General features: G+C 39.2%; 1 protein-coding gene across 5 annotated transcripts; it reads right to left on the reverse strand.

Moving 5' to 3' along the window:
• Nucleotides 1–10,352: 10,352 nt before the first annotated feature.
• Nucleotides 10,353–87,916, reverse strand: GK (glycerol kinase). 5 transcript variants are annotated; one of them, XM_040266350.1, is made up of 22 exons: nt 87,667–87,904; nt 75,513–75,586; nt 73,049–73,155; nt 65,426–65,503; nt 58,133–58,216; nt 54,304–54,380; nt 51,641–51,778; nt 49,490–49,599; nt 48,544–48,610; nt 47,392–47,409; nt 45,609–45,644; nt 45,168–45,235; nt 39,006–39,048; nt 38,198–38,278; nt 24,105–24,183; nt 22,925–23,021; nt 22,059–22,143; nt 20,840–20,960; nt 20,588–20,731; nt 18,331–18,411; nt 15,268–15,354; nt 10,353–13,460 (listed from the first exon to the last, which is right to left on the reverse strand). In XM_040266350.1, exons 1-22 carry the CDS (start codon nt 87,742–87,744, stop codon nt 13,450–13,452), a joined length of 1,764 nt encoding a protein of 587 aa, XP_040122284.1. In that variant the 5' UTR covers nt 87,745–87,904; the 3' UTR covers nt 10,353–13,449. The 5 variants fall into 5 exon arrangements, with proteins under 5 accessions (XP_040122284.1, XP_040122286.1, XP_040122285.1 ...); XM_040266352.1 differs by lacking the exon at nt 58,133–58,216 and having other exon boundaries at nt 87,667–87,916; XM_040266351.1 differs by lacking the exon at nt 47,392–47,409.
• Between the last annotated feature and the right edge of the window lie 56,263 nt (nt 87,917–144,179).

Genomic DNA, 144,179 nt, shown 5'->3' on the forward strand with positions numbered 1-144,179 from the left:
TAGGAAGCACATATTTGTGGCAGAATTGGATTTTTAATCTTTTTCTTTTGATTCCAGAAAATCTTTAAGCATACATGATTAGAATGCCCAAGTCCATTTGGATATACTAAAGCCAATTGATCAATAAAATATAATAAGAAAAACTCTACCTTACATTCTCTAATCCCTTCCCCAAGTGGCCTAAAAGTAGCTGCACAAAAAGCAACTTTAAAAATAAAAACCACTGGACCTAGAGTTTATCATACTAAGCAAAGTAAGTCAGAAAGGGAGAGACAAATACCATAGATATCACTTGTATGTGGAATCTAAAACACAACACAAATGAACATATCTATGCAACAGAAACAGACACACGGACACAGAAAACAGACCTGTGGTTGCCAAGATTGGGTGGGGGAGAGAAGGCTTGGGAGTTTGGGGTTAACAGATGCAAACTAGCATGTATAGGATGGATAAACAATGAAGTTGTACTGTGTGGCCAGAGAACTATAGTCAATATCCTGTGATAAATCATAATGGAAAATATATGAAAAAGGATATATACGTATAACTGAATCACTTTGCTGTACAGCAGAAATTAACACACTGTAAATCAACTATACTTCAATAAAAGAAACAAAACCCATTCTTTAACCTAGAAACCTGAGTGTAGAGAAAGGAATAGTCTAACTCTAAGGCCATTCACTTTGTTTCAAGTTAACATCCTAGTCACATGTTTTGGATAAAATCCTTCTTAACGTCTTTCCACAGCAAAGCGCAAAATATTTTTGGGAGCAAATAATCTTTCACTATGTCTTCCTACTTCAGTATTTTTTTTTAGCATCTATGCATCTACAACTAAATTTCTTACTTATACTACATTGCAAAGCAGAATATCATTACTTCTCTTAGACAAAAATTCATTTGGATGACTCAGTTCTAAAGTTGTTTATGATTCTTTTTAGATTAGTACATTCAAGGAAACTTTTGAAAAATGTTTTATTTTACAGAAAAAGAATTCCATTTAAAATACAATTTATTCAAAAGATACCTAAGGAATAAATTGTTAAAACAGTTGGCTCAACAACTATTTTATGATTGAAGGAATTTAATCTTATTTGTTGCTTATTAACATCGATATGTCTATTATGATTTTTTTTTCAAAGTATACCCTTTATCTCATGTAATTTTATGTGGAAAGTGTTTACAAATTATTCTATAAATTATTCATCAATTTCCAGATGAGTTGTATTTTATTAGATTTGGATGCTAAAGTGCTATAGTGGATATATGATCAAAGTGCTGATGGACTACAATAATAAAAAACATTTTCTTAGAAATTTTATAAAACTCAACATGTACAAAGCTAATGAAAATGATAATAGAGGTTTTTTCCATTTAAAAATTATAATTTTTAATGAAAATCTTAAAGTTTATACTCCACTTACAGTGCTTACAAAATACTGGCTATATTCCCCATGCTGTACAATACATCCTTGTAGGCTCTTAGATACAACATTTTGTACCTCCCACTCCCCCATCCCTATATGTCCCTCTTCTCCCTCCCCATGGATGACCACTAGTTTGTTCCCTATATCCATAAGTCTGCTTCTTTTTGTTATAATCATTAGTTTGTTGTATATATATATTTTTAATTGAAGGATAACTGCATTACAGAATTTTGTTGTTTTCTACCATACATCAACATGAATCAGCCATAGGTATACATGTCTCCTTCCTCTTAAACCTCCCTCTCATCTCCCTCCCCATCCCACACTTCTGGGTTGACACAGAGCCCCTATTTGAGTTCCCTGAGTCATACAGCAAATTCCCATTGACTATCTATTTTACATATGGTAATGGAAGTTTCCATGTTACTCTCTCCATACATCTCACCCTCTCCTCCCCTCTCCCCATGTCCATAAGTCTGTTCTCTATGTCTGTTTTTCCATTGCTTCCTTGCAAAAAATTATATATATGCATTAGTTACAATATTTATCATTCTCTTTCTTACTCCACTCTGTATAATAGGCTCTAGGTTCATCCACCTCATTAGAACTGACTCAAATACATTCCTTTTTATGGCTGAGTAATATTCCATTGTGTATATGTACCACCACTTCTTTATCCATTCATCTGTCAATGGACATCTAGGTTGCTTCCATGTTCTAGCTATTGTAAATAGTGCTGCAATGAACAGTGGGATACATGTGTCTCTTTCAATTTTGGTTTCCTCAGGACATAGGCCTAAGAATGGGATTGCGAGGTCATATGGTAGTTTTATTCCTAGTTTTTTAAGGAATCTCCATGCCATCTTCCATAGTGGCTGTATCAATTTACATTCCCATCAACAGTGCAAGAGTATTCCCTTTTCTCCACACTCTCTCCAACATTTATTGTTTGTAGACATTTTGATAATGGCCATTCTGACTGGTGTAAGTTGATATCTCATTGTAGTTTTGATTTGCATTTCTCTAATAATGAGTGATGTTGAGCATATTTTCATGTGTTTGTTAGCCATCTATATGTCTTCTTTGGAGAAATGTCTGTTTAGGTCTTTTTCCACTTTTTGATTGGGTTGTTTATTTTTCTGACATTGAGTTGTATGAGCTGCTTGTATATTTTGAAAATTAATCCTTTATCAGTTGTTTAATTTGCTATTATTTTCTCCAATTCTGGGGGTTGTCTTTTCACCTTGCTTATAGTTTTCTTTGCTGTGCAAAAGCTTTTAAGTTTAATCAGGTCTCACTTGTTTACTTTTATTTCCTTTACTCCAGGAGGTGGGACATAGAGGATCTTGCTTTGATTTATGTCATCGAGTGTTCTGCCTATGTTATCCTCTAAGAATTTTATAGTTCCTGGTCTTACATTTAGGTCTTTAATCCATTTTGAGTTTATCTTTGTGTCTGGTGTTAGGAATTTGTGTGTGGTGTTAGGAAGTGTTCTAATTTCATCCTTTTACATGTAGCTGTCCAGTCTTCCCAGCACCATTTATTAAAGAGGCTATCTTTGCCCCATTGTATATTCTTGCCTCCTTTGTCAAATATAAGGTACCCATAGGTGTGTGGGTTTATTTCTGGGCTTTCAATCTTGTTCCATTGGTCTATATTTCTGTTTTTGTGCCAGTACCATACTGTCTTGATGACTGTTTCTTTGAAGTATAATCTGAAATCAGGAAGGTTGATTCCTCTAGCTCCATTCTTTCTCAAGACTGCTTTAGATATTTGGGGTCTTTTGTGTTTCCATATGAACTGTGAAATTTTTTGTTATAGTTCTGCGAAAAATGTCATTAGTAATTTGATAGGTATCACACTGAATCTGTTGGAGAAGGCAGTGGCACCCCACTCCAGTACTCTTGCCTGGAAAATCCCATGGACGGAGGAGCCTGGAAGGCTGCAGTCCATGGGGTCGCTGAGGGTCAGACACGACTGAGTGATTTCACTTTTCACTTTCATGCATTGGAGAAGGAAATGGCAACCCACTCCAGTGTTCTTGCCTGGAGAATCCCAGGGATGGTGGAGCCTGGAGGGCTGCCATTTATGGGGTTGCACAGAGTTGGACACGACTGAAGTGACTTAGCAGCACACTGAATCTGTAGATTCCATTTGGTAGTATAGTCATGTTCACAATATTGATTCTTCCTACCCAGGAACATGGAATATCTCTCCATCTGCTTATGTTGTCTTTGATTTCTTTCATCAGTGTCTTATAATTTTCCGTATACAGTTCTTTTGTCTCCTTAGGTAGGTTTATTCCTAGATATTTTATTCTTTTTTGTTGCAATGGTGAATGGGATTGATTCCTTGATTTCTCTGATTTTTAATTGTTAGTATGTAAGAATGCAAGTGATTTCTGTGTCTTGATTTTGTACCCTGTGACTTTGCTAAATTCACTGATAACTTCTAGTAATTTTCTGATAGTATCTTTAGGGTTTTCTATATATATTATCATGTCATCTGCAAACAGTGAAAGCTTTACTTCTTTTCTGATCTGGATTACTTTTATTTCTTTTTCTTCTCTGATTGCCATAGCTAGGACTTCCAAAACTATGTTGAATAATAGTGGTGAGAATGGCCACTCTTGTCTTGTTCCTGATCTTAGGGGGAATGCTTTTAGTTTTTTCATCATTGACAGTAATGTTTGCTGTAGGCTTATCATATATGACCTTTACTGTGTTGAGGTAGGTTCCTTCTGTGCCCATTTTTTGAAGAATTTTAATCATAAATAGGTGCTGAGTTTTGTCAAAGGCTTTTTCTACATCTATTGAGATGATGGTATGGTTTTGATCTTTCAATTTGTTAACATGGTGTATCACATTGATTGATTTGCCTATATTGAAAAATCCTTTCATCCCTACAATAAACCCAAGTTGCTCATGGTGTATGAGCTTTTTGATGTGTTGCTGAATTCTGTTTGCTAAAATTTTGTTGAGGATTTTTGCATCTATGTTCTTCAGTGATATTGGCCTGTAGTTTTCTTTTTTTGTGTTGTTTTTGTCTGGTTTTGGTACCAGGGTGATGGTGGCCTCATAGAGTTTGGAAGTGTTCCTTCCTCTGCAATTTTTTGAAAGAGTTTTAGAAGGATAGGCATTAGCTCTTCTCTAAATGTTTGATAGAATTCATCTGTGAAGCCATTTGGTCCTGGGCTTTTGTTTTTTGGGAGATTTTTTCCATAATTTCTATTTCTTCCCAGTTCAGTCTTGGAAGATTGAACGTTTCTAAGAATCTGTCCATTTCTTTCAGGGTATCCATTCTATTGCCATATAGTTGCTCATAATAGTCTCTTAGAATCCTTCATATTTCTTCATTGTCTGTTGTAACCTCTTTTTCATTTCTGATTTTATTTGATTCCTCTTTTTTCTTAATAAGTCTGGCTGAAAGTTTGTCAATTTTGTTTATTTCCTCAAGGTTTGTTGTATATTTTAGTTCCTCATATAAGAGATCTCATACAGTACTTGTCTTTCTCTATCTGACTTGTTTCACTTAGCATATTGTTTTCGTCTCAGTCACTAAGTCGTGTCCAACTCTTTTGCGACCCCATGGACCCCACCAGGTTTCACTGTTAATGGGATTTCCAAGGCAAGAATACTGGAATGGGTTGTCATTTCCTTCTCCAGGATAATGGAGTTTTAAGATACTTGCTTGGTATTGAGACAATAATGTTGTGATCAATATCAGGTACAATTAACACAATTTTGTCTTGATTTGGTCATATTTGTGGATTGCTATGAACAGATTCTTTATAATGTTCTAGAACCACATAAGTGAGGCAGAAACAAAATAAAGAAGAATGAAAATAATTTGGTTGGTATTAGGGAAAAGAATGGGTGCACAATTTTTCCTTGGAACTGGTTGATTCTACTATGTCATCCCAAGAGTCAACTATGAACAGAGGTGTTTTATAAAGCTTCTTTACAGAAAATAGGCTAACTATGAAGACAGTACAATGCAAAGCAGAATATCATTACTTCTCCCAGATAAAAATTAATTTGGATGATTCAATTACAAAGTTGTTTATGATTTTTTTATGATTCTATTTTTATGACTGAATAAGTTTAGGAGAGTTATAATGTGTAATTAGCAGAGATATTTCAGCTTTAAATTGTTAAATGTTAAATTATAGATGACAAAGAAAATTATCTATAAATTTGAGTTTTTTCATGAGCTGAAAAGCCTAAGAAATATCAAAACAGTAGGAAAGTATAAGTGGAGTAATGGCTTCACTGAAGCCTTTGTTTTTTTTTTTTTTTTTTGATCCTAGCATAAAGGCAGAGAAGGTGATGGCACCCCACTCCAGTACTCTTGCCTGGAAAATCCCATAGACAGAGGAGCCTGGTAGGCTGCAGCCCACGGGGTCGTGAAGAGTCAGACACAACTGAGCGACTTCCCTTTCACTTTTCACTTTAATGCATTGGAGAAGGAAATGGCAACCCACTCTAATGTTCTTGCCTGGAGAATCCCAGGGATGGGGGAGCCTGGTGGGCTGCCGTCTATGGGGTCGCAGAGAGTCGAACATGAATGAAGTGACTTAGCAGCAGCATGAAGGAATCCTGGACATCATTGTAGCAATCTCACATGATCACTATAATGCTACCATGTAATTATGATTAACCAAAACAAGTATACTAGCCACTTCTGCAGCACACAATGATGGAAAGGAAGGCTACCTAAGACAGAAATGCCTTGAGTGTTGAAAACAGCGCCACCTAGCCGTTGAATTTGTTTCTAACAAGCCAGCTTCTTTCTAGTCCACATGACCATTAGCAAGCAGACAAAAAATTTTAGACTTCAAGTGACGGACTTTGAAAACAGCGATCTTGTATAGTACACACTGTGATTGTATATCTGAGACAATTCAGTAGAAATGGCTCAGCATCCTTACATGTTATAATTACTTAATATTGCCATTACAGCTTCCAAAGTACAACTAAAAAAAAAAAACAACACACACATTACATTTGAAATCCTGTCTACTATGATCAGATGAAAGAAATCCATGTTAACACTTGTGCCTTCACCAGTTCTTCCAGTTGTGGGACACAAATCCTTAAAAAATCTATTAGATAAAGCGACTAAACACCAGTCTTACCTCCCAGTGAGTAAAGAGAAGTGAAATACCCAGCCACAATGGGGAAAAGAAATCCAGCATAGGTGAACAGCTCCCAGCAACCCATCCTCTCTGCTTCTCTGGCACCCTTTCCTCAGTGCAACACCTCCTTGGTTCTTACTGTGTATGACTTACTTCTCCAGACAGACCGCAGGGTCCTCGAAGGCAGGTCAAGCCCTCTTCTCTTGGGTGCCCTTGTGCTGCTGGCGCTGGGCTGAGCACCCAGCGATGGCTTATTGGTTGTCATGGGGGGATGGGCTGGAAGGGCGGGCGATTGATTCCAGCTGAGGAACCCGAGGAGCGAGGGAGGCAGGTGCAGGCTTGAAGGGAATGGGTGCCAAGAATGGAATGGTGGTGTCAGGAAGCTCAGTAGCTCTAAAGGAGTCTGTCCCAACCCCCCAAGGCTCTGACCTAGGAACTTGGGTTAAAAAAAAAAGTTTACAGAAGTAATCCCAGAGGGAATAAATAAATTACTAACTCCCGAGATGAAATATGACAGCCACTAAAAGTTCTTTGAATATTGTGGGGATAACTGTTGGCAGTTTCCAAGCCCAATTTTCCCTCCACAGAAGGTGTTAATCATTTCAATTGTCACTGTACCATTTTATTTTAATCATGTCTTTGTGGTCTTTTAAACACGTTTGAAAGGAAACCAATTTCATCCAATTTTATAATTCAGTGCTTTCTTTCAACTGTAATGAACTAGAACCTTAAATAGAATAAAACAGGTCTTGTGCCTGATTTGAAATCCAGTATAATGGCAGTGCTCTTTCTCCCTTGATATTAAACCTATATCTAGAATGGAGACTTTTTGGCCCAGAAATTTTCTAGCCTTAATATGTAATTCTGAATGTAGTGGGCTGACAGTAGAACAATTCAAATTTTTTGGAAGGTTCTATACTGGAAATAAGACAAATAAGTAATTTTTCTGAGTCATGGAATTCACAACAAATGGATGGCTAAGGATATAATTTCTAATAATATTATTGATTCTGAATATTGATGCTTTATATGAGGTGCTTGAAATAATAGTGCCAAGAAGATCAGTAAGATTTCAGCCCTTTTAATTGGTAAAGGTGTCAGGATAAACAAGATTACACTAATGGACTTTGATACATATAATTAGGACGATGATACATTGTCTTTTGTTTTCACCTTATCTTTTTACTATGAAATAATTCAAGCATACAGATAAGTAGAGGATATAGTAAAAAAAAAAATCCATACTATCACTCAGTCAACTCTTAAGATTTTGCTATATTTGCTTTAACTCTTTTAATTTTTTAAGAAACACAATTTTTCAGGTTCCAGTGAAGTCTCTTGCCTGATTCCATGCTCTACCTTCCAGAGGTAACCACCATCCAAAACTTGGTTATCTATCATCATCCCTGTCCAAGTTTTATACTTCCTAGTTCAACTGTATGTGACATACATGATACGTTGTGTTGTTTTGCAGGTTAAAATTTTTATACAACATTTATGAACATCCAAGATCTGTGAAAATACCACCTTAAAGTTTAGGGGAAAAATTAAAATAACCACAGGTATTATTTACGTGTCTGGATAATTTTCTACCCTTCTTTCTAACCTCTTATTTTCCAATTTTTCTAAGAACAGTATTATTCATTTCCAACAAACAATTTGATCAAAAAATTAAACGGACAAGAATGCTCATTATACAAAGAGGTCCCTTGGCTGTTGAGAAACCAGTGATGTAGAGAATGAACTTGCAAATATTCACTGTCATTTGAATTAGATTCACAATTATTTGAAGAGGTAGGTGGCAAACAGACATTGTTTTCTCCTATAAACACTGTAGTAAAGAAAGAGACGTGGAGGTAAATTAATAAAAGGCTGAAGGTTTAAAATGAGGAGAAAGAAGATGAGATTAAACCTTCAAGAAAATTAAGACACAGCACAGTTTCTTAACTACAAGTCAAGTTACTGGTAATTATTGTAATATGTTTTACTTAATATGTTCAGAAGACTGCCTCCCCATTTACCAAGTCTTTGGGGAAAATGAGTTAGCTGTATCCTTTTGATCAGTATATTCTATTGGACAAACCATGAAAATCCCTGGGAAGCTGAATGGGAGCCAGATCTTCTATTTCTTCATAATCTTTAATGTATTAGTGACTAAAGGATTTTTCTTATTTCCAATATTAGATACTTGAAAAAGAGTTAATGAAAGTGAAATAAAAAGGGGATACATTTATTAACCTCCATATTTTTGAGGAGCAAATAAAATTTATTTCCTTCAGAGGGTTCATTTCAGGGATTATAAGCTCACATGCTGTCAGGGACTGGTCAAATATATTTATTTTACATAAATGCAAATTACACTTTCATTGAGGTATAATTCATATACCATAAATGCATTCCTTTAAAGTGTATGCTTCAGTTTTTAGTATATTCACAAAGTTGTGCAATCATTACCCCAAAAGAAACCCTGTCCATTAGCAGTCACGTCCCTTTTCCTTTCCCTGCACCCCACCGCCCCCCCGACTCTGGCAGCCACTAATCTACCTTCTGTCCCTGTGGATTTGTCTATTCTGGACATTTCATGCAATCTGAATCATACACTATGTGGCTTTTTGTATGACTTTTTTCACTCTGTGCAGTTTTCAAGATTCATTTATGTTGCAGTATGTGTGTGGTACCTTATCATTTTTACATGTGAATAATATTCCCTTGTATGGATAGCTCATCTTTCATTTACCATTCATCAATTGATAAGACAGTTGTTTTCTCTTGCTCTATTATGAATAACCCTGTCATGAACATTCATGTACAGTGGCCTCTGAATTTAAGCTCAAAAATTTAGATTTGCAGGGGCTTCCCTAGTGGTACAGTGGTTAAGATTCTAAGCTTCTGCTGCAAGGGGCGAGATTTCAATCCCTGCTTAGGGAACTAACATCCTGCACTGCAATGTGGCATGGCCAAAAATTAATTAAAATTAATTGAGCAACTAGTTTTTTAAAACTTTGTAAAAAACCTTATTTCATATTGGGGTATAGCCGATTAACATGAGCAACTTGTTTTTAACCTATCTTCTGCTTCTCAGAATATTTATCTTTATAGTCCCCAAATTTAAGTTAATAGGTCATTTTCACTAAATCTGATGACAGGGAAATCTTTAGAAACACTGGTGAGAGTTCTTTGTCTGTGATACTTAACACATTTTATCCTTTAACGTAAGACCAGAGCTAAGATATGTACCTATAAAATATAGATCAAGTAGCAATCAAGTTGGTTTTGAAACTCACTCAGTTTTCCAGTAATGCCTATTATGTGACCTGATGAATTGTTAGGTTGCAAGAACAGATCAAGTAAACTTCCTTATTTAAAAAGTACAGTTAAAACAAGCTATTACAAAGTTCAAGTTAAAAACTAATTCTTGGAACACTTTTACACTGTTGGTGGGAATGTAAAATGGCACAGCCACTATAGAAAACAGTATGAACGATTCTTCAAAAAATCAAAAATAGAACTACCATATGATCTAGCAATTCTACTTTTGAGTATATATCCCAAAGAATCGAAATCAGGATATCTACACTCCCAGGTTCACTGCAGCATTATTCACGAGAGCCAAGATATAGATAGAACCCAAATGTCCATTGACAGATGAATGGATAAAGAAAATGTGGTATATACATACAATGGAATCTTGATCAGCCTTAAAAAGAAGGAAATTCTACTGTTTGCAACATCAATGTACCTGTAACACCTTATGCTAAGTGAAATAAACTGGACACAAAAAGAAATATTGTGTAATCTTACTTTATGTGTGGAATCTTAAAAAGTCAAACAGAAATAGGATATTGGTGGTTAGCAGGGGGTGGGGTGAGAGGGGAAATGGGGAATTGTTCAATGGGTACGAAGTTAGTTACACAAGATGATTAAGTCCTAGAGACTGCTGTACAACTTTTAGTGCCATAGTTAACAATATGCTATTGTGCCTTTAAAAATTTAAGAGGGTAGATTTCATGTTAAGCATTCTTAAACATACAAACACAAAGCAAAGGGACACAAGGAAATTTTTGGAGGTGATTGGTATGTTTATAACCTTGATTTTGGTGATGGGATCATGGGTGTATGCATTAAGTCCAAGCTCATCAAAGTAGATACACTAAATATGTACAGTTTTCTATATATCAATTATACCTTATTAAAGCTACAAAAATAGTAATTTTTGCACTTCTCTTTATTAGACACTATGAGGTAAAACCTACCTACTTGACTACCATTGCTGTTATAGTTTCTGTGCTATGACATCTTTTGTCTCATGGTTTCTCCTAAATTGCAATCATTCTTCATTCCCACAGTATACAAAATACCTATAAGCCAAAGAACTGAGACTTAGGCATTTTAAAAGAAACACACTAAAAAAAAAATTCTAAGATATTATTACAGAAGCAAAAATGCATCATTTATGTTACTGATTACCTGAAGAACAAAAGATTGAGGTGTTGGTGATTGAGTTCAGAGAATAATGGTGTACTTGACTCCACCAACTCACCCAGGTAGAGAGGAAGTGAAGCATAGAGTGGAACCAGTAAGTCATGGTTAGCCATGACTGCAAGCCCTACTGAGAGCAGCTGCTGACCTCACCAGGGCATTTCCTGGATGCTGAGATGGGACAATGTAGTCTTTTTTGACAGAACAAGTAAGGTGCTCATCATCCCAGAAACTGCTTCTTCAGCTGTTGGTTAATTCTTCAGTGTGTGCCTTATCAAGGGCTAACAGCTGAGCTGAATGTTTCCTGAACCATCTTTCTCAATTAACTTTGATCTAAGTTCTAGTCTGGAAATGAGAAATGCAAGTAAGACTGAGGGTCAATTTATTTTAAGTAAATTTATCATTAAATATCAACGTGTATCATTTCAAACATTTATAAATAACACAATTTATAGAAAATTAATGTAATCTTAAAATTATTGGAACAATGCTTTTCAGTTATTTACATTAACTCAAACTACCTTTGTAGAAACAAATGATGTTTAAAAGTGTCCTTGCCACAAAGTAATAATTTCATAGTACCTTTCTGTAACATTTATGTCACTAAAATGGCAGCTGCACCAATAAAAATTCAATAATTTACAAACAGCATAATTAGACCTGAAAATGCAAGCTACCATTCATTCCAAACAAAACAAAACCTTTTATATTAATATATATAAATATTTTTCCATTTTCATTACTGAAGAAAATAATTAGGAGGCAGTATTTTCTTGTTTGTAGTAAAAAAAAATAATCTTAAGATTATTTTAAAATTGACATTGAGAAGCTAGATTAGGTAAGTTGTTATAATGCCTCACATTAAATTTTTTGAGAATTTCTTGGTTGTGGGTGCAGCGAGAAGGAAATTCTTGGGTTTACTGGAAGCTTTTTCTATCAGTTAAACCATTTTTCTGTTGTATTAATAATATGTCCATAAGCAGAGATAACTACTTGTCATCTCAAATAGAAATTTTAATTGCCTATCAGCAATTTATAACACACTTAGATGGAAAGAGATTCTTGGCTTTTTTTTTTTCTACTTAAGTTTGTAAACTTTTTTTGATATCCCCTCAAAAGGATCCTAAATAGATCTAAATATATGTCAAAGGAAAAGCAAACTTTATATGGACTCAGTGCTTGTATTTGAAAACAATATATGCTATACTATTCCACAGGTTATTTTTAGCATATAAAAGTATGATATAAGAAATTATAGTCACAATAAAGTACATTTTCTTTTATTCACATAGAACATATACTTAAATTTTAAATGTTGGCTCTTCAAGAAAGCCTCTCCTGGTAAATAATATGTATAACCGTTGCCCAAAAATGTATACAGCTGTTTTTCCCAAAATATTTATACACATAGTGGTCCACTTAAGACCAGCCCCATTAGAATCTACTGAATACAACGTGTTCTTAATTTATAAATGGGCTACCCTCAGTATATAAAATATAAACGCATGTATGTTACACATACAAAGTAAGAAATATAAAAAGGAGAGATGAAAAGAAAAGGAAGTGTTCTTCCCTATAAGATCCTGACAGAAACTCAGTGTAATTAGTGAGAACATGTACTCTTAATTTATAAATGGGCTACCCTCATTATACAAAATATAGAGGCATGTATGTTATACACAATGTAAAAAATATAAAAAAGAGAGATGAACGAAAAAAAAAGGAAAGTGTCCTTCCCTATAAGATCCAGATAGCAGCAATTCAGTATAATTAGTGAGACCATGTAAAATACATGAAGAATTTTCAGTTTTGGCAAATACTTTTTAGAAAAATGCCTAAGGAATGAGAGTACTAAATTTCTATATTAAGAATTTAGTAGAGGCTTCCATTTAAGCATTTAGTGAAGATGTTGTGGTCTCCCTAATAAGCAGAAAAGAGGACTTTGGGTAGGGGAGTCCGTTAAAAAGAAGCAAACAAAAAATCACTGATTTTTAGCCGATTAGTAATAGCCCCTTAATGAAGTGTGTGTAGTGCAGGAATTAAATCCTGGCCCATCAGAGTTTGAATATATGTGATAAAAAATTCCAATGAACAGGATCTGAATTCTTCCTAGATCTTACAGGGAATGAGGCAGGAAATGATTGCAAAGGAGGGGGTCAGCCCCAAAGGTGGCTGGTCCAATCTTAACTAGGGCTGTTAAAAAACACACCAAATGTTTCTATAGCATTCTTTCTGCTGCATTTTCTTTATTTCAAGCCACAGGTCTACTTGGAGGATCATGCAGCAAGTGGCTTATAAATAAAATCAGTCTATGAATAGTGTCATCACATTAAGAGACAGAATCACTGGATTCTCTCCATAGGTAAAGAGCTTGCATCTTTGGAATCCATGAGCTGGTATTATTTACGGCATACCTAAAATGGGACAAAAATCATATACATCAATAATAATATACATGCATTTTAGGAGTTAAAGCAATGAAGATGATTCAATCATTATTGAGCTAGAAATTCCATATGGTTCCTAAATATTGCTTCACAGGTAAAATGCAACAAATACAACTGGGCCAATTTCAAAATTAGCAAAGGAACACTACTGCTAACTGTTTACCAAGACAAGTCACTCCAATTTTTCTCAAATCTCAGCATATGTTACCAAGAGAGATCCTAAAGATGGCAATCATATCTATTTTGGAAGTCTAGGAATTTGGACATTTACTGTATCCTTCAGCTTAGAGATATGTTATATATCCTATTTTATCCAAGACCAAGCTTTTTCATTCTGTACTGGTATCAAAGGGAAACAGAAGGGAAGAAAATATCAATGAAAACATTCAGCTGCAATGCTATTTTGTTTCCTTTTCCAGACCAACATAATGCAGCCAAAAACAAACAAACAAAAAAACAAAAACCAAAAAACCTCAGGATAAAGAAAAAAAATAGAACTTTTCCTAAAACAGAATTTTTAAAAATTTAAATTACAGTTCTTCTGGGGAATACTCAGACTCTTCCACCAAACATTCCTGAGAAGCAGAAAGAAAATAAGCATCTGCTAATTCTGTACAGATTTATGTATACAGAAGCCTTTTGTAGTGCGTAAAGCACTAATACCAACATAAGGAATGGTTATTATGGAAGAAAAATATTTGAACAAATTTATTATAAACATGAAGAATACAGAAAATGGTAAATCTAATTTTAAATTCTCATGCACATAACTGAAATTTTATCATGATTTAAAAGATAATTTAATGTTCTGTTAATGTAGATAATTTTTATTCCCTTTCTGCTAATGTAAATAACTTTTCATTCCATATTTATATATAGTGCTTTAGTGATGATGCCAATCTGATTAATGCTTGTCAGACTTCTAAAAACAGATGTTCTCCCATATCAATAAAAAATTTTTACATTTTAAACCCAGGTCATCTTGTAATTAATTAAGAGAAATAATTCAACTCCCTAATTAAGAAGATTTTTTAAGTGTTTCACTTTCTTGGCAACATATGAAATACGTCATTTCCATTTAGGCCACTAATTTGAAGAAAAACTGAACTATCATTAGGAACAACTTCCAAAAATGATTATTATATTTAAATTAATGCTGGTTACACAGTGAGTTTTATAATGTACTGTGCATTATAAGAATATTCAGAATATGCAAAAATAATAATTCAGTTTGAATTTCACCAATTTATTTCAGCAATAATTTTTTAAAAATTTCAGTTCACCAATGTATTCTCTAAAGTGACGATAACTTTTCCCCAGGTTTAGAGTTTTACAGAAACTCTGCTAACATACTCTGGCCAAGAGTCTTACCAGGATTGAAATATTAAGACTTCTAGTAGCAGATTTTCATAAGTATGAAAAACAACTTAGGTACATTTGAAAGACAGTTCAATTGATTTCAAATACTATACATTTCATCTACCACTCTGAACATCCTTTCATTTAAGCATGAACAGTAGTACTTGTGCTTACTGCTGCACTTGTCAGCAGAATGTAGCCCCTCAAAGAAAATCATCTACTAAAAATCAAAGAGAATAAAAGCAGAGTCACAGTCCTTAATTCTGAATTAAATAGTCTATTAACTAGACCTTTAATAGATTTTCCAGGTTCCTAAGAGCAGGAAGAAGGAAAAATACTGAAAACTTTCTGTTCATTTATACACAAAGACATTAATGCTAACTCATATAATTGTCTAATTTAAAGAGGAACTGACCTGAGAGGTACCTTGCTCCGATTAACATTACCACGCTACTCACTATAAAAAAGCCCAAGGGTAGACTACAGAAGATACTAGGGTCACCTGTTGTCATCCGAGTAGGAGGGAATTCCAGTCAAGCAAACCAAAAGAGAGACACATAATTACAATATTTGTGTTAAGAATCACATGATAGCAAAAAAAAGTTATAAAAATAGTATATTCATAAAAGCTAGCAAAGAGTTATTACTTTAAATCAAAACCAGAATCAAAATTGAGGGCTTATGACAGTTAACAAACAATACAGATAGCATGCCACAAATAGCAAGAACATAGAGCATATAGACCAACATAAACCTTCCACTGGCAAAGCCAAAGAAAGCTGAAGGAGAACTTTCTTTTTGGGAGGCTGCTGATTTTAGCTTTCTTGGTTCTTCCCCAAAAGATACTAAAGGAGCAATCCCATTCCTCATCCAGATTAAAATTATAGATCCTTTGGCTATCAGAGAAGAGTTATATTAGTCCAATTCATTAGTTTGAAAATAAATTTCAAACCCTATTGGTTTCATTTTCTTTTTTACACACAGTTGGTATAACAAAATGAACCTAAAAATTAATACTACTATATAATTTTAAAACTAAACTGTATTAATCTATATTTTAAAATACTGTCTGAGAACACAATTGTTTTGATATTTTCTAACCTGATTGAAAACATTTCCTTTGAAGAATAGCTAGAGAGATACAGACATAGGTTTTCTTGAATTTAAACATTATGTATCTTGAACATTTAACACTTTTTGGAAAAAAATGTTATTTTGGTGGGTTTGGAGTACAAAGTCATGAAGTCATTATTTATCATAAGCTCTCTCCAAAAATATTAAATCCCCAATCATTCCTACATTTTAAACATATTAAATGTATGTTAAAAATTCTTTACAGTCCATTCAAATATAGCTACAAACAAGAAAATAAATATGAATGCTTCAAAATTGGCAATATGCTTTGGAAATTAAGCTAACATAATATTCTTCCCATAAATTAAAACTATTTAAAGTGGATAAGAGGCCAGGTAGCAATTTGAATAGATTTATGAGATCATCAAAACAGGATTCTATCTGTACTATTATCACATAGCTTACATTGCTTGAGGAACAATCAGCATTTCACTAATTGATTGAATATTGTTATCTGGATTATTATACAGTTTTAGAGACTCTCAAAATGTTGTACATGAGTGCTTTTCATAAATCTGCTACAAATTGTTTTCACACTTTGCCTTAAATACACTGCAGCCTAACTGAAACAAACACCAAGTTTGAAAAATCGAAAGCTCTCAAAAAATCAAATTATTTTATCATCAATTCTGAAGGCAGAAACAAAAAAACATGTAATTTTCTTTTATCCACTTTTTTGGCATTTTAAGTTCCCCGACAGTAAGGTAAAGCAAACAGAAAATGATCAATTGGCTTTGTGGGAACTTGGCGATTAAAATTATATCCTCAACTGCAAGTAAGGAAGAAGTATGTGTGGCACTGACATGGAGGCGGATATGGCGAGGGAGGGGAACAGCTTGAATTGTGCCAGTTTATTTATTTATTTGGCCATCTAATATTTTTTTGGCCATAAAATAAATAAAACACATTTTATTTATTTATTTTTTGGGAGCATGCGGCATCTTGTTCACTGACCAGAGATGAACCTGTGCCCCATGCATTGGAAGTGTGGAGTCTCAACCACTGGACTGCCAGGGACGTTTCTGTGCCATTAAAAAAAATACAACTAGTCAAAGAAAGCACAGAACTCATTTTCATCAGCTTTTAATTGAGGGCAACCAGAAAATAAATCAGAGTGCACAGCTGCTGCGTCCTTCAAAGCAACTAGCCCTGTGCGACAAAAAATACCTGTGATTGAGAAGTTTAACTATAAAAGGTCTCAAAACTGCAAACAGTCTTAGCAAGAAAGGCTTTGTCACCATCTTAGAAAGAAAGGTGGGTCTCAGAACAAAAGATTTAAAGACAATGGATATTAAGCTTAAAGCTTATTTAGGAGAATAAACAAAAGCTTCAAGTAGAAACAGGATGATCCCAGAAGCTTCTCTGACAAGCTAGATGCATTAAAAGTGGTTCTTGGGACTTCCCTGGTGATCCAGTGGCTAAGACTCTGGGCTCCTAATGAAGGGAGCCCGGGTTTGACCCCTAGACAGGGAGCTAGATCTCCCATGCTGCAACTAAGCACCGGTGCAGCCAAAAAATAAACAATTTTTTTAAAAAGTGGTTCTATACTCACTTTGGGGTTGGAAGGCAGGCTATATTTCATTTATAAACTCTTCTCTCTTAAACTATATGCTTCAAAATATTATTGGCCATTGTTTCATTCATTAAATTCCAAATCTTGTATTTAGCAAAGGACTACAATATCAAGCCATATTAAAGGTATGTTAAAGGCTGTTTCAATATTAAAGGCAGCTCAGAGCTGTTTACAACTAAATATTTTATTTATGGCAGATACCTTCCCATCTAAGTGATTAAAAACAAAATTTCTCTAATTTCTGCCAAGAGCATTTCCCAATTATGACATTTCTAATTTACTATGTTTGGTACTTTTCTTCCTCTGATTTCAATGAATTCTTGCAACATACACTCACTAAGGACTTGGGAGCAGTCTAGGAAGTAATGAAATGTATTCTGAAATCAATGTAGCTTTTGGTCGGTTCAGGTCATGAAGACAGCCCCCCAAAAAGGCAAAGTCAGTCACAAAGAGGATAAAAAAAGTTTAGTTGATTTTTTTTTCATTAGGAAGAAACTAGAAATACTTTTACTTTTAGAAAACTAAGTTATCAATCGAAGTACCAGAAATAAACTAATAAGGAAAGGTATGGCAGGACAGAGTTAAGCACATATATCAATCTGATAATTTACATTTTATGTTTAGAACTTTAAAATGTTTTCAAAATGTTAGAAACTATGAGCATATGATAATACTATTCTTCAGAGCAGCCTTGCTAAGTATAAACAGATACTTAAAGAAGCTATTTAACATACTAGGACAAAGTGGCAATAACAATAAAAACATTTTTACCACTTTCTGAAGACTGAGTTGTAACCCAACCCATTGATTTCATCACAGCTTTCTTCCATGTAGAATAACGAATTTCACTTTCTAGAAATAGAAGGTAGGAAAACCATACATAAGAAAGGCAGTTTACTCAATGTTATGTGGCAGACTGGATGGGAGGGGAATCTGGGGGAGAACAGATCCATGTATATGTATGGAATAGTCTACCAGGAGACCCCAGTTCGATTCCTGGACTGGGAAGATCCACTGAAGAAGGGATAGGCCACCCACTCCAGTATTATTGGACTTCCCTGGTAGTTCAGACGGTAAAGAATCCACCTGCAATGTGGGAGACCTGGGTTCGATCCCTGGGTTGGGAAGATCCCCTGGAGAAGGGAACGGCTACCCACTCCAGTATTCTGGCCTGGAGAATTCCATGGACTGTACATGTACAGCCCATGTGGTCGCAAGAGTTGGACACGACTGAGTGACTTTCACTTTCACATGCATGGCTGAGTCACTTTGCTGTACACCTGAAACTATCAATAACAACTGTTAGTTACTATACTCCAATACAAAATAAAAAGTTTTTTAAAAAAGAAAGACAGTTTACTAAGATGTTCTAAGTACTGTACTTATATTCACTCATCATTCTTGATAAATTGTTTCGCTTATTAAACTGACTCTTGTTACACTGTATTTAACTGACATGGAGCTTTACCAGGACTCAGATCTGGGTATGGTTGCCAAAGACTGCCAGTTACTGCAGAGAGAAGCTTGTGTGGAAGTTGGAGGGAAATTCAGCCTGGTCTGCAAAATGAAAGGAGATGCGGAGACAGGCTATCTGCTAAGACCAGGTCATTCATAAGCAGGTGGTGATGAATTAGAAAGGAGAATCCTATTTGATCTGCTTTCTCTTTGGGGGAGGGCAGAGGACCTTGGAAAGTGAAAGTCGCTCAGTTGTGTCTGACTCTTTGTGACCCCATGCCCTGTAGTCTGCCAGGCTCCTCTGTCCACGGAATTCTCCAGGCAAGAATACTGGAGTGTGTAGCTGTTCCCTTCTCCAGGGGATCTTCCCAACCCAGGGATCAAACCCAGGTGTCCCTCATTGCAGGCAGATTCTTTACCATCTGAACCACCACAAAATCCACTATGATGCCATTTTTTAAATATAAATTTATTTATTTTAATTGGAGGCTAATTACTTTACAATATTGTATTGGTTTTGCCATACATCAACATAACCTTATATGAGAGACAGCAAAAGAGACAGAGATGTATAGAACAGTCTTTTGGACTCTAAGATGCCATTTAATACACAGCTTTTTAAAAAGGTTTAAAACCAAACTGAATATATAAAACCTGACTTTTGTACACAAACTTAATTACAGGTATTGGGGCTTCCCAGGTGGCGCAGTGGTAAAGAAACTGCCTGCCAATGCAGGAGATGCAAGAGATGGATTTGATCCCTGGGTCTGGAAGATCCCCTGGAGGAAGAACTGACAACCCACTCCAGTATTCTTGCCTGGAATAGTTCACGGACAGAGGAGCCTGGCGGGCTACAGTCTATTGGTCTGGCTTGTGGCTTAGTTTTGTTTGTTACAACAGTGAGTCAAATATTTAATGCTCATTGATTTAAATTGTTGCTGCTTTTGCCAGGCTAGCCCTGCTGTGCTTAAAAGTTACCAGAATGGTCCTTAGCCAAGTAAATCCTGTCCTAAAACTGGTCATTGGCACTAAAGATGACACAATGCACACACAATGGGTCAGTAGTCTATATATCTCCCTTATCACTGTCAGAAAAGGTTACACAAACAGACTATTAATAAAACTGATAATGTGGCAGTGTTATTCTCATACATGAAGAGACAGTAGAAGTGAACGGTAAAAAAGTGATTATAGAAATTTGGTTTTTTTAAAATAGGGAACTATTTCTCTTATTCACATTCATTCAGATATGAAGCCAAATATGTTTAGCAGCTGAATATGAAATTACCTTCGCATTTGCAATCTTATTTCATTTCTTGATTTGTGACTAAACCATCAAACTCTCTCTCCCTTTTCACAGTACACCAATCTTCAGTCTTTACGAGTACCCTCACTGAAAAAGATAACTGTAGAGCACAGGGAACTATACTCAATATTATGTAATAACCTATAAGGGAAAAGAATCTGAAAAACATAGTATATATAATTGAATCACTTTGCTGTACTGCTGGAACTAACACAACATTGTGTTAGAAATCAACTCTACTTCAATAAAAAAAATAAATAAAAGTACCCTCAGCGTTGATCTGAGGTTCAAATCGCTCCATTGTGACAGCTGACAAGTCCTCAGGCTCCAGACTCCAGACGCCAACCCCTTCTGCAGCTCCTGCAGCCATGGCAGCTCCCAGGGCAGTTGTTTCGGGCATGGATGGCTTCACTGAGGGGAGCGAACAACATCACTATCTTAGCAGTGACATATGCCTGAAAAATCAGTTCTCCAAAAAAACATGACTATTCGGGTTTGAAGGAATGAGGGCTTACTGACCTACTGGAATATACAGAATGTCTGCTTGTAACTGCATAAGGATTTTGTTGTTGGTCATTCCACCGTCTACCTGCAAATGGCTGAGTGGAATTCCACAGTCGCGGTTCATGGCGTCCAAAATCTGAAAAAAAAAAAATGCAATGAACATCATCAAAGTACCACACAGTAATATCTCAGAAAATAGTCATCTTCAACTTAAAAACACACAAAAGCTCCCCAAAGCCTACACAGAAGGAAAAAAGAGATTTCTTCTAGGTCCTCCTTGATTTGGTTACCATCAACCTTTTCTCTGGGCAACTTCCCTGGTGGCTCAGACGGTAAAGCATCTGCCTGCAATGCGGGAGACCTGGGTTCAATCCCTGGGTCAGGAAGATCCCCTGGAGAAGGCAATGGCACCCCACTCCAGTACTCTTGCCTGGAAAATCCCATGGATGGAGGAGCCTGGTAGGCTACAGTCCATGGGGCTGCAAAGGGTCGGACACGACTGAGCGACTTCACTTCTTCACTTATAACCTTTTCTCTTACCACTCCTCTGCACTCACCTCTATATCCAGGCAAGCCAGACAACTCTATTTTGCACCCTGATTTTTTTGCACACCTGCCATGATGTCTACATTTGTGCTACTATTCAAATCCTTTACCTAATATGTGTTGCTCAGCATCCCCTCAACTGTAAAATGCCCAGTGCCCAGCAGCTAACAGGAACTTAGAGAGTAATGACAGCTGGGAAAAGAAAACAAACTTGCATTTATTACATTACTATTTAGGCAGGCTTAATTAAATTTTTTCTTTTGGCCTTACTGTCAGCCCATAGGATCTTAGTTCCCTGACCTGGGATGGAACCCATGCCCACTGCAGTGGAAACATGAAGTCTTAATCACTGGACTGCTAGGGAAGTCCCCAGGCTTAATTTCTGATTATGCTGGGAAGACTGAAGGCAAGAGCAGAAGGGGGCGGCAGAGGATGAGATGGTTGGATGGCATCACTGACTCAATGGACACGAGTTTGAGCAAACTCTGGAAATAGTGAAGGATAGGGAAGCCTGGCATGCTGCAGTCCATGGGGTCACAAAGAGTCAGACACGACTTAGTGACTGAACAACAAGAACAAGCTTATTAAATTTTCATAAATTTCTGGCATATATAAATATATATATACATAATTTGTATAGGAATACTAAAGGTGGATTAAGTACAGGAAAAAGGCCCATATTGATTACCTCTCGAGTTTGGAAACAAACAGCTTCTAATGCAGCAAAAGCAATATGGCATTTATTGGTGAACTGAGTGAGCCCACAGATGATCCTAAAAATACACACAAAGATTTTTAAGATTAGAGCAGAATAAATGAGTCATTAACTGGGAATGTTCTAAATATGGAAAGGTTGGATTTGGTACATAGAAGTGTGTGGGTGGGAAAAGACATTAAAAAGCCAAAACTGGACACAAACATTAAGTAGCTGGCAAAATCCTTATAGTCTACAATGTTGCATCCACATATGAAAAAGTTCATGATCTATCTGAACAGATGACAATAATATAAAACCAAATCAATACTCATCTAGATGATGGCCTTTTGATATATAACTTACAGGTGCCTTGAAGATAAAAGATAATAATACTAACATGAATAGGAATATAGCTGGGGCTTATTGTCAGATGACATAACTTCATGGAATTTTTTCTAATATTTATTTATTGATTTGGCTGAACCAGGTCTTAGTTGTGGCAGGTGGGATCTAGAACCCAGGTGCCCTGAACTGGGAGGGAGGGCAGAGTTCCAGCCACTGAGCCACCGGGGAAGTCCCTGGAGTTCTTCTTTATGTCATGCCAAGGGGCATGCAGCGCAGTATCTTAGTTCCTCAACCAGGGATCGAATCCATGCCTCCTGCAGTGGAAGCGTGGAATCCTAACCACTGGACAGCCAGGGAATTCCCAACTTCTAAATTTATACTTCCCAAGTATAAAAGGTTTCCTCCATACTTCAAAATCATTTGAAAATAGAAAACTATTAACCAATAAGTTCTTAGCTAATATAGTAAATAAGTCAAGACTGACAAAAGCATACCTTATTTTCAATTCTTACCCTCTTGCACTGGGCTCCCAATAAGGTGCATACAGCCCCGAAAATGCTGGGACGAAATAGCAGCCATAAGAAGTACCTACTTCTTTAGCAAGTTTTTCTAATGTTGAAAACAAACAAACAAACAAAAAAAACACACAAAAAATCATTCCAATATATACTACTTCTTTTCAAAAACAAGCACACATGTTTAAAAAATTAGGACAGGACTTTTGGTTTCCTAATATGTAGTACAGCAAAATGTTGCTAATTGTAGCAGAATACCAGGAGCAACAAAAGCAAATTTCTCCACAAAATATAACCCAATCCAAGAATGAAAGGAATTGGATTAGTTTTGTTAAGGTATTGTAGCTCATTTCCACTATTTTTTTTAAAAAAATATTTAATTTATTCTCAGATGTGCTGGGTCTTTGTTGCTGTGCACAGGCTTTCTCTAGTTGCAATGAATGGGAGCTGCTCTCTAGACATGGGGCACAGGTTTCTCATCGCAGTGGCTTCGTTTTTGTGGAGCACAAACTCTAGGGCATGTGGCCTCAGTAGGAGTGGTGTAGGGGCTTAGATGCCCCACGCCATGTGGGATCTTAGTTCCTGGACCAAGGATTGATCCTGTGTCCCCTGCATTGGCAGGCGGATTCTTAACTACTGGACCATCAGGGAAGTCCCCATTTCCACTATTTTTAAGGTTGCTGACTAGCAGATGAAGAAGTGGCCTTCACTACATTCCTAATCAGAAATGTGTCCCTGATTGTCTCACCTTCAGGTGAAATGAAACAAGCAGGAGGAGAGTAGGTAGGGAGTTCAAAATAATTACCTATCGTTTGAAAATAGCCATAGTAATACTTAAATTACAGGTACTGGAGTTTTAATTCTCATGCTAATAAGAGTTAAAGCTCTTTCTTATCAGATAAATTTAACTGCAGATTCTGGCAATCTTCGGTGTTCAATTTTACACTTGGGTACTTTTTATGCCCTACCGTGCCTATTTATGAATAAGCACCCCTAATTATGTCAATTTGTTGTTTTATAAATCTTCACAAAGAGTCTTTTATATATAAATCAAACTCATAATAGGGATCCATATACTTTAATGTCAAATACAGGGCAAAGCATTAACAGACTGCAAGGGTAAAATATTTACAATTTTCATTATTTAGATTCCAGCCCTTTGTTAGAACATACTCACCAATTTCCTCGGAGCTTTTTATAATTCCAAGATTATCTCTAAGCCAGCGAATAACAGCACCAGCTATAGCTACTGAACCCTATGGGAAATAAGGAATCCAAGAGAGAATATATTAAATATGTTATCAGTATATAAAGCTCTTATTGAGCATATTCTCTGTGTATGATTCTACCAGATGGATACGATTCAAAAATTTCAACTTTGGGACTTCTACAAACGTCATAAACCAGGCCTTTCAATATAAACATGGTTTTATCTAAGTCATTGTAGAAATTTTTCACGAGGCAGAGAAGCGAGCCCTCCAGTAGACCTTGGACCTGTTCCCATAGATGGACATCACTGTGGTGAGCAATCTGTTTCTTGTACAATTGTTCTGTTGCTAAATGACAAAGGTATATTATCACCCAGAATACATTCCCATCGTAGCCACAAAGTTATTGGGAAATGTTATGCGAAGAGTTGACTCATTGGGAAAGACTCTGATGCTGGGAGGGATTGGGGGCAGGAGGAGAAGGGGACGACCGAGGATGAGATGGCTGGATGGCATCACCGACTCAATGGATGTGAGTCTGAGAGAACTCTGGGAGTTGGTAATGGACAGGGAGGCCTGGCGTGCTGCGATTCATGGGGTCGCAAAAAGTCGGACACGACTGAGTGACTGAATTGAACTGAACTGAACCCTGAAAGTTTTTTAAGCCCATTTCCCAAATTAAACAGTATATTAAATCTAGCAACCACACACAAAAATAGTCAGCAAAGAAGGCTAATTGCAAAGTAATTATTCTTAGATAACTAATGAGGACCTAACTGTATAGCACAGGGAACTCTACTCAATGCTCTGTGGTGACCTAAATGAGAAGGACATTTTTAAAAGAGTGGCTATACGTATAACTGATTCACTTTGCTATACAGCAGAAACTAACACACCATTGTAAAGCAATTATACTCCAATAAAAATTAATTTAAAAAATAATTATTTTTACAACAAAATCACCAAGGGATGGAGTGGAGGGGAAATGTATGGCTGTGGCAATAAGGAAGAAAACATACAATTTGTAGTCAGATGAACCGGGTTTAAGGCTGAATTCTATTTTTTAATAGATACGTAATTTTAGGTAAATTAGTTGGGCTTTCCAAGACTCTATTTATTCGCCTATATAAGGGTAATGACTATAATAATAGTTACCTAAAGAAATTACAAGGAGGCTTAATACAGGAAGTATACAGGAATATACAGGAAAGTTATTAATGAATGTAAATATTAGTTTCACTAGTTAAGTGTAAAAAAAACATATCAGCCAAATTCCATTGACCGATGTATGGATAAATATAGTAAACCTTCACACTGGAAAATTATTTGACCATGAAAAAACATGAAATTCTGCTACAACATGGGTGAATGTTGAAAACATTATGCTAAATGAAAGATCATATATTGTATAACTCAATTTATAGGAAATGTCCACAATACACACATCCATAGGCACAAAGAGTTGATTAGTGCTTGCTTAGGGTTGAGGTGATAGAGTTAGTCTTTGGGGGAATAAAAATGTTCTCAATTTAGACTGTGGTGATGACTGCAAAACTCTGTGAACATACTAAAAACCACTGAATCATACACTTTAAAAGAGTGAATTGTGTGATATGGGAAGGACATCTCCATAAAGCTGTTTATTAAAAAAAAAAAAGATTCTGAGGCCAAAAGAAGTATTAGCACAAACCATTAGGAGTTCCAAAAAAGGTTTTTTGGTTCTGATGTTTCATTCATACACATTTGTTCATCTTCCGTGGTTTTTTTCCCATATAGATTATTAATGTAAATTACTTGATAGAGTTGCCCCAAACCAAAACATCAGGTAATATAGTTAAGTATAGGAAACAGAATGTTTTTTATATGTTGCTTGCCTCTCTACCCCCAGTAAATAGAATTGTAAATGGTTATCCCTTCTTGCCATCAGTTTTCAGGATGTAAACAAACTAGATGCTGAACATGTTGCTATTAATACATTCTACCATTCATGGCTACTATTAGAACAAGTCACTATATTCTACTGAAAAGCTGGCACAACACCAGTCGCTCTTTTTATACAGTGAATTTTCAGCTATAAAAATTATTTGAGGAACTGATTCGACATCTCTGTGAAGATAAAACCAGATTTTAAAAGTGGGACAACGACAATTTAGCAAACACCTGACAAGGGACCCTAACCCAATGCCTCTCCTCAAAGAATACATTTCCTAACTTTGATATATTATATACTTAGGTAGAGAGTAGGACTATTAAGGAGAACTAAGTACATTTTTTGCTTTTGGAGATAATTCAACTCTGAAACATCCTTTGGAAGCAAACAATTCACATATACTAGTTGCCAAAGACTAGAAAACACATAAGATTCTCTAGACCAGTGCTGTTAACAGAAATATAATGTGAGTTACAGATATAATTTAACTTTTTTAGTTACCATAGTTAAAAAGGTTAGATTAATTGTAATATATTTTGTTTAACTCAATATATTAAAAATATTATCATTGCACATTGAGATATGTTTATATATATATATATTTATATATATATATATATATAATTCACTAAGTCTTTGAAATCAGGCATATATGTTCCACTTACAGCACATTTCAATTTGGACTAGCCACATTTCAAGTGTTCAATAGTCAGGTGTGGCTAGTGGCTACCATACTGGACAGCACAGTTCTAGATCTACATGGAAAAACAGATGTTCTTTCTCCTTATACACTCAAAAAGACACTGGTCCTACATGGCACCTAACCAAGAAATGTGTATGTTTCCAATGGTTTTAGGTAAGTAAACAACAAATTTTAAAAAGCCATTGAGCTGGAAGTCTAGTGGAGTGGTCTTATGGCTATCAGCTAGTGGAACTTCATATTTTGAGAAATCAAATGTTGGTGTACCTCCTCGCCACTGATGAGGGCAATATGTTACATGCTCATTTTCAGAGGAAGCAATGTGGTTGTAATAAAAGGAAAATCAAGATTTTCATTAAAGATAACTGATTGAGAACATTATTGAGGACATTATTTAAAGCCACTGTCAAGCTTCCAGAAGAAAATTATTTTAAATTTGGTCATCAGGAGTATACAGGAGTGTTCTATTGTTGAACAAAGAAGTAGGTTTAATATGAAAAACACTTATCTGAAATAAGTATATAATTTTGGTATCATGACATAATACTTGGTATAGCTCTTTACAAATTAATAAAAATAAGAGAAACCTCCAAATTCACAAAAGATATAGTCTTCTGAATCCAAAGGCAGGAGATACATTGGAAGGTGGTATAATGCTTTGAAGATGGGCAGGGAAAAGAGTACAGGAATGGAAACCTAAAATGATAGATAGAAGGTGACTGTCTACTTGTGATCAAATAAGTTACTGTCAATTATATCATAAATATAAAGATTCAATACTTCAGCTCATCAACTACAAATATGAATCAACCCTTTTCTAAGTCACGATCCACTGGGAAAGCTACACAGAAGCCTAACTGAGGTTTTCTAAGAAAAACAAAAACATAACAGAAAAGAGAGGGCTTCTCCAGTTGCTCAGCGGTAAAGAATCCACCTGAAATGCCGGAGCCATGGGTTCAATCCCTGGGTCGGGAAGATCCCTTAGAGAAGTAAATGGCAACTCACTCCAGTATTCTTGCCTGGGAAAACCAATGGACAGAGAAGCCTAGCAGGCTAAGGTTCATTGGGTTGCAAAGAGTCAGATACAACTGAGTGATTGAGCATGCACAAAGAAAAACATAATAGAAATGAGGGGTAAAAAGAAGAAGTTCAATGATAACTGGACAAGAGAAATAAATTACTAAAAACTAGACAAACAGCCTGGAAAGTGAAAAGCTAAGGAAAAGGCTATGTGAAGATTAGATTAAAAATAATCAAGTAGCTCTGATATGTCATAGCAGGCAAACATACGTTCCCTCAAAAGTTCCTTGAGATGAATGTCACTGCCATGAACAGTATTATAAAGTAGATTATTTCAGGATGTAGGATGTGTCTTACAAGCAATTATGGTTAAAATCAGTACATGTGGAGAAAAATTATGTAAAATTTAGGTTATCCTTAAATTGCTCAAAATCAACCATTAGGCACAGGAAACAGTTTTGTGTATGCTACAGTAATACACAACACTATATAATTTATACTGTACTTAATCTATATATGATTACAAATGCAAAAATCTAAGTACAGCATTTTTAATTGCAAAGAGAAGACAACAGGAGCAGAGAGGTGAATTGGGGAAGCATTTTTGAAATGTAATCTGTATCATTAATACTTTGGTAACAAGTTAGAGAATTAAAATTAAAAGCACTCATTTGTCAGAAAGTATACACCCATGGGGGATTCATGTTGATGTATGGCAAAGCCAATACAATATCGTAAAGTAATTAGCCTCCAATTAAAATAAATACATTTATATATATATATATATAAAGAAAGTATGCTTTCTAAGAAAGTACATTAGAAAAGTCCATAAACAATGTTTATAGGCCCCCATGATCCTCAACTCCTGCTATTCATGCTCTCCCATGATCCTTTCCCTTTAAGTAAGGTGGGATCTATGACTTGCTTTTAACCAACAGGGCCTGTCAAAGGTGACAGGATGTATGTGGCAATATGTATGTGATTACGTTGCATAAGATTATCACACCTGTTTTCTGGACTCTCTCCCCGCCTTGCTGGTGTTAAGTCCTCACATAGGAAGGAACTGCAGGTGGCCTCTAGGAGCTGAGGGCAGCCTCTTGCTGACTGCTGGTAAGAAACTGAAACCTCCAGTTCTACAACCACAAGGAACTAAATTTGGTCAATAACCTGAGTGAACCTAGAAACAGATGGAGTCTCAAATGAGACTGCAACCTCAGTCTACACCTTGTGCAATCTCAGTTTAAATCTTGACTGCAGCCCAGTAAGACCCTGAGTAGAAGATCCAGCTAAGCTTTGCACGGAATCCTGATCCATGAAAACTGTAAGATAATAAATGGGAATGGTTTTAAGCCACTTGCATCAGTGGTAGTATTGTTATGCAGCAACAGTTAACTAATAAATAAGGCTTATACCTAAAATGAATATCTGGCTCAAGAGAGATGAAAAACTCCAAAAAAGAAAAATTTGACACCAAAATCACAAATCACATCAAAGAGATGAGAAAAAGGACATTTAAAGAAAACAAGGGGTGGGGGGTATTAGCCCCTATGGAAGATGGTATGGAGATTTCTTTAAAAACTAGGAATAAAACCATCATATGACCCAGCAATCCCACTCCTAGGCATACGTCCTGAGTAAACTAAAACTGAAAAAGACACACATATCCCATTGTTCATTGCAGCACTATTTACAATAGCTAGAACATGGAAGCAACTTAGATATCCATTGACAGATGAATGGATAAAGAAGTTATGGTACATATACACAATGGAATATTACTTAGCCATAAAAAGGAACACATTTGAGTCAGTTCTAATGAGGTGGATGAACCTAGAGCCTATTATACAGAATGAAGTAAGTCAGAAAGAGAAAGATAAATATCATATACTAACACATATACACATGGAATCTAAAAAGATGGTCTTGAAGCATTTATTTGCAAGGCAGTAATGGAGAGACAGACATAGAGAACAGACTTATGGACATGGGGAGAGGGGAGGAGAGGGTGAGATGTATGGAGAGAGTAACATGGAAAGTTATATTACCATATGTAAAATAGATAGCCAATGGGAATTTGCTGTATGTCTCATGGAACTCAAACAGGGGCTCTGTGTCAACCTAGAGGGGTGGGAAGGGGAAGGAGATGGGAGGGTGGTTCAAGAGGGAGGGGACATATGTACACCTATGGCTGATTCATGTTGAGGTGTGACAGAAAACAACAAAATTCGGTAAAGCAATTATCCTTAATAAATTTTAAAAAAAGACAATGGGGGTGTTATAAGGAATCCTCTTTGGAGCTCATGTTTAAATAGGCAAAAATGGCATAATATAGGATTTGGTATATAAACAATACCTATTGAGTGTCTACTATATGCCAGACTCTGGGATAGAGTGGTGAACAAGACAGGTAAGTCTTCTGACTGCAGGGAACTTATATCCTAGTGACAAAATACAGAACATGGAAGTCTCAAACCCATAGTATGCTCAAGTTCATAATCAGATCAAAGCTCCCCAAAAGCATTTTGTTTTGGGAAATAACATTTAGAAAAAGAAGATGAACGAGGAAGGGAGAAGCACAGCTTGGGGAAGATGGCACACAGATGGCAGAGGGAAGGCAGAACTACTCACTCTATTTTGGTAATTAATTCTTGCTCAATTTTGTTTCAGTATCTTCCACCACTAAGGAAAATTTCCAACTAGCAACAGTGGGACAAATTTAAGCAGTTTAATATGAGTTTAAAGTCTCAAAACAACTGAAGGATCATGTGTCCCACTTCCTTTTTACTAACAATGAAATAGGGACCCAGAGATGTTAACATTCTTAGTGATAAAATCCCTATCAACAGAGATGGTTGAGTTTGCACTGTCCATAACAGAGGATAACAGGCAAAATATAAAAAGAGAAAAACAAAACAACACATGATAACTCAAGAAGAAAATAGCATCAATGTGGACAGAAACAGAAATGCACAGCCAAGTAGGGTTTGAGGCCACAGGCATGAAGGATTCTGGTTCATTGTTCTGTATGTGTCAGGCAGCAGGAGGGGCTGGAACTGACTCCTGCAGAGGCAAAGAATTCAGAGTGCTTCATGTAAGACCAGGAAGAGTGTCAGTGCTTGAAGCCAGGGGCTCGGTGGTGCTCTCCTGCTTGTGTAGGGGTGTTGGAAAACAAGCAGTTGTCTACCTGCTGACTCAGGCTATTGGCTTAATGGAAAATGAGACCAGAAGGGAGAATTTCAAAATACATGAAGAAATTCAGTATTAAAACATCAGACATAGTGTTCAGAAAACAGAACACCTACATGCAAAAGAATCAAACCAGACTACTTTCTCACACCACATATGAAAATAAACTCCAAACAGACTTAAAATTTAAATGCAAGATCTGAAAGTATAAAACTTCTAGAAGAAAACACAGGCTGTATGCTCTTTGACCTCAGCAATATTCTTTTTGTACTGTCTCCTCAGGTAAGGGAAACAAAAGCAAAAATAAACTAAAAAGCTTTTGCACAGTGAAGGAAGCTATCAACAAAATGAAAAGGCAGCCCACTGAATGGGAGAGAATATTTGCAAATGGGGTTAGTATACAAAATATACAAAGAACTCATATAACTCAATGTCAAAAACTATCTGATTAAAACATTGACAGAGGACCTAAATAGACATTTTTCCAAAGAAGACATATAGATAGTAAATAGCCCCATGGAAAGGTGCTCAACATCACGAACCATCAGGGAAATGAAAATCAAAATCACAATGCAATCTCCTCACCTGCCATAATGGCTATTATCAATAAGACAAGAAATAACAAGTATTGGGGAGGATATGGGAAAAAGGGAACCCTTGAGCCCTGGTGTCCACTTCTGAGTAATTTTTCAAAGAAAACAAAAACACTAGTCAGAAAAGATATATGCACCAGCACGTTCATTGCAGCATTATTTACAATAGCCAAGATGTGAAAGCAACCTGCATATCTCTCGACAGATGAATAAAATGGATAATTTTATAATATATAATGGAATACTACTCAGCCATAAAAAAGGGGTGACATCTTGTGATCTGTGAAAATATGGGTGGACCTAGAGGGTACTTGCTAAGTGAAATAAGTCAGGGAAAGAAAATATAGCATGGTATCACTTGTATGTGGAATCCAGAAAATAAAACAAATGAACAAACAAAATAGAAATAGGCTCACAGAAACAGAGAACAAAATGTTGTCTGCCAGAGGGGAAGAGGGTAGGAGGATGAGTGAAAGAGATGAGGGAGATTAAGAGGTACAAGCTTCCAGTTATAAAATAAACAAGGCATGAGACATCCCTGGTGGTCCAGTGGTTAAGACTCCATGCTTCTAGTGCAGGGGGTATAGGTTTGATCCCTGATTGAGAAGCTAAGATCCCACAAGTGGTGTGGCCAATAAATAAATTAATTAAAAAATAAACAATCACAGGGATATAATATACAGCACTGGGAATATAGTCAATATATTATAATAATTTTGCATGGTGACAGATGCTAACTAGATATATTGTGGTGATCATTTTGTAATGTATAAAAATACTGAGTCACTATGTTGTACACTTAAAACTAAGCTAAGTGTAAATTAATTACACTTCTATTAAAATTTTATTAAATTAAAATATACAGACTTTTTAGTAAATTAGATATTACTGCACATCATATGCTAGCTTAGAAGCATCACTTCTAGTAAAAATGTATGGAAGAGGAAGAAATGACATCAGTCAACAAAACTTGACAGTTGGAACAGAATTCATTCCAGTCTGAGAAGTTAGTCTTTAAAATAAGTATGTGCTAAATGTATTCAAAGGAGTGAATTAGGAGACTTCCTTTGTGGTCCAGGTTAGGACTCTGAGCTTCCACTGCAGGGGTACAGGTTCAATTCCTGGTTGGGAAACTAAGATCCCGCATGCTGTGTAGCACGGCCAAAAAAGAAAAAAAGAAACAAAAGCCAAAGAGGTAAATTAAGGTATGATTTCCACGAAAATAAAATGAATTACAAACCAAAAGAAAGAGGGAAATAAAACAAAATCAGGTGAAAACTAACCAATTAAAGATTCTAGAAATGAAAGTACTGAGTGACATTAAAAAAGGTAGTAGTTGAGATAAACCATAGAACAGACAAGAGAGAACAGGTAAATTATTGTTCTTATACACTGCTGGTGGTATTTACATATGGTAATGAAAAAGAATGAAATAATAGCAGTGAATCTCACAAAGTGAATGTTGAGTGAAAGAGACCAAAGTTTGCATACTGTATTACTCAGTCTCACTCTTTTGTATTATTAACATATAAACTATTAAAAACATGCAAAACTAACTCTGGTGTTCAAAGTTGCACATTTAAGTGTTAGAACTATAAAGAAAATAAGAAAGTGGTTATAATAAAAGCCAAGGCAGTGTTACCTTAGGGGAAAGGAAAGAAGCTGTGATTGGGAGTGGCACATAGTGGGTTCCTGGCAGTTCTCTGTTTTTTGACCTGGGTGAGGTTACATGGGTCTTCATCTTTAATATATCTTTTTTCTGGCTGCACAGCATATGAAAACTTAGTTCCCTCATCAGGGATCAAACCCAAGCCCCTTGCAGTTAAAGTGTGGAGTCTTAATCACTGGACTGCCAGGGAAGTCCCACATGGGTCTTCTTTAATAATAACGTGTTAAGCTGTAAATTGATGGTTTATGTATTTTTCTCTACATGTTTTACATTTCACAATTAAAATGTTTTTGTTTTGTTTGTTTTAAAGAGAAAATCTTGAAATGTAGATATTGAGAAACTCACCAGGGATACAGCACAGAGAAACAAAGAGATTAAAAACATATAAAATGGCAGTTAAGAGACATGGAGCGTAGGTTGGAAAGTTCCAATATCCAGACAATAGCAAATCCAGAAGAGGATGGAGGCAATGGTAGAGAAGCAATATTTGAAGAGATAATTGCTGAGAATGTTTCAGAACTGAAGACAGACTTGTATCCAAGTACCTAACAAAATAAATAAAAATAAATCTAAACTAAGGCACATCACAGTAAAACTATGGAATGTCAATGATAAGGATATAAAGTTTAAAAACTTTTATATCAGGGCAGCCAAGGTCTGATTGGCAGCAAAAAATGGCCAAAAGGGATGTACCTACAAAAACTGAGATTTTTATATCCACTCCAGAGAGAGGGCACAATAAAGAGAAACCTATAAAGAACAGGCTTACTACCCCAGATTCTATGAACTTGCAAAGGTTGTCCCTCGGCAAGAAAACCCTGGGGGTGGTGAATGGGGACATAAAAGGTCTGGGACCAAAGAAATGATACTGGACACAGAAATTGATAAATACATCAATTAATATGATTTATGACTGACTGAAAATAGTATCAATTACTGTATGTTTAAGAAAAGGGGGAAACAAAAATTGTAAATTCCATAACATGACTGCTGGTGGAGGTGGTAGGTATAAAGCATTCAAGGTCCTTATCATGGTTAGATGGTTATTAAAAATATTAAACAATTATAAACACTCTTGGAAAAATATATAATTATTATTTTGAAAGTACTACTAAAAAAACCCCAAACAATTAGAAATGCCTTATGTTGCTTCCTAGTCTGCAGAGGCATAATGAAAGAAGACTAAAATCTAAGAGGGGTAGGCATAGTTTCTGTTTTCAAAGAGGGTACTTTTAAAAAAATGTTATTTATTTATTTATTTTGGCCTCACCAGGTGGCTTGTGGGATCTTTGTTCCCTGAAAGGGGATTAAAACTCTGCCCTTGGCAGTGAAAGCATAGAGTCCCAACCACTGGACCACCAGGGAATTCCCCACAGAGTACTTTTGAAAGTAAATAAAGTTACTTTTTGACACCTCAGATTGCAAAGCCTAGCCAAAATATGTCAAATTACAGAAATGAGTATTAAATACCTGCTTTATAAGCACTTTCCCCAAAAATGAAGCAGGGCGACTAGGTGGAATTTGCATGAATTCACTGAGAAAAAGTTATACCAACCTAGCTTGATTCTCTGCATTCTTTTTTGATTTTTAAAAAAATTTTACAAAATTTTTGTGAAAAGAATTAGAAAACATGGAAAAGAAATTGTGTTGTTAACAAACTAGTCTGTGTGTGTTATGGCTGAGTTGCTAGGTTAGCAGAAGGGTGTGACATATGGGGGATGCAGGGAGAAGAACACTGGACTGAGGAGACTGAAGCCCTGAATATTCAGATATATAAGGAAGGAGATGGTCCAATGGGGCAGCCCAGGCATCTAGACTCTGATGTCCAATAATGTGGATTTGCATCAAACTACCTTGGCCAAATGACTCCAGTTTCACTTGCCTTCTTCACACATGAAACAAGGGGATAGCAGGGTGTAGTGAAGCCTGTTGTCATCTAATCCACTGCTTCCCTCAGCTTTAAAATTCTATGAAACTAAAAAAAATTACATGAATCAAAACAAAAGCATATGGTAATATATATGCTGGTGCTCTGTGACAACACGGAGGGATACAGTGGGGAGGGAGGTGGGTTCAGGATGGAGGAGACGCATGTATACCTATGGCTGATTCATAGTGATGTATGGCAAAACCCATCACAGTACTGTAATGTCATTATCCTCCAATTAAAATAAATAAATTAAAAACATCATAAAGCTAATGTGTTAAGTCTCCAGATAAGACAAAACTGGAAGAGTAAGGGTGAAGAATGAAAAAGCATTCAGACTTGTGTCAGAATTGGCTGAAATCACTATCATGAAATTTAATAGGAAGAAACAAAGACCTCAATTTAGATGAACAAAAGATCGTCTCTGCAAATATTAATACAAAATGGCATAGATGTGGCTTGATAATTCATTCAAAAAGAGCTAGATATTTTAATATATGCTCTTGGAGCCAATGATATCATGGGATGATTAGACTAAATGAATGGACTCTCAGGCTAGAGTAGCAGAAACAGTGTTTATGGTCATGGAGGCACAAATCCCACAGTGGGCATATTTCATTTTATTATTTTTTAAACACTTATTTGTTTGGCTGCACAGGATCTTAGCTGCAGCATGTGGGATCTAGTTCCCTGACCAGAGATTAAACCTGGGCCTCCGGCATTGGAGCTTGGAGTCTTAACCACTGGATAACCAGGGAAGTCCCAGGAATACCTCATTTTACTGTGCTTCCCAGATACTAGGTTTGTTTGTTTGTTTTCCCCCACAAATTGAAGGTTTGTGGCAACCCTGCACAGAGCAAGTCTACTGGTATCATTTTTCTAACATTTGCTCACTTTGTATCTCTGTGTCACATTTTGGTAATTCTAGAAATCTTTCAAATTTTATTATTATATTTGTTAAGGTGATCTGTGATTAGTGATTTTTGGTGTTACTACTGTAATTGTTCTGGGGTGCCACAAATTGTTCCTATATAAGACGGCAAACTTATAAATGTATATGTTCTAACAGCTCCACCGACTGGCCATTCCCCATTTCTCTACTTCTCCTCAGACCTCCCTATTCCCCGAGATGGAACAGTAATGAAATTAGGCGAATTAATAACCCTACAATGACCTCTAAATGCTCAAGTGAAAGGAAGAGTCCTATGTCTCACTTTAAACCAAAAACTCAATAGAAATAATTAAACTAATGAGGAAATAATATCTAAAGCTGAGACAGGCTGAAAGCTAGGCCTCTGGCACCAAAAAGTTAGCCAAGTTGTGAATGCAAAGGAAAACTTGAAGTAAATTAAAAGTGTTATTCCAGCGAACACATGAATGATAAAGAAGTGAAACAACTTTACTGCTGATATGGAGCAAGTCTGAGTGATCTGGATAGGAGATCAAATGAACCACAACATTCCCCTAAGCCAGAGCAAGGCCCTAACTTTCTTTAATTTTATGAAGGCTGGAAGAGGAGAGGAAGCTTCAGAAAAAAATCTGGAGCTAGCAGAGTTTGGTTCATATAGTTTAAGGAAAGAAATTGTCTCTGTAACATAAAAGTGCAAGGTGAAGCAGCAAGTGGTGATGTAGAAGCCACAGCAAGTTATTCAGAAGATCTAGCTAAGGCCATTAATGAAGGTGGCTACTAAACAACACATTTTCAATGTAGATGAAACAGCCTTATATTGGAAGGAAAGACGTTGGAGACTTTCACAGCTGGAGAGAAGTCAATGTCTAACTTCAAAGCTTCAAAGAACAGGCTCTCTCTCTTGTTAGGGGCTAATGCAGCTGGTGACCTTAAGTTGAAGCCAATGTTCATTTACCACTCTGAAAATCCTAGGGTCCTTAAGAATTACAGTAAATCTACGCTGCTCTATAAATGAAACAAGAACGCTTAGATGACAGCACATCTGTTCACAACATGAAGTGCTGAATATTTTAAACCAGCTGTGGAAACATAATGCTCAGAAGAGGATTCCCTTCAAAATATGAAGGGAACTGACGATGTATCTGGTCACACAAGAGCTCTGATGGAGATCTACAGTGAGATTCATGTTGTTTCCCTGCCTACTAATACAACATATGGGCTTCCCTGATGGCTCACAGATAAAGAATCTGCCTGCTAATGCAAGAGATGTGTATTCGATCCCTGGGTTGGGGAGATACCCTGGAGAAGGAAATGGCAACCCACTCCAGTATTCTTGCCTGGAGAATCCCATGGAGAGAGGAGTCTGGTGGGCTACAGTCCATGGGGTCATGAAGAGTTGGACATGACTGAGCGACTAAATAACAAAAACGCATATACATTCTGCAGCCCATGAATCAAGGAATAATTCTGAATTTCAACTCTCACTGTTTTAAGAAAGACAACTTGTATGGCTATAGTTGCCATAGACAGTGATTTCTCTGATGAATCTACCTGGGCAAACTATAATGAAAACCTACTAGAAAGGATTTACCATTCTAGATGACAAAAGAACATTTGTAATTCATGTGAAGAGGTCAAAATTACATTAACCAGTACAACCAGAGTTTAGAAGAAGTTCACTCCATCCCTCATGGATGACTTTGAGAAGTTCAACACTATTTCTAGGAAGCAACTAAAAATAATGAGAACTAGAATTGGAAATGGAGCTTTTATGTGACTGAATTGTTGCAATGTCATGATAAAACTATAGCAACTGAGAAGTTGCTTCTCATTCTTACAGATAACACTGCGATTTTCATTAGCTTTGAATGTCTGCTTCCCTGGTGGCTCAGACGGTAAAGTGTTTGCGTGCAATGCAGGAGACCCAGGTTTGATTCCTGGGTCAGGAAGATCCCCTGGAGAAGGAAACGGCAATCCACTCCAGCATTCTTGCCTGGAAAATCCCGTGGACGGAGGAGCCTGATAGGCTACAGTCCATGGGGTCACAAAGAGTCAGACATGACTGAGCGACTTCACTTTCACTTTGAATATCTGTCATATTATCTATACTGATTGAAATGTACTTACTTCTAATGCATAATATACGGGTTTATCTCTGCCGAGTTTGTAAGCCACTGTGGTCAGAAGGCCATGTTCAGAAAATACACACTGTAGGAAAGAGAAAAAGAGTTTATAGCCAGGAAAACAAAAAGACAGCATAAGATTTTTAAAGCAAAAATGATCTAGTTATAATTCAATAAACATGACAATTTAGAAAATATATCTTAAAAATCAAAATTACCAGTATTAAGAACAATACACTTGGGAGACTGGGATATATATATATATATATATATATATATATATATATATATATATATAAAATAGATAACTAATAAGGATAACTAATAGCACAGGAAACTCTACTCAACACTCTGGGTTGGGAAGATCTACATGGAATGACCTACATGGAAAAAGATCTTAAAAAAGTGGACATTCTTTGCTGTACACTTGAAACTACCACAACATTATAAATCAACTATTAACTCCAATAAAAATTATTTTAAAAAGAAAAATACACTCAAATAGTACAAAAAGTTTATCCCTTGTTGGAAATTGGACTTGAATTAAGAATCTGACAAGCTCCTAGTGAGATATTCTACTAACACAATTAAAAACACACATATAAAAGTTAAAGAACCTAAAATGGTTCTTACAAGAATGCTTCAAATGTAGTGATACTCATCATTTTTATTGAGCTCTAAGTTAAACCCTGATAAAAAAATTTTAAAAAGCTGCTGACTCAAAAGTTACTTAATAGCAAATTATGTTGAAGTATTATTTATATGAAATTGAAGAAGACTTCCATGAATCTTTTAATTTGAAAAACACCAACCTTACGGCCTGTATTACATAGTAAGAAGCAGCCTGTTCCATACCTACAGTTAGGGGAAGAATGAACAGTAGGACAATTTTATTAAAAGTAAATGCTGAAATATTAATAATACAATATTGACATTTAACATAGAACAATAAAAGAAATGAAATTTTTAGAAAAGTTTCAAAAGTTAACAAATATCACATACACTCTTGGAATAATGTTTTAAAGAACAGTCTAGGGACTTCCCTGGTGGCCCAGTGGTAAAGAATTCTCCTGCCAATGCAGAGAACATTGGTTTGATCCCTGGTCTGGGAAGACCCCACATGCCACAGGGCAACTAAGCCCATATGCTACAACTACTTAGCCCACACGCCTCAAAGCCCGTGCTCTGCAACAAGAGAAGCCACCACAATAAGAAGCCCAAGCACCACTAGAAAGTAGCCCCCACTTGCCACAACTAGAGAAAGCCTGCACAGCAACCAAGACCCAGCATGGCCAAAAATTAACAAAGAAATATTTTAAAAATATGTGCTTCCTTTAAAAAAAAGTCTAGAAGAAAATGTACTTAGTGGAATCCTAATGGAAAAACTCAACATTCAAAACACTAAGATCATGGCATCCAGTCCCATCACTTCATAGCAAATAGATGGGGAAAAAATGGAAACAGGGACAGACTTTATTTTCTTGGGCTCCAAAATCATTGCAGATGGTGACTACAGCCATGAAATTACAAGATGCTTGCTCCTTGGAAGAAAAGCTATGACAAATCTAGACAGCGTATTGAAAAGCAGAGATATCACTTTGCCTACAAAGGTCCATATGGTCAAAGCTGTGGTTTTTCCAGTAGTCATATAGGGATGTGAGAGTTGGACCATAAAGAAGGCTGAGCGCCAAAGAATTGATGCTTTCAAACTGTGGTGCTGGAGAAGACTCTTGAGAGTCCCTTGGACTGCAAGGAGACCAAACCAGTTAATCCTAAAGGAAATCAACTCTGAATATTCATTGGAAGGACCAATGCTAAAGCTGAGGCTCCAATACTTTGGCCATCTGATGCAAAGAGCTGACTCATTGGAAAAGACCCTGATGCTGGGAAAGATTGAGGGCAGGAGAATGGGGCGGCAGAGGATGACATGGTTGAATGGCATCACCGACTCAATAGACATAAGTTTGAGCAAGCTCCAGGAGTTGGTGATGGAAAGGGAAGCCTGGCGTGCTGCAGTCCATGGGGTCACAAAGAGTCGGACATGACTGAGTGACTGAACAACAATGAAAAAATGCAAGTATAGTATTTGGAGTTTAGTCATAACCCAGGTTCCTGTTTATATTAATAAAATAGCACTGAGTTACAATAAATCCTAAATTCTCTCACAGTTACATCTCTACTAATCCACGTGGAGTGAAACATCATGGCTAATAGCCATTCAGCAATGGGGCAGGCCGGCCTAGCTCCATCATTAGGCAGCCGTAAACCTCTGGCATGGAGAGGGTGTAGGTCCAGCATGGGGGAAAAGTGTAGCTGGACTTTGGCATAGGAGTAGCTAGGAGCGAAAAGCTATTGCTGATCTATCTTCTCCCTTCCCTACGCAGGATAGGGTGTTCTAACAGTGCTCAGAGAGTCAGAGCCAGCACGTAGTACAGCTGCCAGGGAAGAACTGAATTTACTTTGTGGCGGTCTTATCAGCAAAAGCTTTGGACTCTGCAACAAATCTGGCACTTGGACATGCATGAGTGGTTCTGAATTGTGCCGAGCAGATAAGTGGTTCAAGCTGATATCAGCAAGGGTCCCATGGCAACACTTTTCAAATGAGTTGACTGTCATCCCTGGCTCATCACAGCTGTCCTAACCTGCCTGGGATTCCCTCCCCACAGGCCTTGCTGCTGTGCTCTGTGACATTCATTAGCCCAGGTGGGAGAAAGGGGAGGGCTCAGCCCAGGGGTACACAGACAGATCCCAGCAGATGCTGCTATTAATATTAGTCAGTGCTAAGCCAACAGACCCCACTGGCTGTGTTTGTCTTATGGAACAAACAGAAAGGGGGCAATTTTTTTCTGAAAAACATCTTTCCAGGAATGACTGATGTGAAGAAGAATTCGCCCAAGACCATCCATCTCTTTTGCTTGATTCAAGCATGATTGTGGGCTGCTTGATGACCAGCCAGCACATTCAGGGAGCACGGCATCCATTAGTATCTACCTCAGTTTTCAAAGACACCAGTCAAATAACACTAGGTTCAGGTAATAATACATTTATGAAGTCAGAACACATAAATCTCTATACCTTTTTACTTCTGTGACACTGAAAAAGCTACATATTTTAAGTCAGTCTCCATGAACAAATATTCATAAAAGTGGAAGTTAATTATCTGTTCCACACTTTATAAAGGAGAAATCTGTACTGATTTAGTCCCCATATAAACACTATGTATACTGAACAGTAGTGTACAGGTCCTAAATTACGAAATTGACACACAGGCTCAAGGTACTTCATAGAAGTAAATTTTTAAGTTCATGTACACTTAATAAGTAATTAATGAGCATTATCAACACATGAAGAGACTTCTTTGCTACATTTAGGCCACAGCAATTTTTTTTTTTTTTTGTGGTCGAACAGTATGTGGGATCTTAGTTCCCCAGCCAAGGATAGAACCAATGCAGTAGAAACTCAGAGTCTTAACCACTGGACCACCAGGGAAGTCCCTAGGCTACCACTTTCAAAGCCATATATAGGCAATTATTTTCCTCTTAAATTATATTTTTTTCTTCCCAGTCATCAAAAATATATGGGTTTTTCAGCATTTATATGGTCTACCAATCCTTTCTCAAGATTCTACTGTGTTCAGACAGTGGGGGTGGTGGGGTGGGAGTGTGTGAGTGGTCCTAGTTGAATCTGTGGAAGAGGCAGGAGGCCTCTGCTACTACACTTAGAGCCTCTGGGAGAGAGGAGGCACTTAAAACACAAGCTTTAATTAAAAACACAAACGAACAAAATTCCCCAAAGTTGGAAAGATCCTATTAATCTAACAAACTGTCTATTTCACTCCTCCTTCCTGGATGGTTGCCTGTTTGCATAGCACATTCTGTCTTGCTGTCTCTATCTTCTACTTACCTGCATCTCTTCTGACCATTTGTAACCTGGCTTCCATCTTTAGCATTCTATTAAAGCTTCATTCTTTGAGGTCACCACTGAAGACTTGATTTCTATGTCCTTTTTGTTCTATTTTGCACTGCTGACCAGGCCCCTCTCTTAAAGAGAGACCCTGGTAGAGTCTTAAATAGAGACCCTGAATCTCCACATTAATGACTCACTACATTCTATTTGTCTGAATTCTCCATCCAGTCATCGCTTCCTTCTTCTAAATATCTCCTCTACCTATATACTTTTTCTTGGTAATTTCATCAATTCTTATTGCTTCAAAAATCACCTCTAAATATGGGAAACTCAAAATCTATACTTCTATACTACATTCATTCCCCATGACCATGTATGTATAATGTATAGCCTACCAGTATCACCAACGTATCCCAAACACAAAGTCTTCTATTTGAACCCATTCCATACTTTGGCTATGTCTAACCACTGGGACCAGGTGACTAGACTCCATAACTGCTTCCTGTCTCGTGTTCCTCTGCAGTGCCATGGACATCCACCCATACCTCCATCTCAGTCCTCCTCATCCTTCTTAGTCCTTCTTGCTGTTACTGAGATGCTGTAGCGGCCTCCATGTCCTCTCTGCCTCTAGTTTTTCCTCACTTTATTTTTTTTTTTTAATTTAGTTATTTATTTTTGGCTATGCTGGGTCTTCACTGCTGAGCGGGCTTTATCTAGTTGCAGCAAGTGTGGGCTACTCTCTAGTTACAGTGCTAGGGCTTCTCATTGTGGTGGCTTCTCTTGTTGTAGAGCACAGGTCTAGGTGCGGGAGCTTCAGTAGTTGCAGTATGTGGGCTCAGTAGCTGTGGCTCCTCGGCACTAGAGCACAAGCTCAGTAGTTGTGGCACAGGGGCTTAGTTGCTATGCAGCATGTGGGATCTTCTGGGATCAAGGATCGAACCGTGACTCCTGCACAGGCAGATTCTTTGCCACAGAGCCACCAGGGAAGCCCTCTCCTCACTTTAACCCAGGACTGCCATATCATTAATGAACAGCTCCAGTCATCTCTGAACAGCAGCCCCCAAATCTTCAGGAAGTATCCCACTGCCTTCCAGAAAAAAAAAAAAAAAAAACCTCCTTACTCTGGAATTTAGGGTGTCACACCACCTTAGCCTTATTTCCCCACAATCACTTCCCTACCCAACTGTTCTCTACATTCTCTAAATAAAGTTTTCCATTTCCTTATCTGCATCTTAGTTCAGTGTTCCACGTGTTCACCAAAACTGCTCAGTCTTCAAAACGTCTCACTACTAACAATCTTTGTGATTTTTCTTCCCTCCCTTTGAAACCCAACAGCAGTACTTCCAAGTTTCTTATGGCACATAAGTTCTGATCTATACTATGATGAACTGTCTGTGATTTTTTCCTTCAGGAAGAGAAACATGAGCCAAAGATCTTACAATTCTTCCCCTCTTTCAACCTGCAGGGGCTGCTGAGGTACTCAGCCTGCCGTCCCTAACTTAAATCCTGCCTTTCCGGAATTGGCTGATAATGCTTAAGAGGGAGGGGAGCATGAACAGAAACAAAATCAACTTTGTGCAACTTTACTGGGCACCTCCCATGTGCTCTACAGTGTCAGGTACTTGCCAAAGAGAGATAGCATCTGCTTTACTAGCATTAGGGTGCCAGGCAGAGGAGGAAAGAAGAGGGCAGTGGGGATAGCCTACTTTTCTATCATTTCTCTGACTCCTGATTTAGCTACCTGGAATCCAGAATTCAAAGAATATGTTTCTAGACCCACAGGATACCATGACCTGAGAAGAATTTTCCTATCTCTCCTCTCAGAAAAACTGTCACCCAAATGTCACACTTTTGCATGAGGACTTCTGACCCTACTAGAGTATAAGAACACTACATCTAAAATATAGAGACATTCTGTTACTGACAAAAAGGAGAATGTAAGCACTGAAGGTAACGTTAATGAGAGAATTAGAAACTGCTCAACAGGACTTCCCTGGCAGTCTGGAAGTTAAGACTCCACACTGTCACTGCAGGGGGTGTGGGTTTGACCCCTGGTGGGGGAACTAAGATCCCACATACTGTGGGGTGTGGCCAAAAAAAGAATCCTCAAGATAAAAACCATTAAAGGTAGACAGCCTGCTGCCAGGGCTATGGAAATCTTTTCCATACAGGGGACAGTAAAGTATAAAGGTCAAGTGCCCTAAATTGAATCAGCTGGATTCGGATACAAAGACTGCCTTCCTCACTTACTAGCTTAACTTCTGAGTATCTGTTTTTCTCATCCTAAAGTGGGAGTCATCTTATCACTCTTAAATATGGGGCTTGTTATAGACTACATGTGTGACTATTAAGAAGATGAGATGAGAAGAAAAATGCAAAAAATCTCTACTTCTGTCATTCCTTCTGCTTTGTGTTGAAGCAGAAACTTCAAATGACGGGGAGAAAGCATAGTGCCAGAGAAATAACTTTGAAAAATCCCACAAAAATATGACTTTGAAATTATGAAGAAAGTCTTGTGCAGGAACAATATGTTGAAAATTAGAGTTTCATCATGGCTTTCTTCCCTCTGCTCAGCCTCCCTCCAACAACCTCTGCAAAGGGCAAGAATACTTTATTTTTTATTATTTAAATTTTTTTAAAATTGTATTCATTTTGGCTGCTTGTATGGCATGTGGGATTGTCACATTCCCTGACTAGGGATTGAACCCATGCCTCCTACATTGGACATGTAGAGTCTTAACCACTGGACCACCAGGGAAGTCCGTCCCAAGGCAAAAGTACTTTAAACCAGCATTTAGTTTCTGTATGGGAAAGGTTTTGAATTTTATAAATTAAGATTTTCACAAGCTTCATCAGTGTGTTTACATATGCCATGGTTTGATTTATGTGAAGGAGATGAAGAAAAACAAATGGCAAAAAGTATAAACACATGTAACTGTACTGGCACTCTTGAACTATTAATTTTCAGTCTGGAGAAACTTCAAAAGCTTTTCCTCATTCCAAACACCAAAGGGAAAAACAAACAAACAAGACCCCGTTGGTTTGCAGGTCTGTTTCTTAAAACTCACGTGTTTTTGGCTTGTCCATCTTGGAAGCACATTTGTCCCACCAATGCAGCAGACTGGTCTCCCAAACACTGAAAGGACATATGACAATAAAGAATACTAAGATAATATTATCCATTTTCTTTTTGGGAGAGCCATAAGATTTATTTTTCCTTCTTTATTTAAGAAGGAGTGAACTGTCATATTCTTTGCATTACCTCCATTTGGCCATTGCCCTATGTGTTAATGCTCCGAACAGGGATAGGAAGGGAGAGTTAGAATTAATTTACTCAACAAAATTCTTAATAGCCCACACTGCATCCCGTCAAAACAAGAATTAGCCAATCCTTCTGCTCTTACTTATTTTCCATAGTTAAAGAAGGAACAGATTGATTAAGGCAAGCCAGAACATGAAAGGGGGTGGGGTAGGGAGGTGGTAGGGAGATGTTTGGTGATGAAACTTACCCCAGATATTGGCACACCTTCCAAGGCCCCAGCTTTCTAATGAAATTTTAAAAAAGGATTATGAATAATCACAAATTTGGCTCTACTAACATAACTGTAATAGAAGTGAACACAAATAGCAACATGCCAGAGCATGTGGGCAGACAAGACAAAGCAAGTGTTTCAACTACATGAGTGGTTCAGAGAGAGAGATACTAGCAATATTCCTTGAAGAGACATGGACATGAAACACTGGACAGGGAGCCAGGAGATGCAGGATCTACTCCTGGTTAGTTAGTTAGTTAGTCACCGAGCAGGCTGCTGAAACTTCTCTATACCTCAATTTATTCATCTACAAAATGGGCCTGAGCTTATATGAATGCCACAGACCATTAGTTCTTTGCTATTATTGCTGTTACTATGAACAGACCAACACATCCTTCATAATGAACAGGGAGCTATCAAACCAGCATGGAACATGTTTATTTTGGAAGGCTGAACTTTACCAACTGTTCTTCCTACCCAAACTGCTCTTGATAAATAAGAAACAAGAGAGAGGTTCAGGTATGGGGCATTATTTGTTCATAGCCAACATTATTCTTCAAGTTTTGATAAGCAAGAGTTAATTTGTGTCATGAATAGTGGTTTTGATTTTGAGCCAGTATGCCTAGCACTCTAAGGAAAAAATGAGATTTAAGTGACTGACTGTGAACTTTACCAAATTTAATTTTGAAAAAAATACTTACACTAATACAAACCTATCATGTGTTGATATCAAGGAATTAGGGGAAAGGAATATGATCCCCAAAGTACCTGTGATGTATTGGATTGGCTTAAAAGTTCATTCGGGTTTTTTCATACCATCTTACAGAAAAACCTGAACAAACATTATGATGAACCTGATATTAGGAAGAGAACCAAACAAAAGCTTTCATCTGACCTTTCAGTCTGCCATTTCTTTGGGAGCTTTGGGTTCCCCCTCTGTGATAGTGAGGGGAAGAAGAGAAGCCACCTCACACAGCTATGGTTAGGAAATAAGAGCATGCATGTGGAAATCATTCACAAAATAGAAAATACCCACTAGATAGTGGGGCAATATTTTATTTCTTTTATGCTTTTGGGTTAATCCAAGACCTTTTATTTACTGTATATATTCTTGGACAATCTGAACCTGGCTTATAAGGGAAAGTAAATCAGGAAACCTAGAGACTGGATACGTAAGGTATTCAGATACTGGAAGAAGTCTTTGCTTACACTATTCAAGTTATTATCAAACTACCAGCAGAATCTACTATGTGCGGTCAGGCACGGAAAGCGCTCTTTTTTCTTTACAGGGTGGGGGTCCCTGGAGGATTCCTGGGAATATTCTCTGGTGAAGCATGCAGAAAAAGTGACAGTGCATTTCCAACTAACTGGTCTGAAAGGTTGGGCAAGATGTCATTTAAGAGACGTAGAGAACATCTAAAAACTATACCTCATTTCCCTATTATGCTACAGCCCAAAAGCACATCACAACTGTACTTTGTGATAGGGACCATCACAATTTCTCATTTCAGAGAACTATCTTAGTCTTTTATTTTGAAACATCACTCCTAGTTTTATGGAGGACTTAAAAAGAAACAAATAAGATTATGTTTTAATAATAACTAAAGCTTCATTGGAGCTTATAATAATTTGGAGGGTCATGGAAGAGTCTGGATTAATTTGCTGAGTAAATGGATTTCTGCTTATCTAAAACTAAATGGAAATGCACTGTATCTTTTCCAAATGAACGGGTAGCATCATTGGTGGGCAACCTACTCACCGGGCTATGAGAGATTTTCTATAGTCAGCAAGGGGGAGAGAGGGGGACAGAAGGATAATATTTTAAATGCAAGAGAAAACTAGGCCAGTTACATGTTTTTTCAACCATCCTCTGAAACTGTTTCTCAAGAACAGTTTTTTTTCCTCTGACCCAAGTCAGTTTATAGGTAGCTATGAAATTATCAAAGCACTTTTAAACTGTAGATAAGCAATGATTATGCTTCCCTTAAAAAATGCCATGTTGCCTTAAAAGGCTTTATTATAAATGAAACACTTAAGACTTCTTGCTTAAGTTTTAACCAGAACACTCGGGTATTCTAGTGTATTAAGTCTATAAGTAGACTAACATTTTTTATGAAATGTCCAAACATTATTTTTTGGTAATTAATCTTAGACTTTTCTTAATTTTTACCATACATTCTAGATTTTTGAGCTTAAACACCAGTTCAAATCATCCTAGAGGTTTTCATTCCTGGTGTGTAATCAGAAATACTCAGCGATGTTATGTGTAATTTGTGCTTAGACTACTTCTGTGGGTTTCAATGAAAGCAACAGTATAAAAATGCTCATGATGAAAACCAGTTTAATTAACAATCACAAATCAGAACAGACTCTTTGCTTTCAGCTTCTCTGCTAAAGTTTTGTTCTGCTAAAGTTTTGTTCAGGCTGACAAAGAATCTAATATGAGACATGGTCTGGCCATTAAAGGAGATTCAACAGGAAAAAGAATGCCACTAAAATGTGAAGAGACCTTCCTATAAATTAAAAGCAGGCAATGCAACTACTAAACAGTTATTTGGATTAAAAGAAGAAACTGGCTCAAATATTCCCTTATCACCTACCGCAGTTAGATTATCTCATCAATACTTTAAAATACTCAAAGAAAAGCCAATAAAGTTCATAGTATATAAAGTTTTATATGTAGTTTTTTATAAAGTATACATAAAACATAAATTGGCAAGAAGGACTCAAGAATTTGAAGTTATAAAGCTATTTAGACAATACTAAATTCTTATTTTACATACTGCCAATATTCAGAAAAAATTCATGGGTCTCAAAATATACAATATAACACAACTGACTTTTGAATTCTGAATAGTAAGGTTTTTATTAAGATAAAAATTAAATTTAAAAAATTTCTTTTTCTTTTTACCATTAGGCCATAGATCTCTGAAGAACTCCGGACATTTGGAAGAATTTTCATTGGAATTTCAAAAAATCTAAAAAAAAAAAAACCAGTAAAATAAGATTCGGTATACAATGCTATTTTAAGTAAACATCTAGAAACATTCATATGAATTTAAAGGCATGCAAACAAAAATTAAAAACAGGCATATTTGAGAGTTGAGTTAAATGGGAAGAAATAAATAAGCCAGCAGTAGGCCACTCCAGTACTCTTGCCTGGAAAATCCCATGGACGGAGGAGCCTGGTGGGCTCCAGTCCATGGGGTCGCGAAGAGTCGGGCATGACTGAGCGACTTCCCTTTCACTTTTCACTCTCATGCATTGGAGAAGGAAATGGCAACCCACTCCAGTGTTCTTGCCTGGAGAATCCCAGGGACGGGGGAGCCTGGTGGGCTGCCGTCTATGGGGTTGCCCAGAGTCGGACACGACTGAAGCGACTTAGCAGCAGCAGCAGGCTTAGATATTTAACACTCTAATTTTACATAAAGAAATCAATACAAAAGCAAAAGTACACAAAAAACAAAGTACTTTTATAAAGGAACCTAATTTTCCTTGAGGAATCGAGACAATTACTTAATTTGGCCTATTTATTATATATGCAGTAATAGTCTCTTACAGGGAGCCCAGTCTTGTGCTCTGTGATGACCGAGAGGGGCAGGATGTGGTAGGGGAGGGAGGCTCGAGAGGGAAGGTGTATATATACATATTCGCATTGTTGTATGGCAGAAACCAACACAACATTGTAAAGCGATTATCCTCCAATTAGAAAAAAAGAGCATAAAACAAAGACTTGTATATTGTAGTTAAATATCAACAAAGTTTGGTGCTCCACTGACAATCTGAAAATAATTAAGATTTAGGTTATAGACAGGCAACAAATTGGCAAACTATCATGAGGGCAAAACACAACTCACTCGCAGAGCTCTTTATCCCATTCCAAAGAATGGATGTTGAAAAGCATCGTCCTGCTTGCATTTGTTACATCTGTACAATGGACACCTCCACTAGCTCCTCCTGTCAAGCTCTGGACAGAAGAACATGACATGTTAAATCTGTACTTATTTGCAACTTAATTTCTACTTTGTCAAGAGCCAGAATCTGTTGCAGAGCCCATACAGCAAGAGAATGGAACGTTTCAATTACTTCATCTTCTAGTGTTCTTTGGTGTCCAACAGAAATACAATGCAACAGAACCACATTGACCCACACATGTAATTGGGTATTTTCTAGTTGCTACAATTAAAAATCATAAAGAAGCAGGTGAAGTGAATAATACTGTAAGTTTTATTTAACTTAATATATTCAAAATATCCTTTCAACGTGTGAAACATTTTACCTTCTTTTTTTGTATTAACTCTTTGAAATGCAGTGTATATTTTACACTCATGCACATCTAAATTCAGACCTGCCACATTTCAAGTGCTCCATGGCCATATGTGGTCAAGTGGCCATCATAGTAGACAGCAGTTCTAGTTGATGGTTAATGAAAACAAAAAAAAGCAGCTTTGCTTTCATCCTCTTATCTTTGGAAGATGCAGAGTCTTATTAAATTTGATGTGCCTACCTCTTGGGATGTTATTGACCTGTGTTGCTCCTGTTCTTGCTGTATGTGTGCGTGTGTGTGTGTGTGCCTGTTTTGAAGTAACAATTCTCACCGGGCTGCACTGCACTGACCCAAGCACATATCCTGAAAGCAGAGCTTTAAACTCTCTAATGTTAATACCCTTGGACCTGAACTACAAGGACTGCTGCTTTCTTTTATGTAGAAGCAGTGAGGAGTAAGAAAGGAACAGAAGTGCAGTAATGGCATCATGTGGGAACAGGGGAGGAAGGGAACAGCTCAGTGTGCTCCCTCGAGTGTCCTGCAGCTCACAGTTCAACATACTGCCTTACTCTGGCTCCAGGCAATAGTGAGAACTATTGTCCGAATTATTTCAACTGTGACTAAAACATATGAAAACTGCTGGCCATGAACACAAAGCATAGCGTGCCCTGGCCAAGACAGGGAGGGCTGGGGAAGGCGCCACTTCCTGATAGAGGGTTTTGTCTGATCTGCTCTGTGGATCTGGCAAGTGACAAGAGGGGCAATGTTCCTTTAACATTCCCCGAATGTTGGAAAAAAATAATAATCCCACACTTACAGAAGTGTTTGCAAATGAAATTATATGTCTGGGATTTGCTTTAAAATTATCCATGGGGAGAAGGAGTGAGTGTAGTGGGAACAAGTTTGGCCATAGCCAATGACTGTAGCTGACTCATTATTTTAGAGGTTCATGACACTATTCCCTCCACGTTTTGGGTGTATTTGAAAACACCCTTGAAAATAACTGAGAATAAGAAAGGCAGGGAGATAAGGAGAGGGAGGGAAGAGAAGATATGTATGTATCTGGGAAATGTTTGCTTCTATTCATTCATGTTCATTTTAGGCAAGAAAATTATACATCAGAAATGTCCACTATGATTTTTCATATTGTGGCCTAACTAAGTAATAGACACCTATGTGATGTTGAAAGCAAATGCTAAAAAGTAGTCCCAGGTGTATTACCATGTTAAATAGTAGAAAATAGAAGAGATAATTTCTTCTAAGAAATGGCTAGTGGAAAAGAAATACAGTTAACCCTTGTGCAACACAGGTTCAAACTGTGCTTATATGTAGATTTTTAAAATAAAAACTATAGTATTACACAATCCATAGATACAGACTGCTAACTATCTCTGGTGGGTCCTAGAGCCAGTCCCCTGCATGTACCAAAGGAGTGAATAATAGGCAAGGGATACTGGTGACTGAAATTTACTACTTGATAATTACCTAAATTAGTTATGCTAAAGGTAACAGACATGAGATACGGTTTTGGCAACCATCCTTCATTTTTACTGACATAAGGCAAGAAAAAAATCAAAAGGAAGTAGCCAAAAATGCCTCTCAAATGGCAGCTGAAATTTCTGCTGTTTCTTGCGTGGCTTTTCTTAATGATGCTGCCAACTAAAAAGTTTGAAACTCTCCATAGAAAAAAAAATAAGCAATTTAAAAATGTTTTCCATACATACATGATTTTTAAACATACCCAAATAAGCCATGAATCAATGGTCCCAAAAAGAGCTCTATCTTCTTCAACAGCCTTTTGAACTTTTCTCACATTGTCAAGGAGCCAACGAAGCTTCACCGCACTGAAATAAGTGCTAAGTGGAAGGCCTGTCTTGGACTAAATACAGGTATGACATTCAGCCAGGAAATGAAATTCATAACAGCTTAAAATAAAACACCAAATCAAAGAGGTCAACAAATTACAAAATATGCAATGACCCTAAAGGCAATCTCAAAGTATTATGGATAAAAAACACTTTTCCTATCTCGTGGCACAGGAAAGCATGTTCATGAACAAAAATCAGAGTGATATGTTTGCAGTTCAAAGAGCATCCATGTAGCAAGATAAAGAGAAAATTAAATGACACATACCCTGAAACCTAGATAGCTCAGCCACAGATGTTAACTTTTGTGATAAGTTAGTATTACACACAGAACCTAGTCCAAAACCCTGCCTTTTATTTTATATTCAGTGAAATTAATATTTAAAGCTATTGAAAATCAGAGAGTGCAAGTTTATCAATTCATAAACTAATGACCACAATCAGAAGATTGTTTTAAGATAGATAAGACTTAACAAAAACAATATATTTGTGTGCTAAAAATATAAGAAATACATAGTCAAACACACATACTTAAATAACATAAAATTGGTGGACAATAGAGCTCAAAGACACGCCAGATGAAAGCAACCCAAAGTTGTTCTATTTAAGAAAGTAGTTGCCAGTTAAAATACAGTGTTGTACACATGAAACTTATATGATTTTACAAACCAATGTCACTTCAATTAATTTAAATAGTGTATGTGTGTGAGTTTGCATAAATTCCACAAATACATTCAACAAAGGGAGGGTTAACTGAATAAAGGATAAAAGGTAAAAATGAAACACAGGTTTCCTTGAGAATGGATCCAGTCCACTCATTTTAGTTAGCATATTAAACACTATATTTAGAAGGGCTGGTGGAAGTGATTAAAAAAAATACATCAAAATAGCGCAACTATCTTTTCCTTCTTGATCCCCATTCTCATTTAGCACCTCACCTAGCTGCAGGAAGTGATCCCTTTTCCTTCTCACCTCCCATGGATACGCGTAGTAAAAAATCTCTAACTGTTTAACACTGTAATGCAACCTTGTAAGTTAAGAATCTTAGCTCACAGTTTACTGTGAAAAGATCCATGCTCAAAAATTATAATAGAAATGACATATGGGCTTTAGAAATAATAGAAATAACATATGCTTCTTTCATTTGAGGAACCAAGGGTCATCCCACAAACCAAAGAGTATGGTAGCATATTAAAAAGCAGAGACATTACTTTGCCAACAAAGGTCTGTCTAGTCAAAGCTACGGTTTTTCCAGTAGGGATGTGAAAGTTGGACTATAAAGAAAGCTGAGCACCGAAGAATTGATGCTTTTGAACTGTGGTGTTGGAGAAGACTCTTGAGAGTCCCTTGGACTGCAAGGAGATCCAACCAGTCCATCCTAAAGGAGATAAGTCCTGGGTGTTCATTGGTAGGACTGATGTTGAAGTTGAAACCCCAATACTTTGGCCACCTGATGCAAAGAGCTGACTCATTTGAAAAGACCCTGATAATGAGAAAGATTGAAGGCAGGAGGAGAAGGGGACAACAGAGGATGAGATGGCTGGATGGCATCACCGACTCAACAGACATGAGTTTGGGTGGACTCTGAGAGTTGGTGATGGACAAGGAGGCCTGGCGTGCTGCGGTTCATGGGGTCACAAAGAGTCGGACATGACCAAGTGACTGAATTGAACTGAACTGTGGCTCAGCTGGTAAAAAATCCACCTGCAATGCAGGAGACCTGGGTTCAATCCCTGGGTTGGGAAGATCCCAGCCCAGAATGGAAAGGCTATCCACTCCAGTATTCTGACCTGGAGAATTCCACGGACTGTATTAGTCCATGGGGTCGCAAAGAGTCAGACATGACTGAGTGACTTTCACTTTCACACTTTCACTTTCAGAATCAACAACCACAAGAAACTACCATTTAAGAGACCCACTGACAAATATAAAGGGAATAAACCAAAAGCCCCAAACAAACAAACCAAAAATCAAACAAACAAAAAACTCTGGAATTTCCTTTTGGATACTGGGAGAGCTTGACCTTGCTAACAAAAGTACCTCACCTATTTTAAAATTTTTCTCCCCATTTGTCTGAAGAGAGATCTATATAAGGACCAAAAACTAGGCAATTTTTTGGCATCGTCATATGAAGAAAATTAGAAGAGGAATTCACGTAAAGGCTGGAGTGTCTTCTACTTTCGCTCCCTGAGTCCAGATGTCTAAAACCTCAAAAAGCACCCAGAACTTTCTTTGATGGATGGTGAAAAAGCAAGAGAGAAGGATTTGGAAAGCATGTGGAATTATAGAAGCACTCCCTAGGAAGTATGGTTTAAGCCCACTGGGACACTTTATCATCCCCTCCAGCCTATTTATCTTGGAACGTTATTTCTCCAATTCACCACAGGGCAAGGAAGACAGGTAATTATCTGTAGAGAAATATTCTATAAATTGTATCAAATAACAACTGTGCAATAAGACAGAAAGCCTGGTGAAATCTCCAAGCTTTTTTTCTGTTAAATGAGCATTTTAATGGCATATTTTTGAAGAAATCTCTTACCTTAACAAAGTTATTATTTCCTGGGATTCTTTTACTAAGACTCTCAACAGTAGACTGGGTTCTTAGGTCAAGCCACACTATAGATCAAAACACAATAATAAATATGAAAAACTTGATTAAAAAAATCAGACCTTAATGAAATCACTATCAAGGATAGGAGACCGATTAGTTTCTATAAGCAATTAAAATGCTGTAGCTTACCAAAGACAGAAATTAGAAAATTAGAAATGAATGGGCATATTGTTAGAAGAGAGGATAAATTTATGAGGGAGAATTTAAAGCTTTTATGCAAAATTATAGACCAAGTTAGGAGAATAATACATACCTTAGGGTGCTGATTTTGTATCCTTTTTATAGAAAAAGATGAAAAAACCGTTTTGGATATGGACTTTCTATGCATACATGAGTGCAGAAAAAAATATAAATGCAAGGCAGGCTAGTTGCCAGGGCAAAATGCACAGCTCGGGATGACTGTACTAGGTATAAAAGGCTGTACCTTGGGAAAACTGGGTAGCAATTTGTGACAAAGTAGAGAACCTGACACTATTATAGAGGGAAAAAATTAGATTCATTTGCTTATGTACAGAATGCTTACTTATATTAGACTCTTTCAAAGTAGACTAGAATCCAGAATCATTACACGAATCATTTAAAGGTCACCATTCTTTCCCCTTGCTAGATTATAAAGTAAACTCTCCATTTTAACAGATCAACCTTGTTTTTACTGAGTAACTATCACTCTCTTTCTGATCTCCCTAGTAGGAATCTGTGTTCTGCTTTACGACAGAAGGCTTGAGAAAGAGAACGCATTAAAGGGTATACAAAGCAATTGTGAACGATAAACAATAGTATCAGCTGAGCTTTGTCTGTCAGATTTCAGTTCTGAACCAAACTTTTGTAACTTTGAATATGTGAGTGCTCACTCGATATTTTTAGGCACTGACTATGCTCAGACACCTCCTGAAAACAGTCTATTTAAAGGGCACCAGGAAGATCATGCATGCTTGTCTGCTACCCACGTGAGTGCTGGGCGTTACTGTCTAGTTTGGTTCACCCTTAACTATACTATGCCTTTCTCTTCATTTAAAAAGCAGTTACTTCTTGTTGTGGATTTTAATCAATTCTTTTTAATTACTTAAAGCATTATTTCCCTTGAGGGCAGTCTGTGTTTGATTTTGATGGTGGCTACTTTGCAGGAGAATTGAATCAGGGACTTCAGGATACTATACTGCTGTGGTCCCCAAACTTTTTGGCACCAAGGACTGGTTTCATGGAAGGCAATTTGTTCCAGGACCAGGGAGGGGGAGAGGGGTGATGATTCAAGTGCAGTAGAGTTTGAGCTCCTACGAGAATCTAATGCTGTTGTTGATCCGACAGAGGCAGTAATGTGAGGGATGGAGAGCGGCTGTAAATACAGGTGAAGCTTTGCTTGCCTCCATTCACCTCCTGTTGTGTGGCCCAGTTCCTAACTGGTCATGGACTGTCACCAGTACTGATCCACGGACTGTCACCAGTACTGATCCACGGCCTGGGGGTTGGGGACCCCTGCTATACTGGTTTCCAAAGCAAAAAACAAGGCTCTTCATCACCAAGGAAACAGGAGGCAAAGAGGAAGCCCATGGAAATACACAGCCAAGCAATGACCCCTGCTCTTTGCTGCCAGGCATCCATTCTTCCTGCTGCCGGGAGCTGTAGCTCTGATTCTCTTTAGGAAACCACTCCTCCTTCAACCTCAGCCTGAGATTCCACCCTACCCTTGGCTCTAGAATCTTGTCCCAATGATTGGTTCAGGTGTAGTCAGATTAGCCTGCCTGAGATTTTTGTGCTTAGTCCGCAACAGTCCCTGTTCTCAGCTCAGCTTGGGAGTGTGCAGCTGGGACCTGCTGTGCCCTGGAAGAGAGCTGAATCGGCCACATCTGGAGTGAACCTCAAAGAGACAGACTGGTGGGGGACCCGGGTGATACTGTCTGACTCAGGAATCAAACAGCACCTGAACAAAACTACTCAAAGAATTCCTGGTTTCTTCCCCTTATAACTTCATTTTAGTTGGGGCTGACTTTTCTATGACTTGCCCTGGGATGGATACAAGCCATTAGCAGAAGCATCATGGAGTCTCCAAAGTCTCCTGTGTCCAGGGAACATGGCAATCTATCCACTTTGTCCACAGAGGCAGTGGTGTGTGACTGTGACCCAAGGGGACCTTCCTCATAGGCAAGCAACCCTAGCAGGTGTTAATGGCTGGACTAGAGTAGTTGGGCAAAGTAGAGGCATTCTAGAGAAAGGTTTTAAATCTGTGACAGGTAGAATTCACAAACACATATCAATCCTCCATGTTTCAAACTACAATGGGCTAGGGGTTTAAAAATCAATGTAACTTTGATTACCTATGCAAAAAAAAATGAAATAAGATGGGTTAGGATGGAAAATGTCAACATTCACTGAACTCAGCAGGATAAATATTGACTTGTGAAACTTTGTTTTAGTTATGCTGGTTTGCTGAATCATGAGGTAAAATTTATTTTTTATCAAGGGACACTGCTAGGCTTTAGGCTTTTTTTGCTTACTGATCCAAAGCCTTCCAGATCAGCATTTTTCTATATTTTAATGGACATAAAAATTACTAGGGAGTTTAAAGATAAATCCCACTGCCAGAAATTCTAGGACAATAGGTCTAGGGAGGGGGCCCAGAAATTACACCTTTTAAATAGATGTCCTCTTTTTAAGAAACACTGCGAGATTCAACAGCAGTGGTTCTGATCCAGAAAGCACAGCTGAACCACCTGGAAAACTTTGAAATCACACATCCTGGTCCCTACATCAGAGGATTCTTATTTTATTTTTTTCCTTTTGTGGCCATGCTGCATGGCATGTGAGATCTCAGTTCCCCAACCAGGCAAATGAACCCACAGCCCCTATAGTGGAAGTGTGGAGTCTTAACCACCAGGGAAGTCCTGCATTGTAGGAATCTGGTTGCGAGTCCAGGCAAGGAGAGCCTGAGTCCTCCCACCTGTGTTATTCAATGGTCTGCTCAAGCTTGAGAACCTCTTTTTTAGGGCACGTTCTTTAGGACACTGAGTCTGTTCTAACTGTTAATTTCAAAACAAAACTAGACACACACTGATGATCAAGTGGCTCTGTGACTCTATTGCTCTTGGACAAGGACTACTTAAGTTAACGGAGCACCACGCTCCTCACTTAAAAGCTTCAAAGTACCCACAGTACTGGTATCTGGTACCAGTATCTGGTATCCACAGAATGAACCCCTCACTGAAGAGAGTCAAAACACTGGAGGTGAAATCTACATTTTTGACTTTGCCGCCAACAAGCTATGTGACTCAAGCAAGTCTCATATCCCTTTAGGGCCCGGGTTTACAGAATATAAAATAAGGCAGTTTAGACTAGATGGTCTCAGAAATCCCTCTCCTTCCATTATCCCATGATCACGGAAGGCTGGCAGAATTTTTGTTTTTATAACTCGAGTCTAAAGTGATTAGAATACATGGAATGAATTAGTAAAACTGCCAAAGAGAAAAATGTCAGTGGTCGGTACACTACCAAGCAATACACAAATGCTTGAAATTAATTGAATTAAGAACAAAGGAAAATTAGAAAACTCATTAAAGGAGCTAAGATGGCAGAATTACATGAGCAGAATAAGAGACCAAAAGCCAAAGAGAAGATCCCGAGCAGGAGGACTAAGCCCCATGTGGAGGTAATTTCTGAGAACAATCAGAAGAGGTGCTAGATCCAGAACCAACGGCAGCAGTCAATTTTCCCCAACACGTCTGAGTTGGAAGCTGGGGGCGAGCATGAGCCAGAGCACCAATACCTGAGCAAGTGCCAGCAGCTGGAACTGAAGAGCCAGAGGGAACAACGGCAGCTGGATCTGAAGGACCAGGAGAAACTGGAGCAGCTGGAGCATTAGGAGAAATAATGGCAATTCATGCTAGAAATGGCCAGGGTCGAGATTTGCGTTCTCTTCCTGACCATTTAGGACATGGTGGCTCACATGGGCAAGTTCATCAATGAACAGTTTTCTACCCATTTGAGTGTAGAAAAAGATAAAGAAGAGACGTGGAGCAGAAGGGTAACAGGCTGTCCAGTCAGTCTCTGGTTCAATAGTATTTCCGGCTGGACAAAGATCAGGTCAATTCCTGCTTCTTGTTCAGATGACTCTTCCCTACCTGGCCACACAGTCTGTGTCCCAGTTAGGAAAGTGGCTCAGTTGGTTATTGACTGCTGACCCGACTGCAGAACTGAAATGCTGTGTGATGTAGGGTATGTATGAGTGGAACGTTAAGGGAACTGCTAGTCTCTGCAGAAGTGGGCAGGGCACCCGTAGGGAGACAAGTGGCTTTGGGAAGGCAGTGCCCCAGGAAAGCACTTCCCTGGAAGGGTGGCTGGAGGTAAAGTCCAGAGAAAGCAACAGCATGTCTAGAGGGAACAGGGAATTGCTCAGTCCCAAAGTGATTCAGAAAAACACTGGAAGGAAAACAGAATCCAGAATACCATGCAGCCTGTTTCTAGAAAACACGTCCCTTACTTAGACTAAATAAACTGGATTTAAATGGTTCCCACCACCAAACGAATAGGTTCCAAAAACCCAACTTGGGTGACCTGGAATTTGTCTTTTTATTAAATGAAGTCATATCCAATATATGTCTCATTGATTTAGTTTGTTCTGAAAAACAAAGTTTTAAGAGTAAAGAAAAATGCAGTTGCCTCAAAGCCCATGGGTCAAGGTTAATTGAGTGATATAGTAAAGAGTACAGGGGAAGAAATCTGTTTTAGAATATTTAGACATTTGAATCAGTTTTAGTTAGTCATAACAATAGAAGGGAAATGTACCAAAGTGGGGGAAAAAAAACCACACTAGAGATCATCTAAATTATTTTCAGTTGACTAGAAGCAAAGGCAAATTATACAGCTCCTAGGGATGCATTGGAGAAGGAAATGGCAACCCACTGCAGTGTTCTTGCCTGGAGAATCCCAGGGACGAGGGAGCCTGGTGGGCTGCTGTCTATGGGGTCGCACAGAGTCAGACACGACTGAAGTGACTTAGCAGCAGCAGTAGCAGCAGCAGGGATGGTTTGCTACTGGCCTGACAGTGAGATAAGGTAAGGCCACAGGTTATGGAAGAACTAAGCAAGGACTGCTGACAGTAAGTTACACTCAATGTTATTGGGTTGCTTTCCCCACAATGGACATTAAATCTAGGAAACCAGATTTAACTGCTATGTGTTATGGTAATTAGCCAAAAGTTAAGCTATAATAATTAAGCTGGGTATGAGGTCATTTGCAAAGGGGAAGAGATTGTCCCTCAGCTGATGACATTTTCTGAAATCAGGTGGGGGCCAAAAGAAAAATGGAGATTTGGGGGAGGAGGCAGTGAATGAAAACATATATGTCAAAATTTGGGGGCTGAAACCTATTCCAGCTTTTAGCTGTATAAATGTCAAGATGCCAGTGGCTGACGTGAGTGTGTGTGACCCCAGGCAGGCTCTGCGATTCCCATAAGAAAGAACACCTGTTGTTTAAACCAGCCATTTCATCTGCCGTTCCTGGACTGAAAAGGTCATCAGCCAATTCAGAATAGTAGTCATGTTCTGAACACTTACTGAAGCCTGATAGTCTGCTAGGCATTGTTTTAAGTGTCCTATGTGTATAAATTCATTGATCCTCAAGCCTATGAGGGCTGCTATAATTTCTCCAGCTTAATCACTCAGGAAACAGGCACAGAATGGCAGTAAGTGGAAAAGGCAGAATTTGAACCCACAGTCTGTGTCCAGAATTAAATCTCTATGATATAGATGTAACCAAGAAGAAGTCATAGCCTTAAATAGAATATGAAAAAACATAGCTCCAAGTTGAATTCTAATTTCGTTTCTTTTTATTTAAACTGGCAGAGTTGAGGAATTCAAAGAACAATGTAACAACAGACATGACAAAATGAAAAATAAGTGCATTGTGACAGAGTGAAATACTCCATATTTTAACAAAAAATAACAATCTGGTCCCTTCCCAAGAAAAACAATACCAAAAAAACCACACCTTTGTTGTTTAAGACCAAGCATGCTTAGGAGTTTTAGGAGGTTTGGCAGCTATGGTTTTCTTTCATGTTGATATTCTGAAACATATCCCAGTTCCAAAAAGATAAAAGAATTGAACTCAAGGTTCCTTCAGATCTCAACAGATGACTAACCAGATTTAATCATTGGCCTGGGGTGAACTAATATGCAAAAATTTTTTAAAAAGGCAAAGAGAATGACCCATGTCTAAAACTGTCACTCTCTGCATAAAGAGTCATGTGTCACAGGAAACTTTAAATCCAGTACCTTAGAAAAAATGTTTGTAATACCATTTAAAGAAGGAATAATGGCTGAGAGACACATGACTTTTATTTCTGTAATATACTACAGGGCTCACATCAGTGACTCTGGCCTCCCTGGATATTAGTCCTTACTATGAATAATATTTTGACATTAAATCATGAATTGTGTTCGACAGAAAGCTACCACGATGAGGGTCCTGTTGCACTTGGCTTGCCATGCATACCAAGCAACTTCAGTAGTGAGTGATGAAACTTAGCCAAGAAGTGGGGAAAGAGCTGGGCCATCGAGTCAAGCCAGAATGTTTCCCCGGTAGCATCAGTGAAATGTGTATATGAATTTGCAAAAATATCAGTTGATTCAAGCCTTCCCCCACTCAACATCTGAACTACCTGTGGAGCTTTGTGCTTCTTTATCGGTTTAGTCTGTGGTACATTTGTCAATCTAAACTTCCTTTTCAATACTATTAAGAAGACAGCAAAGCCTGTAGACCACTAAAACAAAATAAAAGGTGGTTCTGGAAGGAAAAGGCTTAGAAAAATGGTGGGGAGAGGAGTGGAAGGAATTCTTTGGAAAATATTGATGAAGATAAATAATGCTGAGAGGGAGAGAGAAAAGTCAGAGGGATGAGGAAAATGAAAGACAGGCGAGAGAAGGCAGAGGGCTGCTTCAGATCCAGGGCCAATCACAGAACTAACATAGAAACGCTAAGACAATATGAAGCTTCTGAAACAGATCATCTGTGCCTCAATGGATACCTTTGCATGTTTTTCTATCTCATAAGCATACCGTTACAAAAGATGTCAAACGACAAACACACCCTAATGACAAGGAAGAACAAATAGCCTTTCTTGGTCTTCAACGTCTTCCCTAAGCCTGTTTCATGTCCACTAACAGGACCCCGAATTTCTCCTCTCTGTTATTGTACAGGGGCTGAGTGAGTAGATTACCTATCAAGGACCCCATAAAAATGGTGACATAATAAAAAGCAATTTAAAAAAGAAGACTGTCCCTCTCTTGTGCTTGCCTATAACAAATACTGTTCATCGGTTATATAATTTACTAAGTAAACAGAGAGAAAAATGAAGAAGCACAGGATAGGCATCGAGTGAGAAAAGGTTTACAAGAGGAAGGGACAAGGAAGGAAGAAAATATAAAGATAGAGAAAGAGGGGAAAAGTGAAAAACCCACCCGCCATGATATAAATGAAGACAAAGAAGCTCAAAGACAAAGATATGTAAAAAGCTGATTCTGTTTCATGTTGTTTCAAGATAAAGCTGCCAAAGATTTCATATTGTGTTGATATCCTCAACTGAAAATTTGCATGGACATATGCCACCTTAGTATTTCCTGGGTGGAAGAATATTAGAGGCAGCATTTATCCTTGTCATGACTTAGTGGCATCTCCTCCCAGCTAATTACTCTCTGTCCTCCTTTTCCATTCTCTTTCCTTGTCTAGCCTCTAAATTTCTACCCCTAGCCTTCTGTGTCACCAAGGCAAGCATAGTAACTGCCTGGTTTGTCACTATCTGCCTAGGGGTCATCACAGAACCTGTCTACAAAAAGGCACTTAAACTTCAGTTGCATAAATTAATGTAACCTTCATTCTTATGGTGAATTCATCTATAATAAACTGAGACTATATTAACAACTTTTATTGAAAATAATAAAATATTATTTTGATATTCATTATTTAATTTATTGTTATTAATTTATTATTTATTATTATAATTATTTTTTGGGGGATGCACCACAAGGCATGCAGTGCCTTCAAGTTCCCTGTCTTAGTTCCCTGACCAGGGATCAAACCTGCACCCCTTGCGTTGGAAGCACGGAGTCTTACCCACTGGACCACCAGGGAAGTTCCTGTTATCAACTTTTAAGTCTACATTTTAAAAGAGCTCTTTATAACAGAGCCACAAATTCTAATTGTCCAGAAATGAGCTTTAATTCCAAGTCCCATATTCAGCTTGGCCAAGAGAGAAAGTCATTTTTCTCTCATGTTGGCACTCTTTAAATATTACTTAATTTTCTTCTGTTTTCTCAGGCTAAAAATCTTATAGCCCTGTTTTATTTTTGCCTCATGTTTATGCCCTATTCAATTTCCAAACATACCAGTTGTATCTTTCCTCTGAAAGGTCTGGCCAATTTGTCTCTCCAATCTTACTGTTCTAATCCCATCAACTCATTAGCAGTTTCAATTAACTCCTTTGCTAGATTTTACTGAAGAGAGTAATCTTGTCCTTTTTAATATAATTACTTACATGGTAGGATTTAAATGCTTCCTATTTGTCCTTCCTTCCTGGTTCTATTCCTTTTTCTTTCTATGCTGCCTTCTTTTTAAAAGTCATTCTCTTTTCCCTCTTTAGTATACATTATTTACTCTTTCACTGCTTAGCCTAGAGACCACAACATGCATCCTTGACAGCACTGGGACCACAAGACACTTTAATCTCATCTACTACATATTCCTTTCATGTACTATTGTTGCCATGTAGTATTTAAAATTTTAATATATTTTGAACATCACAATACATTATTTTATACAGTCAAAATTAGTTAGAATGACCTACGTATTTTCTCTTTCTTGGGCCTCTGTATTCCTCCTCGCATTGCTGAGTTTCCACCTGAGAACATTTTTTTCCTTTTACCAGAAAAAAACTAGTTTTTCTTTCAGTAGGGGTTTGCTTGTAATGATTTTTCTAAGTTTTGGTTTGTCGTTGCCTTTATATTTTACCTTCATTTCTTAAGGATATTTTCACTAAAAATAGAATTCTAGGTGGATATTATTTTCTTTTAGCACTTCAAAGATTTCATTCCACTGTACTCTGTTTCCATTGAGAAATCAGCTAGAAGTTTTAGTGTTGCTCTCTTCAAAGTCACACCCTCTGGCTACTTTAAAATTCTTTTTATCTTTAGGTCTCAGCCTATGTTTGTGTATGGCTTTCTGTGTATATATCTTGCCTGAGGATTCATAGTGTTTCTTGAATTGGTGGCATATTTTTCAACAGTTTTGAAAAACTTTTCTCTCTCTCTCACTTTCCTTTTCTTCTGGGTCCCCAATTAAAAATATGTTGAACCTTCTTATCTTACTCTATATTTCTCTTAGATACTTTTCTACATTTTCTAAACCTTTGTGTGTCTGTGCATCAGCTGTGTCTAATATGATGTAAAACTCATCAATGGAGTTTAATACCATTATAAAATTTCTATCCTTAAATTTCTAATTGTTTGCTAAAATTATCAATCTTCCCCATGAATTTCTTGAACATGCAGATCATGGTTAAAGTCTGATAACTCTAATATTAGGATTTCCTATGGGTCTGTTTGCAATGTCAGTTGTTTCTTTTGGTTTTCAGTCATTCTTGTTTTGAACGCCTGCTATTTTTTAAATAGAAAATTAGAAATTGTAGAAGAAAAAGGAACGAATAAATAAGCACATCACAAAAAGTCTTCCTGGTAAAACATTTACTGAAATCCTTCACTATAAGTATAACTTCAACTAACCTAGTTGCATTATTTTAATATGACAACTTGAAGTCCAAAGCTGCATTTCTACAATTCAAAGTTTAGAGTTTAACAAGAACTTTCTGGTTTCTGTGAGTAGGCCCTTCCTTTCATGAGGGGGAAAACAAAAAGTAAAACCCTATAGGGTACCCTAAAAGGTATAAAAAGTTGGCTAACATTTGTCTGTGAAAGAATACTCTCCTAGTCACTAAAATTGTAATAGCCTCCTTATATTCAAAAAAGCTGCTCATGAGAATGAGAAGAAAATAAAGATTCAAAAGAGGTACTTTGTCTAATAGGACCTTTGGCTACAATTCTTTCACCTTTTCTTTGCATCTTTAGTTTTTTATCACAAGTACAGAAGACATACTAAATGTTTTCTTGTAACACCTTAATTTCTTAAACACCTTAATTTTTTATAAAGATTCTTTCCAAAGGATTCACGCTACTCTTACAAAACACTTTTTAAGCACATTTTCTGCTTGAACGTCATTTTTCCCAATCTATACTAAAGTTAACTGCAAACTAAAAATTGCTCACTCCATAAATCATTCCACCTCTGACAACTTCTGTCTCCACTCCCCAACCCACAACCTGTTACTTTATTGACCAAAGAATGGTGCTTTTCTATTTGTGACAGAACGATGCCTTTTAGTGATTGTATATTTAGAACAAAATCTTCCTTTTAGTAAGTGAGAGTGTCATTCAGTGCTCAATTGTCATATGCTGCTAAGAGTGAGACTAAAATATACATGGTTATTTCCACTGAATAAAGCGTGATATCTAATGGTGGTATGTTTGAGAGTCAGCCTTTCCACCCTGTGGACATAGCCACGTTTATAGCAGAAGGAGCTAAAATGATGAGATTTTTGTTTTCATAAGCTCAGTAGAGTCGATTCAAATGCCTATATGGGAAGAACAAGTACACAAGTACTTTACGGAGAGGTAGACATGGGACTGGGAACATGGGTAATCTTGAGTTTTGAGGGGAGGAGGAGGTCAAATCTCTTTTAGGTGTCAGAAACAGCAGGGATCACGAAAAGTTCTAGCCATACTGATTCATTTATCTAATACAAATTATCAGGAAGGGGAGAGCAAAAGAAAGAGTTAATTCAACGTGGGAATAACTATCTGAAATTGGTAAATATATAACAACCCATTTCTTAGAAGACTCTTTGAGATTATAGGAAACATGACTACATGTTTTTTGAGCCAGATGTTTTACCATGACCACATCTGCAAGTAGAAAAAGGCCTTGCATTTGACATCCACACACAACAGCTTACCTACAGCATTGTAGAGAGGTTCTCCAGTTAACTTGTCCCAGACTACAGTGGTTTCCCTCTGGTTACTGACACCAATAGCTTTCAAGAGAAAATTAAACAGAAAAGAATTAAAAAAAAAAACAACAAGCAAAAATCTGAGGATAGTTCTCTTTTTTTTACATAGCACAAGTAAACATAACAATGTGGGGAAAAAAAGACATTTGGAACATTAGTAGTGGTATTGAGTTGATTTTCTTCAAATGGCCCCAGGAAAAACAAACCTACAAGTCAAGCTTCTTTTTCTTTCTTACAGACTCCTTCCCTCTTTACTATCAGCACACCATGACATAGACACAGATCAATAGCGAAAAGAAAGACTCCCAGGTTGGCTTATAAAAAGGGAATGCAATAACTTCACCAGTTTACAACACTCTATTTATTATGCTGAGGCGACCAACAATAACCTCATTCATTTATTTACTAAGTGCTACAAGAAATTTCCCTCTGTGTGCACACACACATCTGCATTTTAAAAAAACAGCCACCAACAGAATCCTTCATGCTGGGTAAACTCATATTATGTTTAGTTAGAAATTCAATTTTTTCATGTATTTTAATAGTAGTTTACAAGACACAGAGTTTGAATCAGGCATAAGTACAATATGTGATGGCAATTACCTCATACTAACCTATATACAACTCAAGGGCTATAGTTACAGTAAGTTACTCTAAGTAAAATACCATTCCATACCATTTTATTCAGTTTAGCTTGATTCAGCTAAATTGGAGGTTTTCAGACTTGGCTGTACATTAGAATCAACTGCAGAGCTTTTATAGAATTCCAGTGCCCAGGGCCTGGAGCAAACATTTTCATTTAACTACCTGGGGTAGCATTGGAACATTGGTATATTTTTCTTAATACTCCCCACATGTATAGAGTTGCATATGCTGGGCTAAAGGGCTCTTTCAGAATTTAACCTTAAAGGCAATATAATCAACCCATCTTATGCGCAAATCTCTGGAATTGCCTGTTACAAGACCATTCAGACACCTTCTAGTGAAAAGATACTACCTTTCACGAGACAAACCAATCTATGCCACACAGCTTTTCTATTTGAAAAAAATCCTTTTCCTTGTGGTTTCTGCCTGTGGATCTTTGCCACACTCTTTGGAGATACAAGAATAAGGTGACTCCTTCCACAGGTCAGCCTTTCACACTTGAAGCAGTTCTTCTGTCCCTCCAGGCTTCTCTTCCCTTGCCGAGGCTGAACAATCCAATTTCGATCCACTGCCCCCACCTCCATACGGCATGGTGTAAAGTCCCTTCACCATCTCCCCTAGGAATATGCAACTATCTGTCCAAATTACTCACACTGTACCCTAGAATAAACATACTAGCAACGTTCTGACCAACAGAGATCTGAAGGGGACCAGCAGCTCCCTTGTTTTAAATCATCTTATCTTCATCCAACGCAGAGTTACTCATTGTAACACCTTGCCTAGACGTACAAAGATGAATGAGATTCCATTACCAGGAAACTTAGAGGCACAGGGTGAAAGGAATAGATTTGGGTTTGTTTTTTTTTTGTTTTTTTTGTTTTTTTTTTTTTTTTTTTTTACAAAAGGAAGATAAAAATGTTTGCAGTAATACAGGAAGAGAAAGAAGAATATGGGGGTAGGGGAGGAAGGGGTCTGGAAATGAATGGGACACCGTCCTGATTCTTACAGTAACAGAGGGGATGAGATTAATACCCAGGGAGGAGCTTCACTAGGGCAGAAGCTTATTTGCTGCCCTTGTGGTGGAGGGAAGCCGGCAAGAGATACAGACATTAAGAACAGGGACAGGAAGTTGAGGAATTTAGATGCCAGAACCTCGACTTTCTCTATGAAGTAGCATACAAGGTGATCTGCTAAAACGGGGATTGTGCAACTGGGCACTGTTCAATAGAGCTCAGGCTCCAAAGCCAGACTGCCTCTGCTTTCTAGCAGTGTAACCCTGGGTCTCAGTTTTATCTTCTGTAAAATGGACATCACCAGTAACTCCCACCTTGAAAGTGCAAGTGTTAGTCACTCAGTCTCTCTGACTCTTGCAACCCCATGGACTGTAGCCCTCCAGGCTCTTCTATCCATGAAACTTCCCAGGCAAGAATACTTGGAGTGGGTTGCTATTCTCTTCTCCAGGGGATCTTCCTGACCCAGGGATCGAACCTGGGTCTCCTGCATTGCAGGCGGATTCTTTACCATCTGAGTCACCAGGCAAGCCTTACCAGGTTCCAAAAAGGGAAACCTAAATTGATGCCTATTAAAACAGTGCCTGAGAGGACACACGTATATCCATGGCCAGTTCATGTTGATATATGGCAGAAACCAGCACAATATTGTAAAGCAATTACCCTCCAATTAAAAATAAATAAATAAAAAAACAAACAGTGCCTGGCACACAATAACTACTCCATACATGTTACTTATGGCTGCCGTTCAGTGTCATCATTGCTATGCAGACAGTGGAGTGTCAGTCGCAAGGAATGGGACTGAATGAAGTGGGACACTCAAAGGTAAAGGAATTCCCTAGCAGCACTGTGGGCACAGCAGAGGCTAGAGACCTCAGCAGGACCTTGGCAATGGTTGTTAAGGTGAACTTCACAATGAGGACTCATCAGGAATTCATGTTCTACTAAACACTCCTATTCTTCCCCACTGCATTAATTAGCGGTTAACTAGTTGTCTGTTTCCTGAGTTGCAATCCTGGAATTTCTATTCTACACCCTTCAGGCTACCCTTCTTTATTGGTTCATTTCCTGGTGGCTCAGATGGTAAAGCATCTGCCTACAATGCAGGAGACCCGGGTTAGATCCCCTGGAGAAGGAAACGGCAACCCACTCCGGTACTCTTGCCTGGAAAACCCCGTGGATGGAGGATCCTGGTAGGCTACAGTTCATTGGGTCGCAAAAAGTCGGAAACGACTGAGCAACTTCACTTTTTACTTTCTTTCACTTGGTATTTAGAACATTATCTAGAACTATTGCCATCTGAGTCATCAGTCACAGGTTCCACTCTGACCACTTCTTTCCCCTCTCTCTCAATTTGGTTCCTTCGTGCCAAGCAAAAGTGCTTTTATTGCAGACAAAGTCCAGAGAACCAGCATTCTCAGGACTCTCTTCCACACAAACACGTCTGGCACTGCTTTCTCTGATACAGGTCTCTGAACTTCTGAACTTCTTTCACAAGCTGATTACTTGCCATTTTTACCCTAAAATGCTCTAGGTTTTCTATGCTCCTGAAAGAAACTTTTATTGACTGCACAGGTACTTATCTTAATAGCTTCCAATTTTATTTCCCTCTTTTTCAGAATAACATGTTTAGGTTTCATAATTTGCCACCCTAGTCAAACTACAATAAGAGCATATGACATACAAGTCTTTTAGCTACAGATATTATAATCATTGGCATACATAAAACCCAATGTATAAAAAAACAAAAACAAACAAACAAATAAAACACCCAATGTATTACTCTTGTATCTGGCAGATGCTTTTTTAGGATTTTGTTTTCCTCAACACTGAGTGTAGCTATAAAATTAACTAGTTAAATGCTACATTTAAAATCGGGTTAAATTTTGTTTAAGATTGCCTGTGAAAAGTTATAACTGCAGTTAAGAAAATATAATGAGGAAAAAGCCTTTGGAAATAGTCCAGAATGTTATAATTGTTGTCTTCATAGAATTATAGATGACATGCATCCTTATTTAAAAATAAGTTATAATTTATAATTGGAACACATTTCTGAAAAAAAAGAATGAAAAACACACATAGTAAAAGAAAGTGGCTCCACAGTAAAGAGTACGCCTGCTAATGCAGGAGACACTGGGTCAGGACTATCCCTGGAGGAGAAAATGACAACCCACTCCAGTATTCTTGACTGGAGAATCCCACGGACAGAGGAGCCTACTTGGCTATGTCCATGGGGTCACATAGAGTCAGACACAACTGAGCTCACACACACAAAATAATACAATCCCTAGAGGAAGGCTCCGGGACTACTGGAAGTTCCATGTAGGAAGCAGTATAAAGCTTTTTAAGAAAGTACCATCTGGAAGATGTGTGCTTATGGCAAGTTGTAACAATTTCAAATGATAGCTGGCAACTGCTAAGAAGTGCCTTGGGACAAAGAATACCTTTTCTGAGAGGTGATTTCCTTGTTTTGCAAGGGTATGAGAACTACTATCTAATCATTTAGGATTTGATGCTCTCAACTTTCTAACAGTGTATTTTGTGTTCTGTTTGTACCTCCTGACAGAGGATGAATGAGAGAGATTATCTGGTTTTGTCACTCTGTATACTTTTTATTTACATTTTTTATTGGGGTATAGCCAATTAACAATGTTGAGATCAGTTTCAGGTGAACAGCAAAGGGACTTAGCCATACATATACCTGTATGCATTCTTCCCCAAACTCCCCTCCCCTCCAGGCTGTCACAGAACACTGAGCAGAGTTCCCTGTGCTATAAGTAGATCCTTGTTAGTTATCTCTTTTAAATACAGCAGTGTGTATATGTCCATACCACACTCCCTATCCCTTCCACCTATCCTTCCCCTTGGCAACCATGAGTTCGTTTTCTAAGTCTGTGAGTCTCTTTCTGTTTTGCAAGGAATTCTACTTGCATCATTTCTTTTTAGACTCCATATATAAGGGATGTCATACAATATTTCTCTTTCTCTGTCTTACTTCATTCACTACGACAATCTCTATGTCCACCCATGTTGCTGCAAATGGCATTATTTCAGTCTTTCTAATGGCTAGTCAGTCTGCATACTTTGTATTTCCTTCAGTCCGGTGACAGGCAAACAGAGCTGCCCAGCTCTCTAAGCCAAGAAGGAAAGCAGCAGCCTATTCACTTGTCTTGGGCTCCTGTGAGCTGTTAAACTGGAAAGTGAACTCTGATTTTAGAGACCTTGTTTGTAGGGACCTGAAATCAACACACTTCGGCTGATGAGGACGACTAAAACCAATGAAACTGGACTTTGTAAAAGAAATACAACCAGCTATGATGAACTCAGTGATTACCAGGTAAGTGATCAATGAGTCACTCTTCAGTAGGGAAAAACAGTCATTTATTTGCCACACTAGAACTCAAAACTCAAGCCATTTCGAGGTTAACATCTGTGTGGCTCAGGAAAGAGAGGACTGGACCAGGAGACAGGGCGGCTGAGCATGCATGTTATCCACCACTAAAGAGCTCCACAACCTGTGATGGCTTCCTGTCCCCTCATCCACAACTAGGTTCGGGTGATGGAAAATCCTTTACATCACGAGGCTTCTGTGACCTAGAGCTCTAGCCAAAGCTTGGCCCTTGATAGTGCCCATTCAAGAAATTATCTGGAAAAAAAAATTTTTTAGCACAATTGGCCTGATATTGATGGGCCTGTGGAATGTTCTCTTCCTCGGCCATAGGCTGAGAGTTGTTGAGAAGGAAGTGCTGGGTCACTTTGGTTAGGGTATAAGTTTCACACTGGCCAGACACGGAGGAGCGGAGAGCAGGGAGCTATGTGTTCAGTGCTCTTGCAGACAGTGCAAGTGGAAGACAAGTCACTTGGACTGCAGTTATGTGTCATCTTCAGGAACACCACAAAAACAAGAGAAAAAAGAACCACCTGAGTAGGTCCAGAAGGCTAACACACCGCAGCCTACCTCACCTGTACGGGAGGTAGAATGAGGTCAAAATCATGGCCACTGGCTCTGGAGTCCACATCCTGAACATGGCGTTCAGCTACCTAGATGATTAACGTCACTGGTAATGGATATTTTGACAACAGAGTATGCTGCTGAGTGCCTCATATGTTCACACTGTTTAGACTGTGAAAGCTGCGAGGACAATTCAAGAAAACTGACCAACAATCAGTTTCACATGCAACTCATCTAAAACTTGGTGAATGCAACTCTAAAAGAAGTGTGAAGCTCTTCCCTTAGATGTAGGAATAAAGAGGGTAGGATATTAAAAAAACCGTTAACCTATATCAAACTGCCCGTGGGTATTTCTTGTAAAAATCTGCAGTAACAGAAATATCACTGTTACAGTATCCTATGAATTTGTAATGGGATTGACATGTTTCTCCCATTTGACAGCTGTACAACCCTATTTGTGCTCCACTGTGTCCCAAGGGCACTTAGCACATTGTAGGCATTCTGAGTTTGCTGAATGACTAGTTTTGATTGTGCTTAGTCTTTTTTTGAAATGACTTTTATTTAGGGAAATAAGGGAAACTCTGAGGGGAAAAAAATCAATGTTTCAACTTGGGAGTACAAGTCAATTTAAGAACCAAGATGACATGAATTAAGGGAACCACCACCACCAACAACTAATTATTCCCTCTATCTAGAGACAAATTAGCCAAGGAAGAAACAGAATAGCCCTTGAATGATGAGCTAGAAACATTTAAACTCTAAGGAGATGGCAATAACCACATTATGCTTTCACCCTTTACACTAGTAGCACATCAATTTTAGATGTCTGGGTTATTTTTTCCTCCCTGTTTGAATGGAGCAAAGTCAAACATAGACAGATATTCTATTAAAACTACTAGGAATGCACAGAGGCATCTATAATAATCTCACACTCTCAATTATTTTAGGGCAACTTCATACATAAAGTATTTTGATTTCAAATAATCTCTGTCCACTCCAAGCTGTTCCTATTCTTTCTCTCCTCAGTAAAGAGCATCTCTATAACCATCCAAGAGCTCCAGGAAAAAAAAATCAAGTCTCATCTGTGACCCATCTCTCCCCTCACCCCAGTACTCTCTCTGCTCCCCTGATATCCAATTCATCAGCAAGGTCTGGCCCTTTCTCCTCACTTTCACTACAACCACTGTTGATCAAGTCATCGTCCTCTCTCTCTCAGGACTTCCAGGGTGGTCTCCACACTGGTCTCCTTGAGTCCACACTTACACCTTTCCTATCCACTCTCTACGCAGCAGTCAGGGAGTTGTTTCTAAACTGCAAGTCAGACCCTGTTATCCTCTATCAGCTCACTTAAAGCCTTCTCATGGCTCCTTGTGACACTAAGAACAACATCCAAACTCCTAACTGACCAACAAGACCCTATCCACTTTCCAGATTTCAGTTTCTACTGAAAGCCTTTATCAGGTTGTAAGAAACAACACTTCTTTTACGTTGTTTTTGACATGCTGGCATTCTTTCTGATCCAGGAATTGGCCAAGCTTATACCCACTCAGTGCCTTTGCAGATGCTACTTTCTTTCCCTCAAACACTCTTCCCCCAGATATTTGTTTAAGGCTGGCCCCTTTTGGCCTCCAAGACATCAGAACAAGTGTCACCTCCTCAGAGAGGCCTTCTCTGGCCTTCTAATCTAAAGAAAGCCTTTCTCCATATACTCTACTATATCACTGGGTTTTATTTTCTGCATGGAACTTATCCATATCTGAAATTAGCTAATATTTCTCTGCTCTTCTTGGTGGTCTCAAACGCACCAAAAGCAAAGAGAAAAGGGACCAAATCTTCCTGTTTATTGTTGTATCCTCAGTTCTTGAAGAAATGCTTGCCATTGCACAGGCACTTGAGTATGTGCTGAATGAATGAATGACTTTAATTGAGATAATCACAGAGAGAGTAAAACATTAAAAATACCTTTTATGTTGGAAATATCAATATTGAGCTGCCCGAGTTTCTCACACGTTTTCTCTATACACTCATAGACAGACTGCAGAATTTCCTTAGGGTCCTGCTCCACCCACCTTCAAACAAAAGAAAGTATTTTGGTTAGTCCACAAACAAACCAGATAGATATAATTTATTACTCTAGAGATGTTCACTTATGAGGGTGTGGCTGCATAAACTGAAGAAAATCAGATAAGCAAAGCATATCCAATATTCTAAAGAAAGGACTTAAAGAAGGGCCAATTTCACTTACATTTTTATTATTCTTCATACAGTAATTAACCATTTCAAAGGAGGTAATACTAGGCCACAAACAGCAGATATTCTACCTGTTTTAAAATCATTTTTTCAAATCCAGTAAGAAATAAGTTCCCCAATTCTTTATATCTTGTAGGTCTGATGAAATCTGATAGTATTCACATTTCACTAGTCATTAGTCATTTTAAACAGACTAAATACAGATATTATTCTTTTGACACACTGATTTCCTTGCTTATATATTTGTTTATTTATTTATGAAGCACAACAAATTCTGAAGTCAAATAAGTATATTAATCACTTTTGTCATGATTTTTCCTAAAATGTTTTGTTAGAAAGTAGGGAAAAATTTTTTTAATTCCTTCCAAGAACTATGTCATGTAGACAAGTGATTGGTCCAAGTTTTCAGACCAAATCCCAGTGCAATTGTACGTAAGGTACAAGAACCACAGAAGGATGAATGGCTCATAATAAATGAGAAGGGTGACTATCTGGGAGAAACAACTGGCATACCTTATCTATGGAAAAGTAGAAATGACACAAGTTAAAAGAATCCTACGCTACAATCTGGAAGTAGCAAGGGAATGCCAAATGCCTTTCTTCTCAGTCTTCCTCCAGGTCTGCCCAGCTTTCCCCCAGGCCTGCCCAGCTTTCCCAAGCTATGAATTCTGTCTCTAAATTTTCTCTTTCCAAAAACCCGATCTCCTTCCACATATTTCTAATTTCTATCCTTCCAAGACTAACTATCCTCTCTCTTAAACTGCAACGGGATCAGGTCTATGGACAGTCATTCCAGTGCTAGTAACATGTGAATAACTTTTATTATTAAACAAAGGAATTCCCTGAAACAGAGGAGAATATTTTTAATGGAAAATCTGGTAAGGCACTGCTTTGTTTTCCTCTTTCTTAAATTGAAGTAAACTTTACAATATAATGAACAGATCTAAAGCACACACATTTGTTGAGTATCAACAAATGCATATACCAATCTAACCCACATCCAGATATAGAATATTGCCATTGCATGAGAAAAGTTCTTTCATGCGTTCAAGTCAATCACACACTCACAGGCAACCACTTTCGGGATTCCTATCATCCTAATCAGTTCAGCATCTTCTTAAATTTTAGATAGTCATATAGGATATAGTCTCCTATGCCCAGCTTTTTTTCATTTTCCATGATATCAGAGATTCAACCATGTTGTTGCATGTATCAGGCCACTGTTTTACACCTGTCGAACAGTATTTCATTGTTATTGTTTACTGATGAATAGTATATTCATTGTTTACTGATGGCAAACATTTGAGGGGTTTCCAATTTTATTATGAACAAAGCTACTATAAGCATTCATGTAGATAAGTCTTTCTATAGACATATGCTTTCACTTCTCTTGGATGAATTCCTAAGAGTGGAATGCAGCAGATATATGATTCATTTGATAAGAAACTGCCACATAGCTTTTCAAAGTGGTTGTATCATAAATATCAATTTTTGAACACTGTACAGTACATGTATATGTACTATATAGAGCATATATATTAGTAATACCACAATTACTACATATGAACATTATTTCCCAAAAGGATGATTTAGTAGCAGATGTTAAGATATATGAATTAAAAAAAAAACCCATTTCTTTATTTAAGGAAAAAACCCTCATGTGCAAATCAGGAGAGAAGCAGCTTGACAATAATGAAGACATAAAACTAAATGACTTCAAAGTCAATGTGGAATTTCTGATATCTAATACACCTTTGCTTTATTACTTTACTACTCCTTTTCTGTCCCTGAATTTCTAAGCCATCAGTCAGCCACATTTTTGCTGACCTACCAAGTTAGTGCTTCTTTTTTTATATATATATATTTACTTATTTATTTATTCTTTTTGCTAAGCCAAGTCTGAGTTATGGCACATAGGCTCAGTTGCTTCTTGACAAGTCAGATCTTAGTTCCCTGACCAGGGATAGAAACCAAGTTCCCTGCACTGCAAGGCAGATTCTTAACCACTGGACATCTGGGAAGTCCCAAGTTACTGCTTCTTTTCTTGACTAATACCTATTCCTTGTCTTCTCAGGAGGGTGTTTGGTCAAGCTTACTTTACAGCGACATAGGGCAGGTGGGTTGAGATGGACTAATAAATATGAGGTATCTTTACATATTAAATTAGGAAACATACCCTTCTCTTGGAAACTCTTGTTTTATTTCCACTTGATGATGACTAAGTAGTTCGGCTGTTTTTGAATTGAAAACCTGAAAAATATATTGCAAGAGTAGAGTAAAAAATGCAGGTAGACAGCAAAGATGTTCAAAAGTTATTCGGCAACTGAAGTTCTTATTCACTGATAGAAAAAGCATTTCAGAGGAAATGACTGACAATGCTCTCTTCAGATAGAATCATGCAAGTTACAAGGTAGCTTCAGAAATAACTTCTTTTTAAATAAATGAAAATCAGTTAAAGATAAAGCTGAAGAGGCAATTCTTCATTCTTTAAAAAAAATGGTTCCAGATGTAGGAAATTTAATACATCAACCAGCGAATAGTATGGATTTCTTTTAGAGATTAGGAAAACCAAAAATAAAAGAGCTGGATCAGTGCTGATAGTGATAGTGTCAGGATCCATTCTGCATCCATCCTGCATGTAGAAACAGAAATCACAGATGCCCAGGCAGGAAAGCATCCTGTGTAAATTCTTTTGAAGGAAAGTGTAACAATGCATCTCACTCTTACAAGAGCCAAGAAGAGTCATTATCAGGAAGGAGAGAAGAGGACCGACCGTGGCATCAAGCTGAGTGCTCTCTGTGACATGAATTGGTGACTCTTGATTATAAAACATTAAAACTCGTGGAGGAAAGCTACCAAAGAACAAATGCATTACTAGCCTCTGCAATTTTAACACCATTAAAATAACGCTTCCTAAAAACCTAACAACTTCTTTTCCAAGTATTATTTTTCACCTGGGTAAATCTATATTTAAGTATCACATGACTTAGTCTTTCAGAGTTAAGAGTTCATATTTTAATTAAAATTAACTTCCCCAATCACTTTAATTGCAGCAGTAAAGTCACCTCCAATTAAGAAAATGTTTCCAGGCCTACGTTTCCTGTGGGAGAAAATTCCTTGCTGAAGACAGACTCAGAAAGACAAAGTAATAAGGGGAAACACATGGTGAGTCTTGTTGCTGTTCACCTCCCTACTCACCACACACATCATCTTTTGGGGAGGAAGTGATAAACATAACGAAAGCAAGAAGGCAAATTCTCAAGTCCTCTGAGGAGATAAAATATCTCACAAGTCAAAGGTTAACCTGACACATCATAAATAAAAGGCATTTGGCAGAAACCGGTGTAACATACCAGTAATTTACAACTTTAGCATTAGTGTAAGTTTCTAGGATGTCCACTCCATTTGTCCCGTTTTATTTTCTAAAGTTTCTCTAGGGCCTGGAATAGTGCCTGGCCTAGGGTCGGTAATTAATAAATATTTGTTGAATATCTAAAACACCCCCATATCAGGTACTTATTAGGAGATACATTATTAAATAAAATGGGAAATGGTTATATGGCAGAAACTCTTAATAGGAAGCCATAGTTGTATGTTCCCTCATATTACTCCTGTTCTCAAAGTCTGCTGCTGCTGCTGCTGCTGCTGCTAAGTCACTTCAGTTGTGTCCGACTCTGGGCGACCCCATAGACAGCAGCCCACCAGGCTCCCCCGTCCCTGGGATTCTCCAGGCAAAAATACTGGAGTGGGTTGCCATTTCCTTCTCCAATGTGTGAAAGTGAAAAGTGAAAGTGAAGTCACTCAGTCGAGTCTAACTCGTAGTGACCCCATGGACTGCAGCCTACCAGGCTCCTACATCCATGGGATTTTCTAGGCAAGAGTACTGGAGTGGGGTGCCATTGCCTTCTCCGTCCCAAAGTCTGCAAGTCCCCAAAGGACCCTGGAACAAGAAACAAGAGAGGTGGGATGGGAAGGGGGAGGGAGGCTTACGAGGGAGGGGATACACATGTAATTATGGCTGATTCGAGTTGTTGTACAGCAGAAATCAACACAATATTGCAAAATAATTATCCTCCAATTAAAAAGTTTTTTAAAATAAGGTGTGCCTTTTTGGTGGATGAGTTCATAAAAGACTTTGACAGTGGACCTAGGGAGCTATGAATGGAGTAGGCTTCCTCTTCCATCACCCCCTAGTTTTAAGTAGGCTAATGTCAGGATCCTTACACACACACACACACAAAAATGGGTTTAAAGGTTGTTGAAATAGGCACAGAAAAGGGAAGTAATTCGGCAAATCCTATCTGGCATATTAGAGCGTGATGTCTGATCACAGAACATGTAGATGTAACAGGATGAAGTCTGGACCTCTCTACTTCTTTAGAGCTCTGACTCTGAGGGGAAAATGGACATCACCTTTAGGTGTTTAGGATCTGACCCAGTGCATCACTCCCCGGTGTATGGGGCACATTTTAGATTTACTATTTTAGAATCTGCAACTTGCTTCATGGATCATCATCCAACAAAAATATAATGCAAGTCACAAATGCAAGCCACATATAATTCGTAACATAATTTTGTAATTTAAAATTTTCTCACAAAAAAAAACAGTAAAAAAAAAAAGCTGGTAAAGTTAATCTTATTAACATTTTTAAACCAATATATCTAAAATCATTTCAACAAGTGATCAATACAAAATTGATTAGCTTGTCTACTTTTTTAGTACTAAGTCTTTGAAATCTGGTATAGACTTTATACTTCTGGTCCAACTCAATTCAGACTAACCACATTCAAAGTGATCGATAGCCACCTGAGACCAGTGGCTGCCATATTGGACAGTAAAGTTGTGGAGTAGTGCTTTTCTCATATACCTAGTTCATGTGAGGAACTGTAATGAAGCCTCCTGATTATCCATTCGTCTGCAGGTGGACAAGTATCCAAAGTAAGCTAAGGATGTTTCCATAAGACTCTGTGGCTGGTGGGTGAAAGTGAAGTCGCTCAGTCGTGTCCGACTCTTTGCAACCCCATGGACAGTAGCCTTCACCAGGCTCCTCCGTCCATGGGATTTTGTAGGCAAGAGTACTGGAGTGGGTTGCCATTTCCTTCTCCAGGGAATCTTCCCGACCCAGGGATCAAACCCACGTCTCCTGCATTGTAGACAGACACTTTACCATCTGAGCCACCAGGGAAGTAGGTAACTCCAATGACAACACATTGCTGCTGCTGCTAAGTCACTTCAGTCATGTCCAACTCTGTGCGACCCCATAGACAGCAGCCCACCAGGCTCCCCCGTCCCTGGGATTCTCCAGGCAAGAACACTGGAGTGGGTTGCCATTTCCTTCTCCAATGGATGAAAGTGAAAAGTCAAAGTGAAGTCGCTCAGCTGTGTCCGACTCTTCACGATCCCATGGACTGCAGCCCACCAGGCTCCTCCATCCATGGGATTTCCCGGCAAGAGTACTGAAGTGGAGTGCCATTGCCTTCTCCGGACAACACACTACTCAGGAGCAAAAATGCTAGTCTGTTCTTTTCAGGTAGATTTCAAAAGCCACTGCCACTGAAAGATGGCAATGGCTATACAATTTGCTTTATAAAATGAGTAGCATGGTCATTCATGTAAAAACTGTTAGATGGCAAGGGAGAAACACCCCTGAGTTACAGATGCTCCTCATCTTTTCGCCCTTTTCAAGTTTGAAACTCAATTTAAAGATCAGTCCAAACTGCAGACGCACAATGGCACAGAACAGAAACTCTCTTTTAAAAAATTCATGTTAAGAAAATTCATTTAAAGGAATACACAAAAGTTTATGGGATCTGGAAGAGATCTGAGCCAGTGTTCAGCATCCTCCCCCCATATCTAGGACCCTTCAGAAGCCAGGAGGGAGGGAGGGACAGAGTGCTTTAGCTCAGTCTCTGGACCACACCCTACCTTAGATTTCTTATTTTACTGACTTCAGCTTCCAGATTTAAACTCTTCTAGAAGTGCACTTAACCATGGAGTTCCAAGGCAGAAAGCAAAATGACAATACAAGCTGAAACCCATGGACCTAATGGAATGCTCTCTTACTTACCAAGTGAGCTCCAAGAGATGGGATAGGACTGACAAACAGGGCTAAGCTCTAGGTTTTCTAAATACCAGAGCTTTTCCAGTACAAAATCATACTGGGACTAATTGTGATGTTTTCATCCATTAAGTGGCAGCAAATATGAAGAGGTTTTCTAACATAGGGCTGCCTATGCTATCAAGAGGAGGAAGGACATCCAACCCAGACTTGGAGGGAGTTGGAGAAGGGCTCTCAGAAGATGTAATTTGCAGACAAAGACTGGGAACAGTGGGGAAGGTAGGCTGAGGCAGGCAAAGCAGCTGAGGATGTGTGTCTGCAGTGATCCATGTAAGATGCCTAGAGGTGTCTTGGCAGCCGTGGGTACTGAATGAAGTGCATTGCTGAGATATTCAGTTTAGGAGGTATAAGTATTTAGATGCATCAAGGGGCTTGGATAGGGAGGAATGACAAAAAAGGAGGAATATTCAAGGATGACAGGTTACAGGTTCCAAGTTAAGAGCAGGCAGTGTTTTGCTATATTCAAATGGATAACCAACAAGGACCTACTTACAGAACAGGGCACTGTGCTCAATGCTATGTGGCAGCCTGGATGAGAGGGTAGTTTGGGCGAGAGTGGATACATGTATATGTGTGGCTGAGTCCCTTCGCTGTTTACCTGAAACTACCACAACATTGTTAATTGGCTATGCCTCAATATAAAATAAAAAATTTTAAAAAAAGAGTAGGCAATGTTACAAAACAAAGGTATGGGAAGGAGCAGTAATCACAGTATGGAAAGGGGTAAAGAGATTGCCAATTTCATTCTAAACAACCTCTGTTTGAGTGACGACACCAGCAGTCAGTTGCTAATGTTTGAGGACACAGCTGAAAGAAAGAGATCCATTAAGGGTAGAAACTTGGAACTAGTAGATAAATAAGTCCTGGAGAGCTGATGCACAGTAGAGTGATTAGAGTCAATGGTAATGTACCAGAAACTTCAAAGTTGCTAAGAGACTCGATCTTAATGGTTTCCACCAAGAAAATGAGTGAGAATTATGTGACAAGGCAGAGCTATGGAGATAATACTACGGTGGTAATCATATGGCAATATACAAATATATCAAACAACACAGTGTTCATCTTAAACTTATACGACCTTCTGTGTCAACCATATGTCTATTAAAAAAGAGAGAGAGTTTTAGAACTGCATGTGAGCCAGAAAGGCAGTTGAGAGCGTCATGCCTGATGTCATATGGAGGCAAAAAGCACAGGCCTGGAAGAGCTAGGGCTGGGGGTCAAGCTCAGCCCTGTCCATATCAGTTTTTTGGTTGTGTTTCTTTGTCTTTTTCTGGCCATGCAGCACAGCATGTGGGGTCTTCCTTGACCAAGAACAGAGACTGAACAGGTACCCCCTGCAGTGGGAGCATGGAGTCTTAACCACTGGCGGGCGTGCTAAGTAGCTTCAGTTGTGTCAGACTCTTTGGGACCATCATGGACTGTAGCCCCTCCAGGCTCCTCTGTCTATGGGGATTCTCCAGGCAAGAATACTGGAGTGAGTTGCCATGCCCTCCTCCAGGGGATCTTCCCGACCTAGGGATAGAACCTGTGTCTCTTATGTCTCCTGCATTGGCAGACAGGTTCTTTATCGCTAGTGCCATCTGGGAAGACAACTCCTGGACCACCACGGAAGTCCCATGACAGCTGTCTGACTTTAACTTTTCTAAATTGCTAATTTTTCCATCTGCAAAGGACTAAGTAATGTATGAAAAGTATTTCATACAGGGCGAGCCCATAACATGTATCCAAAAGATGTTACCACTACTGTTATCAGTGCTACTATTTTGATTACTGTTCCTATTATTACTACTACCACCAGCACAGCAGATAGGTGAGTTCAGATTAAAAAAAAACAATCACCAGTTCTGTATTCATCTCTAAGCGCAAATCATGTCTCAGTTCCAGAGTTTGTTTTTGGTGGGGGAGGGCAATGAAAACTTGAAGAAACAAGTTCAGGTAGGAAAAGAAAAGTTCAGCATAGTGCTGGCACAGAGTAGAAACCCAAAAGATGTTACCACTACTGCTGTTGCTACTACTGCTGCCACTTACTACTACTATTTCTATTATAAGCAGGAGAGTTAGAAGTCATTAGTCTATATTCACCACTGTGCTTAAATTATGATCAATTTCCAGATTTGGAAGAGGGGGACAATTTAAAAACCGAAAACAAGGAAAATTACTTCTGTAAGAACTGTTTAAAAAGAACTTTCTGAAACAATGCCCACCTTTTCTGTCTCAGCCAAAGGGGAGTAGTGGAGACACGAAATACAGTCCTTACTAAGTAACTGTCTTTCAGGCTTGCCTCACCCACCCTGTGACTAACTCAAGCATCCCATCATAAACATGCATTCACTTCCCTCCCCACGTGATTTCCCCACTAGCCTACTCATGCCACACTCTACTGGGTAAGTAAGACATTTTTCAGCAATGCAAACTCCCTCTCTAAAACACCATGATATTATGTAAATCTGTAGCATCTAAAATAAAAATACTAGCTATGAACATGTTACATTGCAAACTTGACCACAAATGGCATCATGGCATCTTCCCAAAGCCAGAGAAGTAAAGAAAACATAGCAAATGGCATATTTTTCTTTAAAAAGTGAGGTTATATTCAATAGCATATATTTATACATAACTCTAATATAACTATAGTTGATAAATCCAACTCTTCCCAAGACCCCACAAGTTTTCCCTTTCTAGTCTTTCAGTCCAAGAGTTCTAGACAACACATCAAGCCCTGGAGGCCTCTCTCTGCTGGTGTCTATTCAAGTAACAAGCACCTCTGTTGCTGCTGTTGTTTAGTTGCTAAGTTGTGTCCAACACTTTGCAAACCTATGGACTCTATGTAGCCCACCAGGCTCCTCTGTACATGGGATTCTGTAGGCAAGAAGCCTCGAGTGGGCTGCCATTTCCTCCTCCAGGGATCTTCCTGACCCATGGATCGAACCCATGTCTCTTGTGTCTCCTGCATTGGCAGGCGGATTCTTTACCACTGAGTCACCAGGGTAGTCCAAGGAACACCTACCAGATGCCAAACGTTGTATTAAGCTTTGGAGAAGGGGAAAAAAAGATACTTCTCTGCCCCTCATGGAAGTCCAAACTGAAGGCTCTAAACATTTATGTTTATGAGACAAGAGGACAAGAGAGGGTGGCAGCCCTCTGATGAGATGTTCTTACCATTTCTGTAATGTGATAGGCAAGAAAGAAAACCAACTGAGTGGGGGCTGGAAAACACAGTTACATTTATTATAAGAGGGGTCTCATTCCAGCTGTGGGCCAAATTCATTTTACCAAATTCACTGTTCATTAGTTCCTGTCCCCTAATGGGTGCTTAATATCTATGCACATAAACGAAAGAAAGCGGAAACCCATCCCTTAACCTTGAGATCTCTAAGTATGATGAGACAACTGGGGCCAAGGCAATGTTTCCTGCCAAAATAAGCATGGAGCTACAATTCAAGTCATTCTTCACAGATGCTGGCTATTGGAACAAAATGGTTACGCAACCATTATCCACGGTGACTACACCTAAGCCCTGCCCAGGCCCCACTTAATCTGAATCACAAGATGATCAAAACCAGCAGTACTTATTCAAAGGCAACCTTTTTTAAAAAAAACCAGTGAAACCAGTGTGTAAGTCTGTTTTACTTGGTGAAGATTCATCTGTGACCATAATCAGAACTGGTAAGTGCCCAGCCTATCTTCCCTCCACAGTCAGTCTTCCACATCCACGGTTCCGTTTCTACAGATTTGAGCAACTGCAGATCCAAAGTGTTTTCTAAAAAATATTCCAGAAAGTTCCAAAAAGCAAAACATGAAGTTACCCTGTGCCTGTCACCTATGTGCATGGCATCTACACTGTATTTACAACTCCTTACACAGTATTTACATTGTGTTAGGTGTAAGCATCTAGAGAGGATTTAAAGCATAAGGGAGGATGTGCCTAGATTATATGCAAGTGATATGCTATTTCATTATATAAGGGATATGAGCATCCTACGATTTTAGTATCCATGGGGGACCTGGAACCAATCCCCTGGATATGGAGAAACAACTGTACTTAGAAAACTGGGGAACCTACTGAAGGCAGGAGGAGTTAGGACGATAGGCTTCTGACTGGGAGAGACCTGGATTTGAATCCTAGTTCCACCAGTCAATCTGCAACCTTGGGCACATTCCCCAACATGTTCTAATCACCTGTGTAAGTAAGTAAAGTTGCTCAGTCGTGTCCGACTCTTTGCGACCCCATGGACTGTAGCCTACCAGGCTCCTCCCTCCATGGGATTCTCCACGCAAGAGTACAGGAGTGGGTTGCCATTTCCTTCTCCAGGGGAATCTTCCCAACCCAGGGATCGAACCCGGGTCTCCTGCATTCCAGGCAGACGCTTTAACCTCTGAGCCTCCAGGGAAGCCCAATCACCTGTGTAAAGGAGCTCAATAATACTACCTACATCACAGCTGTTATGAGGATTAAATAATGGTGGGAAAGTCCTCAATAAGTACCTGACACACCACAGGTACAACACAATCCAAGCCTTTGTTTTTTTTAATGTGTTTTTAATTGGAGGATAATTGCTTTACAATGTTGTGTTGGTTTCTGCCATAGAACACCACCAATCAGCCATCAATATACACACATCCCCTGCCTCCTGAGCTACCCTCCCACCTCCTACCCCATTTTACCCTTCTAGGTGGAGGCTTTTTCTAACAGTCAATCTAATGGGGAAACGACAAAGCTACCAAATTAAAGAAGGAAGTTGACTGTTTCAGCTGAAGCTTTTGTCTTATAAAGAAATGGCCCCTCCTTTAAACCTGTTACACTAATTTTCTTTCCAAGAAGTTCCTACTCTGCAATCTGGGTAAACCCTTGCCAAGCCCAGCTCACTTTCCTATCAGACAAGTTGGAAATTTTCTTTTGGTTCAAAACATATGCCTCGGGTCCCCAGGTTAAGTCTTTGACTACTAGAAGAAGAAATGAACACATTCTAAGTTTGCAGCTCTACTACTAAAAGAGAAGCAATTAAGTAATCTGACATACCCGAGTCAGAGAGCTTTAAGATTTTTTGACAAGATAAAAAGGAGAATCCGAATTCAAATTCAGTTGACCTATAAAAATCTTTTCAAGAAATATGTGTAAAGCACTCCCTGTAGAGAAGACAGGTGTTCATTTGTCATGTTGACCAAGATATTTTAACGAATACAAAGATGAACAAGTCTCCAAAAGGAGGTTCCTGCTTTAGGTCAGCAGATATATAACAACACAAAGTAAAGCTGATAAGGGCTATTAACAGAGACATAAAAAGAATGCTCTAGGAAGTGGGAGAAATTCTGAGTAAGAGTTTGAGCAAAGACTTCCACCAAGAGATGGCAACTGGGCCACTATTTGGAGGTAGAACAGAATTTCAAGGAGCAGATATGGGAAAATGCGGGGGAGGCATTTCCCTTGGATAAGAGAACGTGAATAAACAAATCTTGTGTCCTTTATGGGAGAAAAAATGTAACCGGCATAGAAAAAGGGACAGGGAAGCTCAGTGAGGTGATTGGTCCTGTGAACACTGAATGAGACACGCAAATGCAATGAATAATGGCCAGGAAATTATTTTAATACTTTTCACTTTATAAGCTTCCTTATGACAGTTCTATTTGTTGTATTCTTTCCTGAGAAGATAAGCAATTATTTCTGAGTCATAATTACGATGTGGAACAATATGACTGGTACAACCCCTGGGGATCACTTTGTGACTGAAGCACTTGTTCAGCAAATCTATTATCTGAATTTTGCAGACAGTGGTTTAGCAACTTCTTTCCTTATAACCAAGGGAGAAAAAAAAAAAATCCCCTTCTAAACCATTGCCAGATTTTTTTCTACTTCACCCAGAATCTCTTTACACAGGTAGTCTATCTACCTCTGAAGCTTTCTTGAAGAGTTGTTTCTCAAGGAGCAGGAAACTTTACTGATCAACTTTTAAACATCACTCTGTAAGCAGGATGGGAGCCTTTTGAATGTGCACCTTAGCTTACTCATTGATATCAAGCCACAGTAAACAGCAGCCAACTTCTTAAAGGCTCCTGCTATTCATGTCAATCGCTGAACAACCGACTGTGATAATATAAAGTTGATTCATTCCTTCCCCACCAATGTGGAAAGACAATCCTCAGGCAACAGAATCTGAGGGGCCAGGAACAACCTGCAGTAGATAAAGAAGACTGCTGGGCTACATGCATGGCAACAGTGTTAGTTGCTAAGTTGTGTCCGACTCTGCAAACCCCATGGACTGTAGCACTTAGCAGCCTCCTCATCCAGGCAAGAATACATTCCCTTCTCCAGGGGATCTCCCCAACCCAGGGATTGAACCTGGGTCTCCCACATTGCAGGCAGATTCTTTACCATCTGAGCCTCCAGGGAAGCCCCATGTACAGCAACACTGACAAGTCAAAAGGAAGACCAGCATGGTCAGGCTGGCAACTCAAAAGGCAGCCTACAGAGTTAGGAAATATTTTACCCACTTTCAGAGAGGGCAAAGGCTGTATAAACTTGGGAACAACTGCCATGTTTGGTTTGGCCCCTACAGTCCGTTAGCAACTAGTTGCCAACGTTTAAGGACAGGAAGATTTCATTGAAAATGCTTGACTACCAATTTTTCTTAAAGAATCTGAAGCTTGTGCAACATGAGGCGAGTGTTCCTGCCTGGCAGCTAGAGGCTGTCCCTTTAGCCTGAGTCCGATCTCCAGCCTTCCTCCTCCCTCTACCTGTTTGTCCCCTGCAGGCATTTGTGTGGGCAAATCTTGAATGTGGCTTCAAAACTCAACCCACAGTTAGTCAACACCCATGTCTTAATAGTCTTTCTTAATTTGGGAAGATGGTAGTGATGACTGCATACTTTATTAATCAAATCTAGTTAGGTGAACTTTCTTACTTATGATTCAGGGTTACTTTATAAATATTTATATGAAAATAATACAAAGTAAAACCTGCCCTGTCTGATCAAAAGATAAACAATGTAAGAAACAGGAGAATTAGGTCTTGGCAGCTCAAACCAGCGTAAGTCATTAAATAAGAACCAAGCTAAAACTGGACTGAAAGCTTCTGACTTTAGACAAGAGAAATGAGTATCAAAATGAAGGTACAGATGCAGGTTTTAGTCAAGTGGTCAACTAAATAGAGTTCTGAAAAATATATATAAAAGGTGTATGCAACGTATACATACATATACATACTAAAGAAGACATGAAAACATGAATTGAGACAAAGAAGTGAAGAGGGAGCTAAGCAATCATTAAATATTTATATCAACTTGCCAGGTTAGTCAAATGTCCATTGAAAGAATGAGCTCTTAACCAACAACAGTTTATTTCAATTACTTTTAAATGATCTTACTGAACTCAGTACTAGCAGTACCGGATTACTTTAAGAGCAAGTTTCCTAATCGCCCCAAACAAATCAATCAGCAGAGAGTCACTTAAATAGCACTCCATTATGGCAAAACTCTGCTGTCACAAATGGCAAATAAAAAGAGAAACAATTTCCCTGTCACTTTATGTTGTGAAGTGCCGAGAGAACAGTCATCTTCGTAACAGGCAAAGTATCCGAACTGAAATTTACGAAGCTTCGAAACGAAATCAAGATTCCGCTAAAAGCAGTGCAGTGTGACTTTTCCCTAACGTGTTATGCCACTTGCCAGCCCCTGAGCATTCTACCTTCTGCAATGTCTGTGGGAGACGATGACAAGGCATCATCACGCAAATACTGTATTTGTTTGCTCCACAGACTCTGTGTTAGGCTCCCACAGCCGTGACACAGCTTCCCCCCATCCAAGGACGTCCTGAGCCGGGCAGGCCAAATGCTTCTGGGGAAGACTGCAGCAGCGGTCAGTGTGGCCACCTGTCCCCGGCGGCAGGCGGGCCGCTCTGCACGGATGCTCGATGAGTCCTAGCTCCCTTCGGGGGAGGAATCCCTCCATCAGTAGGCGGCCGCGCTCCACCACCGAGGCCAGGGGGCTACTCAGCTCAGCCGTAGGGGTCGCGAGAGGCCGCGTTCCCCCAGGCCCGGGCAGGGCGGCTCCAGCGTGGCAAGTCCCACTACGGAGCTCTTGGCCTCCTCCTCTTGCCCCGTAGCCGGGGCCCCGGGCCGTGGGAAGAACGAGATGGGGACGCGACACCCAGCCCTGGCGTTCCAAGGCTCTCGCCCCGGTTCAGCACCTTCTCAAGTGGCACCCACCCCGGGCTCACCAGAAAGCGCGTCGAGCTGGTGCCCTGGTCCACTGCTCCCACCAAGGGCCCCAAAACTGCTTTCTTCGAGGATGCCATGAAACCAGCTTTGGGTCGGCAGGCGGTCTGGACCCGTTTCCCTGGTGACGGCGACGGGCGGGGAAGGGGCGTGCGGCTAGCCTGGAGGGCCTGCAGGCTGGCGGCAGTAGATGGCTCGGACCGCGCTTCGAGCGGCCCCTTTACCGGCGCGGAGCCTTGTCGCCCCGCCCCTCCGGCCCAGGCCCCGCCCCCACCCGCGTTCCCCACGACTTCGGGGGCGGAGCGAAGTGGGGGGGCGCTGTCTGCCAGGCCGGCCAATGACCGAAAGCGGAAAGAGAAGGAACGTTCAGACTGTCTAAGGGAGCGTGACGCCATGGGGCGGGGCCTGGGCGCGGCGGAGGCGGTGTCCCGCGCGGCAGGTCACGTGGGCCCGGCGAGCCGGCCGCCAAGCCCGCCTGCAGCAGGGCCGCAGGGGGAAGCTGGTGCTGCCCATTGCAGGGAGCATCACTGGCCCGCAGAAAGGGCACAGGCCCACCTACGCCCCGGGGCTTCGGCTCGCGGATGGGTTCCAAAATGCGGAACTGCTTGCTCCTCTGGTGGGCTGTGCAGAGCACGGCGTGAGTCACTCTTTGGACTGACCCCGCCGGGCCTTCCCGCGCTTCCGATGCCCCGCCCACTTACCCGTTCCTCGTCCCACTTAAGAATAATCTCCTTCACTGGGGCTGACCCTAGGTAGTGTCACCTTCATGGGCAGCGCGAATCCTTCGCCTCTGGAGGTTTTTTAGGGATAAGGAACTCAGAAGTTCTTTCGGTTTAGCGTTTAAGGAAAGCGCTCACAAATCAACCTCCTCAGGTCATCAATTGACTATGCAGAAAGTCCCGGGGCCCCTCCCTGTCCTGATGCGCCCTTGCTCCTCGCTTGACCTCCCTCTGGTGTCCTCTCCCTTACCCGCCATTTCCTCTCCCTCCGTTAAATGCTGTGGACAGCAAAAGGAGAGAAAAGGGGCCTGCTCATTTGACCTTGAATTTACTTTGCCGGGTTCTTTGGGATCCTGTTTTTCAGGAATTTTCAAACTCTGGACCGAGACCTACTGTGAGAAATAGCTAACAAAACAACCCCAGGCATATGTTCGAATGTGTGTGTGTGCACACGCGCGTGCATTTATATTTATATAGTTACATGTTATATATATTTTATATATCGTTACATAAATTCTAAATGTTTCCAAAACAATATTTATCTTTCAACCCTATGCATTCTGTATATTTGTTATTCTATTGCATATCATCTTGTTAAAATGCTGGTTGAAAACATCACTAAATTGATTTTGTAAACCAGCATGCTCTATCAATTTCAAAAGCATTGTACTATTCCCACTCTCACATTTTTTTCCACCCCATTTCCTCAGTGTTCCTCTCAGTGTTCTGAAACATCATTTCTATTTTTTCCCCTTTTGCCTTACTCTCCACCACATCACTTATTAATCTCCTGTGTTTACAGTTTTCTCACTCTTGCTCTGGAAGCAAATTTTCCTATACTCTGTTTAGAAATCAAATTCTAGTGTTCCAGATGAGGCCTACTTCTGGAGATGCTGGACTTGGTAAGTACTGATAAACTGACTTGCTTTAGGAGTGCAGATGAAACAGTATTTCTGAATTTCCTGGAAGAGGAAAAGACACAGACAGGCATACCGGCAAATGTAAAGGAATTAAGCCAACTTGCCCTAGATGGAAAACCCTGAAAAATGTTAATTGACTGATACAGATAAAGATTTCCTTGACTCTAACAGGCAGTAAAAAGAAAGTCGCCAAACCTATGACATTGATCCATTAAACAAAAATCCCTGAGCATGTCTGAACTTTCACACACTTTTGACTCTCAGATTCTAACAGGACAGCAAATCATTTGTTCAGCAGTATCGTGTGATCAGAATTCAGACGTTTCAGAAAAAGTAGGGCTAGATGTCCTCGAGAGATTCTGAAACTTATTGATCTTGTGGTTCCCATGATAGTCTGTGTGTTCCACATTGTCATTCCTTTACCAAAACAGAACTTATGTCTTTGAGGAAAAATGACTTATGCATGTCTTATGCTGGATAGAATCTAAACTTTGAACCCTTCTTATCTTTAACATAGGCATTCAGAACATCTGCCAGTGTTCCAGAAACTCAAGATACTTATCGAACCCTTACTGTAACTGTAACGTAACTCACGATTCCTTAAAGACAAATATCCCCATTCTTATGTTGGTTCAATTGTAATTCTTGAACCGCCTTGTGGCTTTTGCCTGTATAAGCCCTTTACTCTTTCTCTTCCCCAGAAGAGAACCTGAATCTGTGTCTCTGGAAATGAAATTCCTAAGACTCCAACAAAGCTCTTTGTTTTGCAGGCCTTGATATTGATGACTGATACCAAGGGTATCAGTGAGTCTTAAATGGGAGAATCCAGCTCAGCCTTATCTCAACAGCACACCTTAAATATTTACTCTGACTCTCAGAAACTTATTTACTCTCATCTTTTTGGAATCATCCCTGTTTGCATACTGTTTCTTATCCCTTTAAACCCCAGCTACAGTCTGGAAACTTAAATCTATTGTGAAAGTGAAAGTGAAGTCGCTCAGTCACATCCGACTCTTTGCGACCCCATGGACTGTAGCCTACCAGGCTCCTCTCTCCATGGGATTCTCCAGGCAAGAATACTGGAGTGGGTTGCCATTTCCTTCTCCAGGGGACTGAACCCAGGTCTCCCTCATGGCAGGCAGACGCTTTAACCTCTGAGCCACCAGGGAATAGATTTATATATAAATATAGATTTATATATAGATTTTTAATATAGATTTATATATAAATCTAAAAATCAACCAATATATATTCTGATTCCATTTTTCATACTATGAGAAAAAGTTGGAAATAACTGGTGATGAAAAATTAATTAAGGGACTTCCCAAGCAGTTCAGCAGTTAAGACTCTATGCGCCTAATGCAGGGGGTGCAGGTTCAATCCCAGGGGGTGCAGGTTTAATCCCTGGTCAGGGAACTAAGATCCCACATGCCATGCAGCGTGCCCCCACCCCAAAAGAGAAACTAATCAAAAATCGATTTAAAAAAGAAATGGAAAAATTTTTTGAGCCAACCTGAGGATTATAGCCAAGGAGACCATCTTTTAGAAAGCTCTAAGGACTGTCAGAAGACAGAGCACAGTTATGTTTTTGAGACTAAAGGTGATATGTCAAATGACATATTGACATGTTTACACAATCCAGATCTGCATGTAGAAAGGGTCATCTAGTAGTGGGTCATCCTGACTGTTTACAAAGTTAGGAAGGAATGATATCTCCTAAGGAGGTCTGTGATGCAGATGCACAATACACGCTAAAGGGGACAGAGGAAAACAAAACAGGCAGAGAATAATATCATGTTTAAGTTTTTCTTGTCTTGCCATAAAATGCCACAAAATGAATTTAATCTCATCGTACATAACAGTGGTCCACGTGAGGCCCAGAGTGCATAAGTGACTTGTCTGAGACCTTCAGTGGTAGAACCAAGACCAGAATTTCCACCTCCTGACACAAGCAGAGTGCCCTTTGATGGCAACTTGAGGAAAATTAGGAAGAGAAATGGATAAAAAGGAAGAAGATAGGATGCTGGTCCACCTTGATCTCCCCAACACCCACTGAGATTTGTAGGCAAAGTGATAGAATAAACATTGGTTTGGAAAACTAAGGACCTTGGTTTGAAGTTGACCCTGGCATTTAACACTTAATCTTCCTGAACTTGAGTATCTCATTGCCTCCCATGGCTTTCTTTTGTTTATCTGTAAAATAGGGAAAATATCTCTGACATGGGTAGGTTAATGTGAGACTTAAGTAACACAGTATCTGTGAAAACACTCTACAAATAGCACATTTAGTACACACTAAAGGGGACAGAGGAAACCCAAATGGGCAGAGAATAATATCATGTTTAAATTTTTCTTGTCTTGCCATAAAATGCCATAAAATGAATTTAATCTCATCATAACAGTTTACAGTTCATCATGAAAGGCAAGATGGAAGCTTAGTAGTAGGTGTGTTTTTATCAAAGAAATCCAGAGGTAAAGACCAAGGTCCCTCATGCGAATGGTTTAAGTAGCTTGAGTCATCGAAAGCTCATTGTGAAATATCTCTGACTGGTACAGCAAGGAATCAGTGTTACTCCACCCCTCCCCCCAAGAGTTTCTGGGTGTTTCACTTATATTTCTCCTCTAGTTTTTCTTGTTCTTATTAATTTACAAAGAATTTATATAAGCAGAAAGGCCACATTTCCTTAGAGAATTTTTTTCTTTTTGTCCAGTAACACTTCTTGGTCTTTTCATATTTGCCCGACTTATTTTTCTAGTCTAGTCTATTATTTTTTGTTTGTTTCTCACTGCCTCTTTGATCAGGTCTTTATTCAAAATCAGCTGTCCAAAATGATTTGATAGTCTAGTCTATTTGGAAAGTTAGCTTTTCCTTAATCTCTCCTGGTTATTCTAATGATTACTTGGATGTGGATTGACAGATATACAAAAAAATAAGTATAACCTGGAAAGGATTATAATTAATAGGAGCGGTCCTCCTATATTTTATGGAACTGGAACGGTTTAGGCAGATACATGAAGTGCTGTGCCCAAGGTAGCAGAGGAAGTTAAAGATAGATTCAAAATTTAAATATACTTGATAATAATAGCCAGATTGAGGGCCTTCCCTTCCTGCTATGTGAACTGGACAATCTCCTCGCAGGCATATTAACAATCTAAGTATAACATCACTTTGCCAACAAAGATCCATATAGTCAAAGCCGTGTTTTTTTCCAGTAGTCGTGTATGGATGTGAGAGTTGGACCATAAAGAAGGCTGAACGTTGAAGAATTGATGCTTTCAAACTCTGGTGCTGGAGAAGACTACTGAAAGTTCCTTGGATAGCAAGGAGATCAAACCAGTCATCCTAAAGGAAATCAACCCTGAATATTCATTTGAAAGACTGATGGTGAAGTTCCAATACTTGGGGACTACCTGATTTGAAGAGCTGACTTATTGGAAAAGACCCTGATGCTGGGAAAGATTGAGGGCAGGAGGAGAAGAGGACGACAGAGGATGAGATGGTTGGATGGCATCACCGACTCAATGGACATGGGTTTGGGTGGACTCCGGGAATTGGTGATGGACAAGGAGGCCTGGCATACTGCCATCTATGGGGTCACAAAGAGCCGGACAAAACTGAGTGACTGAACAACAACAACAAACTCCCTAGCATTATATATCATTTCATGCAATGTTACCGTTATAATAGATATGGTGATCATTCTCAAACTTTACCTACATTAGAACCACCTAGCAGCGGTCCCCAACCTTTCTGGCACCAGGGACTGGTTTCATGAATGATAATTTTTCCACAGACTGGGATGGGGTTTGGTTTCAGGATGATTCAAGCCCATTACATTTATTGTGCACTTTCTTTCTTTTATTATTACATCAGCTCCACCTCAGATCATCAGGCATTAGATCCCAGAGGTTGGGGATGCCTGATATAGGGGACTTGTTAAAACCTGGGCCCATAACCTCAGAATTCCTGGTTTAGTAGATGAGGTCTGAAAATCTGCATTTCTAACAAGCTCCTACTGCTGGTACAAGGACCACACTTTGAGAGCCACTGTGGCATGCATATGCTAGAATATCTATTTTTCTGGGATTTGGCAAAACTGTGAGATATGAGAAATCTGTCTTCTGACTTGTATAGAACACTTTTGTCCCAAATCTTAGTTCTCTGTTAACAATCAAATAATCCACTTAGAATACTGGTAGTAAAGGTCAGAGGCAGATATTCTCAAACATTAGTCTGTGTCAGAATCACCTAGGGCACTTATTAAGGATGCAGATTCCTGACCCCTCAAATGCAATGTACAAGGCTCCCTGGTACCAAGGATTTTCTCCTGATCATTATTATATCCCTAGGGTGTGGGTGTTCTATAAGTGACTGTTGAATGAATGAATGAATCTATCAATATGATAGACTGTTAAATAAGTGGCTCCTAATGAATTGTGCCTTTTGATAATAATGTCCTTGTGTTGTACCTTCCCACATTTTGGCAGGGGAGGGGGGTGGCTATTTTAAAGTTTTGTTATAGACTTTGCTACTGGATACAAATAAAGGCATACAACTGTCATAGGTGTGATGGGCAGTATGTACAAAGTCTAAGCTGTAAAAAAGCATTTTAAAATATAGACTTGTGTTTTGGAATACATTGTGTCAGAGGCTGCCCATATTAATGTTTTTGGTATAAAATGGTAACATTTCCCTTGATAAGCAGACAAAACCTAACCACTACCTTATAGACATTTCCATCTCCTGTAACTACTCTACTCTCACTTACCCAAATTAGTCACAACTCACTTCTGTCCCTTCACAGGTACAGAGGACACTGGGCTTGGGCCATGTGATTTTCATGATTAATGGGATGTTAGAAAACATGATGCAGGCAGAGACTTGAATAAGTCTTTGTACAAGAAACATATGCCCTCTTGAAACTGAGCCACCATGCTGTTAAGAAAACCAAAACTAGCCAATGAGAAGCCACGTGAAGGAAAACTATGGCATTTTTGTTGACCAACACCAGCTTCCAGATACATGAATGAAACCATCTTGGATATATCAGCCCCAGCAGAGGTCCCAGATGACTGCAGCTGCTAAATGAGGGACCAAGCTGAACGAGTGACCTTAGCCAATATCACCCAGAGCTCATTCATAGAGAATTATGAGAGATAATAAATGGTTGCTGTTTTTAGGCACTTGGTTTTAGAGCACCAGAGAAATGATATGATGAGTACATTTTGGTGTCATCTCTATTCCTCACAGAATTTAATTCTTGGTCATATTGCTTATAACTGAGACACTGGCTCTTTTGGAAAAGTCAAAGTATGAACATCCAGAAGCTTTCTCGTCTTCCAAAACCTTTGAACTAATGCAAGTTGAGCTTTCAATTGAAAACCTGTTTAACCTCCAATTAAAATAAATAAATTTATATTAAAAATATTTTTAAAAAATAAAAAAGAAAACCTGTTCCTGATAAAGTTCTGGGCAAGGGTGATACCTGGAATGCCTTTGAAGCCTTGGTTTGATCTGTTAAACGCAAGTGGTGCTTAAGGTGGGACCATGACACTTTGCTTGCTTTGATTTCCTTCTCCTAGCATCTATTTGGCTCTCTAGGCTCACATTCTCTTATATCCCTCATGCTTTCTCTTTCATGTGCGTGTTTGCCTTTCCCTCTGCATATGCTCACCTCCAGGCCTCCAGTGGCTAACAGAAGACAAAGATGTATGCTCCTTTTTATTTTCTGCTTTTGGCTACTATATATAAAGATGGAATTTTCCATGTGGAAAATGCTTAAAGAGATGGGAATACCTGACCACCTGACCTGCCTCCTGAGAAACTTGTATGCAGGTCAGGAAGCAACAGTTAGAACTGGACATGGAACAACAGACTGATTCCAAATAGGAAAAGGAGTATGCCAAGGCTGTATATTGTCACCCTGATTATTTGACTTATATGCGGAGTACATCATGAGAAACACTGGGCTGGAAGAAGCACAAGCTGGAATAAAGATTGCTGGGAGAAATATCAATAACCTCAGATATGCAGATGACACCACCCTTATGGCAGAAAGTGAAGAGGAACTAAAGAGCCTCTTGATGAAAGTGAAAGAGGAGAGTGAAAAAGTTGGCTTAAAACTCAACATTCAGAAAACTAAGATCATGGCATCTGGTCCCTTCACTTCATGGCAAATAGATGGGGAAACAGTGGAAACAATGACAGACTTTATTTTTGGGGAGCTCCAGAATCACTGCAGATGGTGACTGCAGCCATTAAATTAAAAGACAATTGCTCCTTGGGAAGAAAGCTATGACCAACCTAGACAACATATTAAAAAGAAGAGACATTACTTTGCCAACAAAGGTGCATCTAGTCAAAGCTATGGTTTTTCCAGTGGCCACGTATGGATGTGAGAGTTGGACTATAAAGAAAGTGGAGTGCCGAAGAATTGATGCTTTTGAACTGTGGTGTTGGAGAAGACTCTTGAGAGTCCCTTGGACTGCAAGGAGATCAAACCAGTCAATCCTCAAGGAAGTCAGTCCTGAATATTCATTGAAAGGGCTGATGCTGAAGCTGAAGCTCCAGTACTTTGGCCACCTGATGCAAAGAACTGACTCATTGGAGAAGACCTGATGCTGGGGAAGACTGAAGGCAGGAGCAGAAGGGGACGACAGAGGATGAGATGGTTGGATGGCATCACCGACTCAATGGACATGAGTTTGAGCAAGCTCCAGGAGTTGGTGATGGACAGGGAAACCTGGTGTGCTGCAGTTCATGGGGTCACAAAGAGTCAGACATGACTGAGCGACTGAACTAAACTGATATAAAGATGGAAAAAAATATGAATAATGACAAAAATGAGCTAATGGCATATATCCACTGTTGATACTATGTATAAAAAAGATAACTAATGAGAACCTACTGTATAGCACAGGGAATGCTACTCAGTGCTCTGTGGTGACCTAAATGGGAAGGAAAGACAAAAAAGAGTGGTTATATGTATATGTAAGGCTGATTCACTTTGTTCTACAGTAGATACTAACATAACATTGTAAATCAGCGGCACTCTAATAAAAATTAATTTTAAAAAAGTGAAGTCAGTGTAATCACAATTATGTTCAATATTGCATTCAATTATGATTAGAAATTATGCATTACATTTATGATCATGGGGCAATGGCTTTTCAAAGTGCTCCATTCACACATTCATATCAAACAAAGAAAAGAAAATTGCTTTCATGCCTTTCTGAAAAGTCCCATAGTAGGCATGGGACTACATGTTTGGATGAAGGAATTCACCAGTCTCAGTGAGATTACAATCACTCAATTGATGATTATTTGACAAAAATGTGTGCTCTTGAAAAGAAAAGGTAATTTTACAGTTTGTTTGTCTAAGCTCCCTATTTAAACTTGACTAGGGAAAAAACGGAGGAAAATCTCATTTATCACTCAGTAAAGGCATGTAAGAAAAGAGGAACAATGATGTTAATTGAAGTATATTCATTGTTCTTTTAATGGGAAACTCTATTTATTTTTGAAATATTCCACTAAAGTCATCTGTGTCTTTCGGGAAATTTATATGAAAAGAAACATATGTATGTATGTATGTATTTAAATTGTTTTTGGCCTCATCCCTTGGCATGTGGGATCCTTGTTCCCTAACCAGGGATTCCTATACCCCTTGCATTAGAAGCAGGGAGTCTTAACTACTGGACCACCAGGGAAGTCCCTGGATTTATTTTTTTAATTAAAGCATTGGAAATATCTTTTCAGATTATCTAGCTCAACTGAACTTATTAGAGTAGGAGAAAATAAAGGCAAGAATCTAAGTTGCTTGTCCAAAGTCACTCAAACATATGAGGTTGGTTACCAAGTGCTGAGATGCACATGTGTGTCTTATGTGTGTCTGCTCAGTCGTGTCTGACTCTGTGTGACCTCATGGACTAAAGCCCACCAGGCTCCTCTGTCCATGGGATTCTCCAGGCAAGAATACTGGAGTGGGTTGCCATTCCCTTCTCCAATGAATTTATTACTATTTGTGAAAAAAGAACTCAGAGTATAAGCCAACCTACAAGGAATCAATAGTACTATTTTCCCAAAATACTGGAAACATATAAACATTATATATATAAATGATTAATCACTAAAAAAAATTGTGGCCTCTCTTCAGAGTCATTCTACCATACTTTTTGTTCTCCATTCTCCCAAAGTCCCATTTCTCACCATTACACAAAACCAAAGTCTTCATCTCTGTCACCAATCTCTCTACGTTATAGAATGAGAAACACCGGATGCTGGTGAGGATGTGGGGCAGTGGGAACTCTCATTCACTGCTAGTGGGAATGCAAAATAGTACAGCCACTTTGGAAGACAGAATGGCAGTTTCTTACAAAACTAAACATACTCTTACCACTGGACTCAGCAATTGTACTGCTTAGTATTTACCCAGAAGAGCTGAAAACTTATATCTACACAAAAACCTGCAGCAGATGTTTATAGCAGTTTTATTCATAACTGCCAAAACTTGAAAGCCATCAAGATGTCCTTCAGTAGGTGAATGGGTAAGTGAACTATGGTACACGCAGACAGGAGACTATTATTCAGTGCTAAAAAAGAAATGAGCTATCAAGCCATGAAGAGACACGGAAGGATCATAAATGGACATTGCTAAGTGAGGGCAAGCAATATGATTTCAGGTATAGGACAATCTGGGAAAGGCAAAACTATGGAGACAGTAAAAAGATCAGTGCTGGCCTGGGTTGGGTGGGGTGGGGATGTGTGGGGATGAATAGGTAGAGTACAGAAGATTTTTAGGTTGGTGTAACTACTCTGTATTGATACTGTAATGGTAGATACATGTCATTATACATTTGTCTAAACCCACAGAATGTAAACATTAAGAGCAAACCCTACTGTAGACTATGGACTGTGGGTGATAATGATGGGCCAATGTAGGTTCATCAGTTGTAACAAATGTAGCATTCTGGTAGTGGATGTTGGTAATGGGGGAGGCTGTGGGTATGGGGACAGTGGCCATATAGGAATTCTCTATCCTTCCTGCTCAATTTTGTTGTGAATTCAAAACTGCTCTAAAAACATCTCTTTTAAAGAAACTAGAAATACTTCTAATAGATATGGATGGTTCTGTCCCTACTTATCCTCCTCAGCTGACTATACATTACTGGGCATTTATTACTTTGAGAAATCACCACCTTTTCCCTCCCATTGCCATTTTGATTCTCTGGTCTTGACCTCCTTTACTACTTTATTTATTGCTGCACCACATAGCTTGTGGGATCTTAGCCAACCAAGGATTGAACCCATGCCCCTGCAGTGGAAGCTTGGAGTCCTAACCACTGGACTGCCAGGGAATTCCTTCAATCTCCTTTACTTTCAACCACATTGCTTGCACTGGTGTATTTTCTTGCTTATGATAAAATGAATTTTTTAGAATTCCCTTTAGTTGTATTTTAATGCTGTTGTTCAGTCGCTAAGTTGTGTCTGAGTCTTTTGCAATGCCATGGGCTGTAGCCTGCCAGGCTCCTCTGTCCATGGGATTTCCCAAGCAAGAATACTGGAGTGGGTTGCCATTTCCTTTTCCATGTATTGTAATAAGCTTATGAATTTAGTACTTTAAAAAAAAAAAAGCTAAGGCTATTTTAAATATTTTGTGAAAACTGGCACAAGATGGAATCACTAAATTCTGGAGGACAGAGGGGTTTTTTCCCTTCTTTTAAGAACAGTTGGTCCCTAAATCCTTGCTGTTCAGGAGAATTCCAAGAATATTTTGTACTTCCATTTTCAAATATACCTCAACTTCTCCTCTCTCCTTTATGCCCTTTCCCCCGGTTGCTGGTTCACGACACTAAAGTCCACAGATGGAAATTCTTTCTTTGTAGTTTATGTCTGGCTGCCTGGAAATGATGGTGATGTCACAATCTTTGGTTAGGCAATCTAGCAAGAGGAACCTGGTTAAAGGGAAGATAACTTCTATCTGTAAATTAGTATTTGTACAATGAGAAAACCATCAGTTTCTCAGGTCAGTACTTTGTCTTCTTTTGGACGAGGAGATAGGACATCTCTGCCCATTAAAGAGAACTTGCTTTGATGTAATGCCAATGTCCAGATCCTTTGAAATGCCTGCCTATTCTGCAGGTGACGGGGTCCACATTGCTTCATCCTTTAGACATTGCCAGTCAACAAATCTCACAGATAGGGACACCCCAGACTGGCATATGTGTTCAGAAATAGAGAACAGAGTGATCACTTCGAACTCATGATTCACAGCTATGTGGTTACAAAGTTTAAAGGAACAAGCCCCATTTCAAGTGAGGGTCTGGTGCCTTCTTTGGTACCCTCAGTGAAGCGTTTTGCAGTGGAATAGCTTTTCCTTCTATAATTGTGTTTATTATGTGGGAGCCTTCTCTGCTAACAAATATAAGAGAGCTTGTGACATGGCTTGCATTCAGGAAAGACTATTTTCAATCTTTTGGGTTTCCCCGTTTAATTCTACTGATACTCTTTTTTTCTAAAGAAGAAAAGGCAGATCATAGATTCCAATCAGAGTGAAAATACTCAGATACTTGTATATTTTATAACTATTTTTCTTTCTTTTTTGAAAAAATTGAGGTATAACTGACAACATATTAGTTTCAAGTGTATAACACAAGTATTCGACACCTGCAGACACTATAACATGATCTCCACAGTAAGTCTAGTCACCATCCATCACCATAAAAAGTTAGTAAAATAATGTTTTTCTTGTGATGAGAACTTTCAAGATCCAGGCTCTTGGCAACCTTCAAACATGCGGAACAGTGCCACTGACTGTTGTCACCATGCTGCCCACCATCCCCATGATCTATGCTTTTCACAACTGGCAGTCTGTACTTGAGACCCCCTTTACCCATTTCACCCAACCCCAAACCTTCCTCACTCCTGGAAACCACCATGCTGTTCTCCACATCCATGAGTTTTGTCTTGTTTCTGTTCTGTTTTACAGATACCACAAGTGAGTAACATCATATGGTATTTGTCTTTCTCTGTCTCACTTATTTCACTTAGGATAATGCTCTCAAGATTCATTCAGATTATCACAAATGGCAAGGTTTCTTTTTCTTTTTTTGGCCATGCCTTGTGGGATCTTAGTTCCTTGACCAGCGGAGAAACTTGTGCCCCCTGCAATAGAAGCATGGACTCTTAACCACTGGATCTCCACAGAAGTCTCTACATTTAATTTTTTTTCACGGCTACTTAGATGAGTGTTTCTGTGGCTTTAGAGTCACACAAGTCTCTGAGTCAAAGTCTTGTTATGCAGGACAAGTTGTAGCAAATTGGAGGTTTTCTTAGACTCACCCCTTTAAAAATACCACTTTCCTGGCCTTTGGCCCTTGCTCACAGGCCCTTCTTTAGCAGTAGTCCCTTCTCCTTCCCTGCCCACTGTAGCTTGTGTGTGCTGCAATAATGGCTTCCAATGTGTTCACTCCTCCCTGTCTCCAAGCCCTTGCTTAGTCTCCATTACCCTAGGTCTACACTTGACCAGGTGACTTGCTTTGGCCAAGGGAGCAATAGGAACTATGATGAGCAGACACTTAAAACAAGCTTCTTCATTTGGGCCAGGGCTCCTTTGCTTGAAACTTCTCTGGTGGTCAAGTGGTTAAGACTCCATGCTTCCAATGAAGGGGGCACAGGTTCAATCCCTGATCAGGGAACTATGATTTCACATGTCATGTGGTGCAGCCAAAAAGAAAAAAAAAGGTGGGGAGAAAGAAAAACTAACCTAACAATCACTGGGGATGTGAATGAGGCTATCCCAGAATGTCCAGCCAGCCTAGACCGCAAGAGCCACCACAAATATCCCAGTCATCACAAATAATCCACAGAACTGTGGCTAACTAAAATATTTTGTTATTCTCAGCCCCTAAATTTCAAGATAGTTTGTTTTGCAGCAAAAGCTATGTGACACACAGTCTCAATCAGTTTGATTTTCTATCATGTGAGGGAATACTGATCATACAACTTGTTATTCACCTTTCCTCTTTTTCCATTTTGGACAATATCTAGTCCAGTTCTTTAGTTCTAAGGAACACTATCCACTTAAGTTAGCTAAAAATAAAACTCTGTGTGTATATATGTGTGAGTGTGTGTGCAGGTGCACAAGTAAATATGCTAAGTGGGAGATTAAGTGATGGTTTTAATGACAAAACAGACAACTTTTTATACACAAGACCTGCAGCTTAATCAGGCCTTGTGTATGCTGGTGATGAGAAGCTTCTGAGAACTGAGTCTATTCTAATTTTCATTTTTTTGGCCTCTCTGTGACTCTTCTCTGAAACTCTTTGAGCATCTGCTCTGTTTTCCTACTTAAAGATCACCTTTCTCTGTTTATTCATCAAGTGGTACAGGGATCCAAATGACACCTCAGTCTCCATGTATAGAAGATTCCATTGCCTTTTTTTTTTTAAGATTTCTTCTGATGTGGACCATTTTAAAAGTCTTTATTGAATCTGTTACAATATTGCTTCTGTTTTATGTTTTGGATTTTTGGCCAGGAGGCATGTGGGATCTTAGTTCCCCAGCCAGGAATCAAACCTGCACACCCCTGCACTGGAAGGCAAAATCTTAATCACTGGACCACCAGGGAAGTCCCTCTATTGCTTACTCATTGCAATCTTTTACAAACTCTCAAAAATTTAATTGACCCTGGACTTCTCTGGTGGTCCAGTGGTTAAGAATCCACCTGCCAGTGCAGGGGACACAGGTTCGACCCCTGGCCTGGGAAGATCCCACATGCTGAGGATCAACTAAACCCATGTGCCACAACTACTGAGCCTGCCCTTTAGAGCTTGGGAACCACAACTACTGAGCCCACGTGCCCTGGAGCCCATGCTCCACAACAAGCCAAGCCACCACAATGAGAAGCCCGTGGACCACAACTGGAGAACAGGCCCTGCTCGTCACAACTAGAAAAATCCTATGGGTAGCAACAAAGACCCAGCACAACTAAAAAATTGTTTTTTAATTGACTCAATTCATTTGCCTTCTGCTTATGAGTCAGCTTCCCGTTAATCAAGTCATCACCCTGATCCAGTCACCGTGGCGACAGGGGACAGATAGGTTGGGCAAGAACTCTTGTGCATCTACTGGTTGACTTGAGTTCTGCTGATCTAGGCTGAGCTGGGTTACGTGCCCCTCCTTCAGGCTGTGGTAGCCTGGGTGGCCCTTTTTTGCACTGCTGGTTGTGTATTGTGTGTGCAAAGTTGTTTCAGTCATGTCCAAGTTTTTGCAACCCTATGGACTGTAGCCTGTGGGCTCCTCTGTCCATAGGATTCTCCAGGCAAGAATACTGGAGTGGGTGACCATGCCCTTCTTCAGGGGATCTTCCCAACCCAGGGATCGAACCTGCGTCTCTTGTGTCTCTGGCATTTGCAGGCAGGTTCTTTACCACTAGTGCCACCTGGAAAGCCTGGTTGTGTATTAGATAGGCTCTATTCCACATATGACCAACCTAGATAGTATATTCAAGAGCAGAGACATTACTTTGCCAACTAAGGTCCATCTAGTCAAGGCTATGGTTTTTCCTGTGGTCATGTATGGATGTGAGAGTTGGACTGTGAAGAAGGTTGAGCGCCGAAGAATTGATGCGTTTGAACTGTGGTGTTGGAGAAGACTCTTGAGGGTCCCTTGGACTGCAAGGAGATCCAACCAGTCCATTTTGAAGGAGATCAACCCTGGGATTTCTTTGGAAGGAATGATGCTAAAGCTGAAGCTCCAGTACTTTGGCCACCTCATGCGAAGAGTTGACTCATTGGAAAAGACTCTGATAATGGGAGGGATTGGGGACAGGAGGAGAAGAGGACGACAGAAGATGAGATGGCTGGGTGGCATCACGGACTCGATGGACGTGAGTCTGAGTGAACTCTGGGAGATGGTGATGGACAGGGAGGCCTGGTGTGCTGCGATTCATGGGGTCGCAAAGAGTCGGACACGACTGAGCGACTGAACTGAACTGACTGATTCCACATATACTCTTTCCTTCTTTGTTTCAGTGAGATAGCTTGTTCTGAGGCATGTTTATCTCCTGGAGAGGGCAAAAGTGCAGGAGAACAAATGGAAATGTGCAAGGCTTATTAAGGCTAGGCTCAAAACTGTCACACTGGTACTTCCATCCAGATATCATTTATCAAAGCAAGTTACATGACCAAGCCCAAGGTCAAGGGGCAGGGAAATCCACTCCACTCATGATAAGACCATGACAAGTGTCTGTTTGCAGGGAGGGCTGAAGAACTGGAGTCAACAAGGCAATCGGATACATCTTCCCCTTTCCACACCTTTGAGATGCTCATCATTGGACCAACAGAGATGGCAGCATTGGTGACTAATGGTAAAGAGCAGGAAGACATAGGTCCAGGGGTTAGAGGACCTAGTCTATAGGAATGGCTTCTAAAATTGTTAGCAGTCAAAATGACACAGTTTAAAGGGACATGGTAGATATGGGCTTACTCTGTATCAATACTATTATTCCAGGAGATCCAATGTGTTACCATAGTTGCAATCTCCAGGCCACAGCATGACCCTACTGGAGAGGGCCAGCCAAGTTGTTCAGGGTGGAGCCCTTTTCCCTGGAATGAGAAAACTGCTGTGCACATCAGGAAAGCAACACAGATATATACAGTCATATAGCTGACTGATACAGAAGAGGTCAGAGCTGAAGTGGCAGCATGACAGCAAGCACTGGCCCAAGGCTAATAGCACAACACTACTTCAGGCCCGAGGCTTCGCAGGTGACTCAGTGGTAAAGAATCCGCCTGCCAATGCAGCAGACATGGATTGGATCCCTGGTCTGGGAAGATCCCCTGAAGAAGGAAACAGCAACCCACTCCAGTATCCTTGCCTGCAAAATCCATGGACAGGAGAGCCTGGCTGGCTACAGACCATGGGGTTGCAAAGAGTTGGACACAATTGAGTGACTGAGCATGCACTTCAGGCCCCAGAAGGTTTACTTTGGTCAGGCTTGGCTAGCGCCAGAGATGAAGTTACTGAAGTCCCGAGGGCCTGGCAAGGAAAAAAAAATGGACTAATTCTGCTAGCTCACAATGTTTTTTCTGTCTTGTAAACCCTCTGCCTCCAGTGCCCAGCCTGCTATACAGCTTGTCTAAATGATTCAGTTGGCAGGTATCATGTTCCACCTTGTCTGTTTCTTACTTGTCATGTGTGGATTGTGTGGAAAATCACATGACTGTTTAAAATGATAAAAATCAGAGCAGGCCTATGTCCATGTAGTTGGTTCTGATTTTTTAAGGAACAGAAATTAGGGTAACAAAGTCAGAAGACCCAGTAGGTGTAAACAGGTGGTAGGAAGAAGAGGCAATAAAAACCAGAAATCGTTAGTCAGGGTTCACTCTGATAGGCCCAGAAGAGGCTCCCAATACCAGTGAGTTCCTAATGGTGAAAAGAGCCTGTGCCCTGACTATGTGTTAGGAGAAATGGGGGAGAAGCCTGTTTTGAGCCCTTAGGGGAAGAAATGGACATTGGCCAAGCAGCAGAGGGAACTCTTTAAAACTTCCTCATCTCTGAATTCAGAGTAAGCTCCTGTTCATTTCTGCAGTCTCATTCCCCACAACTTCCCCATCTGTACTCTACCCACTGCCAATGAGCATGCTTTCTGTTTCTCAAAGATGTCCTGCTCTTTCCCTGTTCTGTGCCTCTGACTGGGCTGTTCTCACCATCTAGGATGCTGTCTTTCCAACTTTTGCTGATCAGGTTATTCTCACCCTGTGATATCTACTATCTCTAATTTTACTTCTTCCATGAAGTGGATTCCTTAAGCAAATGTGACCCATTCTCACTTTAGCTCCCACAGGACATTTCACAGTCTGCCTTTTATTATTATTTTACTTGTACATGTTTTAGCCATCTTTTCTCTCGCCTTCCCTCTGTATTCAGTTCAGTTCAGTCGCTCAGTCATGTCTGACTCTTTGTGACCCCATGAACTGCATCACGCCAGGCCTCCCCATCCATCATCAACTCCCGGAGTCCACCCAAACCCATGTCCATTGAGTCGGTGATGCCGTTCAACCATCTCATCCTCTGTCATCCCCTTCTCCTCCTGCCCTCAATCTTTCCCAGCATCAGGGTCTTTTCAAATGAGTCAGCTCTTCGCATCAGGTGGCCAAAGTACTGGAGCTTCAGCTTCAACATGAACATTCCAATGAACATTCAGGACTGATCTTCTTTAGGATGGACTGGTTGGATCTCCTTGCAGTCCAAGGGACTCTCAAGAGTCTTCTCCAACATCACAGTTCAAAAGCATCAATTCTTCTGTGCTCAGCTTTCTTTATAGTCCAACTCTCACATCCATACATGACCACTGGAAAAACCATAGCCTTGACTAGACGGACCTTTGTTGGCAAAGTAATGTCTCTGCTTTTTAATATGCTGTCTAGGTTGGGCATAACTTTCCTTCCAAGGAGTAAGCGTCTTTTAATTTCATGGCTGCAATCACCATCTGCAGTGACTAGGAGCCCCCCCAAAATGAAGTCAGCCACTGTTTCCCCATCTATTTGCCATAAAGTGATGGGACCAGATGCCGTGATCTTAGTTTTCTGAACGTTGAGCTTTAAGCCAACTTTCTCACTCTCCTCTTTCACTTTCATCAAGAGGCTCTTTAGTTCCTCTTCACTTTCTGCCGTAAGGGTGGTATCATCTGCATATCTGAGGTTATTGATATTTCTCCTGGCAATCTTGATTCCAGCTTGTGCTTCATCCAGTCCAGTGTTTACCATGATGTACTCTGCATATAAGTTAAATAAGCAGGGTGACAATATACAGCCTTGATGTACTCCTTTTCCTATTTGCAACCAGTCTGTTGTTCCATATCCAGTTCTAACTGTTGCTTCCTGACCTGCATACAGATTTCTCAGGAGGCAGGTCAGGTGGTCTGGTATTCCCATCTCTTTCAGAATTTTCCACAGTTTATTGTGATCCACACAGTCAAAGGCCCTCTGTATTAGTTATCTGTTATTGTTGTTGTTGTTCAGTCACTAAGTCCTGTTCCCACGGACCACAGCATGCCAGGCTTCCTTGTTCTTCACTATCTCCCAGAGTTTGCTAAAACTTAATCCCACTGAGTCGGTGATGCCATCCAGCCATCTCATTCTCTTCTGTCCCCTCCTCCTCCTCCCTTAAATCTTTCCCAGCATCAAGGTCTTTTCTAATAAGTCAGCTCTTTGCATCAGGTGGCCAAAATACTGGAGCTTCAGCTTCAGCATCAGTCCTTCCAATGAATATTTGGGGTTGATTTCCTTTAACGTTGACTGGTTTGATCTCCTTGCAGTCCAAGGGACTCTTAAGAGTCTTCTTCAGCACCATCCTCTATTTTATCAGGACCTATAAAGATGCTTGTCCTCAAAGTCTCTGCCCTCAAAAGACTCTAGTTTGTCTAGAGGGAGATATAAACAGATGACTGGGGATTGAACATATGGTAAAGATTAAACAGAAAGGGGAGTAAGTTCTATGCATCCTGTAAGAAGGGAATGCTAACCAGCCTTCAGGAGTCAGAATGCAGAGGGTAAAGGGCAGAAGTCATTCAAGCAGAGTTGGCAGCATATGCAGAGACCCTGGGATTATCCACAAATTTCTGTAAGAAGCAGTGCATTAAATATTTATATTTAGATCTTAGAAAATTAATAACCCAAATGTATCAATTATATAAAACCTTTCTTATTTGTCACTTCTGGCAACCTTCAATAAGCTATCAGTCACTGCAATTTATAAATGAGGAAACCAGGCCCAGGGTTCAAATGATCAGCCTGGAGTCAATCAAATTCAAAGTAGCAGAGTAAGGGTGACAACACAGATCTTCTGATGCCAGGGTCATGCTCTTTCCTCTACATTCTGCCTCTCAGATTCAGCTGCTCTTGAAAGGAGAGAACTGGGCAAAAGGTCAAGGAGAGGCTGGAGGATAAACGACATAACTTTCATGGTCTGAGCCCAAGACTAACTCTGCTTAATAAAGTATAGAAAATCCAGTGCTGGTAGTGGGTAGACCAGAGTGTCTTTTAATCTCTTCCCATGGACTCCTCTGCTTTCAATGGTTGGCACTGCTTTTCACACAGGTAATAAGAAGGGTGGTGGTGAAGGATGACCTCTAACCTACTTAAAGAACTGATATGCAAGCGGTGATGGTAGCCAACAAGAATGTCATAACATTCAAGTGTAAAGAATTACTTGGTAGTGGCACAAATCACCTGACTGAAATTCTAACGTCAGTACAAATGACATCTCAATGGTGAACTTTTTTTTTTCTTAATAGGATACTACTATAACTCCAAGTTTCCACTTAAAAATATACATGTGCATATACATGTATATGTGTGTATACATTCATAATATTTAAGTGGCGTAATATAGGTAAAATCTAAAGAGATTGCTGTAATTCCCCAAATTCTGGTCTCTACAGAGATCAGCACTGCCACCCTCTGTAAAAGGTGGAAACTGCAATTATCTAGTAATGATACTGTATCCTTAAATGTCAGTTGTTTCCCTTATTAATAGCCTTGAATGATGGAATATCTGTGTTGGATAAAACCTTGGCGATCACACCTCATTTTCTACATTACAAATTAGATTCAGAGAAATTTGATGATTCTCTTGGGCAACATTTCTTTGGGATTTTCATATATGTGATGCCATTTCATCACTGAAATCTTGAAAAGTAGAACGAATGGTATTCAATTTTACAGATGGGGAAAAAGAGCTCAGAGAGTTTAAGGCTTGCTTATGAGCATAAGAGTAATAAATGACTATGCCAGCATTTTTGTGCTTTTCCCTGTACCAGGTGACCCTTCATGAATTTCAATTGATCTGAAGGAAATGACAGTTAAGGAATAACATTAATTAGAAATTGGCATTTTACTGTTTTCTGATGCAAGTTAATAAGGAGGTAGAAAGTGTTCTATATTGGAATCTGAGACATTTCTAGCAGCTACTGGCCGAGTAAACTTTGGACTAACTTCTTACATGTGTTCATCTCCTAAGTCACAAGTCTGGAATTTGACCTGTCTCTCAGGGTTAGTATGAAGCTCAAATGAGCTAATTGCTGGGAAAATGCTATAAACTAGAAAATGTTAACTGATTATATGGTGATTCCCGACAGACTTAACAGAACTTGATTATCTGTAAACTTTTAGTGGAAAAACATTCTAACCAATGTTTTCATATAAAAAAAAGACAACTGTAGGATTTGCTCTGTCAAAGTTTTAAATGATTGTCACAATTTTCTGGTGCTATCTTAAGTAGAGAAAACAGAACTATGAAGTAGAACAGATATAAAAAATAGACTAATAACATTTTAAGATGGCAATATATGGCAAGTCAAGTGACACAAAGTAATAAAAATGAATTATTAATAAGTGTGCTGAAGAAAATGGACAGGAATATGAAGAAAAATTAATTTATAGTGATATTTATATCATATCCTAAATATATTTCAAATTAGTTGGTTAAATATTAAACAGCCATCTATTAACAGAGCTAGAAGAAAATAGAATCATAAATCTTAAATTAATTGCAAAAGGGAGATAATTTCTTGATAATTAAACTCAGAAATATCTATGATAAAATGCATTAAATAAGAAATGAAAAGTTTTCCCACAACAATGAATAATAAAATGAAAACAACTGAGTGAGAAAGATATTTGTACTTGATATGCAGGAGTAAGAATTTCTGACCCAAAATATGTACATAAGAGAGATACTGATTTATAAAGGCAATAGCTACTTTCCAATGCAAGCAGGGTCAAAGAATATGAATGTACAGTAACATAAGAGGAAATATATGTAGTAATCAAATCTTATTCATTTATTTATTTAATTTTTGGTTGCACTACATCTTTGTTGTGGCAAGTGGGCTTAGCTGCTCCGTGGCCTGGGGGATCTTAGTTCCCTGACCAGGGATGGAACCAACATCCCCTGCATTGGAAAGTAGATTCTTACTCACCAGACTACCAGGGAAGTCCCTCAAACATTATTCAAAAGTTAAGCAGAATTTAAAATGTTGTGAATTAGAGCAACTCTAAGGTGTCATTGTAACTATAATTCACAAAAATAAATCAATTTAAACAGGTCATTGTTTGACAGGGGTGTAGGGGAAAATGCTAATTTTATACAGTGCCGACAGAATTTAGGCAATCTTTTCCAAGGAAGTACTTCAAAAGTACATCTTTTACAAAGACATTTACGTTTACATCTCATATTATAGCCAAAACTTGGAAGTTTCTGAAATACCACTGTGTAGAAATTACTAGGCCTAGTGTGATCTGTTTGGGCAACAGATTAATAGTCCCATTAGAAATGACAAATGTTTGATCCATATAAATATATGAAAATAAATATATAACATAATTCTGTATAAAACAAATCAACAATGTACAGACATTGATATCAGTCATAAAATTCACAGTATAAGCAGTAGGTTCTCATGTAATTATTTGGTTCGACTTTATTTTATACCATGTATAAACATAAAAATATGAAAATACAGTTTAAAAATCAGAGATAAATATAATTCTTCTATGGGGCTGTGGATTATTATTATCTTAAGAATTTGGGGGACATCCTTTGCAGTCTAGTGTTTAAGACTCTGTGCTCCCAATGCAGGGGACATGCATTTGATCCTGGGTCAGGGAACCAAGTCCCCACAATGCCATGTGGCATGGCCCCCCCATTTTTTCCCACATCTACAAATCGTGGTTTATTTACTGCTATCAGCTGAATTTTGTGTCTCCCAAAATTCATTTGTTGAAATCTAATCCCTAGTGTGACAGTGTTTGGAGGTGTGGCCTCTGGGAGATCAGGCCATGAGGGGATAGCCCTTATGAAAGTGCCCAATGAGCTCCTGTGTCCCTTCTGCTGTGTTAGGTTATAGTAAGAAGACAGCTCTAGAAACTAGGAAGCAGGCTCTAACCAGACACTGAATCTACTGGTGCTTTAATCCTGGACTTTCCAGCCTCCAGAACTGTGAGAAACAAATATTCCCTGTTCATAAGCCACTCAGTCTATGGTATTTTGTTATAGCGGCCCACACGGACTAAGACATTTATTATTTATACTTGTGATACCCGTTGATCTTTTTTCCTTTTATCAATTCAGTTTGTAGACTTGGAACTAGATATACTCTTAAGAGATTATCTAGGTCAATCTTCTCATTTTGAGATTGAGGACATTGAGGCCCAGGGAGATTATGGGACTCCTCAAAGTGACAGAACTTGACAGTTACAAATTAATATTCAGTTTATATACAAGCATTCCTTATTTTCTCATAAACAGATTCGTCATACCTCCAAATGAGCATGTTATCTGTCAGAGTAACTCAGTGTCAAAAGTATTATTACCTCAACCTTGCACCTAATTAAAGAAATGAAATTCAAAATAATAAAATGCTATGTATCTCTTATAAGATTAATAATAAACTTAAAACATATTATATTTAGTGATGGTGGGGGCTTCCCAGGAGCTCAGTGGTAAGGAACTTGCCTGCCAATGCAGGAGATACAGGTTCAATCCCTGGGCCGGGAAGATTTCCTGAAAGAGGCATAGAAGAGAAGTCAAGGTGTTGCCAAGGCTGTCCTCCGTCTCGGGGAATCCAGGGGAGAATCCTTTTTCTTGCCTTTTCCAGCTTCTCAAGATTGTTTATATTCCTTGACTCTGGCCATCTTCAAAGTCAGCAATGGCCAGTCCAGTCTTTCTCATACTGCATCACTCCTGACACTCTCCTTCTTCCATATTTGAGGACCCTTATGATTACACATAAGGGAAGCTATGGGCTTCCCTCAAAGCTCACTTGGTAAAGAATCAGCCTGCTATGCAGGAGACCCTGGTTCGATTTCTGGGTTGGGAAGATCCCCCGGAGAAGGGATAGGCTACCCACTCCAGTATTCTGGCCTGGAGAATTCCATGGACTGTACAGTTCATGGGGTCGCAAAGAGTCAGACATGACTGAGCGCCTTTCACTTATGATTACACATGGGTTTCCCAGGTGGCGCGGTGGTAAAAGGAAAAAAATCTGCCTGTTAAGCAGGAGACACGGGAGATGAAGGTTCAATTCCTGGGTCAGAAGATCCCCTGGAGTAGGAAATGGTAACCCACTCCAGTCTTCTTGCCTGGGAAATGCCATTGACAGAGGGGCCTGGTGGGTTAGAGTCCGTTGGGTCACAAAGAGTTGGACATGATTGGGCAACTAAACAGTAGCAGTATAATTACATTGGGCTCACTGAATAATCTAGGAAAAATTTCCTATCATAAGGTCAGGTGATTAGCAACCTTAATTCATTCTTCAACCATAAATCCCGTTTGCCGTGAGATTAGAACATGGGATTATTCAAGGGATTAGAAAATGGACATTTAGGGGGGGACCTTTATTCAGCTTATCACAAAACATGAGGACCATGGCCACTCTGGGACTACAGAGGGATGCTCCCAACATGAGCCAGAGGGGCTGGAATGCTAATAATTTATAGAAGCTGAATGTGGTTTTATATTCTCACACTGACAGTACCTCTGTCAAGTGTAGCCTGAAGGAAAACTTGTTATGCTAGTTTGGTACTTGAGCTGAACGTGGTAAGCAAACAGGATTGCCAAGTGTTTAATTCCTTTATTGTTTCTCTCTTCCTTTTATTTTGAGAGTATTTGTTGGCCTTATATCTGCATCCATGCTTTTGTCCTTTTACGGAGTCCTTTACCCACCAACACAACCACATTTTATTGTGAACGTGTCCACGTTACTGTGTCCTTACCATACTTCTTGAGAAAGTTCTACCACTCACGAAAGCCCTTGCTAAAACACATGTATCAACATCACTCATCATTGACAAAAGATATGTTAGTAATATTTATTTGAGGTGCACGAGTAAAAGATAATCTGGGGATAATAAGAGAAATTGCTTCTGTAAATAAAATCACACTGTTTATGAACATTAATTCTTTTTGAAATTAAATTAAATTATTTTTTATTGGTGTATAGTAAAACCATACTGTTTAGGAACATTATTCTTTTTTAAATTAAATTAAATTAAATTATTTTTTATTGGTGTATAGTTGCTTTATACTGCTGTCAGTTTCTGCTGTATAGCAAAGTGAATCAGCCATATGTATACATTCATTGTTGTTCAGTTGCTACATTATGTCCAACTAAGTCCCTAAGTTGTGTCCAACTCTTTACAACCTCATGGACTACAGCACGCAGGGTTCACACACACACACACACACACACATATGTATATATGTGTACATATTTCCCCTCCCTTTTGGGTTCCCTTCCCATGTAGGTCGCCACAGAGCACTGAGTAGTTCCCTGTGCTATACAGTCGGTTCTCATTAGTTACTAATATCTACTTTATACATAGTATGAATAGTGTATATATGTCAATCCCAATTTCCCAATTCCTCTCACCCAGGAACATCAATTTCTTTTCTAAGGTCCCAGGTGCACATTTTCGTCAACAATTGTATTCCCCCACACCCAAGCTTAATCTTTCCTTCTGATGTTGTGGCATTCAGTTCAGTTCAGTTCAGTCGCTCAGTCGTGTCCGACTCTTTGCGACCCCATGAATCGCAGCACGCCAGGCCTCCCTGTCCATCACCAACTCGCAGAGTTCACTCAGACTCACGTCCATCGAGTCAGTGATGCCATCCAGCCATCTCATCCTCTGTCGTCCCCTTCTCCTCCTGCCCCCAATCCCTCCCAGCATCAGAGTCTTTTCCAATGAGTCAACTCTTCACATGAGGTGGCCAAAGTACTGGAGTTTCAGCTTTAGCATCATTCCCTCCAAAGAAATCCCAGGGCTGATCTCCTTCAGAATGGACTGGTTGGATCTCCTTGCAGTCCAAGGGACTCTCAAGAGTTTTCTCCATTCATGTCAATGTATGGCAAAACCAATACAGAATTGTAAAGTAAAATAAAAAAAAAATTAAAAATTAAAAAAAAATGTTTGGATGCAAAAAAAAAAAAAAGAGTCTTCTCCAACACCACAGTTCAAAAGCATCAATTCTTCAGTGCTCAGCTTTCTTTGTAGTCCAACTCTCACATCCATACATGACCACAGGAAAAACCATAGCCTTGACTAGATGGACCTTAGTCGGCAAAGTAATATCTCTGCTTTTGAATATGCTATCTAGGTTGGTCATAACTTTTCTTCCAAGGAGTAAGCGTCTTTTAATTTCATGGCTGCAGTCACCATCTGCAGTGATTTTGGAGCCCCCCCAAAATAAAGTCTGACATTGTTGTGGCATGAGTAGTATCCAACTCAGAATTTGAAAAAGAGGTTAAAAAAACCACCATCTGAAATGGAGGCAACATGTATCAAAATTGGGGAGATTAATCACGGACAAGAGTGATCTACCTAGAGAGGTGTAAGGGTTAGGAAGGTTAGGAGAGAACTAAACCGGAACTTAAGTGGACGTCTTTGAAATCCCAGTTCTGTTAAGTTTTTCTCTTTAAAGTGGAGATAAGGGCGCCCCTGGTGGTGCAGTGAATAAGAACCTGCCTGCCAACACAGGGAACACAGGTTTGAACCCTGGTCTGAGAAGATCCCACATGCTGTGGGGCAACTAAGCCCATGCGCCACAACTACTGAAGCCCACGAGCCCTAGAGCCTGAGCTCCGCATCGAGAAACCACCACAGTGAGAGGCCCGCGCACCGCAGCTAGAGCGTAGCCCCCGCTCTCCACGACTAAAGAAAAGCCCACGCAGCAATGAAGCCCCCGTGCAGCCAAAAATAATAAATAAATACAATTTTAAAATAAAGTGGAGATAACATGCTGACTAGTTGCATTTCAGAGGGATGGACAAAACTTCAAGGCTGAGTGGCTGTCCAAATATAATCCCTCATAGTTGGCAAAAGACGGGATGAGAGTCTCCTGTTTGGGAGGTCATTTCCTGAATTTGCTCTGCCTGGTATTAGGTAAAGGTGTGGGGCTATAGCAGCTTCTCAGCACATATTCACTTGTAATATTCTTTTCACCCTGGTATAAAAGTGAAAACTACTAGGAACCAGGTGACTGTCTCCACAGTGGTTGGTTTCCAAGGAGATCATGTCAGGAGAATGAGGCTTGAGGAGGGGTTGAAGTGAGACGCAAAGTAGAAGTTACACATGGCTTTGGGCATGTCAATCCAGGGAAAGTCATCTGAGAGACACACAACTACTGTGTCATTTTCAAGGCAAGACATAAAGTGCTTCTTTCATCTGCGTGGGGCTCTTTATGTAATGTGGCTGTGTGTGTCGTGTTGGGAGGATGAATAGGAAGCACACGCTTGCCTTTCTTCAAGCAGGCCTATGGGAGCATTCTTGTCAGCCCTGCCTCTCTCCTATCTCCTCCCACTCTACCCACCAAGAGTAAAAACAAGAAGCACAAAGCCCACTTCAAACCACGCTTACTAAAAAGCCAAGTACCCTTGTGCGGTTAGCATACGTTATTTAAGTATGTTGCTGCTGCTGCTGACATATCCTGAAAAGGTTATGTAAACTGCTTGTGAAACACACAGCAAAGAAAGGTAATATCTTCATAATTTTTTTTTTTTGGCCATGCCATGTAGCATGTGGGAATCACAGTTCCCTGACTAGGGATTGAACCCATGCCCCCTGCATTGGAAGCAAGGAGTCTTAACCACTATGCTACCAGGGAAGTTCCAGAAAGGTAATATGGCAATCGTTCATAAGTTGTATATCTTTTTTCCCCCACCTCCCTACCTCAAAGACTGACTGTATATCAACTTGCCCATTGACTTTAGAATTCATAACAAGGGGCAAATCAAGTGAAAGACAAAAGAGTTTTCATTTTGCTAAAATCTAAAGAAGCTTGACCTTATGATTTTATAAAGCTTTATTTCCTGGGTTAATGGAAAAAATCTTTAGCATTAGAATTTAATGGTGCTATGCCTTTTTCTTTTCTAAAAAATGTTTATGCCATAGCTTATCTTTCCTGTCTGTGCATCCTTCTTCTTAGCAATTTTAAGCTTGCACTGTGCTTATCCTGACTATAGATCCTTTCAGCGAGGAACAAGACATTGAGAAATCACAAATCATTGCTTTGCTTACATTTCTAGTGTAAGAGTTTAATATTTGTTTTAAATAAGATACTATTATTTTCAGCCACCTTTTTTTTTTTTTTAAAGGCCATGCCATGTGGCATGTGGGATCTTAGTTCCCCAACCAGGGCTTGAACCTGTGCCCCATGCATTGCAAGCATGGAGTCTTAACCACTGGGCTGCCAGGGAAGTCCCTCTTTTAATGAAAGTCATTTAGTGAAGCCACTTCAAAGTTATGAGAACGAGGAATTTCTGTGCCTATTTCTTATTCCATTTAATAGCAGGAATCAAAGTTTAGTCAATGCTCTAACTTGCAAAAACCTCTAACTAATAAAGAACTAAATGTTTTGTGTATTTAGTATTTGTCAGGCAATATTTAAGGAATTTATGAATTGTTCTTTGGAAATTAAGAGGTATAAAAGACCAAGTGGAGGGTGGGAAAGTCCAAAAACTTAGTTTTAAGGGCATAGCTTAATAACTGCCTAACCTTGAGCAATGGATTGATCTGACTTACCTCTCTGATTTGAATTATATGAACTGCACATGAATTGAGGGACTTGTACCTGTAAAACCCTAACATGGAATGATTAGTATACTAATTAGGTCCTGAGCCCAAGGATTCTGGAATCAGACTGCCTGGGTTCAAATCTCAGCTCATTTGTCTACTGCACTGTGACCTAGAGTAAATTACTTAAACTCTCTGTGCATCACTTCACTATCTATAAAATACAGATGAAAATAACACCTACCTCATAGAGTTGTTTCAATGATTAAATGACATAGTATATGAAGATCACATAGAAAGTAGTATGTAAGTAGTAGTAGTATGTTGTAGTAGTAGTAGTATGCTAAGGCTAGTTTTAATGTATAAACCGGTTAACGATCATTCACAGAATAATCTGCCACAATACCATTCTTGAATTGGTTTGATTACTAAGAAGAAAAAGAGAAAAAGAAAAAACTCCTTATGGATGACAACCAAAACAATGTACCCACCCAGCTTACTGTCTACAATCATTAATGTGACTGTATTCCTCCATACTCCACTGTCTTCATCACCATAATTTACTATCTCAGCAGGCTCTTGCCCAAGAAGGTAATATTTGCAAATAACTTTATTGCCTATTCTGGGAACTTTCTGAAAGACACACTACACACCCAGACTTTTAATTCCTTGCCCTGAAAATTCTCACCTTCCTGTGTCCACCAATCCTAAAATTATGATATTGTATATCACAATTCTTACCTAATCCTAAACCAAGACTCCTCACTGAAATGCCTTCCTTAATCCAGACTTCCAAATCTCATAAATATCCTGGTTTTTCCCCTCCTCAATGACTATTCTGTCAAGTTTGCTCTCTTTTACTGCACTAAGAATAATTCAGCTACGTCTTGTCAATAAGACATCTCGGTGATACTTACGGGGAGCCAGTATTGCATATGATGAATTCTGGAACTGGAATCAGAAGGTGTGAATTGAAGTCACAGCTCTGCCAGATGGACAAGCCACTAATTTTCAGATGCACACGTACATTAACACATATAATATTATAAAACTGCCCACTCTAGTATATGGTAATGAATACTTGAGCTTTCCTGGTGGCTCAGTGGTAAAGAACCCATCTGCCATTGCAGAAGATGCAGGTTCGATCCCTGGGTTGGGAAGATCCCCTGGAGAAGGAAATGGTAACTCACTCCAGTATTCTTGCCTGGAGAATCCCATGGACAGAGGAGCCTGGTGGGCTACAGTCAGTGGGGTCACAAAGAGTTGGATGTGACTTAGCGACTAAACAACAACAAAGAATACTTAATGTTCTTTATGTTACTGTTCCTTTTGATTGCCAGCAGGGAAATGACTACAGTGTTAGTCTGTTCAAGCCATCCTCTCTAGTAAATGCTCCTGGGCTGCTAGTAAACCACCTTATACATACAGCCAGTGAGAGCTGAAGAGCCTGGAGGATGAGGTCTTGAGTGGAAGGAACACAGAACCCAAAGCAAATACTGAACTGTTCTTACCTGCAGAGAGCTAGTGTGTGTATGCATGCTCAGTTGTGTCCAACTCTTAGGAGCCTGACAGGCTACCATCCATGTGGTTGCAAAGAGAGCTAGTAGCTGACTCTCAAACTTTATGGGTGGGACTTCTCTGGTAGTCCAGTGGTTAAGAATCTGCCTTGCAATGCAGGGGATGTGGACTCGATTCCTGGGTCGGGGAAGTAAGAGCCCACAAGTTGCAGAGCAATTGGCAACTACTGAGTCCACGTGCTCCAGTACCCATGTGCCACAAATAGAGGGTCCACGTGCTGCAACTACTAAGCCCATATGCCATTAGAGAGTCGTGTGCTGCAACAAAGATCCTGCATGCTGCAACTAAGACCCAATGCAGCCAAATAAATAATATATAAATTAATTAAACTACTTTAAATACCTTATGGGTGGAGGGCTGAGGAGGACTAGCCCACACAGCTTCCTGTTCCCCAGGGCCTGGTGGCTCTGTGGGAGGTGTGCTGTGTGGACACTTCTTAGGCCTTCATCACCTTGCTCACAGATTCCTCTGCTCCTCCTTTCTGACTTCCTGCGCCAGTTACTGATAAACTGACTCTAAGGTCTGCCTGCTGTGGGAAAATGGGTTTGGACCTTTAAACTCTTCTTCCTTTGTCAGCTGCACAATGTTCAGCTTTGTCAGTAGAAGGTGCTGGAGAGACACTGGGACAGGGGCGGGGGGGAGGGGGACGGATTCTACGTCATGGTCTGATGTGCTTGCTCAGCAAGCTCCTAAAGGATGCTGGGTGTCCCCAGTGAGGGTAACTTCTCCAGCATCCAGCACCCACAGTGCACTAGAGCCAGCAGCCTTCAGGGTCCAGAATCTTCCCTTGGAGCCCACTTTGAGTGGTTTTATAGCAGAGTGCCTCCCATGAGACACCTCCCTGTTACCAGCTTCCCAGGAACCCTGGAATATAGAATTTCCCCAGAAAGTTACAGATAGAGGGTTTCTATAAAGTTCTGCTGGCGTGACCACACAATGACTTCTCTGTCATCCAGTGAGTCATGGTCATGACTTCTCTGCAAGTTCTGGATTGGGTCTAGGAGTGGTAGCTGCTTCTACTTCTTTTTCTAGATTCTGTAAAGTTCTCTATACCTTTCACCGAGCAATCCCTCATTCCCCCAACTTCCTGTGATATTTAACGGGCCTTCTAAAATTTTTTTATTAGGCATTTTAATTTCTTACTCTCTGAAATGCCTCTTCGCATTCTTTGCTCATTAAAAAAACTAAGTATGACTGACATTCAAAAAGCTGTAGATAATTAATGTATACCACTTGATGAGTCTAGAGGTTTTATACATCCATGAAATCATTATCACAATGTATTTTAAATGAATAACAACTTCAATCACATATAACATTTCTACACATTTACTCCTCTTCCTTTATGTTACTAATACCAGTATTGACTTCCTTTTATATTGTATATCTACTAACAATGGGGAAAGGAAATGGCAACTGACTCCAGTATTCTTGCCTGGAGAATCACATGGACAGAGGAACCTGGTGGGTTACAGTCCATGGGGTCGCAAAGAGTTTTACATGACTGAAGCTGAAACTCCAATACTTTGGTCACCTGCTGTGAAGAACTGACTCATTTGAAAAGACCCTGATGCTGGGAAAGATTGAAGGCAGGAGGAGAAGGGAATGACGGAGGATGAGATGGTTGGATGGCATCACTGACTCAATGGATGTGAGTTTGCCACATCTATTTTTTTTTAATTTTTTTTAACATGGGTGGATTTATTTCTTAAGATTTGAGTGTAAACTTAAAAACCAGAACAAAGCTTTTCATTAAGGAAAATACGAAAATCTAAGTAACAATCCTGCAATCGTGCATTTTAACAGAAAATACAAATATGAATACATTCTAATTTGTAACTACATTTGAAAATTAAAATATTTCTCTCCAAATCCCAAATACCCCACAATCTTTAATCTGTTTGCATCTTGCTATTCCAGAAACATCTGTAACATCCCATCAGGAAAATATAGGCAAAGATTATTAATCAATCTTTATGACCACAGAAACATTATTCTTAACTTCTGACTTTTTGAATCATTCATCTGTATCTCAGTTCCAAAAAGTGATACAATTATACCTCCACTCCAGAAAAAAAAAAGAATCAATACAAATATTGCCACATCTATTTAAAGGCCAAGGAAAGATAAAACCTTCCAGACAAACAAAAACAGAGAATTGTTCACCACTAGACGCTTACTCCTTGGAAGAAAAGTTATGACCAACCTAGATAGCATATTCAAAGGCAGAGACATTACTTTGCCAACTAAGGTCCATCTAGTCAAGGCTATGGTTTTTCCAGTGGTCATGTACGGATGTGAGAGTTGGACTGTGAAGAAGGCTGAGCGCCGAAGAATTGATGCTTTTGAACTGTGGTGTTGGAGAAGACTCTTGAGAGTCCCTTGGACTACAAGGAGATCCAACTGGTCCATTCTGAAGGAGATCAGCCCTGGGATTTCTTTGGAAGGAATGATGCTAAAGCTGAAACTCCAGTACTTTGGACACCTCATGCGAAGAGCTGACTCACTGAAAAAGACTCTGATGCTGAGAGGGATTGGGGGCAGGAGGAGAAGAGGACGACAGAGGATGAGATGGCTGGATGGCATCACTGACTCAATGGACGTGAGTCTGAGTGAACTCCAGGAGTTGGTGATGGACAGGGAAGCCTGGCGTGCTGTGATTCATGGGGTCACAAACAATCAGACACAACTGAGCGACTGAACTGAACTGAACTGAACTGAGACATGCTTTACAAGAAGTGCTAATGGGAGTTCTATAAATTGAAATGAAAGGACACTGAACAGCAACACAGAAGCATAGAAATGTATACATTTCTCCTCTGTTCATGGAGTTCTCCAGGCAAGAATACTGGAGTGGGTTTCCATTTCCTTCTCCAGGGGATCTTCCTGGCCCAGGGATTGAACCCAGGTTTCCTGCATTGGAGGCAGATTCTTTACCATCTGAGCCACCAGGGAAGCCCAATAGGCAAATACATAATAATGTAATACTGTAATAGTGGTACATAGGACACATTTGACCCTGGCATAAACGTTAAAGACAAAGGCATTAAGAGTAAATATAAGCACAAAAATTTGTTAGTTTAGTTGCTCCACAGCATGTGGGATCTTCCCCAGATCAGGGATTGAACCCGTGTCTCTGCACTGGCAGGCGAATTCTTTACCACTGAGCCACAGGGAAGCCTTTTCCCTGACTTTTAAAGGAGAGTTTTGCCAGGTATAGTTAATATTACCGGCTCATAGCATTTTTCTTTGAGCACTTTGAATATATCATCCCATTCTTCCCTGGACTGCAAGGTTTTTGCTGAGAAATCTGCTGCTAGTTTTATGGGGGTCCCTTTGTATGTAATGAGTCACTTTTCTTGCTGCTTTCAGGATTCTCATTATCTCTAACTTTTGACAATTTACAGGCATAAATTTCTAAGATATTGTGGGTTTGGTTCCAGACCACCACAATAAAGTGAATATCACAATGAAGTGAGTCACAATTGTTTTAGTTTTCCAGTAAAAGCTATGTTTACATACAAAAACTACTAGAATTGATGAATGAATTCAGCAAGATAGCAGGATACAAGATCAGCATATAGAATTCTGTTGTATTTCTTTCCACTAACAATGAAATATCAAAATGGGAATGTCAAAAACAATCCCTTTTAAAATCACATAAAGAAAGACTTAGAAATAAAACCGACCAAGGAGGTCAAAGACTTATATGCTGAGAACTATGAAACACAGATAAAGGAAACTGAAGATGATTTTAAGAAAAAGGAAAGATATCCAATGCTCTTGGATTGGAAGAATTAATATTACCCAAATAGCCGTACTACCCAAAGCAATCTACAGATTAAATGTGATCACTATCAAAACCTCCCAGACTTCTCAGTACTACAAAGCTGCAGTAATCAAAACAGTATGGTATTAGCAGAAAAACAGACATGTGGATCAATGGAATAGAATAGAAGGCCCAGAAATAAAGCCTCATCCCTTCAGTCAATTGATCTTTAACAAAGGAGGTAAGAGTATATGAGAAAAGATAGTCTCGTCAGCAAGTAGTGATTGGGAAAGTTGGACTGCTGGATGTAAATCAATGAATTTAGAACATATTCTCACACCATATACAAAAATAAACTCAAAATGGCTTAAGGCCTTAAATATAAGACATGACACCATAAAACTCCTAAAGGAGAACATAGGTAAAACATTCTCCAAAAGAAATCATATCAATGTTTTCTCAGGTCAGTCTCCCAAGGCAATAAAAATAAGAGCAAAAGTAAACAAATGGGACCTAATCAAACTTCAAAGCTTTAGCACAACAAAGGAAGCCATCAACACAATGAAAAGGCAATCTATGGACTGGGAAAAAATATTTGCAAATGATGCTACCAACAAGGCCTCAATTTTCAAAATAAACAAACAGCTCATACAACTCAAAAAAAAAAAAAAAAAAAGAAAACCAAAACAACCCAACAAAAAAACAGGCAGAAGACCTAAATAGACATTTCTCTAAAGATGACATACAGATACCCACTAGGCACATGAAAAGATGCTCAACATTGCTAGTTATTAGAGAAATGCAAATCAAAACTACAATTAGGTATCATCTCACACCAGTCAGAATAGTCATCATTAAAAAGTCTACAAATAACAAATGCTGGAGAGGGTTTGGAAAAAAGGGAACCCTCCTAGACTGTTGGCGGGATTGTAAATAGATGCAGCCACTATGGAAAAGAGTGAGGAGTTTCCTTAAAAAACTAAAAATAGAGTTACCATATGATCTAGTAATCCCACTCCTGGGCATATATCTGGAAACTCTAATTCAAAAAGATACATGCACCCCAGTACTATGTACAATAGCCAAGACATAAAAGCAACCTAAATGTCCATTGACAGATGAATGGATAAAGAAAATGTAGTTTACGCACACACACACTGGAATACTACACAGCCATAAAAAGAATGAAACAATTTCATTTACAGCAACAGGGATGGACCTAGAGATTGTCATACTAAGTGAAGTAAGTCAGAAAGAGAAAAACAAATACCATATGATATTGTTGTTGCTGTTGTTCAGTCACTGAGTCATGTCTGACTCTTTGAGACCCCATGGACTGTAGCCTTCCAGGATCCTCTGTCCATGGGATTTCCCAGACAAGACTACTGAAGTGGGTTGCCATTTCCTTCTCCAGAGGATTTTCCTGACCCAAGGATCGAACCTAACGAACATATCATTTACATATGATATTACTTACATGTAATATCATATGTAAAATCTAAAACACAATACAAATGAACTTGTTTGCAGAACAGAAACAGACTCATAGACAGTAAACAAACTTATGGTTACCAAAGGGGAAAATGGGAAGGGATAAATTAAAAGTTTAGACAAATGGATAAGAAAGTTGTGGTACATACACACAATGGAACATTACTCAGCTATTAAAAAGAACGTATTTGAATCAGTTCTAATGAGGTGGATGAAACTGGAGCCTATTATACACAGTGAAGTAAGTCAGAAAGAAAAACACCAATATAGTTTATTAATGCATATATATGGAATTTAGAAAGATGGTAATGACAACCCTATATGTGAGAGAGCAAAAGAGACACAGATATAAAGAACAGACTTTTGGACTCTGTGGGAGAAGGCAAGGGTGGGATGATTTGAGGGAATAGCATTGAAACATGTATATTACCATATGTGAAATAGATCACCAGTCTAGGTTTGATGCATGAAACAGGGCACTCAAAGCCAGTGCACTGGGACAACCCAGAGGGATGGGGTGGGGAGGGAGGTGGGAGAGGGGTTTGGGATGGGGGACACATGTATACCCCTGGCTGATTCATGTCAATGTATGGCAAAAACCACCAAAATACTGTAAAGTAATTAGCCTCCAATTAAATTAATTTAAAAACAAACAAAAATGTCTAGGATTAGCAGATACACACTACTGTATATAAGATAAACAACAAGGTACTACTGTTTAGCACAGGGAACTGTATCCAATCTCTTGCAACAAACCATAATAGAAAAGATCATGAAAAAGAATATAAACACACACACAGACATATATACCTGAATCACTTTGCTGTACACCAGAAACTAACACAGCATTGTAAATCAGCTATACTTCAGTTTTATTTATTTATTTATTTATTTATTTTTATACTTCAATTTTAAAAAATGTTGTGAGAATTATCTGGTGGTCCAGTGGTTTTGACTCTGCTTCTACTGCAGGGAGCAGGGGTTTGATCCCTGGCCAGGAACTAGATCCCACATGCTGCAACTAAGAGTTCACATGCCATGAAAGGATTCCACGTGCTGCAATCAAGATTGAAGATCTCACATGCTGCAACCAAGACCTGGTATAGTTCAATAAATAAATAAAAATTAAGAATAAAGGATCATTGATCAGAGATCACCATAACAAATAGTAACACAGTCTGAAATATTGTTACAATTATCAAAATGTGACACTGAGACACAAAGTGAGCAAATGCTATTGGAAAATGCACTGGTAGACATGCTCTACGCAAGGTTGTCATAAACCTTCAATTTGTCTTAAAAAAATAAAAGCAATGTCTGTAAAGTACAATGAAGCAAAGTAAGTTAAAACAGCGTATGCCTGTAATGATCATGTGTAGCAGTATAGACCTCTTTAGGTTCAACCTGTTTGAAGTCTTTGGGTTTCATGAATCCAGATGTTTATTTTCCTCCCCAGATTTGGGAAGTTTTCAGTCATTATTTCTTTTAATAAGCTTTCTGCCCCTTTCTCTTTATCTTCTCTTTCTGGGATTTGCACGATGCCTGTGTTGACATGAGGGCTGAGATCTCCTATTCCACTCTCTTGCTGATGTCACTTCTTATTAGTAATTCTTTATATGGCAAACTTTCTTTGTGGACATTTTCTTTCCTGATTTGACTCAGACTAATATGCTTTCCAAAGCATTTCTCTCTCTATTCTTTTTTGAAATATTTATTTTTATTCATTTATTTATCTGGCTGTGCCAGGTCTTAGCTGCAGCACGTGGGATCTAGTTCCCTGACAGGGATCAAACCCAGGCTTCCTGCATTGGGAGTACTGAGTCTTAACCAATGGACCACCATGGAAGTCCCTCTCTTTTTATTCTTTTCCTGTGGTGTAAAGGGTAGGGCAGGAGATGAGGCCTTTCCCTAAGTATTTGCCAGATTCCCCAATAGAAATAATTACATCATACCACCCATTAGTCTCTTCTGCAGTTTTGCAGATTTTGAAGCTTTAAGTACTTCTATTTTCAGTATGCCTTTCTTTTCTTTCTAGTTACCACTGCTCTAAGGCAGATATGCTCAGACTCTGGTAGTCTCTATTGGGGGAAAGAGGTCCTAGAGAAAGGGAACATGAAGAATGACGAGCTCTGGTTGATCTTCTGGCAAATTTAAAATCAAACACATCCTGCCGTCACAAAAATTAATTTTCTTCCCAAAATCTGTCTATAAGAGACAAAAGACAAAGGCCTATAAGAGAAATCCAGTTTTCTCTCTAATATAGACTTGACTTTTATTTATTGGGAAGTAACATTTTGTTTTATTAGCTTAAAAGAACATTTGCCTTCTCTCAGCTCTAATTTACGTTACAAACTATGCCATATTATATGAGATTAACTGGTCACAGTGATTGCAATCTCTTTCCTCCTTGAAATGGGTGTGTGTGTTTATGCGTCTTCTAAATTTTAAATTTAAAAAAAAAGTTCAATTTAAGGAATAAAACAGGTTACTAACAAAATATATTTAGAAATAATTTATAAAATGAGGAATGATTAACATTTGTTTCTAAAATTGCTTCCTCTTTTCTCAGTTGGTTGAAGTTATTTTTACATTCTTTTAAGCCACAAGGCAGCTGTTCTTTGACCATGTCTCTCATTCTGTTAATTGCTTCTGAGTCTTTTGCACTGATGCCAAAGCATCAACTGTAACTGAACATCTTTTGGAATACAACAAGCTAATTTACTGCAGAAGATTTTTATATTATTTTTAATAGCGTCATGAAGCTATCACTGACATATAATGAAGTTCACATATTTAAAGTATATAGTTTGATGTGTTTTGACATATGTACACACTCATGAATTCATTACCACATGATGCATTTTTGTTACTATTGATTAACTTATATATTTTAGAGTTTTATGCAAATGGAATCATGCAGTATGTACTCATTTCTGTTTGGCTTTTTTTTTAACACAGAAAATTACTTTGAGATTAATCAGTGCTGTGTGTATCACTAGTGCATTCCTTTCTATTGTTTACTGATACATCACAATCTTTTAATTCATTTACTTTTTTACGGACATTCAGGATATTGGGCTTTACTGGTGGCTCAGACAGTTAGGAATCCACCTGCAATTCAGGAGACCCCAGTTTGATCCCTGAGTCAGGAAGATTCCCTTGAGAAGGGAATGGCTACCCGCTCCAGTATTCTTGCCTGGAAAATCCCATGAACAGAGAAGCCTCACAGACTCCATAGGGTTGCAAAGAGTTGGACATGACTGAGCAACTAAGCATGCACACAAGGATATTTCTAGTTTCTGGTTATTACAAGTATAACTGTAAAGTATGACATCTGTATACAAGTATTTGTGGGGATATATGCATTTATTCCTCTTTAATTAGGCAAATAACTAAGAGTAGAATAGTTGGATCATATGGCTGGTATATGTTTAACTCTTTGATAAAATGTAAAAATGTCCTCTGAAATGACTGTACCATTTTACATCTCCACTAGAAATGTATGAAAGCTCGAGTTGCTCCACATCCTCACCAAAACTTGGTGTGGTCAGCCATTTTAATTTTGGACATTCTAACAAGTATTTAGTATAAGTGCATTATAATTTTAATTTGCATTTCCTTGAACTAATGATGTTGACCATCTGTTTATGTGCTTATCTGACAACAATTTATCTTCTTTGATGTAGTATTTATTCAATTTTTTGACTACTTTTTGAATATTTAAAAATTTTAATTGGAAGATAATTAATTTACTATGTTGTATTGGTTTATGTCATATAACATCATCAATCAGCCATAAGCATACATACGCCTTTTTTGAATTTTAAAAAAGCTTTATTGGAATATAGTTGTTTTATAATGTTGTGTTAGCTTCTGCTGTACAGAAAAGTAAATCAGCTATGTGTATACATATATCCCCTACTTTTTTGGACTTTCTTTCTATTTCTTCCCATTTTGGACTTTCTACTCAGAGCACTGAGTAGAGATCCCTGTGCTATACAGTAGTTATCTATTTTATATAGAGTATCAGTACTGTATATATGTCAATCCCAATTTTCCAATTCATTCCATCCTCCCTTACCTCCTTGGTATCCATAAGTTTGTTCTCTACATCTATGCCTCTATCAATCTATACTCATGAAATCACTTAATTTTTAAAATTCTATATACAAGTAAGATCATATGGTACTTACCTTTTCTGTCTTATTTATTTCACCTAGCACAATGCCCTTAAGGTCTATCCATGCAATCACAAGTGGCAAGACCTCATTCTTTTTTATGGCTCAATAATATTCCATTGTATACACATACCACACTTTCTTTATTCATTTGTCCAATGATGGACATTTAGATAGTTTCCATATTTAGCTACTGTAAAAAATGCTGCAATGATCATAGGGGTGTATGTATCTTTTTAAATTAGTACCCGAAGCACTTTAGACAAATACCCAGAAGTAGAATTGCTGGATTATATGGTAGTTATATTTTTAATTTTCAAAGAAAATTAGTGGCTGCATCAATTTATATTCCCACCAAGTATACAAGGCTTTGCTTTTCTTCACATCTTTGACAATATTATGTATTTTTTTGTCTTTTTGGTAACAGCCACTCTAAGAAGTGTAAGGTGATATCTCACTGTGGTTTTGATTTGCATTTTGCATAATCCTTTTTTACTGTGGAAATCATTTACTTATTCATTGAGCATATGAAAGTATAGAAAGATCTGTGTCACAAATTAGAATCTGGCTGACATCTTTAAGTTTTGTAGTGCACCAAAATTTAGACAGAATAAATCTATTTGGATGTGGCATTTACCCCCACATTAAGTGTATGGGTTCAGAACTCATCATGTAAATGGCACTGCTTAAGTTGTGCAGTGTACTCAATAATATATGCAGTAAGTCTAATTTCATAAGGCCATCAATAACCTCCATATTGACTATATGAACAATCCAGAATGATCCGTGACATAAACTAGGATGCAGTTGTCAGTTCTTGAATAGTACAGTATATCCAACTATAAGTAAGATAAGTCTAAACTCACAATGATCATCACATACTTCCACATAGCATACAAGAAATCCAGAAATACGTATGGAATTTACCAGACAGTAAATGGCAATTCTTCAGTTGCACAGTGTACTCAAATGTACAATTTGCTTTCATGTGGCCATCACTGACCTCCATATTGAGCATATGAAGAGATTAGAAAGATTCATGGCAAAGACTAGCATACAACTACATTTTTGCAGTGCACTCAATGTACACGGGACAATCTAACTACATATGGCAACACTTCCACATATTAACATATGAAATATATGTTTGAGCATATGAAAAATATAGAAAGACTCATGGCATAGACTGTAATATGAAGAGAATCCTTTAAGTTGTGGAGTACACCCACATTTATTTTCATGAGATCATTACTAATGCCACACTGACCACATGAGGAGCCCAGAAAGGTACATGGTATATACTGAAATGTAAATTACACCAGTTGAGTTGTGCAGTGCATCTATGAGTACTTACCTCCATTTTGAGCATATCGGGAGTCCAGGAAGAAACCTGGCATGGACTGTGATGTGAATGGCATTCTCTGGGTGAGCAGTGTTCACAATCGAATATAGAGTAAGTCTTCTTTTCTGAGGCCATCTCTTGCCTCTACACTCAACACATGCAGTCCAGAAAGATCTATGGGATAGAGTAGAACATGAATGGCCCCTCTTCAGCTGTGCACTGCACCCAACCATACATGCAGTGTCTACTTTCACGTGGTTGTCACTTACCTTCACATTGAGTAGTAGAAATTAAGAAAGATCCATGGCACAGACTATATGACTGGTGCCTTTTGATTAGCATCGTCCTATCAAACATACGTAGGCTAAGTCTACTTTTATGTGATACTAATTCACATTCACATATTGGTAGCCTGAATAATTTATGGTGGAGGCCATAATAAAAATAGCATCCTTTCAGTTGTTCACTGTAGTAATGTGTAACTGGTAGATCTCTTCCCAGTATCTATCCCATTCTTTTTTCTCCCATGAATTTCAAAATTCTGATTCCCTGAATTTTAGTCTGGTAAATAAATACCAAAATATTTCTCAGCCTCCAATGTAACTAACTGTGGTTATATAATTAAATTCTATACCATGTGTATAATAGATGTGAAACTTCCCCAAAGTGTCTTTAAAGTAAAGTAGATGCTCTTCTTTTTCCCCTCTTTCTGCAAACTTTAATGAAACTGTGATAGTTGAGGCTAAAGCAGTCATCATGGGACATGAGGCAGAAGCTATGTATTGAGGATGCTGCTGCTGCTGCTGCTAAGTTGCTTCAGTCGTGTGCAACTCTGTGTGACCCCATAGACGGCAGCCCACCAGGCTCCCCGTCCCTGGGATTCTCCAGGCAAGAACACTGGAGTGGGTTGCCATTTCCTTCTCCAATGCATGAAAGTGAAAAGTGAAAGTGAAGTTGCTCAGTCGTGTCTGACTCCTAGCGACCCCATGGACTGCAGCCTACCAGGCTCCTCCGTCCATGGGATTTGCCAGGCAAGAGTACTGGAGTGGGGTGCCATTGCCTTCTCCGATGTATTGAGGATAGAGGCGCAAAAAACTCTAATGAGATTGGACCCATAATGACTGTAGAGTCAACTCTGCCAGCTTGGGACTGCTACATCTGACTGCTCACTTGAAAGCTATCTTGCTTAAATGATTGTTAATTTAGAATATGAGTCACACAGCCATTCAAAATCCAGTGATGGTTAACTTTATGCATCAACTGGGCTTGGCTATGGTGCCCAGTTACTTGGCCAAAACCAGTTCAGATGCTGCTATAAAGGTACTTTTCAGATATAATTATCATTCAAATAAGCAGACTTTGAGTGAAGCAGATTACTCTCCATAATGTGGCTGGGCCTTATCCAATCAGTTGACAGCCTTAAGAGAAAAGAGTGAGGTCTACCTAAGGAGAAGGAATTCTGCCTCCAGATGACTTTTGGACTCAATATATCAAGTTTTTGCTGGATTTTTCAGCTTGTCAGCTTGCTCTGAAGATTTAGGACTTTCCAGCCCCTGCAATCATATGAGGAAATTCCTTAAAATATGAGGAAATCCTTTCTGTGTCTCTATCTGTCTCTGTTTATTCTGTTTCTCTGGAGAGCCTTGACTAACACACCAACAAACTAGGTTCCCATATGTTTCAGTTTAGCATATACATTTTATAGGATGATGACAAATTTAAAAATTACCAAATGTAGAAACCAGCTATAAGCCAACAGTGTTCCTTTTGGGCAAGCCACTTTATACTTCCAAAATTAGGTCCAAATATGTAATAATTAGGTAATAACACTCACTCCACTTTTATCACAGAGGACAAACATTTGAGAACAAAATAGTTGTGTTTGTCTGGCAACCAAAGCATTTACAAAAGCACTCTTAAATATTGGAAATAAACATATAAAAATTGTAAGCAAGTATGAGATAATTATTTCTGACATCTAAAACAAATTATTTATCAACTTCAAAATGAAACAACTTATTAAACAGTTAAAAGAACAGACTTTTCAGCTTGTAAAGAGAGATTACTCCATTTTCAACAGCTTCAAATAAAATTTCAGATGTATGTTTGTAAAATGCCATTCATGACTAGGATATTTCATCTGGTTATTGGGTTGAGTACAATGCGAAATTGGTATCTCAGTGCTCATGCACCCAATTACCCACCATCAGGATTTTAAAGGGGTTTTAGAGGGCCTATCAAAGTTGTATACCAAGAGGCATGCCTTTCATATCTCTGCCTGTGTAGCTGGATATTATTAATAGCATCAGGAATTCACTAGCTTGTGGAGTATTTCTTGTCCTGGGGCTTCCCCGGTGGCTCAGATGGTAAAGAATCTGCCTGCACTGTGGGACCCAGGTTCAATCCCTGGTCAGGGAACTAGATCCCATATGCCACAACAAAGATTTCACATATCACAATGAAGATCAAAGATCTTGCATGCTGCAACTAAGACCAGGCACAGCCAAATAAATAGATACTAAAAACAAAACAAAAAGAGCTTCTCTTTCTTGATGTATTCCATGTACATAATGACTAATATTTGGGGTTTTGCCTCATTATCTTGGTGGTGAGCTCCAACTTCTTCTGTTATGAGGATTTGATTATAATAAATCTCTGTCTCAATCTTCCCTAATACACACCAACTATTCTTCTGTTAACCCCACCAGTTTCTTCACAGAAAGATCTTCCTAGTTCCTAACACTTTTCCTTCCTAGGCCACTATGCCATCCCTGAACAACTGATCATGCCCTCATCACACTAAAGCTCTTATTCTCTGGCATATCTCCTTCTTTAGCACCCCTCCTGGGTCTATATAGTTTTCTTACCTATACATATAGTCAAAGCTATGGTTTTTCCAGTAGTCATGTATGGATGTGAGAGCTGGACCATAAAGAAGGCTGAGCACTGAAGAATTGATGCTTTTGAACTGTGGTGTTGGAGAAGACTTTTCAGAGTCCCTTGGACTGCAAGGAGATCAAACCAGTCAATCCTAAAGGAAATCAGTCCTGAATGTTCATTGGAAGGACTGATGCTGAAGCTGAAGCTGAAGCTCCAATACTTTGGCCACCTAATGCGAGGAACTGACTCATTGGAAAAGACTCTGATGCTGGAAAAGATTGAAGGCAGGAGGAGAAGGGGACAACAGAGGATGAGATGGTTGGATGGCATCACCGACTTGATGGACATGAGTTTGAGCAGGCTCCAGGAGATGATGAAGGACAGAAGCCTGGTGTGCTGCAGTCCATGGGGTCACAAAGAGTAGGACACAACTGAGTGACTAAACAACAATACATGTTTGTAATATCTTCTAGGCAGAATTACTTTTACAGGGGAGATCTGTGTGTGAGCTTGCTTAATTTTAGGTATAATTGTCACTTGTGTTCTTCAGGCCATTCTTGCCATGAGAAAAAGGTCAAAGGCCATTCCTTAGAAAGTGGTATTTGGAACAAGACTGTAAGAATTTTTAAAATTAAGTTCTGGGGGGAGGAAGAGGTTATATAGAGATACTGTACAAAAGTGTAAACAATTCCCTAGGCACCTAATTCTTTTCTCTGGAGGTAACTAAAATTCCCAGTTTCACATGAATTCTTCCAGAGATGTTCTAGCATTTAACACACACACACACACACACACACACACACACAAGCATACTGTACACACATTATATAAGCCCTCTTTTTGACTTAACAATATATCTTGAAGACAGTTTTGTATCAGTACACATATAGCAGCTTCATTCTTTTAAATAGATGCATTATTCTCTATTATATTGATGAACCATATTTATACATCCAATTCCTTACTGGGGAACACTTGGCCAATTTCCCATCTCTTGCTATAATAAAAAATGCTGCAATGGATATCCTCATACATACATCATTTTACACACATGTGAAGATATCACTCTGATAAATAAGAATAAAATTGCCCAGTCAGAGGGTTTGTGCAATTACATTTTTTATAGCTATTTGTGACCATTCTTGTAAAGGGAAAATGGAATCACTTTTTAGTTCCAGTTTATATTTCTCTGATTAAAGTGAAGCTGAACATCTTCTCTCAGCAAATTTTACAAGGACTTCATGTCAACTGCTTCATCTGATACCCAGCTGCAGCCTGAACAAATCCTCCACTGCTCTAGAATACCCTCCTCTCATCCATGCCCACTTAGGGAAGTGTGTAGAGGCTGGGGGCTGTTAAGCTGAAGGGTCCCTGAGTAGTGAGACCCTAAATGGTACAGTATCACCACTGTTTCTGTCCTCTGCTTCTGATTTCCTCTCTTCTTATCTATTGATGTTTATCTCAGTTTTTTCCACCCAAGAGTTATAGCATTTTCGGCCCCTTGTGGATGGAGGCCACTAGAAGTTCCTTCTGCTCATCTTGGCTGGCCAGGATTTTGGGGTTCTCTGTGTTGGTCGGTCAGGGAAGCAGAACGACTAGACTTTTTACATACACACAAATAGGCTTTGAAGATGAGATATAATTTGCATATTAAACATTATCTGTATATGATACATTATATATAGTCTAGATTTGTTGTAAAGATTTGGCCTCGCCCAGTTGTGGGAGCTAATTTAAAAAATCTACATGAGGCTGTTGAAGCTGGGGACTGAAGGCTTCAGGGAGGCAGTTGGGAAGGGAAAGGAAACCAACATGAAATAGGAGGGAACAAGAATAAGCTGGAAGCTGTGAGGCTGAGCTGGAACCTAGGAAGGTGGACTAGACTAACTGTCAGTCTCTACACCTTTAAGCCTCTAACTGGGATGATGGGAGTATCCCGAAGGAGAAGCTGGTACATTTTTTTTTTTAAATTGGAGTATAGTTGCTTTACAATGTTGTGTTGGTTTCTTCTACAGCATAAAACATATATATAGCTCTGTGTGTGTATATATATATCCCCTACCTCTTGGACCTCCCTTCCACCCCACCTCCTGCCATACATCAAGGTCATAACAGAGTACCAAGCTGCTGGGCATATACCCTGAGAAAACCACAATTCAAAATAACACAAGTACCCCAATGTTCACAACAGCACTATTCACAGTAGCCAAGACATGGAAGCAACCTCAGTGTCCAATGACAGATGAATGGATAGAGAAGATGTACCACAATGGAAGCTGGTACCTCTTGTACAGAGTTACACACACACACGCTTGGAGAGAGACGCTGGAGGGGAGTGTGACAGAGGCTGGAAGGGGTGTATACAGGAGCTGAGTCCATGTGCCACAACCACTGAAGCCCACAAGCCCTAGAGCTTGTGTTCCACAACAAGAGAAGCCACTGCAATGAGAAGCCTGTGCACAGCAATGAAGAGTAGCCCTTGCTCACTGCAACTAGAGAAAAGGCCATGCAGCAATGAAGACCCAGCACAAACAAAAATAAATATGAATAAAAGAAAACCTAAAAAATCTGGGCTTCCCTGGTAGCTCAGTTAGTAAAGAATCTGCCTGTAATGCAGGAGATGCTAGTTCAATCCCTGGGTTGGGAAGATCCCCTGGAGAAGGGATAGACTACCCACTCCAGTGTTCTTGGCCTTCCCTGGTGGCTCAGATGGTAAAGAATCCACCTGCAGTGCGGGAGACCTGGGTTCTATCCCTGGATTGGGAAGATCGCCTGGAGAAGGGAATGGCTACCCAATCCACTATGCTTGCCTGGAGAATTCCATGGACAGAGGAGCCTGGCAGGCACCAGTTCATGGGGTTACAAAAAGTTGGACATGACTGAGTGACTTTCACTTTCACTTAAAAAATCTTACTCAAGGCTTTTGGCCATAACTCATTACTGTGGTAGCACTGTTTAAAATAGTTTTCCTAATAAAGTATGTATGATACTCTGACTTGAAACTCTGACTCAACCTTGGCATTCTTGAAACTAGAATCTTGGCAATGTCTACTTGGGGAGGTAGGAGCTATCTCCTACCCCTTTGCACTGGAGATAAGTTTAAAAAAATGCATGGAATATGAATGATCAAATGCCTGAACAGATAAAGAAGTAATGATGTAGGAGAAAGAAAGTAGGAGGTAGATGGCAATCCCATAGCTGGAGGCATGGAGAATCTATAAGTGTTGCCCTATTCTGGGAGTGACAAGTTATTTAAGAAGACTGAGATGGGGAGCTGTTGGGATTTCCCTGGTGGCCCAGTGGCTAAGACTCCACGTTCCCAATGCAGGGGCCTAGGTTCAACCGCTGGTCAGGGAACTACATCCCACATGCCACAGTGAAGATCAAAGATTCCGTGTGCTGCAACCAAGACCTGGCACAGCCAAAATAAATATTTTAAAAAAGAAGGAGATCTGCTGAAATCCTTGATTTCTTGGTCAAGGTGCTTTCATCAAGGTACATTTGAGGGGTGGAGGCATGGATCCTGAAATTGGAACTTGTCCCAGTCAGGGCAGTGGGCTGATGGTATTTGTATATTAGCAACTTGGGAAGGAATGCTCGAGGTGACTCTGAACTGAGACTATGTTGAGGAGGAGGCTCTCAGGTCTTGGGTTTCTTGGAGGTTTGAGGATGTTTGGACATATACAAAGCTGTGCCTTGTTGGTGCATATTTATAACAAATGAGGCACTCAGCATACAGTACTGAGTGGATAAATAATAGAAATAGCTCTAGCTTCAAGCTGGGCAGCTATTAGGAAGATGTACATGGAAAGGTGTATGGGATGTTTCTGTAAATAGTTTTCCCTGGCTTTCTCCATTGCTTGAATTTCTATAATTTTGTCTTCTATATATGGAAATATTCCAAACATTTTTAAAAGACTTAAAAATTTTTATTAGTTAATTTTATTTTAATATAAATTTATTTATTTTAATTGGAGGCTAATTACTTTACAATATTGTATTGGTTTTGCCATACATCAACATGAATCCACCACGGGTATACATGTGTTCCCCATCCTGAACCCCCCTCCTCCCTCTCTCCCCATACCATCCTTCTGGGTCATCCCAGTGCACCAGCCCCGAGCACCCTGTATCCTGCATCGAACCTGGACTGGCAACTCATGTCACATATGATATTATACATGTTTCAGTGCCATTCTCCCAAATCATCCCACCCTCGCCCTCTCCCACAGAGTCCAAAAGACTGTTCTTTACATCTGTGTCTCTTTTGCTGTCTTGCATACAGGGTTATTGTTACCATCTTTCTAAATTCCATATATATGCGTTAGTATACTGTATTGGTATTTTTCTTTCTGGCTTACTTCACTCTGTATAAGAGGCTCCAGTTTCATCCACCTCATTAGAACTGATTCAAATGTGTTCTTTTTAATGGCTGAGTAATACTCCATTGTGTATATGTACCACAGCTTTCTTATCCATTCATCTGCCAATGGACATCTAGGTTTCTTCCAGGTCCTAGCTATTGTAAACAGTGCTGCAATGAACATTGGGGTACACGTGTCTCTTTCAATTCTGGTTTCCTCGGTGTGTATGCTCAGCAGTGGGATTGCTGGGTTGTATGGCAGTTTTATTTCCAGTTTTTTAAGGAATCTCCACACTTTTCTCCATAGTGGCTATACTAGTTTGCATTCCCACCAACAGTGTAAGAGGGTTCCCTTTTCTCCATGCCCTCTTCAGCATTAATTGCTTATAGACTTTTGGATCACAGCCATTCTGACAGGTGTGAAATGGTACCTCACTGTGGTTTTGATTTGCATTTCTCTGATAATGAGTGATGTTGAGCACCTTTTCAAGTGTTTGTTAGCCATCTGCATGTCTTCTTTGGAGAAATGTCTGTTTAGTTCTTTGGCCCATTTTGTGATTGGGTCGTTTATTTTTCTGGAATTGAGCTGCAGGAGTTGTTTGTATATTTTTGAGATTAGTTGTCAGTTGCTTCATTTGCTATTGTTTTCTCCCATTCTGAAGGTTGTCTTTTCACCTTGCTTATAGTTTCCTTTGTTGTGCAGAAGGTTGTAATTTTAATTAGGTCCCAATTGTTTATTTTTGCTTTTGTTTCCAATATTCTTGGAGGTGGGCCATAGAGGATCCTGCTGTGATTTATGTCAGAGAGTGTTTTGCCTATGTTCTCCTCTAGGAGTTTTATAGTTTCTGGTCTTACATTTAGATCTTTAATCCATTTTGAGTTTTTTTTTTTGTGTGTGTATATGGTGTTAGAAAGTGTTCTAGTTTCATTCTTTTACAAGTGGTTGACCAGTTTTCCCAGCACCACTTGTTAAAGAGATTGTCTTTTCTCCATTGTATATTCTTGCCTCCTTTGTCAAAGATAAGGTGTCTATAGGTGCATGGATTTATCTCTGGGCTTTCTATTTTGTTCCACTGATCTATATTTCTGTAAAGAATTTTGTTTTTAGAGTGAATGGAGGTTTACAGCAAAGTACAGACATTTTCCGTTCACTCCCTGCCCTCACAGTGCTCATTTTATTTTCTACTTTATTAGTTTTCATAGACAAGTAAAACATATCCATTATAAAACAGAAACCTCAAATAAGCGAAAAGGGAGAGGAAGGAAAAATTTTTTCATATGATATCTTTGAAAGATAACCACTGTTAATATTTGGTGGCTATCCTTATGTAGATAAACATTTTTAAAAAATAGTCTTGCTTATAATTGAATAGAAAATAACTTTTCTCATACACCCTACTTTTATTTTTAAAGATAAACTCTCTTTTGTACAAAAGGTAATCATTTCCATAACATCAATTGCAAAAGTCACAAAAGGGAGGAACTTCCCTGGTGGTCCAATGGCTGACTCTGTGCTCCCAATGCAGGGGGCCTGTGTTCAATCCCTCACCAGGGAACTAGATCCTACATCCACAACTTAAAGATTCCATATGCTGCAACAAAGATCGAAGATGCCATGTGATGCAACTAAGACCCCACACAGCTAAGCAAATAAAATATTTTAAAAAGGACACCAAAGGGTATTATTAAAAGCTTCTTCCATACTTCCCAGATATAACGTATGTATTTAGAACTCTCTCTGTGTGTTTGTGTGTGTGTGTGTGTGTGTATTTCCCCCACATAAATGGTTCAGTTTAGTTCAGTTCAGTTGCTCAGTCATGTCCGACTCTGCGACTCCATGAATCGCAGCATGCCAGGCCTCCCTGTCCATCACCAACTCCCGGAGTTCACTCAGACTCGCGTCCATCGAGTCAGTGATGCCATCCAGCCATCTCATCTTCTGTCGTCCCCTTCTCCTCCTGCCCCTATTCCCTCCCAGCATCAGAGTCTTCTCCAATGAATCAACTCTTCGCATGAGGTGGCCAAAGTACTGGAGTTTCAGCTTTAGCATCATTCCTTCCAAAGGAATTCCAGGGCTGATCTCCTTCAGAATGGACCAGTTGGATCTCCTTGTAGTCCAAGGGACTCTCAAGAGTCTTCTCCAATACCACAGTTCAAAAGCATCAATTCTTCAGCACTCAGCTTTCTTCACAGTCCAACTCTCACATCCATACATGACCACTGGAAAAACCATAGCCTTGACTAGACGGACTTTTGTTGGCTAAGTGATGTCTCTGCTTTTGAATATGCTATCTAGGTTGGTCATAACTTTTCTTCCAAGGAGTAAGCGTCTTTTAATTTCATGGCTGCAGTCACCATCCGCAGTGATTTTGGAGCCCCCCCAAAATAAAGTCTGACACTGTTTCCACTGTTTCCCCATCTATTTCCCATGAAGTGATGGGACCAGATGTCATGATCTTCGTTTTCTGAATGTTGAGCTTTAAGCCAACTTTTTCACATAAATGGTAGCACACCTTAAACATCATTCAGCATCTTGCTTCCTTATAACAGATCTTAGTGATCCATTACATTTCAGTTCACTGAAATTGTCAGTACTTTCGCTAAGTGGCAAGAACTACTGAACGTTTCCCAAGTGGCTCAGTGGTAAAGAATCCACTTGTCAATGCAGGAGATGTGGGTTCAATCCCTGGGTTGGGAAAATCCCCTGGAGAAGGAAAAGGCAACCCACACCAGTATTGTTGCTTGGGAAATCCCACGGACAAAGAAGCCTGGTGGGCTACAGTCCATGGGGTCACAAAGAGTCAGACATGACTTAGCAACTAAACAACAACAACAAGAACTACTGAAGTCCAAGATATCTTTTTTGGGAGTAAGACCATTAAGACAAGCAATTAAAGAGAAGCTGATACCTTTTGAATGAGACTCAGAATTGTTAATATGAAGAGGACAGAGAACGGAGATTAGAGAGAGACCAAGAATTTGAAGAGGATGGTGGGGAACTGGCCAGAGGCTGGGGAATGGTGGGTGCGAAGTTGCTAAGTTCTAGCTGGGAAGAGAGACTGCTGGGAGAAGCGGAGTGGTTGAGGTCAGTGACAAGAGATAGGAAGGGAAAGAGAAATTCATGGAGGAGAATGAGAAAGAACTATTGAAATCTTAAAGAATCTCTGGTTTGGTTCTACTTTGCAGGTGTAAAGGAGAAATTTCTGCCTAGCTGCAACCCCCAACTTATCCTTCAGAGCACCTCCTCATGGCCAACATACCCCAGTTGCTGTCCTAGTTGGTTTTGCCTCCTGCACTCCCCCTTGGCACAGCAGGGCCACCCTGATGTGAGGGACTCTCAGGGCCACTCCACACCTGTTCTGTGTGGCTGTGCTTGAGGTGACTTCTTTATCAAAGTTGGGACAGATGCCAAGAGCAAATCAACCTCCCCTTCTCTGAGACACTTTTCCTGTTCTCTCTCAGGGGATTCAGAACTTTTTCCTGGTAGAGTGCTGGAGCTTCCACTTCTCACAGAGGCTCTGTTCTTGGCTTAGTAGTGGGAAGTCTTGGGAACTACTCTGCTTTCTGGGGGTCTTCCCTGGTGGCTCAGCAGCAAAGAATCCGCCTGCCTCTTGGAGAAGGAAATGGCATCCCACCCCAGTATTCTTGCTTGGGAAATCCTATGGACAGAAGGAGCCTGGTGGACTACAGTCCATAGTGTTGCAAAGAGTTGGACATGACTGAGCGACAAAAGAACAACAACAGGAAGGAAGTTCTACTGTGGAAATCATGCCAGACTGAACACCCAAAGAACCAGCTTCCAGTTCCTGGCTTGGTTGTCACTGGCCATGTGGATTTAGGAAGCCATGTCACCCCTCTGGGGCCTTAGATATCTAAAAAAAAAAAGGAATCTGTCTGCCAATGCAGGAGACATGGGTTCGATCTCTGGGTCAGGAAGATCCCCTGGAGAAGGAAATGGCAACCCACTCCAGCATTCTTGCCTGGGAAATCTCATGGACAGAGGAGTCTGGTGGGCTACAGTCCATGGGGTCATAAAAGAGATGGATATGACTGAGCATGAGTATGCACACACATGCACACACACACACACACACACACACACTGCTTTCTGAGGGAACAGGTCCTCTGCCAATCTTCTGATGGGGCAAGTCTTGACTTGTGTTATTATTCTTGGGCTGGGGATTTCAACTTACTCCCAGTAATGCACTGAAGTTGGATCAATATATTTGTCTCCTATATACAAGTAGGGTTTTATCTTGTCCAATAATAAAATAGTTCTTAGGACACACTCTATGTTGAAAATATATTGAGTAGCTAGAAATAATGAGGAGATAGAAATGTGGTTAGGTTTCCAGGCTAGCACAGAAAAGTTTATTTAACCAGAATGAAGGCAGAGTCTATGTTATGAGAAGTACAGATCAGAACCACTAGGTGTAGCAATACTTCCAGGGGAAACGTCGTCAGAGGTTCCTGACAGGTCTAAATGGAAGAGCAGATTGGTCCAGTTCCAAGCTGTAGGTGGAGTCCACGTGGGCAGAGAGTGGAATTCTAGGGTTGGAAAATACAGCCCATAATGGGAAGTGGGAAACCTTAGGAAGGAGAAACCCACATTGGGTTTGGAACTGAGTGGCTGTGGTGGGCGTGAAGGAGTCGATAAGCCTCTCCTGTGGAGAGGAGGAGCTCGTTGCCTCTTCCCTTCTCATCCTTCTCACCAGGGAGCTTCTGTGTGTGATAAGCAGACTGAAACCCTTAGGGGAAGCGAGCAAGTGGAGGGAAGGAGGAGGAGGAGAGGCAGCTGAAATGTTTGGAGTCTTTATTTACAGAACAGGCCTTCTCTTCTTGCTGGTAGATGCTGTTGCCTCCTGAGCGAGGGTTTTCCTGCCCCTGAAGTCCCTTCTCTTCTTGCAGAGACCCTCTGCCCTGCTCTGACCTGGGAAAGACAAGAAGGTACAGTCAGGACTTGGGAAGGGAGACTGAGAAAAGACAGAAGTGTGTCACCGAAGCAGAGTCACAATTCACAGCAGGGTCTTCGGTACCTGAGGGGAGAGGGGGTAAGGGAGGATCCCCGTGGGCCAGGGGGAGGCAGTCTCTGGAGCACACATGGGAGAGCCAAGTTGGGAGGGGGTGTTATTTGCGTTTTTATGCCTTTTCATGGCTAAAAATGAATAACCTTTCTTTCAAGATGAAGAGTCTCCCAGTGACTAGAGAAACAGAGTTCCACTTAGGAAAAAGAGCCTTGGGGGTTGACATATAAACCCATTCTATTGGATTAAGTAACAATACCATGGCCATTATTTTTAGATAAAGAAAATATACCCCAAGATGACTAATTCTTGTGGTGGTAAATGCTAAAGGAAATGGTTCTGTTGTTACACCCATGACTGTTCCAGTGCCCTGGTCTTGGCCAGGAACAGGTGTGCTCTTCAATGGGTGTCTGTCATATGCTCAGTATGACATTGACCACATCATTTTCCCATCTGCAGACTCGGCCACCACATCCTGATCTTGAAAATCTGAAACATAAACTGAACTAGGCTCCTTTTTAGGACTCTATTCTTAGTGACTTATGTGAATTCACTTCTTGCCTAAAATTTCCACACACTTCAGAAGGTTTTTCCACACATGTTTTTGCTTCTCCTTGAGAAAACGAAACGAATAAACCAAGATCTTGTGATCACATGATATTTTATATGCACACAGGCAAAAGTATTTGTTTCATGTATTTAAGTAGCTCTTTTATTCAGAAAACAATTACCAGCATGCCAGTCACACACATATATATATGTGTGTGTGTATGTGATTTTAGGTTTTTCTCATTAGTGCTTTTAATTAGGGGATGTTTTAGCTAAATGGTTTATTTTTTTTTTTTACCCTATACCCAGCAAAATGGTTTTGAAGTCAGTCTTCTTGGGTTAAAATTATAGCTAAAATTATTAGCTCTGTGTCCTTAAAACCTAAATAACCTCTCTGTCTCTGTTTCCTCCTGTCTAAATATGGCTAACATGGACCCAGTTGGCAGGATTAAATGAGTTAATGACATTTAAAGATCTGAGAACAAATTTTAGAATACAGTAAGTGGGCTGAAACTCCAGTACTTTGGCCACCTCGTGCGAAGAGTTGACTCATTGGAAAAGACTCTGATGCTGGGAAGGATTGGGGGCAGGAGGAGAAGGGGACGACAGAGGATGAGATGGCTGGATGGCATCATGGACTTGATGGACGTGAGTCTGAGTGAACTCCGTGAGTTGGTGATGGACAGGGAGGCCTGGCGTGCTGCGATTCATGGGGTCACAAAGAGTCGGACTTGACTGAGTGACTGAACTGAACTGAAGTGCTCATTAAGTCTCAGTAGCTGTTATTTAAGCCCAAATAGTTCAATAGAATGAAAATGACTTGGTACAGTGGCAATATAACAAGCTTTAAACCAGGAAGATCTGGATTTTCATCTTTAAATCCTGGTCCTTAAGTGATCTAGAAAATTACTTAACATTTTTTTGAGCTTCAATTTTCATATTTGTAAAACAGGAATAATGATATCTACTTTGTGAATGTTACTGTGAGTCTTAAGTAAATAATTCATGTCATAGATATTCTAGTCTCAGCAATATATACCTAAATAAGTAGATTTATTAGTAGTAAATCTTGACCCTTGAGTACACTTTAAAAAATATTCTCTGTAATGAAATGTGAACTAGGCAGAAAGCACTTTGGCTGAAGTAGAACTGATGTCTCCAGGAAAAACACTTGAGTGACTGAGCTGTGGGCTGAACTTGTCTCAGGAAACACCATTTTCTCCCCTGAAAGAACAATGGATAAACTATGGCTATGCAGGTTTGGAATTTTAGCAGATATTTTCTTGAAAAAGAATGCAATGTGCCACTCAAGGAAACAATTGACAGTATATGCAGCCAATGACAAAATTTAAGTTTACAAACAAAAGTTAAAAACTTTGAAAACTGTATCCACTAATTATGAAATATGTCAGCATTTCCAAGGGCCACATAATTCCGTGGACCAGTGTATTTTTTTCAAGTGACTGGTACATAATGTTAGAAAATCATACATGAGCAAAATATACATTCAAAGTATAAGTTACCTTATACCTGTCAGAATGGCTATTATCAAGAAGATAAGAAATAACGTGGAGATTAACCCAAGGAAGACATATAAATGGCCAAAAAGCACCTGAAAAGATGCTCAACATCACTATCAGAGAAATGAAAATCAAAACCACAATGAGGTATCATCTTATACCATCAGAATGGCCATCATCAAAAAGTCTACAAACAATAAATGCTTGGGAAGGTGTAGCAAAAAGGGAACTCTTTTACACTGATGGTGGGAATGTAAATTGGTACAACCACTATGGAGAACAATATGGAGATTCCTTAAAAAAATAAAAATAGAACTACCATATGGGAATATAAACTGGTGCAGTCACTATGGAAAATAGTACAGAAGTTCCTCAGAAAACTGAAAATAGAATTACCACATGATCAGCAATGCTACTTCTGGGCATAGAAAGAGAAAGAGAAATCGCTCAGTCGTGTCTGACACTTTGCAACCCCATGGACTGTAGCTGACCAGCCTCCTCCATCCATGGAATTTTCCAGACAAGAATACTGGAGTGGGTTGCCATTTCCTTCTCCAGGGGATATTCCCAACCCAGAGATCAAACCCAGGTCTCCCATACTGCAGGCAGACTCTTTAACATCTGAACCACCAGGGAAGCCTGACTTTTGCGCATATATCCAGACAAAAACTTTAATTCAAAAAGATTCATGCACCCCTATTTTCAGAGAAGCACTATTCAAAATAGCTAAGACATGGAAGCAACCTAAATGTCCATCAACAGATGAATGGATAAAGAAGAGGTGGTGCATATATACGATGGAATACTACTCAGTTTTTAAAAAGGAATAAAATAATGCCATTTGCAGCAACATGGAAGCAACTAGACATTATCATACTAGGTGAAGTAAGTCAGAAAGAGAAAGACAAACACCACATGGTATCCTCTATATGTGGAATCTAAAATAAGCCACAAATGAATCTGTCTACGAAACAGAAACAGAATGATGGACATAGAGAGTAGACTGGTAGGTTGCCAAGGGGAAGGTGGAGTAGTACTTTGGGATTAGCAGATGCAAACTGTATATATAGACTGGACAAACAACAAGGTCCTACTGTATAGCACAGGGAACTATATACAATATCCTGTGATAAACCATACAGGAAAATAATGTGAAAAGATGTATAACTGAGTCACTTTGTTGTATAGCAGTAATTAACACAAAGCTGTAAATCAATTATACTTCAATAAAAAAAACAACTACCATAAGATTCAATAATCCCACTCCTGGGCATATATCCAGAGAAAGCCATAATATGAAAGGATACATGCATTCCAACATTCATTGGAGCACTATTTGCAATGGCCAAGGTATGAAAACAACCAAAATGTCCATTGACAGAGGAATGGATAAAGAAGCTATGGTACATATATACAGTGGAATACTACCTAGCTATAAAAAGGATGATATAATGCCATTTGCAGCAACATGGATGAATCTAGATATTATCATACTAAGGTGAACTAAGTCAGGCAGAGAAAGACAAGTATATGGTATCACTCATATATGGAATCTAATTTTAAAAAGTAATACAAATTAACTTATTCACAAAACAGAAACAGACTTAT

The sequence above is a fragment of the Oryx dammah genome, unplaced genomic scaffold (genome assembly GCF_014754425.2).
Source record: "Oryx dammah isolate SB20612 unplaced genomic scaffold, SCBI_Odam_1.1 HiC_scaffold_23, whole genome shotgun sequence".
NCBI lineage: Eukaryota > Metazoa > Chordata > Mammalia > Artiodactyla > Bovidae > Oryx > Oryx dammah.

Excerpts from the sequence above, each read along its gene's own strand:
- GK (XM_040266350.1), bottom strand. The coding sequence starts at position 87,744 with ATGGCATCCTCGAAGAAAGCAGTTTTGGGGCCCTTGGTGGGAGCAGTG. Across the intron at positions 49,600-51,640 it reads TTGATTCATGGCTTATTTGG|AGCTTGACAGGAGGAGCTAG; the intron begins GTATGTTTAAAA and ends TCTTCTGTCCAG. Across the intron at positions 38,279-39,005 it reads TATGTAATACAGGCCGTAAG|TGTGTATTTTCTGAACATGG; the intron begins GTTGGTGTTTTT and ends TCTTTCCTACAG.